Source organism: Simochromis diagramma, unplaced genomic scaffold (assembly GCF_900408965.1).
Source record: "Simochromis diagramma unplaced genomic scaffold, fSimDia1.1 OVJJ01000487.1, whole genome shotgun sequence".
NCBI lineage: Eukaryota > Metazoa > Chordata > Actinopteri > Cichliformes > Cichlidae > Simochromis > Simochromis diagramma.
In genome coordinates, this window is record NW_024387305.1 from 4,342,403 (window position 1) to 4,486,581 (window position 144,179).

Genomic DNA, 144,179 nt, shown 5'->3' on the forward strand with positions numbered 1-144,179 from the left:
TGTCTGGGAGGCTGTGGTTGCTGCTGCACGCAATGTTGATGGTGAACAGATCAAAACACTGACAGAATCCATGGATGGCAGGCTTTTGAGTGTCCTTGCAAAGAAAGGTGGCTATATTGGTCGCTGATTTGTTTTTGTTTTGTTTTTGAATGTCAGAAACGTATATTTGTGAATGTGGAGATGTTATATTGGTTTCACTGGTAAAAATAAATAATTGAAATGGGTATATATTTGTTTTTTGTTAAGTTGCCTAATAATTATGCACAGTAATAGTCACCTGCACACACAGATATCCCCCTAAAATAGCTAAAACTAAAAACAAACTAAAAACTACTTCCAAAAACATTCAGCTTTGATATTAATGAGTTTTTTGGGTTCATTGAGAACATGGTTGTTGTTCAATAATAAAATTATTCCTCAAAAATACAACTTGCCTAATAATTCTGCACTCCCTGTATGTCACACATTTTAGCATAAATTTGGAGCACTGTACAGAGACACTTTAGACATGGGACAATAGACTTGAAAGTTACACTTTATGTCATGTTTACATTTTGTATGTCCTGCATGTACAGGACATTAAATTGAGATATTAAACTTTTAGGCAGAAACCTAAAAGACTCAGATGAAATGTTTTACATATATTATTTTATGTATAGCCTTTCAAAGCCAATCTGTATCTATGGCTTTGCAGTTGTGGTTTGCATTCACTTGACATGTGAGTGTGTAACACACAGAGTTTCTGCTTTTGTTTGCGAAGTCAAATTAGCATCTTCAGCTGTGTCTCTTGAGCATTCAGTAGATTTATCTGGTGCTGTCCGCTAGAGGCATTTTCCCAGAAGATCTTCATACCAGTGAAGCACAGGCCTTAAATCTCAAATCAGTGTAGCTGCAGTCTTTGCTTTGGGCTACGTGGCATTGATATGAAGGCAATTCCAGCCTTCTTTCATGGAGGCTGCTGTCATTCAGCCCCAAGCAAAGTTCCACACAGCCCAGCATGGCAAACCTCTGCTGGATATCTCGCATTTTCTCATCATCATTCCTCACCTGGGGAGCTGCATCCAGCCATGGATGCATACATGACAAGAAAGAGAACGAGGAGCGAGAGACAGAAAGAGAAAGAGAGATGAAACTTTCATGACACGCAGGGTTGGTGTGGGCAACCACAATGAAAATTCAAAGGTGAACTTTTCTCCAGGACTCTCAGTGATGAGAGTAAAGACAGCCTGGAGAGGTGCGAGGGAGGGGAAGAGGGGCTGGGGGAGTCAGTGAGTGAAGATAGCCCCTGGATGTGATGAAGGAAGAAGACAGAGTTTATCGCTGGGCTTTTAATCCCACTATTCCTTTTTAGTATACCCTCCTTATCTTCTCTTTATTCCCTATCGCCTTAATTTTTCATTTATTTCATCCACTTTTTAGTTTTGAACTTTCTGTGTTATATTTGTTCTCCACCAATGCTGCACATCCTCCCCCGGATGTGGTAGGTGTGAGAGAAAGTCTGACCACAGACCGAGGGAAGCATCAGGAGACTGGGTTGGGACGTGGCAGATGTCTCAGTGGAGATCTCTGAGGACATCGCAGTCTCCATGCAGTCTCCACACACACACACACACACACACACACACAAGGAAGTATATCGGCTCCACTGTTCTCTCTCTCCGCATCAGCTTGTCTGTCTCCCTCTTCCAGGAAATGTGCGGTGCTGTGTTATGATCGATGGGTTGCGTTCGGAGACAGAGCAGCCCCCACTGTTTGTTTGTCTCTGTTACGCATGGCTGCAGAATGACAGCTGGGACCAGTGCATGGCTTTGAGTCTGTCTGGCAAGAAAAGTTGGGCTCCTTTGGTTTAACTCGTGTTTTGTTCCAAAAATGGAAAGAGATGAGAGTTTCTGAGTGTTATGTGGCTTGGCTATGAATGCCCTTTGGTAAACCATATTCACAAAAGGCACTTGGGGAATTTTGAATATAACACGTTGCTCCTAAAATTTATGTTTGCCAAGCTCGATTTTGCAGCAAAAGAAATCAATAGAACATACTGCGTATGTGTGTGTGTGTGCGTGCGTGCATGTGTGTGCATGTGTGTGTTTGTGTGTGTATGCTCCAAAAATAACAGTCTATTGTGTTAAGTAAAAGTAGAAAAGGACAGAAGGGAGGGCAAGAGATGTGTGAGGATACTAGTGTCTGGAATCATAACTCATCTGTGTACATGCATTCATGGTGTGTGTGTGTGTGTACCCACACGCATTGCCAAAGCAAGAAAAATGAGCAATCAGCAAAACACAATCACTCACAGAGACATGTTTTCGATCTCAAAGTCTACCTCAGGAAATGAGAAGGATCTTACCTGAGTTCATCTGTTAATAAAATCTGCCTTTAAAGCCAAAAAATTAAATTCAAGCATTTACCGATAATGACTGAGGATGATTCACCGATTCACTAATTACCATTATCTTGGCATGGTGCACTGGAAATGAACAGAAAGTGCTCTAATAAACCCCACGCTGCCAAATCTGCATTATATCTGCTCCTAAAATAACCTTTCCTGTGTATTTGACTTCCAGAGGCAGCACAAAGTTTGCTTTGATATTTATCATACTTGTGACAAACAAGAACAGCAAGGTATGATAAGCGGTAGATTATCGAGTTGACATCCGAGACGTCTGCTATGGTGGTGTTTGAATATTCTGGCACATTCTTACCACGGTTTTTTTTATACTCTTTCCACATATTGTTAAGATGCAGATAATAATCCTGGTGCAGAAAAGCAGACAAGCATTGGATCAGATGTGCAGCGGGACAGCTGTGGGCACTTTCTAGGGAATTCTCCTTACATGAGTGATACATCTCCATAATCTGTGAATACCACATGGTTGCAGGATATACAGAAATCTGCAGCACGGGCCTACCTACTAAAATGAATAAATTACATGCAGCAGTCACATATTGTATGAGGTGTAGTTACAGTTACAAACAAGAAAAATGTCCGCAATTAATTTTCTTCTGCTGTGTCAAAAAAAATTGGATAATGTTTTCACTTGAGCAAAAGAGGAAGTGAGTAAAAACAAAAGCATCATGATCAGCTTCTTTACAAGACAGATACGCACATGCATATATGCACAGTTGGGGCAGATATTAGCTAGAGAGAAGATTTAAACCTAAAAAACGCTTAGCACGGCCGCAGTGGAATACGTATCGGGATCATTTGAATATCTTATCTTTTTTCACCTGCAACCAGGACCAAATCTAATGCTCTGAAGCCCCACTAGGATTATTGTGCACAATTTTTATTGAATTATTTACAACATTGTAGAAGAAGAATAGGATTTTGCATAAAAACTTTTGCACCTTGGAATATATTAAAAAACAAAAGGCAGAAGAACTGAGCGTAGCGAAGCTTTGCATGGTTACGCCGCGCTGCCTGTTCCTATGGAGACATCAAAGAACTTCTCATCACAGGAGGGAAAGTTTTGAAGCTTGTTAAAATTAAACGGTTGAACGGCAGTTGTTGTATCATCATATCATCATCCTCATGAAACATACACAGAGAAATGCTGTCTTGCAAGCAGGCTTCACACTGTTTACATGTATCCTTCTGACAGATGATGGAGAAGAGTGCAGTGCTCTGCCTCTACATCCTCATAATATAAAACATTCTCATAATCGAGGGTTCATAGTTATATCTTTCTTTTATGTTCATTTATGATCAGTATGTTAGTTATAAATGATGTGGAAATAACATGGAAATGTGCTACATACACTTGTCGGCCACTTCATTAGGTAAAACTGTTCAAATGCTCTTTAATGCACATTTCTAATCAGCTGAACACATGTTAACAACTCAACAACCATTTCCAGGTTTCAAAGAGAAAGGTCCAAAAAAGAGAAAACATCCAGTAAGCGGCTGGTTTTGGGGTGAAAATGCCTGTTGGTGCCACAGATGTCAGAAGAGAATGGACAGACTGCTTTGAGCTCATAGGAAGGCAACAGTAACCCAACTAACTGCTCCTTACAACCAAGATATGCAAGAGAGGATCTCTGACAAGTTTGAAGTAGATGGGCAACAGCAGCACACCATACCATGTGCCAGGTGGATCACATCCCACGTCACAAAGGTTAAATCATCTCTAAACGGTTTTTTTAAGCATGGCATTAAGGTCACTGTACTCAAATGGGCTCCACAGTCACCAGATCTCAATCAAATAGAGCACCTTTGGTCTGTGGTAGAAAGGGAAAGTCACGTCATGGATTTGCAGCTCGCCTGTGTGATGCTATCATACCAGTATGCCCAAAATCTGAGGAATGCTGCCAGCATCTTGTCGAATCTGTGCTGCTAATAAGTATTAAGGTAGTACTGAAGGTAAAAAGGGTTGAATCTGGTAATAATAACAAGGTGTACCTAATGAAGTGTCTAGTGACTGTATAGTTACACGTCCTCAGAGGAACACAAAACAAATGCATTATTAATAATATACTATAAAAATAAAATATTACATACTCTGTGCACCAATATGTACAGTTTAGACATATGTACATGCATGCTATAAAAAAGATACACATGACCACCAGCCACCATACAAACAATACAGTAGATATAAGCAAATACAATGTGATAGCACATTAAGCATGAATAGAAATACCCACCATTTTCGCTGACACACGCACCTGTATATGCAAATAAATCCCTCCTCCCTTGAGACTCTCCACGTAAATACTTACTAGGTAGCAGATTTGCCTGGGGTTTTCGGTGCACCTTTCCTCTTAACCTTGATGTTCTCTCCAATTCCCACACATCTGCTTAACACATGTAGCCCTGAGCATTCACTTCCACCTGACAAGAGAAAAAGGAGCGATGAGAAGAGAAGGAGAGAGAAGGATTGGGGGATCAGGCGTCTCCAGAGATTGTGATTGGCATTCAGAAGCACAGCTTCCAGTCCGCGTGCCCAGCATCCCTTAGAGCTCCACCTGGCCTTCACAAGGTGTGGAGAGTGAGCTGAGAGTCCTTAGATGTACTTTATATACATCTTTAGTTTATTCCTGTCAGAACAACCTTTCGTGGATGGTATTCAGTAAGTAGTGATTTTTGTATTTTATTTTTGGTAACCTGGCCATCAGTTACGCTGACTTTTAGTCAAGCTTACTTGTCTGGATCTTGATACATCTTGATGCTTCAATCATAGGATCAGCTAACATTTGCTATTAAGTTATAGCTTGTAAGGAAAACCATAAGTGTTGCTTAGAGGGTTTAATTGTAGCCAGGAAGAATAAGAAAAATGATATTTGAGCTAAGCCAGTTATTATTTATCGTCTGACTGTAAATGTAGATAAATGTTAATAAAATATTTGTTAAATAGGAGCTATTTATGTTGAAGCTTGTATTTTGGCCAGGGCCGTCTTCTTCCTGCATGGATCCAAAGCCTGCTAAACGTGATTCTCCAATATTGTTCAGACTGCAAATGGAAATCAGAAAAACTTCTGGTGTCTTCTCTGTATATCATTTTAAGATTTTAAGAGTTTTTCTCCCCACATATCTGTCTGCTACAGATAGAAAACAGTAGTGTAAGCTCACAACTGCTAAAAAGCAAAACATGGCTAGACTTCTTTCTGGTCATCTGTAGGTAATGAAATATGTGCCTGAACCTTAGATTCCCATTGGATGGGGAAAAAACGGCGTCATATTTTAGTATGAGTAACCAAATTATTGTCATTTATTTATTTTTTCACAACGTAGACAGTTTTGTTTTGCCTCATTACTGATACCACATACTTGCTGAGGGTCTCAATTACTAACTGCAAAGAGGTATTTATTTCTGGAAGACATTAGAGACCTTAAAAGGCAAACAAGGTCATTTTTCTGATTACAGAAAAACTGATTCAGATGGAAATAGCTCAAGTTTCAGGTGGAACAATGCTGGAGTACTTCTGCCACTGTATATGTGAACAAGCTCATATGTGTGTGTGGTTGTATGTGTATGCAGGAGGATGTTATTGCTGAGGGCAGAAAATCAAAGGGAAGAGAAAACAATACAGGCTATTCTTTCCATTCTGTCCCGTGGTGGTTCTCCGAGGCCCGCTTCTCCAAAAGCCTTAATATTGTCTTCTTTATTTCTCCTTTTTTTCCATCCTCTGTAATTTCTTCTCTTTTTCTCCGTATTGCGTGTACTATGTTTCCACATTTTTCGCCTCTCTGTAACTTGCTTTATGTAGAAAATGACTGTTCAGTCAGGGATATACTGCATGTAAGAGAATACTGCTTCAGCCTGTAAGTTAAGACAGTGTCTAAAGTGAAAGAAATTAATAGTGACATGCCCCCAACACACACACACACACACACACACACACACACACACACACACACACACACACACACACACCTTGTACAACTCATTTAGAACATCTAGCTAGGATAACACATCCTAGGATAAATGTTCCTACTCTCAAACCACTTCACCCCAAAGTATCCTCAGTTTCTCTGTGTTTCTTATCTGACTTTGATTGAGTCCTCAGTGCATCCTTTTGCCACACTCCGGTGTAATATTACTTTTAAAAGAGCAGAACGAGGAGAGAGCCCTCATGAACAGACTAGTTCCCATCCAACCGTTTGTAGCTTCCATTAACCCGGACTATACAGCCTCACTGGTTTCACACTACATTTCCCTTCATTCACATTAACACGCCATTGAGTCTCAAAAAGAAAAGGGTGGGATGTAATTGCCTTTTGAGTGATGTTTGTGTCATTATCTTGCTTCAAAGTCAACTACTAACAACAACCATTTAGCACCACACACTCAGCAAGCTTCAAAAGTCTCAGCTGGTAATTTGGAGCATAGATAGTGACAATCAAAGGACAGACTTTGGGTTTTAAAGAGTCAATTTCAACAGTGTTTAATGCTGATCACAGGTTCCCCTGTAGAGTAAATAAATATTGGAAGGAAACTTTGGAATGCAGGATTTTTCAACAGCCTGCATAGCTTTTTAGGAATTTAATATGTCTGTTCTTTTACCATTCTGAAGTTGCTCTTAAGTTAGTTTTCCAGTCCATATAATTCTCAATTATGCATGATTTTATTTTGGGCATGTACTAGAATAGCTTTATAACATTAGATTGTGAAAACCACTGTATTCTTCCCACAATGTACCACATTTCACCCTCTGTCTGAAAGGTTCTACTGGCTTTTTTACAGCACTAATTTTAACATGGTGTTACTAATAACATAAATGAAGGTTCTGCTGGATCTAGTTATTAGTAACAGCTGTGTTTACCTGCTATTTTATATATACTTACAGTAAGAAGATTCAAGCCTTATCTACTCTGAATGTTCAGTGAAAATGAGGCAAAGGAATACCAATTATGTCTATTCCTATCCCTAATGCCATTGTACTGGAATAAATGAATAGAATTAAATAAAAGCATTCACACCTGATTTTAGACAAAATAAAACATCACAGAAGACATAGCTTTCATTATAGATGTGATTTAATCAGTTTAGCAAGGGAAAGCCCTGTAGCCAAGAAAGCCCTAGCACTCTGCTCTGTATGCTGTTGGGTCTGCTAAGAATTTACAGCTAAATGTGACAGAACATCCTCAATCCATGACAATTACAGAATTAGGGAACAAAAGATAGAACAAACAGGAAGTTCAGAACCTAGAAACTCTCTGGTCCTAGAAACATAGTTGCTGTAAGTATAAGTACAGTTTTCTGAGAGCAGAACTCAGCTGTGCAGATGTCGATCAGCATCAGACCCAAATTAAGGAGAAACACTTGCAGAAGTTGCTGTGTTACACAATGCATTCACGTAATGTTGTTGCTGTTTTTTTGGAAAGTACTTGCATAATCATGACTTATTTTCTCATGTGCTAGTAGGGAATTATTTTCAAAATATCAAAAGCTGACTTTTGAGGCTGCACTTTGAAACATAAGGTGACACAAAACACATTAAACTCCACTTGTTAACTGGTTTCTAATAGGGACCTTTAAGTATCTACAATCTTCCATTGCTTTGACCTGTGGTCATATGTTCAAATCTGACGTGGTTTTAATTCGTATATTTTTAAGAAATTAACTTAATTAGTTTAAGTTCTGAATTGTTATATTGACAGTGGTAATAAAAACCCTTAAAGGCAAGAGTATATAGGAACACTGTGGTTCCTGAAACATTATATAAATATAATTATAAAAAAAACAACTTTTGCAGTTTATATAATTATCATTCTTGTTACAAGCATGATATACTGTACATATATCTAAGCTTATTCAGCTACAGATGTATCTGATATGAAAATGGGATTTCCATTCATCATAATGTGATACACAACACTGTAATAGCTATGTCTAAGCTAGGTTTCATTATAAGCCAAGCTGACTCCAACAGTTGCATAAACACAGCTGTTGTTTGTTTATGTTTAGAAAGGCTTGCAAGCGCCAGTTGTTCTTCAATTCCAGATTCAAAGGATAATGGAATTACGTGCTCAATTTCTACTCCAAAAATCTGCCGAAGCACTGACCAGAAATAGACTGCTGTTTGTCAAATTAATGAGGGAGTCGTTTGCCAACAACAGACATGCTCAGCTGGACTCCCTTATCAAATAACCATAGTTCAACCCAAAACACAGCTTTGGTTCTACCTGGAATAAACAAAGGAATAAATCATATTCATATTCGATCGGTGTTCTGCAACAGCGTGGCGACCTGAAACTCGTTGTCCTTGTAGCCTGAGTCACGTGCTCCTATAGCATTGGCACATATGTGTAGATGCTTGCAGCATGCATATTTTAATGTATGTGTGCTAGACTGTACAGTTTGAGTGTGGTTTTGCTGTGCTTTGAATGCTAATCTGCTCAGACAACAGGACCAGCCGGGTCCAGGGGCTATGGGCTAAGGACAGAAGGACCTTGACAGCGCTGAATCTGTGTGAGTGTAAAGATGCCTCCACCCACACTGACTGGTCGGCCTCTTTCACCACATGACTGTCAAGACAATTATGATTGCTCCCATAGCGTAGAATTGGATAAATAAGGCTTGGGGGAGACAACTGGCTGAAATGTAGACAACCATCTAAAACGCAGGCTCAGAAGCAAGTTGGCCATTTTTCAAATACAAGAGGAGAGTCTTTTTTTTTTCTTTTTCTTTTCCTTTTTACATTAAAGTGAAAAGACTAAGATAGAATAAAAAGACAGGAAAGCCTAATTGAGTGATGGGACAGAGAAAAAGATAGGACCTTGACAGGAGAGTCTGAGATTAAAGAGAGAGAGAGACAAATGGAGAGAGTGTAGAACAGCACACTAGTGTTATACAGTATATTGCTATTAAGGCACTGTTGAGTTAAATGCCTCCAACAGCCCCAGTCTTAATATACACACACAAGCAAATCTATACACCAACCTCTGCACTTATGCACCTGCACTCCTTTTGCTAAAAAGCCGGCTCCAGTTATTACACGATAGATCTTTGGCCCCTTGCTAGAACTCTTGCTAGAACTGAGCCACCTGGATATCAGATGAACTAAAAAACTTATCCTCCTACCGTTGTGCAACACAGTGAAAGAAATGACTCAGTTAGGGAGTTAGAACTAAGATAAAAAGAATCCACATATTTGCCAGGTCAATGTAATAGTAGCAGTCACCATCACAAAATCACATGCATCATCTCTAATAGTGCTCATTTATCACAATGCTCACTAAGGAAAGCCAACCTTATGCATGCAGTTCTCCCTGCATTGACTTATTGCTTGTTGTCAGTGTGAGAGGCAATTCGCAGACAAGATTCGTCACTGACCTCATCAAGTGCACAAAGAAAAACAAATTGTCTGAAAATGTAGCAGGTTTATCATTAGTTGACATGTGGCCTATTTTCCACCACCTCTTGTCACTCTGTAATTTGAAGCATCGACGCCGCAGTCTGCCGCACAATGCACAGAAATGTAACAGCGCTGCTCCACGGAGAGCGGGCGTTGACTTGTATCTAGACAAACAAATCGATAAGCAGTCCACTCTATTCCATTATCGGGCAGAAAAGTTAACCACCAACGCCAACAGTGGGAGCACAGCATCAGTGGAGACTAGCAAGGGGGAGGAGGAACAAAACAAAATGAATTCCCAATTTATTTCAGAGCAAACACTTACAATGGCATCTTATTGATTGAGGACAAGTTGGGTGGAAACTATTCTGTTAGTGTTTTAATGCTGAATTCAGCAGAGCTTTCCCTGCAGTGCCGCAACTACCGCTGCCAAAAATATCACATATGGCATTAAAGCTCGACCTTAGTTCCGGCTAAAGTTTAGTCCACACTTTAGATGAAACTTTGAAGGCATGTTATGTGCAAGGCTGTACTTACTGTAAATATCGGGAATTAGACTTCTCTTTCAGGACATCTGTTGTCAGTTTAATGGGGAGCATGTTATTTTTTTATGTCTTTCAGATTAATTTAATTTAATCGTTCATGAATGCATTACTTATGCTAGAAGGACTCTATAAGAACAGATGTTGATGGATAATTTATCCACAATGGAAATGCTACTTCCTGGAACAACCAGAAATAAATGCTATTATTTAAATGAGTAATTCTCTAAAAATCTCTTGGAAATGCACACTGTGTGCTTGTTGTCTAAGGGAGCCTAAGGCAGTGATGTTGTAGCTTCTGTAGGAGAGGTCATTGCTAATCACCCAAACCAGTCGGGGCATTTAATCTCTCTCACCTAAGCAGCAGAAAGTCTGGCCACTCTAAGGGCTTTTGTAGCCTGTGCGTATATTTTCCAGACTGTCTCCCTCATTATTTTCCTGCTTTCCCTCTTGCCTTTCTTTTGTTTTTTTAAAAAAACAGAGTCTTGCTTCTTCAGAATCATTGCCGGTGTTACTATTTTTACCAATCTAACAAGGTTGCTTGGTCAAAGAGGACTGTGGGGAGTGGTGAAGAAAAAAAATGCTCACTGTGATCGAAGGCGAATGCATGGAACTTCTCTTATGCCTGCCCTTAGAGCAAATGGCCCTGGGGCTGAAAGTAGAGCCCCTGAGATGGAGAGAGACGGGAGGAAAAGAACACAGAGCGGGAGCGCTAGCTCCTGCTACTGTCTAGACGATGGTTAGTCAAACTCTTAACCTTGAAGACAGATGAAAAGAATCAGCCTGGAGCTGAGTGAATATGAAGGAAAATCACAGTTTAAATCAGGCTTGTGTCCTTTCATTTGGCGGGGAAAAGTTGGAACCTTTGAACAGTTAAAAAACTAAAAGGACTAAAGACTTTGATGTAGCTACTAAGTGAAGTGGAACTTGTGTGAATTGTTCCTACCCTCTGACCATGTTAATGCCATCCAGAAGCATCAGGTGATTTAATGATTGAATTTGTAATATTTTTGTTTACACAGAGTTGTGTTATATGTTTTCTGCTTGCTTTTAACTTTTGAAATTACCCATTCCTATATAGTTCTCTGTATTTAACAAATGATATGAGCCTGAAATTAGTTTTAATTTAACTATGAGAGTTAAAAACCTCTGTGTTATACAGATACATGTAAACAGGTAAACAAAGTCTAATCATGGCACTTGCCTAAAATGAGTGGAACCTCACTCTGAGAGCTCAAATATTCCCTGTGGTATGCAAGATATTTGAAGTGTGTTCTTTAATCAGTCATAGGAAGAAAAAATAAGCAATTAGTGCCCTTGTATTTACTGTGCTTTCTAATTCTTAAAATTAAATTTAGGGCTTCTACATTAGTACGAATGATTAGAATATAGGTGGATGATGTTCTGTTTAGAACTTCTGCATCTAAATTCAGGTGTTTTCATGACAAGGTCTACGCCTTCAGAAAGCAAAAGCTATAAATGCTAAATGCCTATGTGGCTAAACTGCCCCAGGCTGGTGGCTTGCAAGGACTGAAAAGAGGAACAAATAAAAACACCTGAGAGTATCCTGCATCTGGGGAATTTTTCATGGAAGAATGGTTTACATGGGCAGAAATCTGTGCCATCAGAAACTGAATTTGAATAAGTTAAATTTGAATTTGAATTGCTCAGATTGAATCTGAATTGTAACTTGAAAAACTGCTTTTAAAAACTGAATGTGAATTAGCATGAATTAGACTAACTATTTACTTTAGCTAAAGTTATTAAGTTAGCTAAAGAGTTGGGATGCTGTGTAAGACATAAATAAAGCTAAAATACAAAGGTTTGGACATTGTTTTGCATGTTTCCCTACTGTATGGGTCTCTGCAAGTATACAGGGCTCTGAGAGGGAACAATAGGACAACTTTGGAATTCTACTAGAAACAGTCGATCATATTTGTTTGTCAAAGCTGAATCCAGGGCAACCTACGCTAAATTAGCGTTTTTAGCTAACAGCTACAATAAGCATAAAAGTTACCTTACGGCTATCATTTGTTAACATGACGCTTGTTCTTATACATGTAATACATTTATTACCAACCTGAGAGTTTATCCGCTGGTCATTCGACATGACGAATGACTTCTGAAGTCTTAATTCAGCTCAAGACGCTGTAGATTCCTGTCAGTAACACTTTCTAGTAAAACTTAGTTCTATTAATCATTACTCTTGAACTGGAACCGGATGTAAGTCCCAAAAAATGAATTGTAGAACTGAAACTGAATGGTGGGAAGTGAATCTGAAATTATTCGAGAACTAAATTTTTAAAGGATAAAATACAGTTTCAAAGCAAATGAATTCATTTTCAAAATATAAAATTCAATTTCAATTTAGTGATAATCATTTTCAAACCAATAAATTGAATTTCAAATTAGGCTAATTCAAATTCAGTTTTTAAAAGCATTTATTCAAGTTACAATTCAGATTCAATCCGAGCAATTCAAATTCAAATTTAACTTGTTCAAATTCAGTTTCTGATGGCACAGATTTCTGCCCATAGGTTTAGCTCCTCTGGGCTGCACCTTGGCACAGTCCAATGTTTAGTGCTTTAGAGCAAGAAGGTCCAGGGTTTGAATGTGATGGCCATTATCTTGCTCAATGTAAGAGTTCTCTTACTTTGGTTTATTCCCACAATCTAAAGATTATTACCATGTGAATGGCTGTCTCTTTATATTAAATGGTAAATGGCCTGTATTATAGCGCTTTATTAGTCCCTAAGGACCCCAAAGCGCTTTACACATCCAGTCATCCACACTCACGATGGCAAGCTACATTGTAGCCACCGCCACCCTGGGGTACACTGACAGAGACGAGGCTGCCAGACACTGGCGCCACCGGGCCCTCTGACCACCACCAGTAGGCAACGGGTGAAGTGTCTTGCCCAAGGACACAACGACCGAGACTGTCCAAGCCAGGGCTTGAACCGGCAACCTTCCGATTACAAGGCGAACTCCCAACTCTTGAGCCACGATTGCCCATATTAGCCCTGCGTTACACTGGTGACCTCTATACTCGTATCGATATTGAACCGTTCGATACAGTGCTTTCGGTTCGGTACGCATATGTATCGAATAATACAAAATTTGTCATTTATTTTATCAACTTTCCTTCTGACGATGCTGTCTGTGTTGAGCGCTCAGTGAATCTGCGTTCGACTACTCCGCCTAGGCTGCACTGTCAAGCGCAGATCCACTGAGCGCTCAACACAGACAGCATCCTCAGAAGGAAGAGCGCAGGGCAAGCTAGCGAGACAGAAGTTAAGCTCTCCTTGCAACATGGCAAATTGAACCTCCCCCACCCTCATTCAGATCTGGCGTTTGGAATTATTTTGGTTTTCATGTGACGTATGACCCTGAAGGTAAGCGCGTCATGGACTAAAGTAAAACAGTATGTTGGATGTGCCACACAATGCTCAATTACATGGGTGGGAACTAGTGTGTTAGCGCAGTTAGCTCGTTAACGTGTTGGCCGTCTAGCCCCACGCACGGGGCGAACAGGGGTAGCTCGTTAATGGAGATTTGCCGTGTTGTGGCGTTAACGTCATTTCAATGAGATTAACGCTGACAGCACTAGTGGGAACACAACGAATATGACTGCACATTTACGCCGACATCATCCTAGTGCAAAGACAAGTGGAAGCAGACAAAACAACAAGCATGCATGCTACAAACTTTACCCGAGTCATTTAGACAGCCGTTAGCACATGATTCTCCTTATGGGGACCTGATATGTTTAATATTGTGGCGAGCTCAGACAAGGAGGAGACGGAGGTGTCGTTTGGTCTTGCTTCCCGTGAGCTAGCCAGGGAGCACAGCCGTTTATTGACATCTGCAGAAGAACACTGCCGCTAGCTAACTGCTCAGTGCGGCAACCGCACAGCAACAACAACAACAACACACAGGGCGCCCTCTGACCCCGGAAGGACACACCGTCGCAGCGAGAGGGCGTCACCCGTCACTATGGCAACATAAACAAAACATAACTGTACAAACAGAACCCCGAACAGCCCTGACCCGCTACAATATGCTGCTGAGAATATAGCCCAGAAGAAGCGTATAGTATAGCTTTTATTTTGGAAAGAGCCATTTCTCTGTAATAAACTCTCTTTTCCAAAGATGAGTGATTCCTCAATCAGATACAGGGCTCGCAAAATCGCTAGCCCGACGTCCCGGGGCTAGCGATTTTTCCAGTCGGGCTACCAAAATCTATCTCTGCCCTGCCCGTCGGGCTATTGTAGGAAGGAAAAATATATGTCAATGCTTTTGCATTCTTTCGGAAATGTAGCTGGGTAATTATGTCATTGGCATCGATGAGCCACTGTCAATATGTGACATATTGAAATCGCGTTTGAATTTGTGCTTGTTTTTTGCTTTCACTTTGCAATCGCGCGAACTGTGTATAGAGAGCGACAGTACTGATTGGTGAGTGATGATAATTTGCGCACCAATTCCTCTGACATCGTCTTATCAATCGTTAGCTTACTATGCAAACATGACAAGTGAAATCTCCCGCAGCTTAAACATGTGAGAGGTTGATCGCGCAGAGAATCGCTGACCGTTATGTGTGTGTGTGTGTGTGTAAAAGCAGCAGGATATATATTTTAGTTCTGCTGAGCCAAATAAGAGAGGTCAGGGTGAAGAAGTGACAGCCAAAGAAAAGCTTACCACAAAATGGAAAAGTTATGACAAATCAGACTATAAGGCAAAAAGAAAGTGCAGCTTTATGGTTTCATGGACAAAAGAATTTCTGTGGCTGCAATATGACGAGCTATATAACCGGGGCTGCACATAAGTGGTCCGCAGGTGCGCATTCGCTGTCAAAATAAAATTTAAAAAAAAACGCGCACAAGATATGAAGTTGCAACGCGTGTTTGCATACATAAGATTTTCTGGAGGAGGACAGACATTTGTTTAAAACTCTTAAAGATGTCGAAGAAGCTCCTTTAAGCAATTACTTTGGTGTTCCTCCACCTCCAAACAAATGTCAGAAGGAGTCCGAACCACAAAAGAAGCGCGTATTCTCGGAAAAGTGGTTGCAGGAGGTGAGCTGGCTTCAAACAAATGATAAACGCACAGAGATGTGGTGCAGAATGTGCCGTGAAAATCCCACTCTAGCGGACAAAAACAGTGTCTTTTATATGGACGCAAACGCGCGTTGCAACTTCTTATCTGGTGCGCGTCTTTTATTTTGACAGCGAATGCGCACATGCGGACCACTTATGTGCACCCGTGTAAATAACATAATGTTCTGCCGGGTGTGTTGTTGGTTTTCTCTCGATTTCTGAGTCGACATTCTCTGACTGGAAGAAATTTGTTTAATATTTAAACCTATTTTCTGCACATTCCAGCACATAAAATAATTTTTTGTGTGTGTTTACACTCACTCTTTCAAATAGATGCAAGTAAAACACAGCAGAAAATAAATAAAGTCAAAGACTCAGCGGTCCTGTTGCTCTATTTTCACCTGTAAAGCAGGAGTGGAGTAGGCGGAGGTTTACCCTGGTGCAGGTGTGCCGCAGCGGTCAGTGGAAGAATCCGCGAGTTTCTCTGTGAATTTCCCATTATGTCGTAGCGTACTCTGTGTTTGCTTGGAAGTTTAGGGGTTTTTTTCGCTGTAAAAACAAGTTTTCTTCCCACGCACAACGGACACTAATGTTTTTGTCACTTTTTATGGAATCAAACTCAAAGTAAGGTCAGTACTTCCACGCTTTAAACGCTGCACGCTCATACTCTCTCCCGCACTCGATAAATTATCCATTGTTGCTCTGTACACAGCTGTTGTCACGAACGTCGCACTTGCTTACGTCACTGTCATGAGACATTCTCGCAAAAAAATTACAGTTTTAGTAACGCAGGAACGCAGCGTTCCTACGGGAAAGTAACGGTAATCTAATTACCGTTTTTGCAATAGTAATCCTCTACTTTACTCGTTACTTGAAAAAAGTAATCAGATTACAGTAACCCATTACTGCCCATCTCTGATCACAACACAAACACAGGGCTTAAATACACAGAGGGAGCAATCAGGGAATGGGTAACAGGAGGGAAACACAGCTGGGGCAAATCAGGCCTAACGAGACAAAGGAAGCAAAACCAGATGCATTTACATGAAACACGGACTTTCAAAGTAAAACAGGAAACATAACACAGACACACGAACTTGACAAGGGGATACAGCTGACAGTGGAGACAGAGCAACTAGAGAACACAGCGACATAAACCATAAGACAGAACTCTAAGAAACCAAAGACTAGAAATGATAAATAATATAATAAACTCAAAGCCCTGGGTCAACGGCTCAGGCATCCTAACACGATCAGGTTATATGAAATCCAATATCCTCCTGTTTACATAGAGGTCACACATGGTCCAGCTGATAATCACTTCTGGCTTCCATGTCATATGAATAATCATTCTCAAAAAACAGAGAAGCGGATTCCAGTGCAGAAAAAAAAAATCATTTTCTGCCTGTCAGACATGGAGATCCAGTCATATCAATTTAAATGTGGTCTGTATTATGTCAAACTAGCAAAAAAGATGAGAGAGGCTGGATTTGGGAAAGACAATTTATTTGGTGCTTTAATGAAGATGCATAGAAGCAGATTTTTCTGTAAAATGGAAAGCAAATTCACTGAGTGACTCGGGACAAACAGAATACCTTTAAGGTCATAGAATATCAATATTAATAGATGTAAAACTACAGAGAGCTGTGCTATTCCCCAAAGGTTAATGCTACTGACAGGATACATGACATAACATCCATACAGTCTGGCTAAAGATGAAAACTGTAGTTAAAGGTGCCCTTTTTCTGGTGCCTTATGGTGACAATTTGTGGCACAACTAATTACAGGATGGCATGACGGAAAGATACTGCCATGTGTTCAAATGGTATTCACATTGTGTTCCAAATGCTCAACATTGCATTTGGCTTTGCAAAACTACTTCCAGGGTACTAGTGAGCATTTTTACTGATGTGAAAACAGCTGACACAAATTATCTACTGTCATGTGCTGCTTGTGAGAATGAAAACAATGGACTACAGCCAGATCCAACTCTACCAATATTTTCTGGCATTAATCTTGTGAGAGTAATTTAAATTTTTTCAGTAGCTATTAATATTAATAGAAATGTATGATTGCTCGTGGTCTGGTAAATAATTCTGAGTGACTCTGCTCATCCTCTGACTCTTAACCATCACAACATCCTTTGAGCTGTTTAAAAAATGAAAACATTTAAACAAAAGTTTGCTTTCCAGTGTAAAAAGCCTTAGCCTCTTTTCATTTCTTGTCAAAATTGGACTCTTCCCTTCCTTCTGGGGGACTTTGTCATGTAGAGCCTGATTGTGCAATAATACTGCAGAGTGGAACTGCGCACCATTACTCTCATGACAGCTAAGCCTTCTTGAACCGCCTTTGCAGTCATATGAGGGTTTAACTTTCCATTTCTGCCCTGCAGTTTTATTGGAAAGTTTTCTTGCTCTTTCAGGTCTCTACTGCCGCAGTTTCCCTTAACTGCCATTTCTTAATGACATTTTGGACAGTGGAAATTACAAGCTAGAAGTGTTTTCATATCTTTTTATAGCCGTCCGTGCTCTGTAGGCATCAATTAGCTTCATTTTCAGATCAGCAGCAAGAGGAGTTCATGGTTGTTGAGCGTTACCGCAAAGTTTGAAGAGTCAGATAAATTTTCATGCTCTGTAAATGTCATTCACTGTCAATTTTTAATGACAAGTCACCTAACCAGTGAATTAAGTGTTTTACAAATAGAATACATGTCGCGCAATTTTTCAGTTCATGAAGTAAAAGTGTATTTTTATTAATCACAGATAGACTGTGCTGCTAGAACAGCAGTACTTTTCTTTTTTTTTAAATGTTTATTTATAAGATTTTAAGTTCAAAGTTACATAACGTCACACCAGACAAAGGACATGAGATTCAAAAACAATAAGATTTAAGCACAGAAAAAAAAAAAAGAAAAACCAGAAACCAAACACACAACAAACAAAAAAAAACCCAAACAGGAAAACAGGAAAGAAAAGGAAAAAATAAATAAATAAATAAAAATACACCAGTTAGCCAGTACAAATCAAAAGTTCAAAAGAAACACCATTGTCCAAAGAAGATGATCTTCTGTGGGAGTTTAGACAGGGCAACAGAGAGTTCACCAAGACCAAAAGATGTGGGAAACAAGTCCAGGAAGGAATCAGGGTCTGGCAGAAGTGCAGTTTCACACAAACACAAAGTGCAGTCAAATGGGTTAAAGTTTATGTTGAATTCCCATTAATATGATTGAGAAAAGGGCCCCAGATTTTGACAAACTTAAAATGTGTGTCAGCCAAACGATAACGAACCTCTTCAATATACAAACAAGCAATCATCTCACGTAGCCAAACCCTGAACAATGGAGGAGATGGTGATTTCCAGGCTCTAAGAATAAGTCTTCTAGCTACAATCATGCCAAACATTAAGGCTTTCTGAAGAGGACGTCTGAGTGCCAATGAGGTTAGGGAGCAGCCTAGCTCCCATCCGGCTCTAATTTTAAGTCATAAATCCGGTTATATATATTAAATATCTCTGCCCAGAAACTCCTGAGTGTGGCGCAAGACCAGAAAAGGTGACCAAGGGTTCCATCCATTGCTTTGCATCTGTCACACAAAGACGAAATAGATGGAAAAATGCTGCATAGCTTTGTTTTAGAAAAATGCCAACGATGAAGGACCTTGAACTGTATAAGTTGTAGTCTGGCATTAACAGAGCATTCTTTAATCTTCTTCAACCCATTGGCCCACAAAGCATCCGATACGTCTACTTCCAAGTCCTTAACCCAAGCATCCTTGATGTGGTTAGTAGGTGGTATAAGTGTAAAAAGTGTAGTAAATTGGCTGATTAGGTGTTTGGAAGTGGGATTTTTATTCAAATAATCATAAAAGTCACTATGAGCAGGGGGCTTATTCAGATGGGTAAAAGAGTGTTTAACAAAATTCCTAATTTGTAAGTATCTAAATAAATGAGCAGAGGGGAGCATAAATTTTGATTGCAGCTGAGCAAATGAAGCAAAACAATTGTCGATGTAGAGGTCCTTAATAGTGTGAAGACCTAATTCTGACCAAAGCTTAAACACAGGGTCCATCAAGCCAGGTGAAAAAGAAAGGTTTTCAGTTATGGGAGCAAAAAATGGATAGGTCTGGAAGGCACAGAGCACCCCTAACTTGCTTTAAGATCCTAAGAGAACGACCTAGAACAAAATCAGCAGTACTTTTTAAGCTTTTTTTCTTCTTTTTCTTCTCTTTAATGCACAAAGTAGTAAGGACTAAATATAACAGGAAACAATTATTTATTGTTAACATGGTGAGAGACTGCAATGCGATTTCACCCAAACCACGTTACCACCATGAGCTGCTTTATTCTCTATCTGCTGTTCTAACAGGCAAGAAACCAAAACAGAATTTTTCTTCTTTATCTCTAAATGGTTTACACCTATGAGTGAGAACAAATCAATTATCATGACCGAGAAAACTGTAAAATGCTTTAACTGCCCTGAAAACACAATACTTAGTAATATGTACAATGTGTAATTAGTACCGACGTGGAAATGATATACGCCCCCTAGGAGGGTTGAGAATGGCCAAGCTAAGAAGTCCTGTGGGATTTCCGAATACAGATGCACAAATTGGTGATGGCTAACCAACCGGACATAGTAGTGGTGGACAAGCAGAGGAAGATGGCCGTAGTGATAGATGCAGCCATACTGAGTGATAGCAACATCAGGAAGAAGGAACATGAGAAGCTGGAGAAAGGCTAAGAGCTGAGAGAAGAACTCGAGAGGATGTGTTATGTTTATCAGACGTACAGTCAGTGTTGGGAAGGTTACTTTTAAAATGTATTCCACTACAGATGACAGAATACATGCCCCAAAATGTATTTTGTAACGTATTCTGTTAAATTACTCAATGAAATACTAAATTTTGCTCTACAAGGTGATATCTACGTACAAGGAATTTTGTAGGTTATTATTTACAAAATGGGCATATTATAAAATATGAAATAATAAAATATTAAAACTTTTTTTAATTATGTTTTTTCACTTACATAGACACAAACTGGCGTTTTCCAGTTTCTATGAAAACTCAGAGCATCTATCTACACTCACGCCTTAAGCCAATTTAGAATCAGTAGTTAATCTGCAGAGGGGCTTTAGTAGAAAAAGATCATCCCTGTCAGACCAATGTTTTTTTTTAATCTAACTTGAAAGATCATTTAAACTTTACATCTAACAGTAGAATTTATTATTTGTCTAATGTCTGTTTGCATTTAGACAAACACAGAAGGTCTCATGATATTCCAGACTTTAATCTAGAAAAAATACTTTCAAGCAGTTATCATTAAAAAACACAAACATGTGCCTTGTACTGCTTGATAACATATACGCCCTTTCAGCCTTCAGAAAGGTAGTCATAATTACCTTGAGGTCCAATAATTGGCTGAAACGTATGCATTCTTGCAGGCTGTAGACGACACTATCCATATTTCTCACAGTTCACTGTCTGTTCCACATTCAAGTCCCATAATGCTTATATAATAACTAAGTAGTCGGTTGCGTCATTTAATAAGGTCTATATTAACTTATTGAAAAATCATTTTAAATGTCGTTTTTATTTCTGCAGGGACTAGACATGATCTGTGCTAATTCACTTTTTTTTCAATGTCATTGGAAACACTGTGAAAAAGTAAAACAAAAAAGTGGGAAGGATAAAAATGCACCCCAACTCCACACTGATATATAGAAACACGAAGAAAGGACAAGCTGTGCTAACCTTTTCCAGCTCTCCCAAAGCAGTGGCAGCAATGAATTCGTTTTATGGATCCTTAAAAATGGTGTGTTGTGTTTGTCATTTGTCATCAACTAATGTGGTCTTACACATCACTAAAGATATATAAATTCCTGTTATATAAAGAAACAGGAATACCATAAGATTTTGCATTTTAATACAAGTTTGTATAGTTACAGTGAACTTAAAGGGGAACAGAGTCTATTCTTAATAGCAAAACAACCAAAGTAGGTGGGTCTTTTCTTTAACTATATATATAGCATGCTAAATATAAACCCTGTTGCCCAAGCAAGTCAACATTTCTCTCGGATCAAAAAAAGTCTTAATGTTGGCTAGCATACACAGCATCTACCTTTGTTGCTTAGCAACAAAAAGATTTTATGGAACTGCAAAAATGATGGGCTGAACTTTTGATTTGACAGTTTTTCTTTGAAGAGGACATCGGAAACCAGAATGGTTGCTATGGTATTTACTTCACGTCTCCAAAGGCGCACAAAAATCTTGATATAACAAACAGAAAAATTTGCCCAATTCCAGCAACACATGAAATCACCACTCTGATGTGCAAATATGTTTCCACATCTTTTGATGGTCTCCCACTTTAGAAGCTATGTGGCGTTAATGCACTGTCTTGTAGAAATTTTCTTGTGCCCGACTTCACTTTTTCTTATCCATTTGCCCTTTTGAAGCTGTGGATTCACATTGTACTGTATGGTCTTTTTCCCTGGAGGTGATTTCAGCTTTGTACCTGATAAGAAGTGCTGTGTTCCTCCAGGGTAAGCTGTCTGATGTGAGAGAAGCTTAGTACCCTGGAATACATCCATTTCCTCAGGAAATACACTCACGTTCATACACATGAGCACACACGCCAAAGGAAACCTACAGCTCTTCACTGTAAGGAATACAACAACTTGAAATTATGGTCCAAATAAGCCAATCTCAACAGCAATCTGTACTTATTTACCACAAGCACTTCACACAAAGTAGGTTTCTACAAAGGCAATATTTTGATTCTGCCTTCAACTATATTTGCTTTTATTGTTGTTATATATGCTTTAGGATAATTCAATTCAATACAATTTTATTTATAAAACGCCAAATTACAACAACAGTCGCCTCAAGGCGCTCTATATTGTAAGATAGAAACTACAATAATACATACAGAGACAAACCCAACAATCATATGACCCCCTATGAGCAAGCACTTTGGCGACAGTGGGAAGGAAAAACTCCCTTTTAACCTCCGACAGAACCAGGCTCAGGGAGGGGCGGCCGTGTGCCACAACCACTTGGGGTTAGAGAAGGACGACAGGATAAAAGACAGACAGCAGTGTTAAGAACTAGTCTTGTGTTGAACAGGCAGGCACAGTGTTAAGAGACTCTGATTGGACTTATAAAATGGGTGCACAGGAAGATACTAATGGCAATGTTGCAGCCAGAAATAAATCAGCAATGAAAGATGAAATAACACTTAGTCTAGTCCATATTCCACTAAACTGGTCTTAACTCTGGTGAAGTCTGAAATGTTTTAGATGGTTACTTATACAACCACAGTCTGGAATGGTCACTAGAGTGGCCTTTTGTCAAGTGCAAAGCAATATGAAATGAGACAGTTTTAGAGGTAAATCGGCCTTTCGGCTAAGTAGGTATGCCATTTTCTTAAAGCAGACCATCTAAAAATCTAAAAAACACTAACTAAAAATCCAACTCACATATTTTCTACACTGTAGTTTTTTTTGTTTTTTTTTTTAAAAAAAAGGCACAAGTTAACTGTCTTTTTGAGAAGGATTGCCCCATCCTTTTCACAGATATTAATAATTTAAGTCCTAACTTATATGACGATATGAAAAAAAGTCCTCATCTTGTTTGGGGTAGGCTTAACATATTAGTATTTGCCTTTTCCACAAAGAAGCAACTTTCCTTAGCATTTAGATAAGAGGTCATTTCACAGTTAGGAGGTTTCCTGTAGAAGAACGAGGGACTCTTTAACCTTGTCCTGTGTCCGATTCTGTAAATCCTCTCAGTGACCGTTTGCTAAGCTCACCCACTTAGTGTTGCAACACACATGTAATTTACAGTGAATGTGGTGCTATATTTAAACTTGGAATGTACAGTAATTAAAGAGTACACAGAGATCTAGAGAAGAAAAAAAAACAACAAGACTGCATGCAGCATTGTTCATGAATTTGCAAAGTGGAGCTGTTAGTCTTTTTTAGAAAAAGAAATGCAACTGTTTTTTAACCCCTGGTTGGTTTTAATGTTTGAATGCATATATAGACAACACAGAGCTAATATTTGCAATTTAGCATTTGTGTTTCTAAGCTGTGTCTATTCACCAAAAGGATTTTATGGTGTAGTGCCTCTCTGTAACCCCTATTGCCCTTGCATTGGCAATGCAAGAGTCACGTCTGGACTAATTGTCTGCATCAAGGCATGCCTGGGTTAGCTTTGGAGATGGTTTTCACCAGACCTTATAGCCTCTTTGTCTTAATAACATTTAAAACAAAATCTGTGTTTTTTAAGAGCTTTCAGGACAGTGTCCACTGTAATATTTGGCATGTGAGTTGGGTCAAGAGGAATCAGTTAATCAAATAAAGAGCAGAAAAGAGCAGCTAACATTGTTCATATCTCTGATAGGGAGCGTCTTGGATTCTATTATGCAGATACTCCCTTCCGTCCCTTTCTTTTTTGATAATATTACCAATAGCTTTATTGAATCAAATAATAAGCATACTGCTAAGCTTTTTGTTTGTAGAGGGACATTTAGTCGGTGGGATAGCTAAAACCAAAATGAACAAAAAGCGTATCGCTTAATACTGAGCTCAAGACTGACATCACCTGAAATGTGTACCATATACCATATGGCCATGTACCATATAGCATTTTATTACATGTTAAACAAGTAAAGTAAATTAAAATAAACCTTTATTGATTGTGAAAATTTTTTTTGCAAATATAAAACTGGATTAGAAGCAAGGTGTTCTCAACTTTTTGACGGTGCCATTTTCAGGCTTTGACACAGCAGTGATTACTTGCGATGACACGTCTTATTCTTTTAAGCATCTTAAACATTACACGGAGAGTCTAGCAGCTTCTTCTCTCCTGTGCATACCGTGGCCTCAGCTATGTATGAACAATGTCTGCTGCTTTAGTCTCTTGTCATATCACGGTGAGAGGAAAAAAGACTCCCTCTGGTCCCCTGGGGCAGCTCTGTCAAGGACACCTGTCTGCTACTGTGTTTCGCTGTGTTCGACTGCACTCCAGTCAGCACGCTGGCTGATTACATAAAACACTGAGTGCAATAAAGTGTCCTACAGCAGGACGCCTAAGGCTTCACCAGTCCTGTTGTGCAGGGCCCATCCAAGTTCCTCTCCCTCCTGTCCCAGACTCACTCCACCAGCTGTCTGCTCATCTGTCCTCCTCTCTGCCTCGCTGTTATTTATTCCTCAGAAGACACAGGCGGGCTGTTTGAGAGGACAACTGCATGCTTGCTTCAATATCCCAGCAAGTTCTTCTGGTCAGTCGATGTGTGTGTGCCTGTCTGGTAGAGTGACAAAGAGGTCGGCTCTAATTAAAATCAGCATTTGTTGCCGCCGGGAATGGTAACCATCGTTGTGGCGATAGTCAGCCCACTTGGTCCCCTAAGCAACAGAGCTACAGCTAATGAGACGGGAAGACATGGCTCTGCTGCCAGAGGAGCAGTGCCGCTCTCCATCTCATATTATTTTTTTCTTTTCTCTGGCTTTAATCTCTTCATATTGAGTTCATAAATGGTTTTGTTTTTCCTGCTCGCTGTCTTCCAGTGATTATAACATCATCTACCTCTCTCTTTTACTCTTTACTAATTTAGTAGACCTATAGGCACACTTGCCATGCTTTGATTATGTTTTCTATTCTCCCTTCCATTTTCTGACTTCACCCCTACTTTCCAATTACATCTATTTTCGTCCTTTAACTATTCTTCATCTGGCTCTTCTTTCATTTTGCTCTCATTTGTTGCAGTATGTGCATCCCCTCCCTCACTGCCTTTCCTTCCTCCTTCCTTGTTCTCATCTCTGTCGTAATTAACACCTTTACTTCTCTGCAGTTTGCAGCCTCTCTTCCCTCCTCCTGTCTCTCACTCCTCAACAAAGTAAGAATTAACATTTATAAGATGCTCAAATATTTTTGGAGTGCCTGCATGCATATAAAGAGATTTTGAAATTCAGTGCAACAGTCTGCGGTCTGGACCCTTATCTCTGAAATGTTCGCATTGTTTGCCTGCAGAAATGTCACCAAGTTAATCACTTGCATGGCAATTCAAATGCTTCAAGAAATCTGTATGATCAGAACGCAGATTAGGTGTTTCAAAATGCAGAAACCTAGCGAACTTTACTTTTTGACAAGGACTTCACTCAAGCTCCATTGACATTACTTTTCTTCCCATCTAACTGCATGATGGAAGCAAAACAAATTCATTTTCCTCACATTTTCCTTGAAATGGCCCGCTTCTTTTTAAAAGTCTTTCCTAAGCGAAAAGTCTTGTACAAGACAAACTTGGAGTTAAGCTGAAAATAAAGATGGAAGCCTGAGGATGGTAAGAATGTCTTATTGCCTTGTCACAGCGTTAACAGCTCACATTCTTTGTCTTGTATCAAGCTGTGGTTTGGGACTGCGTGTGCTTTGTGTCTGTGTCAGTCAAGGCATTCCTGAAGATGAAAAACTGCAGTGTGAACCTCAAAAAGATAATTTCATACCCACTACAGCATATACTTTACTTTCCAATTCTGTGCAGGATATATTCACACAATGACTAGTGTCAGAATTTTTATCAAGAATATTTTGTCCATTCTACTTCAATTATGTTGTTTTGACTTTCATTTAGCTACCAAGTTGCCAGAAAGCTATAGCCACTGTCTGTGTCCCACGTGTCTTCTTATTTATTCACCTCGGTGTTGTGTTACTCCAAAACAAAGAAGAATGAATAGCTCTCACGAAAGACTCGATTATGAAATAAAGTCGCTAGTGATGTCTCATATATCCAAAAGCTTTCTGATCCTTAGTGCACAACCAGCACTTAGGATTTAGCCAGGGTCAAAGAAAAAATCAAAGCACTATAGAAGTACATTATTGTTTAACGACATGTTTAACTGACGTGAATAACTAACCCAATTTCAATCCCAGGTCATCAAATAAATTGATTATAATGGATGATGAATATAATTGGATACAGTTTTGTGTCATTTTTCTTTAGTGCAGAGGATAGTCTGATAATTAGTGTATTCCCTCAATATTGGGCACATTGAGTGTTGTAGGACACAGCCATGGAAATGCTGGAAAATCTTGTTCCAGCTGGGAAAAGTTATTCTTTCAATATGCATTCAACATAGTATTGAAAATCAACACTAAAGCCTTGAAAAGAGCATTTAAATATCTCTTTTCAAGGCTTCCTGACCACTCAAAGCTATTTTACATGTATTCACACCAATAACAGCATAGGGGGCAATCTGGAGTTCAGTATATTGCCCAAGGATACCTTAAAACATCAAAAAGAGGAGGTGGGGATCAAACCACTGACCTTCAAATAATTTGGCAAACCACTCTACCTCGAGAGCCCTCGTGCAATCGAGGAAGTGGATCTCATGTGCAACTTCTTGGATGTGGACAAATGGGAAGGTGTAAAGGTCTAAGTAAGTTTGACATGAGCCACAAGATTGGGTTGGAGCCAAACTGCAAGGCCTGCGGGGTGCTCCCAGGCAGCAGGGATAAGAGCCTACTAACAGTGGTTCAAGTAGGTAGGCACCACAAACAAGTGATGGGGTGTTGGGGGATGCTGGAGTCCATGGTAGCTCATACTCCCAGCTTACAGGACACAATGGAACTGCTGTTAAAGTAGATCCTTAATAATACAGGACACATTTAGAGGTCTCAAACAGCCCATGCCTAAGTGGGCCTGGACTGTTTTGATATATAGCACAGTAGGTTTTGGTAGACATAATGTTTTGACACAATTTTTTTAAACTCTCCGGACAGTAAACCATTTTAAATTTGCCTTTTGAAATGTTTTTAATAGTCATCCTCATTTTTCTTTAGTCGCCTAAAGCTCAATCACTTATTCAACACCACAGAGTAAACATGATAAATGCTTCAAGTAGGCAGCAGGCTATTTTTTCATTTACCAATTCTCAGGGTCTGATGTAACTGTCCCTGGTGTGTTATGTCTTGAAAAATACTCCCCGCATAGCCCAGCAGCTTACATTAAAAGCTTCAGTTTATGCTTGAATGTAAGACAGATGAAACTGGAACCGTTACATCAAATAGAGCTGTTCATTTTGAGTGATTAGACAAACTAATGGTATGGTTGCTTGAGCTTTAACATCAACAGGATCAGTATGTTGGATCAATAGTAATTGTTGATCACGATGTCGCAGTTGTAAGCCACAACACTGTGAGGGTTTTACTTTCATCATCACTCATTCTTGTGATGTGTCTAATCAAATTTAAGTTTAATAATCAGTGTCTGAGTGGATCAAACAGCTGTATGCTATGTAAAAGGTGTTGCTTTTAGAGCAAAAAACAAGACAAAGTTAGTGACTTGCTAATAAACACTGCCAAGTATTTGACCGCACCATGGCTAAAATAAGCTGAAATTACAGGGATGCCTCCCATGGTGTAGTTGTTAGGGCATTTAAGGTTGTTGGTTCAATTCCAGCCAGAGACAAAAATCTGCCCTTAGGAATATTTTGGAAGAGGATCTAGTAGAAAAAGTCTGCCAACTCAAACATGCAGAGCTACCTTCTGTGGTCAGCCCTTGTGGCAAGTACCTGAAAGTAGGCCCCAAATATGCTAGATTTACTTTTTATTAGAGTTGGAAAAAAAGTATAGAAATAAGTCTGTGTAAATGTTTGCTAATGTTAGATATAACTTTTAGGCTTAACGGTGTTCTCTAGTTTTTTTCACTCTCCCTTAATGCTCAAAATTAGTGAGTTAAGGCAAGAACAGGTAGGAATATGAAGGCTAATCATGATCATAATTATGTGAGATAGCCAGGCACTTTTATCATAAAACATCTGACTGGGAAATGTGAATTTTTCAGAACTCTTCTCTTAAAGAGATGTATATCACAGCCACAGGGAAACTCAAGGCTAAACATCTAGTGGGAAATTGAAGGGATTGTCCTCTTCTTCTCTCTATAGTAAACTAACCAACAGAGAGAGCCTTGTTTTCTGAGTCACCACTGGTGGATGGACTGCAGCTTCATCTCATGGTCAGTTTGCAATGCTGGGGCCAGTATACAGTCACCCACATAAATTACAGTCTTCAGTGGACTTAATGAAATAATCTGAGAGTACATTCTGCATATAATTTAAAAATGTTACATAATATCTTTACATATATAACATGTTAAAACTATTCTCATCCCCTATATGATTTAGGGCACAGCAAGGAATTTATTGTAATGCAGGCAGGAAGTGCACATAAATGTTCTAATATAAAATAAATGTGCAAAACAAAGAAATATGCATATATTATATATATAGACCATATGTCTAATAACTTCTAAAGGAGAATGATCATTTTTAATGAAAGGTCTGTTCGTGTAAACAAAGGAAATTCAATGGCTGTGTGTCAATTAAACTAGGACGTATCAGAATTTGCATTTCCTGGGTTTGACCCAAAAGAACCAACAGAAAATGTAAAATCTAAAACAGTTTGGATGTTTTATAGTGAATGGCCGCCCATAGGTGTGCTGTAATCCATGTTGGATGGTGTAATGAAGCCCTGATACATTCATCTCCCTGTGATTGGCTGATTGACTGAGCACATTTACTGAGTGTGGTAGCCTCCTACGGAGCCCACTGAGCCCAGTGGGTAGGCCACTGCTGGAATTCAACACTCAATGAACTTGATTTCAAGATTAGTTTGGATTCAGCTTTAAGTTTTTGCACCCTGTTACACAGTACTCAGCCCTACTTTTGTTATTTTTTTTATTTTATTGACTCATAGGTGAAGGTTTGTGACTGCTTTTAGTGATATATTGCATTTATTCTATAACAGGACCAGGTCTTAACCCTGGTAGCGTGAATGTAATCCTACTGTAGAAACGGAGCATAACCAAACTGCAGGTGTAGGTGTAGGTGAAGTATGGGGCTGTGTATCTACAAGAGAAGCTTTCTATCTCTGTTACTCAGAGATAGAAGAGCCAGTAGAGCTCAGGAAGCGTATTTAACACCCATCTCTGAATCACTCCGAAGAGTTCAACTGAAAGTTTGATTGGTATAAAAATATTCGCTCCTCAGAGTGGGACATGAGAGTTATTTGTGAAGCTTCCTACACAAACTCTCAGCGAGCGAATCTCCTTTTAAGTGTGAATGACATCATCAGTGCCAGATTCTCTTTCTTTTTTCTTAGTCTGAATGTAAATGGTAATTAGTAACAGTAGGTGCAGAGTTTGGTGCGAGCTTCTGGTTACTCGTCAGCATTACAGAGCTTTGGATTTTTTCATGGATTCATTTCTAAGGTGTACGTACGCCTTAAGAAATGGTTTTATGTGAGTGATTAAGTGACCTATCCAAGATGAGTCACCAGTCTGAGGAGAACTTTTTGAAATTAGGCTATGAAATTACTGAATAAGTGTGTCACTGGAGTGAAATAAACACAAACACAGTTGCTAGAGAATCAGTGACACTGTGGCGTTGTCACTGGAACTCAAATGGCAAGATTTCCTTTCTTCATATTAACCCATCATAATACCTTACCTAATTAGCTGTATCACATGTTAATTCAATTCAATTCAGTTTTATTTAACCAGCGCCAAATCACAACAACAGTAGCCTCAAGGCGCTTTATATTGTAAGGTAGACCCTACAATGATACATACAGAGAAAAACACAATAATCATATGACCCCCTATGAGCAAGCACTTTGGCGACAGCGGGAAGGAAAAACTTCCTTTTAACAGGAAGAAACCTCCGGCAGAACCAGGCTCAGGGAGGGGCGGGGCCATCTGCTGCAACCGGTTGGGGAGAGAGACGGAAGACAGGATAAAAGACATGCTGTGGAAGAGAGCCAGAGGGGTAAAGCTAAACTATAAAGCAATTAAAGATATGTCCTTCTTTATGAAAATGCTAATCATTTGAGCATTTCAATGTCACTTCTAGTTGTTTTGAAATGTATTCAAATTCTCCTAATTTTGAAGCCATTCTGGAACAATAACAGAAACTTTTTGTGTAGTTATGTAGCAGCATTGTCTAAAAATTGACTTATAATTTAATGGTTATGTGGACATTTAAAAAAAAAAAAAACAATATGTAAAAAAATAATAATCAGTCAAATCTGATCCGATAACAAAAAAACAAAAAAAAAAGTTTAAAATGTTTGCTAATTTTGCTGTTTTAAAAGCTTTGAGTGCTTTCACTTTCAGTTTGGTTGTCTCTAGTGGTTTCTGTTTTTTTCTCATGAGTGAGATGTTAAACGCAATAAGCTGCATGTAAATTTAAGATAATAATAATAATAATAACAAACTGGTGCCATTTGCATGAATATTCGCCACCTGCTGATTGTTAGGACAGCTCCACTCTCCAAACACAGGCATTTTTCACATAAGTCATTTTGGCATGTCACAGCAGGGAAAGCACAGCTGTAAAAGAATAAAATTATTGATGACTGAATTCTATTCAGCTTCCTCAGTTCCAGGCTCCTGGTATTCTTCATGCTGGGTCACTGTTGTGACTTACTGGAACACTTGAATAGATCTGAGCCATTTTTAATGTTTTTAGCAACACCTACGCTTTTTCTACAATGGCAAGTCAAAATGCCTGCTGTGTATAAAAAGGCCTGTTGGAGGAGATATTATTACTTTCTTTCTGTCATTTATAAAAAAAAAACCTGGGAACCATGGAGCGTTTTAGAAGAGAGAAAGAAAGTGTAAGACAGAGAGAGTGGCCAAAGAGAGGTTTCCTCAGAAATACTGTACAAGTCAAAATAAAATAAACTACCAATGAACTGAAGGATGGGAAAATAGTTTCATCTTGAATCTATCAAAGGGTTTAGAAAAGCCTTGGTAAGATGGTGAATCCTGCTCTCAGTCTATTCTGAAATCTTAATTATGTTGCTGGTATGAAGGAAGAACGTTAGAGAGAGCGAGAGACTCATTAAATCCATGGCAGAAGGTGTGTTACAGTAACCGGTCAATGAGCACTTCTCTTCCACACAGTAACAATAAAAAAACAAAAAGTGGCTGTGTGGACATAATCACACAGCCAGTACTAAAAGCATAAATCTGTGCTAGACTTTATGAATTTCTAATATCGTCATAAAGTCCAAACTGTACATTTTCTTCTGGGGGCAGCCACCATCTCCAGCACTCTTCCAGATCTTACTGGGTGAAAGATTAGTGTGAACAGCAGGTGGGTCTATTGGTTAAAAGGACAGTTGACCAGATGACCAGCCCCCATAATGAAAATTATCTTTCATTTTGGACTGGGGGCAAATCACCAGCTTCATTATTCAGCTGTAGCACATGGGGGAGGACAAATGTAATTTTCCTATTGGATCCCAGCTGGGCTGCAGCAAATGTAGTGCAAAGGAGATAATCTTTCTAAAACCCAGAAAGGCCCTAAAAAATTCCACTGGGGTGCATTAGATAAAAGCTGCCAGTGTCTGACAAGAACCCATTTAAGCCTTACTAATACGGCTGTTTTCTGCCCTCTAATGATAGTGACATCGGCCATTTCAAACATTTGCAGGTAGCTATTTGGTCATTACCTGAATTCCTTTAAAAGATGAAAAATGAGACTTCAGTTCCTCTCACGGACAGTGAACAGCAGAGACAGCCGTACAGATGCCGGGAGCATCCTCTGCTGCTGGAAAGCTCACCGAGTTTCACCACACGGTGGCCCTGTGTCTCCTTCTCGACGCTTCTCCTCGCCTCAGCCGCCGTAAAACCGAGACTCCCTCCCTCCTTCTCCACCACGACCTCCTCCTCCTCCTCGTCCTCCCTCTACTTCCACTCTTTCCTCCCGTCGCGCTGCGCAGAGCCACAGACGGTCCTCCAGCTCCGTGCAGCCCGGTGCGAAGATGGTCGGCGGCTTGTGTGCTCGCAGGCTGGCCCGACGGTCGCGGTCCGCGCTCATAGCTGCCCTCACGGTGCTGCTGGTGCAGACGCTGATTGTGTGGAACTTCAGCACCCTCGACTCCGGGGAAGAAAGAGAAAACGGAGGGTCAAGCGTGCGGGAGAAGAGGGACCGGGTCGCGGGCAACAAAGCCGCTGGCAGCCACTATTTCCAGCACGGGGACAAGCAGCGGCAGCATCTCCCTCCGCCTGGGAGAGGGGGGTCTCGCCACACACAGCAGCCGGTAAGACAGAGGCGCTGCCGATGTATTCATATCGTATCCCCCGCGAAAAAAAGACTGTCTCGCCGGGGATGAATGGGGTTGGCAGGCAGGTCAAACATCTCCACGCACACGGCAGGGCCCAAATGAGTGTTTGAATTGTTGTCAGTAGAGCAAAGGCTGTCTCGCAAGGAAATGATAGGATGTCAGATGCAAAGCGAGCCCTTTTTTTTTACTCTACCAGTGCTGGGAGACTGGCATCCTCGGCTGGATGCTCGCTTTGGTCTGGAGCCACACTGCACCGTTTGAACGTCCGTTTAAATGAACGCACTCGTGTCCAGACTTGAGTTTGAAATGCCAAAGCTGAGTATGAAATCTGGAGTCAGCCCTCACACACGCTGCTCTCTCCAGTGTGGAATAATAGCACAGAGGGGTAAATCCTTCTCTAAATAAGGCTGTTTTAATAGCAGAGTCAGTGGCTGAGGTTGTAGCCTATACCTGTCATGCTCTGTTTGGTATTTCAAGTCAACTACAGTTGCTGCATGGCTCAGCAGCACTGTCTCAGCAGGCCAAATAGAAACATAACCTAATTTGCAAAGTAGTTTTGGAGTGTACAGAGAGCCTGTTTGTGAAAACAGGAACAGTTTTATTGGTTGTGGCAGCGTGAATCACGAAGCACACGACAGACGTGGAGCCGAAACAAACTCCCAGACCAGCATAATGAACATCTTGAAAACAATATGAATAAATCAATAATACTAAATCAAGTTAAGTTATTGCCTGTGGGAGTGTACCCATTTACAGTCATTTAGAGAATCTAATTTCACGTTTGACTCTTTGAAAATCTTTAAAAAAAACTGGCTTCTACAAATCCAAATATTTATTTGCAGGTTCCACAAAATGACGTTTTTTGCCAGAGGCTAACACACTGAACGGTTCCACAGTTCTTCCACACATCGTTTGATTAATTTTCACAACCTGATGTATCAGATTACATTCTCGAAAACCGAGCTTCTGACTGGGGTTCTTGTCAAGCAGCTAGGTTGCCCTGAAAAAGTTGGACACCGTTGTTCCTGGCAAGTGTGCAGTAGTTTCCCTTCATAAAGCTGCCAGTCATTCATGTGTAGCCCACTCCTCATCCACCATGCAACCAGTAGATAACAGGCTTTGATGTAGTTTGATACACTGTGCGACAGCCAGTCTCTCAGAGCCGTGCACTGTATCATCTGTCTCCTCTGCAGATTTTCTAGTGATTCACTCGCTTCATGTGGTGGGACACTGAGTTCCACCTGCCGGCATCTCCGCAATGCAAAGTCACGCCGAAGCAAGGTTATATTTGAGTCAGTATTCTATTTTTTGACAGAGAATCCTCTAATGAAATATCCCTGCATTACTCCTGTGTAGACAGTGGTCCTTCTTAGTGAGTTTATCTTCTAACGCTTTATGGTTTTATATCTATTTTAATGTGTTGTACATGTATGACATAAGAGTAACAGTTGGGTGTCAAGACCTTTTTTTCCCTCGCTGCTTTAAAAACAATCTGCCAGATGTGTATGACTGTTAAAGCACATACAGTCAGCCTGTATCCAGTCAGTACAGCCTATGAGCGCACTTGCTCCATGCCTGTCGGATTTCTGCTTGCTCTCTCCACTTTGGTGGCCCCCCCGGATTCATAAATTCAACTGGTGCTCTCGGCCACATACACTGGTTAATCGCTGCATTTTTTTTTTCGCCTTGTGGCTGGTTTGTGTGTGTGTTTTTGTGTATGTGGCTTGGCATGGCAGAGTTGTCCAGCCTAAGGCTGATGCATAAGCGCCTGCTAACTGATGCTATATGAGTCACCACATCAGAGAGAGGGGATAGCAGCACTTTGATCCAGAATAGAATGAGCCACAAGCTACAGTATGACAATAGAAGAATTTCTATGTGATAACTTGTGTTGGATGGAAACATTATGCATAGCTTTGGATGTGTCATCCCAGCAGGCAGGAGCTACAGTTGTCATTAGTGGTTGTTTCCTGTCGTGTCTCTTCATGGAAATTCTGCTCGAGAGTGTAGACATTTTCTTTTCTAGTCCAACAGACACCACGGCTTTCCTTCACAAATAACTGGATTTAATCACGAGTGATATTATGTCAGCTCTGAATTTGTCTTTTCACGCACGCTGTGGCTACCTGTTAAAGATTCATGACCAAAAAGTTCTGCACGTATTAATTAGTCTGTCTTGTTTTGCCTGACATCGGTTTATTACAAGAATTAGTATCATGATTATTATTAATAGGTGCTTATTAAGGCGGTGCTGGTGATAGATGTGAAAAACTGTTAATGTGCCAGAATTAAACCAATCTACCTTCAGCAGCAGACTGAGGAAAGCTCTGAAAAGAGTCTGGCTTCACATCTGGTCGTCAGCAGTTTCTTTCCATCTGCTGCACTAGTCATATACTATCATCATCCCCATGTGCCCAGCGGGTGTCCACCTCACACATGTTGTAAAGAGTTTTCCCATTAGTCATGGTAAGACACGTAACATTACCACTGATGTACACTTTTTCCATTGTGCTGAGTTTTCCTAATGGTTTCCAATAGCAAATATGGCATTACAAACCATCTGGAGATGTCTTTTTACTGTTTTTTCAACATGTTTCCACAGTGTGGTGATGATAAATGATGTGCTTAACCTCAAATTATTATAAATTTTATTGTAATATAAAGATATTCAATACAGAGACGCATTTGGCTTTGGTGTATATCCAATTTCTTCAAAGAAGCAAAAAACAGCAGATATGTTAATCGAATTGTTTGTGATTGACAAGGCCTTGTTAGTTCTGAGTCGGAGCAAAACACAAGTTTTGCTCTCAAATTAGGAAAGAAAATTTTGGGAGGAAGCTTCCGATTGCTGTCCTGTGAGCTGTATCTCTAGTAGGGCTGCCACGATTTGTCGACTAGTCACGATTACGTCGACTATCAAAATCGTCGACGACTGATTTAATAGTCGACGTGTCGTTTGAAGCTTTGTAAGATCGCAAAAGACGCAGAAGTAGCAGGATTTAAGAGTGTAATAACGGACTGAAACAGAAGATGGCAGCACTGCATGTACAAGGATGCCAGCTGCCGTTAAACCCCGAAGAAGAAGAAGCAGCTGTGTCCCAAAATTCATAGCGCGGCCCAGCTTAGTTTCCAACAATGGCGGTAGCTAGTTAGTTTTAATATTACTCTTATTATTCTTTCTGGGTCACAAAATAAACGTTTAACATATTTTCAGGCGAGAATGTAGCTGTGTAAACCTCAAATATCTGCTCAGTTTATCAGGACACCACATATTTTCAAAAGCGCTCCGACGTTTTCGGAGACGTCTGTTACCCACTAGCTCGATAGCTAGCCGGGGGCTAGGTCACTAGCGCCGTGAGAACACCGGACTGTTTTCAAATTGTTTTCAAACCCACCGCCGTCTTTCGCGACTCAGGTTAAATATATATGAGTCACTTAGATAAATTAAAAATGTTGTTGTTTGGCTTTTTTTTTTTTTTTTTTTTTTTTAGTATTTTATTTGTTCCTGAGTAAATCGGTTTGGCTGAGATTAAAGTTATAGTTTTTACACAGCTGAATAAACATAAAGCAGACAGCTGATTATCAGAAGTGTGAGATGCTGGAGAATATACTCCGGTGTCCTGTTATATTTTAGATAGCAAGGAGTTTATTAAACTTTACCGAAACAATCTGCAAATTTCATTAAAATTGAATAAACTATCATCTTGTCTTTATTTTTAGTTAGCACCTTAAAAGCTTAAAGCTGTAAGCTAATGATAGTTATATAAGAGCAGATGCTGCTGGTGCAATAAGCTGTAGTTTTACGTCCAGTGGATGATGATCTGATTAGTCGACTAATCGCATAAATAATCGGTGACTAGTCGACTATCAAAATAATCGTTTGTGGCAGCCCTAATCTCTAGGTGCTCACATCCTTGGCCACACTTTGCTTGGATATCAATATTTTATTGTCATTAAAATGGATTTAAAGAGTGTCAGAATTAACATCAAGTTTAAAATGGAAACATTTTTTCTCTAGTCATGCTGGGACCAACGTTCATCTTGCCATCATGCACACCGCCTCACATGTACACCTTAAATTTGTCATATTTAGGAGCTTTGTTAAAATCCATTGTTGCTACTATCTATCCTCCAACTACCACCACCACAACCAACACTGTGTCCGTGATCACACTGCTGACTCACACTGACACAAATACACACCAGCACGCTCAACAAACACCCAAAATGTTGTGTGCGTGCAGGGAAACAGTTCCCCACAAACACCCACATGCACTTAGAAATTTATAGCTACACACAGAGTGTGCGTCATTTTTTTGTTTTCAAATTTCCCTTTTTGAATGTACATATACATGTAGTGCTGTAGTTTAAAGAGCAGACAGGATAAATAATTGCATTTGTGCTAATGTTGTCTATATTTATGAGCAAATGTTCATTTTTTTTTCCAAGAAATGTCCACTGCTTGTGCTTCTTGTGCCCCCTTTTGCTAGCAAACACTGGAAAATAATGATAAAAAGCTTTTTAAAAAGTGTAACACGAAAGAGCAGCTCAGATTTACACCAAACAATAGATTAAGATACAGCCGCTCACCTAACTGACAGTAATGTTGGCTTAAATCCCCCCCAAGTGAAGCAGTAAAGAACTGGCAAGTCTGCAGAGGTAGTTAAAGATTAGATTGTGTGCTGTGTTTACATTCATTCACATGTTAATTGTCATTCATGCAAATTTGATTTTTGACTGTGACACTTCGGGCATGCACTGTAAATCACTGTGAAGTAATACAAAAGTGTGATTGTATTATGAGTTTAGGGCCGAAATATTCATTTGTCCTTCCCTGAAAGTCTTTTGTTCACTTTGTGATAAAAGCTGCTTGTTCACCTTCTTCCATTTTTAAATTCAGTGCTTTCTCACATTGCCTTCCTGGCGGTATCACTTGCCCCGGCGCTACTTCATGCACCAGTCACTGTCAGTGCTGGGTTTTGTATCCTGTCAAAGCCATTTTCACAGTGGTAATTGGCAGTTAAATTGGCACTCCCCTAAAGTAAATCGTTGTAGAGTGCGAGCTATTCTGTTTTAAACAGACCTTTGAACGTACATAATTACAGTCCATGAAGATGCACTGTGTGATTTAAAAATTCAAACGTCTCAATCATTACATCAATAAAGTGTTATTTTGTTAAACCTGTAATGAGGCAAAAGTAAAGCACAGCCTGCCCGTCAGTGCATCCAACTGTGGTTGTGCTTTTACACACAGGGAGTTTCTTTTTTTAAGTGCCTTTAGTCACAGAGAGAGGTGGGAACATATTCAGATCTAAGGGAGGAAGTGTGCACCTCAGACTTGAAAGAGACACATCGAAAACCCAAGACACTTTGATGTTGAAGTGTAATTTGTATACGTGACACCGGTGCTTCTTCCAGCAACGGAAAAAACATTTTATCATTATCATAATGCAATACTCTTAAAACCCTGTCATGTTATTTCACTAAGCTGAGCCTACTAAAAGGCAAAAATGTCAGTGTCAGTGTGGCATCCTAAAACTTTGATTATGTGCTCTGTAGCATGGAGACTGAAAGTTTCATAGAATCCACAGCACAGATATTTCCCTGTTTAACACTCTTCCTAGCTCACATTATGCATGTATTGGAAGTAGAGATGGCACGATACCACTTTTTTATGTCCGATACCGATACCGATATCATAAATTTGGATATCTGCCGATACCGATATGAATCCGATATAGTGTGTTTTAATCAACAAAACTGTTTTTTTAAATAGCTTGCTGCATTTTGTATAAGTTCCTACTCAAGTTTAAAACAACAACTACACTAAAGCTATTCTGTTATACCTGTATGCAAAAAAAAATATTTCATAGTTCAGCAATACTGATCAATCTAATAAACTTAAACCTACACCATCCTCCCTATTCTGGTATTTTAAAGAGTACTTAGCGTAAATATTAAGCAACCTAACTAATAGGGTTCCAACTCCCAGCAACAACAAAAATAAATAAATAAAAAATGGGGAACCACCCCTCACGCTCCACCTCATGATGCTTAATCGACGTAATCAACCTTAATTTGATGCAGTGTGAAAAAAAATGCACAGAAATCAATTATTTTTCAAGAAATATTAAATAGATTCAACATCTTTCTTCAACAAAATTGCAGACTGCACAGATGGTACCTTCCCAAAGGAAAAAGTACTATAGCTTACTAGGGTATATTAGACTTAATAGTTACTATATACAGTAATTGACTTCTATTCATTTTACATCAAATTAAAACTTTGGGTGTAAGATTTGGATAATTATTTATTAAAAGCTAGACATTTTAAATGAGAATAAGAAAGAAAAGTATGTCTTTTTGCCCCCTTTTCCCTGTTAATGCCCTATCGGCCCCCCTGGCTAAACTTTGCTAGATCCGCCCCTGCACAGTTACAGCTGTCAGCTGCGTAGAAAAAGATCCTCGAGTAGAAAGTAATATTAAATAAATTCTAACAACAGCTGATCAAGCTTAAACGTGCTGCTGTTGTTCAGCCGCTGGTTTCCTCTTTCTGGTGCAAAGTGGGCCAAAAGCAAACAAGACAGACGGATTCCCGACAGAAAAGCCGATCAGCTGATCGTTAAGCAGTTTCATGATTGAAGTAGCAGCAAGAAGAGGCAGTCGCTTGTTAAGCTTAAAGCAGGAATGCTTTACAAACATTCAGAGATGGACTTACACACTTGCTTTACTTCTCTCGGGATAACTTTGTCAGAGATGAAATGCCGGGTTGCTAGCGAAGCTCCAAATGCTATCCAGACCACCGACAGGTCCCGCATGCCGCAGCCGCTCTATCACGTGATGCATACTGCTCCGACGTGCTAACGTTCTGAGGTGAGTTACGGCGTGTTGCAAGTTTTGTGAGGTGCTTTCGTGATATTTAATGGATCGGATTACATTTTTTATTTTTCTCCGATATCCGATCCAGTAATTTAGGTCAGTATCGGACCGATACCGATACGTAATATCGGATCGGTCCATCTCTAATTGGAAGCTTTTTCGGTGTAATCAGTTTGCAGCATTCGCTCCCTTGTCTTCCTCTTCTCCACTGACATTGTGCAAAGGAGGAACAGCCATTTAACTATTCAACAGGTGTCACAGCATGAGAAACATACTTATCAGGAGCAGAACACAGAGAAGAATGACTCACACAGTCCTGTCAGTCATCTTGACTCTTGCTTAGGAGATGAGCATCAAGCGTGTTCCATTAATTAATTATTTAACAGTTCAAAGGGATAACAGCATCATGAAATTAACTCACTGTCCGGTAGGTTTCTACTATAGTTTACAAAAAAAAAAAAACGGAATCAGCAGCAATAATTATGATAACTGTTTAATAGATCAACAAATTTATGCAAGTGCATTTCTTTTATTTATTTTCATTTTCTCAAATCTAAGAGTAAGAATGATGTTTCTTTTGTTCTGTTGGTTGGAGATGATGGTCGATCTCCATGCAAGATGACGACGCTGACATTTTATTCAATCAAAAATTAATGAAAAATCAAACTGATGAGGTTAACGTCTGTAATGACAAGGCAGATGCTTATCAGACAAGCTTCGCAGCTTTTTCCTTAATGGCTCTGTTTTGCTGGACAATAGGAATGAGAATCTAAATCTTATTCTCCCGTTTACCGAAAAACTGTCAAACGTGTCACTCCAAAATCGGGCTGTATTTTGGGGAGTCCATGAGGGTTAACACCAACTGCGGTAAACCCCTGAGAACTATATACCTGTCATTGATATTTTTTTTCATATTGCATTTGCATCTGCAACTTATTAAATGGTCTGTATTTGTATAGTGCTTTTCTAGTCCCTAAGGACCCCAAAGCGCTTTACACAACCAGTCATCCACCCATTCACACACTGGTGATGGCAAGCTACATTGTAGCCACAGCCAGCCTGGGGCGCACTGACAGAGGCGAGGCTACCGGACACTGGCGCCACCGGCCCCTCTGACCACCACCAGTAGGCAACGGGTGAAGTGTCTTGCCCAAGGACACAACGACTGAGACTGTCCAAGCCGGGGCTCGAACCGGCAACCTTCCGATTACAAGGCGAACTCCCAACTCTTGAGCCGTGATCGTTAGTTAGTTAGCTAATGGGTGCCATAGTAATAACTACAACTACAGCAATGACATGAAGTCATGAAGTCAGTGACAAAGGGGACCTGGCTTTTGCCCTAGAAAGTCCAAAACTATGGACAACCTGCCTCTTATTTATTTATTTTATTCACTTTTTATTTTTTAATTGTTTCTGTATATATTATTTCTGTGAACCTTATAATCAAGTCTTTTATTTTTTATTTTTTACTATAACAATTCAAGCTCATGCATTTTCTCAGCTGCATGAAAGCTAAATATAAACTGGATTTACTGTCAGTCCATTTCTACATGTGCTACCCAGCTATCTGTTGTTTACACAACTGCTTCCCAAGTGTTTTTATAGTACCTCAGCTAACTTTTACATTTTTTTAAAAAAAAATATGGGAGTTGTTGATGTTGCTTCAGGTCAAGCGCACTTAAATCCATATGTATTACTGTACACTCCATCAGGTTGTTCTTTTGCTGATAGTTCCTTTTTCCTGCAGTGCACACACAAAAAGTGTGAACTTCCTCCAAAAGCTATTTGAACTACAAAAGCTTTCTCCAGTCCTAAAGTGCTTTGTGAGTCTTTGTGTCCTGTGTAGATGCCGTTGTGTTGGTTATGTTTGTTCACTCATTTATGCAGGTTTTCCCATAAATTTGAAAGGGATAAAGTTGAAAGAAAATCAGCTTCGGTGTCTCTCAGTGCACTCTCAGAGTAATGTGCCAACACATTAGACTCTGTATATGGATGTGTTTCTGTGTGTGATGTGCTCTGCTTGATGCCTTTGTTTGCCTCATCTGTAAAACTGCACAATCAAAGCTCATAACTACTGTTCATGGTGCTTCCGCCACGTCAACTCAAACAAAGCTCACTATTATCGCTCATTACAGCTCTGCGTCAAACCGACATTTGCATACACAGAAATCACTACACACCACAACTTCAGACCAGCCAACTCTCCTGCATCAGTGTGACATACCCCACCCCACCCCTCCGTCACCCACCCTGCCCTTCATCCTCCCATCATCCGTTGCCTGTCGTTACAGATGGTTTCATTCCCCAACACATTAATGACGCATCATCCAGATGAATAAAGCTATAAAATACGTAGCGTTGCCAATAATCCCACAGGTAAGAGGCTCAGCAGACAGCCTTGAGGGAGGGAGAGACAGAGAGACAAACTTTGGGGGGGGGTGAAATTAGATTTATCTAATTTCGGGTATCCATGTTAATACTTAGCACATGCAGTTTAAAGGCTGAATATAAATGCACACATACACGCACAAACACGGGTTTGGACTAGAACCTCGCCATGTGGAGGGATTATTATGCCAGTTTTTTGTTGTTTTTTTTTAAATCTTGCTGTTTTTGAGTTTCAGGGTTATCCCTTTAAAAAGATCGTTTATTTTTTGTGTAAACAGTAAAGAGATGAGTGCCACCCACTGAAAAACTCAGATTACATACGTAAAAATGTTTTTTAACAAACAATGAACAAAAGCACTGCTTAGAAAAATTTTGTTTTGAGAAAACTGAATTTAAAGTCCCCGAAACTTTTTATATAACTCGTTTTCTTATAAGAAATATCAGTCTGACAAAGCTAGATGTTTGAAGCTCAGTTAAACAAAAAAAAAGTAATACATATTGCCATGCACAGTAATCAGAGATTAGCAAAACTCAAGCGGAGTCCTGTTGATTTTTATTTATTAACGCTTAATAAATTACAAAGTCTCGTGAGAGTCTTAGATGTAACTGAGAAATATTCTGCCAATTTTTTTACACGATCATGGTTGATTGGCAATTTGCTGATTAATAAAAACAGGTGTGAGCATCTCTGAAGCAGTGCTGTCTGAGAAAATAAACTCGATGATGACATACTGAGGTCATAAGCGCTATCTTAGTCTTTCTGATTTGATGTTAAAAAGCCTATTTTACATTCAGTTTGAAGAAAATTGGCCATTAAAAGACTAAACGCTGTGAGAAATTATCACCCGCTATTTTTTTTAATATAAAAATCATCTCTGCCACCGGTGCACACAAACTGTTTGAGTTCAGTTTTTGATTGATTTAACAACTCATTTCTGCAACTCTGCAGCTGGTTTCTGCTAAAACACAAACTCAAGTAATCTTTATCTTTTTTCTAAAGGAACATACAGTAAGTGATTTGCTTTCCTCCTGGTGTAGGCTGTCAAGTAGACATGATGAGAAACTGCAGGTCAGATTTTCTGTACTGGCACTCACGTCTCTTTTCTTGCTGATGTTTTGGCCTTGATGACACTGCACACTGCATATGTAGCATCTCTGTTGGATACCCTGCAGCATTCACCATGAATGAGCTTTTGCTGTGGCTCATTAAACAGTATGGAGATTGTTCCTCTTGTAACCCTAATGGTCACATCTTACTTAGGATGACAGTCTTGTCAATGAGGAAGCACATGACAGACTGTCCACTTCCCTTAAATCGTTGCAGCAACATGCAACACACTGGTCCACATGCAAAATGCAAATACATTAACATGTAATCACGCCCACACGTACTAATGACACTGACAATGAGCCAACGCCTTGCTATTTCCTCCTCAACATGCCATACACTAATCTCCATGTACTGTGTTATTGTAGTAAGACAGAGGGAGGGAGGATGACAGAAAGAGAAAAGAGCACATGGCGGTGTGGTGAAGACACAGGGTAAAGACATGATGGCTGGGTAGAGATAGGGCTATCCGGTCTGTCAGGGAAAGCTTTTGTCCTTCCAGTCCCGTAGAGCAAGAGAAGAAGAACTGACAGCAGTGCTTTTATTCCTCTTCCTCCTCCTCTTTTTTTCTTCTTCTCACAACTGGAGCTGAATGCCAACAGCCCAGAAGACTTGTCTGCGTGATTAAGAGAGAAAGTCAGAGGGGAAAGAAAAGAGAGATAGAGACATGCAGAGAAAGAAAGACAGATATGTAAGACAGAAGAAAGCTGGAAGAAGAAATGTTGGATGGAAAAAAAGAAAAGATGAACGTCTCATCCCTTCTACAAATCCGATGTCGACTCAAATCCCAGCGTAATCCTCTGGGGAACCCGGTTTGGTTTGAAGGCTTGTTAGTGTAGCTTGAGTCCCACTGGCATAGACTTCTGTGGTTGGAGACCGTTTCTGGAAACTAACCTGAGCCCAAATAGTCTCCACTCCTTCAGGGTTCAGGTCTGTAATTTTTCTCTCTGTTGGTAAAATCTTAGATTTAGTGGAAATCTGGTGCCAGACAGTGATCAGCAGGTTTTATCAACCGTAAATATATAATAAGAGCTCTGATTTGGGATTAGACTGAGGAAGATGTTTGAAAGAATAATCTCAGCTTGATGTTTCAACACAACTGACTTGGTGTGACTCCACTGGTTTACTTCTTCACTCTGACTGATAAGTTGTTCCATTAGGATATTTCTTTGTATTAACCATGGATAAAATTCTAGCATGCAAGCTCCATGCATGCAATGGGGCAGTCACCTACCTGGTTTACTTTAAATAATAAAAATGCAAGCAGGTGAATATTAAAGAACAACATCACATTATTTGCAAAATAATGCAAAAGTATGATTTAAATTCACCTATAAGTATCAGTATAATATGTATCCATTCATGTATTCTTCCCCTTGTGGGGGAGTTGTGGGGGGAGCTGGAGCCTATAACAACTGTTGTAGGGCCAAAGGTAGGGTACATTCTAGACTGATCGCTAATTTGTGGCAGCGACAGAGACAGATAACCCTTCAAACCTTCATTCAATTTAGAATTACCAATTAATCTAACCCCCTGCATGTCTTTGGACTGTGGGAGAAAGCACAAGCACCCACAAAGAATCCACGCAGACATTGGGCGAACATGCAAACTCCACACAAAATGGATGGAAACCAAGGACTTCTTGCTATGAGGCAATAATGCACCACAACACTGTGCTTCCTACCCCAAATCAGTCTTTTTTATTTTTCTCTCTTGCTTTAAAAAAATTTTTTTGCTCTTGAATGCTTGACAAACAAAGACACAAACGACAGAATAAGAAACACAAAGCTAAGCAAGCCAGAGTAATTAGGACACAATTAGGGAATTAGAGAAATGAATGAGACAAAGACAGGAAGTATTATGATTAACAAAATAAAACAGGAAATGCCAAACACAGTAACAAACAGCACACTTTGAAGCAGGAAGACAGAAAACTGGAATGGCCAGAATGGTTAAAGACTAAGAAACCTGAAGGAGGAGAACTATAAAATCAACACGAGATCATAAACATAACAAAAACCAAACTAGGACTATTATTTGTGTGAGTTTTTTCTCTCCTCATGAGTGTCCCGGTTTAAGCTTGAGTTTGGTCTCCAACAGCTCCTAAGGTAAATACCATTTCCTGTTTAACTGCATTGACCAGCTAGTTATGCTTTGGCCCGTGGCAGGTTGCAGGTAGAGTCATACATTCAACAGAGCTGAAACCTGAAAACCTGCTGTGTTGGAAATCAAGTTGATTGTATCAAGCAGTCAAGAATAAAAATAGTTGAAAAATAGTCAAATATGGTGTGATGGGGGTAACTGAGTCACATTTAGTCACAAATTGGAGAACAGTCATTACAAAGCAGAGGGATTAAAAAACAGTTAAAGGCATTTGAAAAGGAGTTAAATCTAGATATGAAAGTCTGTAGTAATTAAGAACAAGAACAAGTAATACTAAAACTTAAAATTAAAATCCACAAAGGAGTTGCTGGATAGTCAAATGTTTGGTTGAAGCCCTAGTTGTATTAATTCAACAATATTTTGAACATTATTTAGATTGCACAGAGTGGTTTAATTAATCTCTTACAAATAAATATTTACAAAAGCAGCATTAAAGCTACATTAAGGATATGTTAGATTAAAATTAATGTGGTCAGATTACACCAACATAAAGCGGTTATCTCCTGTGATAAAATCGTAAAGTGCGGCGATGTTTGAAAGAACAAATCATAATCGTGATCATGACATGTTATGCGGGAGAGTTTATTGCCAAGGTCATATTAAGTAATCCCTCACCATGAAGTCAATTGTAACAGTTCAGCTGAAGCTGCCCTTGCTGTCGGGTAGCCACTGTACAGGAAATTCTCAGGTACACTTGAGACAGCAGGGATGCACCAGTAGATGCAAACACCTACATAAAATGCCAACATGTGCATACACATTCCCACACACTCTTCAGTGTCCCTTCTGTGCTAAAGGCACGCAACAGCAGAATGCATAAAATCATTAAAATGGTCTCTGTCCTGAATCACAAAAAACACTCACACATGCAATCTGCCTCTCACAGACGTACACACCCCTACTGCATGGACACAAAGGTTTTCATCATTCTGCTTTCTCCCCTGGCTCATGCATAACATACACACACTTTGGGAGTAAATAAAATTATAAAGCACCACCTGAATAGCTGCTCTTCAGTATTCATATTAAAGCACCGGGAACAGCCGGAGAGCTGGTACCCATTACTGAACAGGTGTTTTCTCCATCAGCAGCGCATTTAGATCCTGTCTGTCCTTCCTGCCTGCTTCCACTCTGCCGAACACTTTAAGTGCAGAGCTCATGAGATTTCGACGCAGACGCTCCCATATTTTTACCATTCACCTTAAATACTCGCTCAGTCTCTTCATACCACTCTTTCACTCCCCGGTCGTCCTCTCCTGCCTCCTCTTCTTCTCCCTTCTCAAGTGGGGATGTCTTACCGCACTGCTGAGTCGTTCTCTGGTCCTCCAGACGCCGCAGGCCTCCCAAATCAGCTTCAATGAGGAGCCCTGCAGAGGCTGTCGCTGCCGGGGAGAAATTGCGGTGTAATTGAGCTGCGTGATAATAATACGTTCTTCTCTCTGATTTCCTACCAGCGGTGAATCATCAACACCATCATCATCATGCCATCACATCAGCAACGCTCCGTAGACGCTTCCACACTGCCACCGCCTGAGTTGACCTGCTCTTTCACTAGATTCTCTTTCTTGTCGATTGCTCTCGTTCCACTTATTTTATTCCCATTTCCTCTCGCTTTTACTTTCCCTCACTTTGTGCTCTCCACTACTCACCCTTCTCATCTGTCTCCAGCTATACTTCCAGTTTCTGTTCCACTTCATTGGATACAGGGCCTCAGAGGTATAGAGAAATTACACTGTACAAAAAAAAAAACATGTATATGTGTGAGCAGGAAACAGGGGGCAAAGGAAGAGAAGTTAATTAGGAAGTGTGATTGTGCAAGCGTAATATCAAACACATTTTGGATACATACTACATAAAGCATTCATGATTCTATTTCAGTAAACAGGGAAGCTTGGTCATTTTTTCACAATAGCACTTAACAATTAGCTCGAGTGTTTCATGTTTTTCACTCTCAAGACCCGAGCTCACGTGTATGAGTTATACTGTATGTATAACGGCCTCGGTGTTTCCTGCAATGGCCGTTACAGGGAGTTTGCTAAAGGTGAAAGACTGGGTATGCCTGCATATCAAAAGAAAGGGAGAGGAAAGGTTAATCCATACACATGCACTTTGTTGTAAAGGAAAAAAGAGAAGTTAAAGGGAGGTTGAGAATTTGCCAAGGCAGGTTATAGACTTGCGTGTGTTTGCGTTTATATGTGTGTTTGAGCAGGAGTAAAGTTTACACATGGCTTTCAGTGCTTTAAGCATCCTCAGGAGAATTGGCTTTCCATAGAGGAGAACCATTAGGAAAATCATTGACTGCTTATTGGTGTCAGCACTCTGCTAGTGTTTTTGTGTATGAGCTCAAACAGAGAACAATGCTGCTCTTTTTTCCTCTCGCGTGCCCCTCCAAATAGCCAGCCTGAGATTTTCTTCTTTTTTTTCTTTGTCCTCAAGTTTCTTTGCTTAATTGCCGTGGCAACTAGGCCTACAAGAACAATTTTAGACAATTCTCAGTTTAATTGGTGTATAGATGATACCTCTTTTTTTTTTTTAGAGGTCTGGGCAGAGCTTCTGTGGGGCTTAAAAGGAAGTACACCAATCCTGGCGTATACATTGGATGGATGATTTTCAGCGTGTGACCAAGTTGGTGTGTTTATTCATATTAGGCTCGTGCACATTTGCTCCAGAGGTATATAGACTGTGCAGATATAATTTTCTTAACTGCTGAGAAAGAGATTTGGTCAAGGCAATTATAATTCAGCCAGGGCATGTCTGCTTGCTTAGCACTCAAGTCTATTTGCCTAAAAGACACAAATGACTGCAATTTAACAGCAATAGAGGGGGAGTGTAATGAGTTGGTAGCTATTTGCCTGATGTGAGTGTGTTGCTGTAAGGTACAAAGAACAATCAAAGGCATAGAACTATATTTTCCCTGGCATTATGTCCAGTGGCAGTGAGGGAGATTAATAAGCAGGATTATTAGCTTCTCTAAATTATTGTGCGTTTTTTGCTAGACCTACAGTGCGTATTACATTGCTTTAACTGAAATTATTCCTGCACAATCCTGTTTAACCAAAAATGTCAAAATTGTCATATGTGCTAAATAGATAATAGCATGTTTATGAGTGAAGGATTTTGTTACCTCTGAATAAAGCCTGGCTTTCTGTTTCTCCCAGTATACAGTCTGCTTAATCTTTTCTTTTTATAACTCAAGAGCAAGAAAATTCACAAGCAGATCTTCCAAAAATGTCAAATATTCCTTGTAAATTGCCATCCTGGTTTTGATCATCCTTGTTTGTGTTTTGTTGGTGTTTATGGTAGTCCATGTCCACAAATGCATTATGTCATTTTCTGGGATTTGGTGCAAGGATGTTGCAAGAATGGCTCTTTGTCAGATCTTTGATGTCTAAGTCCACTTTTTTCCCCCTGCTGCCTTAACACAGGCAATTTTAAGACGAGAGCAACAAGTGAGACTTTATCTGCTACTACTTCACATGATCCCCTCTAGCATGTTCCTTATCAGCAGATGGAGGCTGCTCATTTAGGTCATGGAGATTTTAATGCTCAAATTTTCCATTATACCAAGCACCATCTGCTAATAAGGATTGCTTAATATTGTCAAAAAGCAGCAGAATATGTAGGTAAGAGGACCTTGAAATTAAGCTGTAGTTTGAACAGGACCTCCAGGGCTGAAAAATGAATGGAAGTGCTACAGAAACTACAGTTTCTGGAGTGGCCACTTTTCGCTGGCTCAAAAAAAGTAAGGTAATCCTCTTGGATGTCCACCAATACAACATTAAAAAGTATGCTTACAACCAAGGCAGTTGTAGTTTTGCTCTCTATAGCTAATATATATATATATAGCCCTTAATACCAACTGTGAAAGGAAGTAGCTTTTACATCTCACGCAATAAAAGTTGCAGTATTAGGTGTGTGGCCGTGACTTACAGGTAGATGCAGTGCACTGCAGTGGTTTCTGTCTTTTAGGTGCAGTTTATCCCACCTGATGACAATGCAGTCATCAAAAAAGTGAAACCGAGTTAGGTTATTCCACCCTAATTTGTGTAATTTGCATAAATGCAAAGAGTGAGTTAGCTTTCCACAACAAATGTGAGAACAAATTGCTTTTTGCAGTTTCTTCAACACAATAAAGCGACAGCATGTTATAGGTCGCTGCATTCCTCAGTTATATCTTTTTCCGTGCCCAATAGGAAGGAGTAAGAAAATCCCAGAGAAAGTACATGCACAGTAAATTATAAATGCACTGTGTGGTAAGCGTCAGAGAGATGCCCGAGATCTCACTGTTTGTTACTTGTAAGGCCTGTCAGTGTGTGCTGCATACTATATATATCATGTACAGAAAACCTGCACCTTATTATGTTTAATGGATGAGAGTTTGTGAATTTATCATACCCCTGAGTATGCGCTCTTTAAGGGTGTATGTGGGTAGGTGGATGCAGCGTTGAACGTCAGAGGTCAGGGAAAGCTTTAGTCCTGTCTTGATATGTTCGTGTGTGTCTGTGTGTGTCTATGTGTGTGTGTTCATGTCATGCTCTGCATGTCGTCTCAGCCTCCAGCTGACTCGTGATTCAGAGGACACAGGCTGCGTGCCATGCACTGTCTTTGACCCTTTCCTATAGCAGCTGTTAATATAACGCTGCAGCTGTGTGTATATTTTTGTTGTAATGCTAGTAAATATGGTAAATGGGGCTAAATATGTATATTTGCCACACACTTGTCACAATTAGTATGTAGTCATTGTGAATGATATGTGCATATTTTGCTGCTTTCCATATCAGTGTACAGCTGTGTGTATTTAGTGCCTGCTGGGTCACCCCAGGCACTCTACGCTCTTACCAATACCCTGCTTTGGCTCCCAGGGGCCCCAGAGGATTTTTGCTGGGATATGTCGACAAATTGATACTGCCGGACTGGCTAACTGCTTCTACTGTGGTTGGCACCGGCTGCGATGTACTCTGAATACCAAGCGACCATGAGCCGTAAACACGTTCTTCTGTCGCTTTGTTTCCTACAAATACGCACATAAACAACATGACATCGCTGAGCAAACCCTGACTTTCAGATGGACCCAGCTTGCGGAAAAAGCTCCAAATCCAGACTAAAATCTGGATCAAAAACTTAATCCTCAGCTCTGGGGTATCTTATCTGACTCGCTCTGGGGTATGACTTTGGACCATTGCTCCCTTCCTCATTGCACTCCCTCTCTCTCTTTCCCACTCTCCCTTGTTCTCTTATTTCTCTCCAGCTTACACTCTCAAATTTTGGACAGCTGTTTCACGATGTGAAAAAGGGGGAAGAAGCTTTAATTTTGCCAATAATGCCTCAGTCTGTGCATCTGCTATGTCGGAGTGATTAGAGCAGCAGAAGCTGTCTTTACTATGATGACAAGCCCATATGGTTTCCGTATGTACTAGTAGGCATTAGGCTAGATCTGTCACTTTCTATTAGAATTTGTTTTGCATGGTAATAGAATCATTAAATCTCCCCACAATACAGTGGATAAAGGCAATGTTTGCACATTTTGGTCTTTGATATTTTTTGGCACTCTGTTCAGTCTCATCACTGTTTCTGTTCACTGTGTTTTTGTACACTTGTATACTTCTGTATGCTGGATTACTGGGAAGCACTTTGGGTCAGCTCCTGTTGTTTTTCAGTGTATTTTAAGTGACTTGATTTTGTTGGAAGGCAATAAATGCCCCAAACAACAATGCAAAGGTCTGTGGGTTAATCCAAATTATGTTTGTGTCTGTTTAGGGAGGATAGTGGCCAGTGATTTGGTCAGTAAGGGACAGATTTTTCTTTGTGCTTTTTTAGAGTTTGGAACTCTTAAATCTAATCCCCTGAACACATACAAACACCCAACACATGCATACAAAGCAGTCTTTAGATTCATAGTGTGGCTGAACCCAGTGAACCTAGGCTATCCCTGCACTCTTAAGTAAAAGTACTCGCTGCATCGCATTCACACACACATGCACACAGGAGGCTCTGTGTGGCTCTTTAAACAGTTTCCTCTCGGAAAGAGGGAGTGTAGCTCCCGACTGGTTTCGGTTTGCCACACAGTGCATCACTGTAGCTGGCTAGCGGAGCCTTCGGCTTCTGGTCCTTCAGTTGTACCAAGAATCAGCTATCCTCCACCACTTGCCAAGGCTAACCACATAATTACTTGTCTGGCAGAATCTCTTCGAAATGGAGTGCAGAGACACAATTCGAGCTGCAAAGAGCTGCTTTAGCTGAACCCTCAAGCACATGAGACAACAAGGCTAGAGCTCAGCCTTTATAGCCCTCACTGTGTGGTGAAGATAGAGCAGGCTTTCTCAGCTTATCTCCCTTAGAAGGTCATGTATTAGCAATCTTTGGGCCTTGTAGCTCTGTTTCATTCTTATGGATCAGCACTGAGCGCAGTCAACGGCGTAACAGTTTGAAGTGCTCCGAGTTGTGGTAGGAAAGTCTGATTGGTGGTGGTTGGACTGTGGTAGATCAGGATGTGGCAGGCATTCCTCTAGAGGACTGTGTCTCTATATCAGAGTACCAGAATCGACCAAACAAACTCTGCAAAACGATTAAAGTATTTTTACTTAGTTAGTAATTTAAAACGTTGTTTTCATGGTAATATCAGGTGTATATTTATTTATCTGTGTGGCCGAGTGTACAGATGTCTGTGTCTTTTTGTAACTACAAGTGTGCAAGTGGATATGGAAGACTTGAATTTCCCCTGGCTACATCCCAACTCCATAACAGGAAAAGAAGCAGCAGACAAAACTAAGCCAGGAAATTCTTAAATCCAAAGTCTCACAGTGCAGTCAGTCCTTATGTTTTTTCCTGAGAGCGAGAATACAACTGTAAGGAATACAAGACCCAAAAGAACTTCCTTAGTGGGTCAACTAAATGAGTTTTTATATTTAACCTCCTAAGACCCGAACTCTTTCATGGCATGCATTTTTGATTTTTCTTTGCTATTTGGGTTGATTGGGACCTGATGAATTTAAAAACAAAGAATTACTAGATTTTTATTTTTTTTTTTTACCGAATTTTTGTTTCTGAGAAAAATGAGATCCACATATGAGGACATTCATTTTAAATTTTGATAGAACAGTGACAGTATAATGTCCTCGTAAGTGGATATCAGGACCTTGTAGAGAAAAATTACGTATTTTGGTCCAGGCATCCCAAAATGTGATGCCAGGTCCTGGGAGGTTAATTCACCTTTCTCTGCTTGAAAATGCAGCATTTCAGTTATATCAAGTGTAGCGTGAGTGATATGACCCTGATACTCAGAAACGAGATAAGAAAGGAGTATCAAAAGGCCATCAAGCCCAAGTTGGATTTTAATATTAACAATCAACAAATCATTACTAGATCAATAATCTAATTATTCACTAGCTAGCTAGCTGGACAGAAGAGGTAAGTCCCAAACAAGTCCTCTGTCCTCCCGACTCTCAGCGTGGAATTCCATACTGACCGTACGGAGATTTCTTTAAGCTTTTGGTCCATCTCTTAGCATCATGGTACACTAGCGTGTTTACTGCATTAAAAATTCTTAATGACCTCAATGGAGGGACCCATATCTGGTGTGGACATTCACAGAATGAATGTCGAAACCAGTTTAAAACTGCTTTCATGTGGTTATGATTATAACATCTCTCATCTCTTTCTTTGCAGTTCCTAATTACAGTTTATTGACTTATGTGCCATGCATCATATCACTCGACCAAAACATCAGCCGAAACATGAGTGGCAATAGACAAAACAGCCGTACACGCTACCAAAACTACTAGTGACGGTCGCACGGAGACATTTTACCACGACCTAACAGTCACCATACCAAACAGTCATCTGTCAGCGTGGTGTTTTAGGGCACTTACTCCTACTGACTGATCATTAAAGGGAATTGCAACCAGAAGAGAACTGTTTCTGTTCTGTGTTAGGCCCCTTCAGCAAAGCACTTAAGTCGCAGTGTATGTCCTGCTGCGCCACTGGAAAACGTGGTAAGGATTTTGCCTTGTCTGATGCTTTGCAGAAAAGTAATTTCCTCTTGTTTCCATTGAGGCTGGAGATAAGCCAGAACTCCTGCCACACTCAGAAACAACTTACAGATTATACAGAACATATTTTCTCTTATAGTAGAGAACAAAAAAACTCTCAGAGTACAACTACACACACACACACACACACACAGAGGTGTGCATAGTGCAGGGAGCCATAGGAACTTTGTATAAGGTCTCAAGGAGACACTTATGCAAAATATGATGTCACGCCTCCACACACACTGCAGACACTAACCTACATTAACATATATAAGCACATATACAGCACAGACCATAGCCATTTTAAAGTTGACAGAAGCACTTCAACTATTTATTTCCACTAATCTTTACATTTTTTTCTAATACATAAATACCGAGAAGACATTTCTTTATTTAAACCCACTTTTTAAAAATGTATTTCCACGATTCAATTATGTATTTACCTCTGCTGTATTTACTTTTGGCAGGAGCAGGTCGGAAAACTACCGTACATCATTAGTGAGATAACCCACTAAGCAAAACTGACAAGTACGAAAAAGGAAATGAAAAGAGAGAGAATGAGAGAAGAAGCAGGCAAATGACAAATATGATGAAATAAAAAAGTTTTTCGGAATAACGCTGCGTGGGAGGAGATTTGAAGTGACCTAATTAAAATGTTGGAATCCTGAGAGGAATAAATTAAGAAAATGTCAGTTAGGCTGAGCCGGAGGAGGAGAGATTAAGAGGCGCAAGCTCATATACTGTCTGATTTCTGCTCTTCTCCTCTTTTATCACTGCTGCATGGGAACATTGGTCTTTAATGACAACACAGTGAGCTGTTGTTGTCTCAGTATTAACTGCTGGAGCGTATGGAGAGAAGTTTCAGTGGTGCATACAAAAAAGAAGGATGCTGCAGATTCAGAAGGGGTTAAGGTGTCATGAAAAAATCAACTGAATAGGCTGTAACTCATCTGATATGAGTGATGTTCTGTTCTTTAAACTTCCTGAGAAAACTCTGAAATAAAAATGAAAAGAAAGGAGACAGAATGCTACGAGCATCAAGAAAATAGTCCCACCTTGCAGTTTAAGCAGCTTACGTTTCCACATCATTACAGCACAACAGTCACCGGTCTATAAGCATCATCTAGCTACTGTCCCCACTGCCATCCAGGATACATTCCCTCTGTGAGAAAGCTCCCTCCATATGGGCCCCGCCTTTTTCTGCTGTGCTGGACAGGATGGGACCATACGGATGCTGTTGGACTGCACGGATCGCGACTTAGAGCAGATGACAGCGATGGTAATGTGTCGATTGTCAACACGGGGGGAGAGAGATGGCATGAACAACGAGAGGCAGCCCAAGAGGAGGAAGGGAGGAGAAGGAAGAAAGGACAGCTGGTACCAAGATTGGTGTTAGTTAAGGATGACTAAGTGACATGTTGACAAGAGGCTGATAAGAGGACTCCATGGAACAAAGATGAAAAAGGCGAGTATCAGTGAGCCTCTGATGCCAGTGTGCTTCCATAAAGTACAAGATCTTTGATTCTACTTCCCTTTGAAGTGATCCGTGGAAATAACACCATGTGGCATGCATTAATTTCAGCACTGGGTGGAAAAAAAGAGCAAGTCAGGCGCAGCATCCCTAATGCTGAGGCTTCACAATCTTCATTGACTTGCACAGCTACGGTAATTTCCATGTGCTCTGACAACATTACACCCGCGTGCATCCTCGCACTGTTTGGCCAATAAGAACTCACTTTATTTTCAATTGCAATCAATTCTGAGAGCTGGATTCGATAAAAGTTTGAACAATGAAAAACTTCTGCTCCGAAAAGGATGTTATATCTAATCTATTGGGCAATAATCGCTTGCAAATGAACAGCAGTTTCAGTTTACATTTTCAAGCAAGCTGAAATGAAAGTAAATTACCCCCCAACACTTGTGCGCCACACTCCAGCACTCAGCCCTGCACTGTGTAATCCACGCATGGAGTGTTTGCTCAGAAAGCATCTATTTCACTGCTGTGCGCCACAACAACATCACCAGGTCATTTGTTTCAATCTAACAAGAGATGGTTACAACAGTAGGAGGGTAGTTTTTTTCCCCGTTCTCTCAATTTCTCCCCAAAACTCATGTCAGCTGGAGGAGGCTTTACATAATTTCTGTCATCATCAGTTACCACAACCTCAAATCTCCTGTGGACTGTTAGGTGTGTGGTGCTCTGCTCAACTTTACAGCAGCAGCAGCAGCAGGGTCGGGACTGGTAGTTATTGGTGATACTGTTACAATGGCTGTGGGGCTACACTCCACTTAAGCTGTCACGCCTGTAATAAACAGCAGATTTCAGTGTGAAGAAGCTCATCTGTGGGTGTGTGAGAGTCTGAAAGAGAAAAATGGAGGGTAAGCTGAAGTGTAACACGGCACACACAGTACCTAACAGGAAAACCGCTGTCTGACCATTGTGGGCTCAGGTGTCATTATCCGCATCGGCCACAGCAATCGATCGCTTTTATCCCGTGGAACGTGACAACCAAAACAACATGTTAGCGATAAATAAGACGAGACAAAATAAGAAAGGATACTGTCTTTACCCACAGGTTGGGTCATAACAGCACACATTTGTCGGCATGCATTTGCCAAATCAAATAGGTGTCTTTATTTATGTGGTTTGTTTTTTTTGAACCACCGTTTTGTCCGATCAACAACCCCTATGTGTTATTACCAGGAAATATCACCCCACTGCACTTCACTGAAGAAAGTGCACGAAAAGCTTTCATTTTATTAGCTCCTGCAGAACTTTTGAATCCACCAAACAAGGAGTTTAGATTTTGTCGTCAGACTATGCGGGGATTTATTCAAGGAACGACTGAGCCAATGGAAAGGATTTTTCAAATTCACTTTCATGTGCAGAATCTGCTTTTTGTGAAGGCTCCTGCTCTGTAGGTTGATTTGGATTTACTGGGTTTATTTAATATTCTGCAATCTGTTCTGGTTCATTTTGGTGTCGGAGTGTGAGTGGGTGGTCTCGCGTGTCCCTTGCTTGTCTCTGGCGTCAGCACCTTACAACACTACACTACGTCCTTACACAATTACACTGCCGACACTGCGGATTACTACGCTTTATGTGCACCTCTTGTTTCTGATAAATATTTCATCTTCGCTAACATTTTGCATGACCCATTTTTGTCACAGACCATTAGCCGGTTTATGACATTTTGAAGACAAAGTATTGGCTTTGAGCTAAAACTTTAAAAAGGTATAAAACAGAAGAAGAATAAAAACTGTGGGCTGTTGATTCAGAGGTGTATGTGCCACGAGTGCAAAGCCCAGATGGGAGTCGTAACTATATGTCACCCGTATTACACTATCAGCTGATGAAAACAATCATAAATAAAAATGAATGCATCAGATTTGCCACAGCAATGAGATGTTGTGATTTATGAGTTACAAAGGCTCAATTAATTTTGTAATCTTATCCTGCGGAATATGTTAACATGACTGTACTTGAAAGAAGCACTTATTCACATTTTATTTAGCAGCAACGTCATACTAATGAGGCTCGATGCTGTTTGATCATAATGATGATGATGTTGTCTGGCAGAGCTCAGAAAGTTTTTCTTCCCCCCACTAATATTTTTTAATCATTTTCTCTCATTTGCACAATTCCCTGCATGTTTTTCTCTCCTGCCGTACATCTGTGTCTCATTTGTTTCTTTTTTAGTTTCCTGCTCGTGTGTTTTTTTTTTTTCCCCCCTTTCACTTATTTTCACACACTAGCTCTGTCGCCTCAGCACTTCTCACACTGCGTGTGTCTTCTGCTCGGGGTGTGTGTGTGTGTGTGTGTGTGTGTGTTTCTTTTCGTAGTGACATTTCCGTGCCAGGTGTGACAAATGGCAGGCAGAGAGGAAACATTTATTCCCTGTGGTGAGCTTAATTAGCCTATCAGCTAAGCCTTGGCACCAGCTTGTTTTGAAAACCACACAAACACACACACGCAAGGTTGCACACGATATCCTCAAGTAAGGATCACCAACAAGTGCACATGTAGGCATGCACACAGCACACATACAGCAGACAAATCACTTCAGTATATGAACTGCACAGATAATTGGACAGTACAATTATATGATGTCTAAATCACTGCTCCAGTCCATATTTTTCCTCTCTGACTTTACATCCAGAGGGACTCAGTTGTAGCCAACCTCATCTTTTCTCTATTAAAAGGTTAAATCATTTACAAATTATAGCTCTCTTCTAGCCATTAGCATATGGTGGGTGTGTAGAGGCCATACAAGGCCAGCAGGAAAGGCTAGAGGAGAGACAGTGAAGAAAAAGCCTGTGTGTCCCTGCTGTGTGCGAGTCAGTGCAGTTTTACATCACACATCCATCTGCGTGTATCTTTGTGTTCATATGTGTATATGTGGAAACATCTGTCCATGCCAAACTGTACATCTGCAGCTGGGATGGGGGCGATGAAGAAATCCTGGTGTCCAGCAACCCCTCTGTTAAGCAAGATGGCTGTAACGCATTGCTGCTAATTACACACACACACACAAACACAAGCTCATAAATGTGCTTTCAACTAAATGAGTGGTGTCTGAGGGCTTTTCTTTGTCTCTTCTGGCCTCAATCTGTGGACAAATTACAGACATTATTGGCTGCAAAAGAGACTCCCTGTCTACCTCCATCTTTACCTCTTTCACACTGAGCCGGGCTTGGCATGTCCCTGCGCACCCCTGCTGTGGAGAAGGAAATGAGAGCCAGAAATGTTGCTGATGTGTCCTGCAAAGCGCTGGGTTTTTAGGCTTTGATGCCAGCCAGGTGGTGGAGGGGATATTAAGGTGCCCTTTAAGGGTAGAAATGGGGGAGGTGAACATTGTAATTTGACCAGATTGTGTTGCAGCTTGTTTTGGGTGTGGCCTGGTCAGGCAGCCCTGCTGTCTACACACGTCTTTTGATGTTGGGTTTAAAAGGTTTGGTGAGATTTTAGAGAGACTCCATGGTGTTTTGAGGTGGGATTAGTTTTGAAAAGTCAACACTGAGGGGAAAAGCGTACTTGTTCTCTAGAACCTTGGCAGTTAATTTAACAGTTTCCACAGAATCTGATGTTGCGTCTATGTAAATGATGCCAAAAGTGTGTTATATATGCAAAAATAGGTAGATCTTATCGGTATTAAAGGCAGTCCACTCATTCCACTCAGAGTTTGGCATGAATAAAAAGCCACATATTGGCGGGACAGGCAAAAAAAAAAAGAGAAAATCCATCAATCCATCAAGCAGTGCTGCTTCATAGCTTACCAAAGTCGTGCTAAAACAAAAAAGATTTTGACAGATTTTGAGCGCTGTGTACCACATAAAATCGGTTCGAGGTCAGTAAGCACAACCAGAATTCATACATAAGGTGCACCGGATTATAAGGCGCACTGTCAATTTTTGAGAAAATTGAAGCATTTTAAATGCACCTATTAGTGTGGAAAATACGATATATATTTCATTCTCTTATTTTTTTTGAGACACCAGTTGAACACTGAGAACAGCACTCTCCCATCTCACTTTAACTTTTACTTTGATCTCTGTAAATGTGTGGAGGGCAAACAGTTTCAAAGGGAGGATCTCACAAAGACAAGCTCTGATTATGACACACAGCGGGAGTGTGATGTTATTGTCTGCTAAGAATGGCATAACTTTACAACATCTTTACAGAGCAACTTGTTTGTTGCTAGGTCAGTGTTTCAAATCTCTCTTATCTGATCTTTAATGCCTCAAACTCACCATTATGTTCTGTATTTCCCATAAAATGCCAAGAAAAGTGTTATTTTAGAGAACCTTTGTGACCCTGGTAAAACTGTAGTTAAGCAGTGAAATCTCTAGATTTTATTTGGGCAAAAGAAAACCATTCTGTTACAAATTGATGTGTTTTTTGTTTTGTTTTGTTTTTTCAAAGCCATAGTGCAAAATTTTCATTCTGTAAATTCTATTATTGTGGCCTGTTGATTTTTTTTTCTGTGTGTGTTTCTGATAATTGTGAAAACAGCTTAAAGGCTGAAATCACCTCTGTGCCTCAGGATTGTCTCTGTTGGACAGTGGGGCCTTCAATCATTTAGAAGTTTTAATGATCTGGGTGTCAGGCCTGAAGATCGTATCAGCCATCTGTGCTCTCGTTATTGCTAGCTTAGGTTCTTAACTCCTCACCTTCACTTTCTTCCCCTCCAACTGCTTTCCCTGTTTTGCTCTGATCTTTATCTACCTGTCATTCTGCTTGACAGATAACTTCTGGACTTCTGTGACTTTAGACAGTTATTAACTGCATTCCTCTAAAGCAGTAGATTGTTATTTAAGTCTATTTTATTACATTTTTAGAGGCGACAGCATAAACGTGTTACACATTGGCAGTGTGTCTCACAGGATCACAGCTGTTTGGAGAAAAGTCATTCGTTTGTGTGCATTTTTTGTTCAAATGCAAATCTGACGTGACTTCCAAATGACTTGATTATAATCATTTGGAAAATTATATTCAAGACGAATGTTTAACTGCTCAGCATGCAGAATGCATTAAGCAAATGTAAATGTAACAACTGAACCATTCACACTTTTGAAAAAGTAATTTTTAGAGTTTTTCTGCTTCAGTAAACATTTGTGCTGCACCCTGACAGATTTGCATCCCCAATTCTCTCAGCAGATATCCAACCAGAAACTTCCTCTGCACACTATTTCTGATTCCTGCATGACAGCACCAACTGTTTTCTGTCTGTCTGAGATGAAATCATTATAAGGGACCAGACTTAAATGATCTCCTGGGGAAATAATTGGCCCTCTTAAGGGGTCTTCATTCATACTGTAATGCAGTGGTAGGCAAATAGCAGTAAGGGAACCCAATCTAATCCTCCAAGAAAAATATTTGCCACGCTAACAGTGAAGCCGTTTCTTCTTTCATCGTCTAATTCAAGACCTTTGCCTATTTTTCACAAATCTACTGTTAGTTAGCAACGTTATACCACCCAATATATAACAACAAAAATGACTCTGTAGCAATAAATATAATTTCATGTTTTAAACATAATTATGAAGCTGAACAACTAACCACAACTGAGGTGAATAAATTAAGCAGGTCACCAATTATTTGTTATCTACTGCGGGAACTTGCAGTTCTTTTAGGGCGGCCTGCAGGTTTGTGCGTGTTCAGACTTCACAAACGGCCTCTGAAGGACCTCTTTCAGGGCTGTTTTTTGGGTAGAATTGGTTCAACTCAGAACAAACACCATTTTTGGAAAATAAAATAAAATAAAAGGATCAAAAGCAACAGTATGAACAGACTGCTTCGCTCGCTCTTGCCATCACAATGCAAAATTCGCCATGTAGGTGGCCTAAACAAACAGGAGTGCAGAAAACACTATTTCCTCCCGTTTTAGACATTTTCATTAAGTCTTGCCGCTATCTAAAATTGACAATTTAACATGTGTCAATTCTCCCTGACCATGTAATTATTAGCTCTTGCATAACCTTGTGAGGGCCTCATATATTGATTGCTGAACAGCGATATAGACTTTTGCTTTGAGACTTGAACAGATGATGCTTTGCGTCAACTCATTTTGACCCGATGAAAAGATTGCAAATCTTTTTTCTTTGGCGGCATTAGAAAATACCAGTTTATGTCTCCTTTATAATATTTAAATAAAACATTATGATTGACACCTGAGTGAAGCGAAATAAATCTCAAATAAATCTCTAAGCTTCTTTAGCCCGAAGGATCGTATGATTCAGTCATCTACCTTTAGCTCAGGAAGTTGTCTAATCTCAGCTAAATGGTTTTGCATACATAGAGAGATAAATACTCTCAGCTATAACTCCTCCTTTATCTTTCCTGTAGCAATCTGTAGTTTGGCCTGTAAGAACAAGCAAGAACATTATGCATCCTAACTATCTTTTCATCACCTTTTCACTGTGAGTCTGTCAGTTCTCCAGAATTAATTTGCAATCCGGGTATAAATGGACAAGATAGGAACGTAACTTCTGTTCATAATACGCGTGTTCGTTGTATTAGTGCGACCCAGGTCACTGGCAATTTATGCCATTTGCAAAATTGTTCCCCAGCAAAATATCTACTGTTGTTGCATGGTCCTTGATGTAGTCATGTACCATTCTTTACATTTACACTGAGTAAAGAGGAGAACAAGTTAAAGCATGTGTGGCAAGAGATGCAGCTAAATTCATCCGTGTAATTAACAGGTGCCTTTCATCCCCATGACAACATGTGTATTAGTCACTAGATCAAAACAATTTGAACTAATACCCCGAGCTGTGATTATCTCACACAGAAAGTGTTTGTTTCATGTTTGTTAATCAGGAAGCAAAACCTATAAAGAAAATTATGAAACAGCAGGTAGAAAATTAGGCTGTGGCACAAGAAAAGGGTGATTTTTTTGTTTTCTGGTGCCAATCTGTTAGCACTAATCCAGGAACCTTTTAACAGATTAACAGTGTTACACAAGGAGTATTTGTTGGTTTACTGTACGTTTCCATGAGCCTGTGCTGTTCTCATTCTGTTCCCATTGCAATAAAAGATCCCTGTTTGAATTTCAAGTTGAAGCTTACATGTTCGCTGTGTTCCCCGTGTCGGTTTTCACTATAAAAGGAGGACGCATCCACCATGACATCACACATTTTGCAGCTTCAGCATTAGCGTTTTGCTCGCCACCATGTTGGGTTTTTTGTTTTGTTTTGTTTTTTTCTTAGAGCCAGCATTTGCCTCTTATGTATGGAAGGGTGAAGCGCTAATTTATCGGTTAACAGAAACTAGCTTGGTTCGAAGGCTACGTTCACAAAGTCTGCAACGCACAGATACACATATTCCCTAATTAGTGTCACGGATTGACCTAGTAAAATACTAGTATTTCCCTCACCACTTCTAGGGGGTTGTTACTTCTTAGCAAACCACAATATTAGTCAACCAGTACATGGAAATTGGTCCAAAACACACAGACAGCACACACACAGTGGACGGAGCCAGTGGATGAGACAAGAGTCAACTCCAGCTGCCTGTCTCAGAACTGCTGTCAGTCAATGCATTTTTTGCTCCTTCTGCGTCATTTTCATTTATCAGCTCTGGAAGATGCCCCGAGGATTACTCTGGGTGCTACAGCTTTCTTCTATAGGCTAAAGACTTATATGTTATTTTAATAATAATGTGTACTTTATTAATCCTGTAGGGGATTGCTTAGTCCTCTGCATTTAACCCATACACTCAGTGAAGCAGTGGGCAGCTACCAATCCACCACCCGGGGAGCAGTGTGTAGAGACAGTACCTTGCTCAGGGTTACCTCAGGTTTGATTTGAACCCCCGACCTTCCGATCACGGGGCAAACACTCTACCTACTGAGCAATCCCTGCGCAACATGCTGTAAATAAAAGCAGTCAGAATATCAAAAAGGCGTACCATAGCAAGAAGTAAAACCGGGGAGAGTTTCTACTATAACCACTGAGTAATACTACCCCAGATGTGACTGAGCTTTCTCTGCAGAGCTATTCTGTCACCATATTTTATGCCACTGACTGCCTGGACCCTGTATAAAATACACCTCTTCTAAACGCTATAGCAGTTTGTCTTATTTCCCAGAGGCTCTTTCTCTGTATTCTGCACATTGTCTTATTTTTTGGACATATATTAAATGCATTACATCATTCATATGTGTGACATGGCCTCATACAAATAGCAGACGAGCCAAGAAATGTGAATTTCTCTCTGGGATCAATAAAGTTATCCTTATTCATAAATAGTCCATCATTCTAAATATACCATAAATGTGTATGTGAGCAAGAATAGTTTTGCCCCCATGGCCCACTGGCAAACTAGGATAAAATGGGAATTTAAACCAATGTTTTAGCCAAATTGCATTTTCATGATTGTTAAAGTGAAAGAGAATCCAAATGATTATAAATTATCCTCAGTATATCTTTTCTGTATATGCAAGACTACAAGAAAGAGGCAGCAGAGTTTGTCATCTGGAAGTCTGCAATTTCACGGCAATCGATGAAAATAGTTTTTGAGATACTTCAGCGTGAAACTGGTGGCTTGCCCAACCATTTGTCAGATTGACGTTGCCATTCACAGAGCCTAGCCGTGTGCATGACTAAATACATTTCTAAAAATTCTGAATATTTCTAGAAGGTTTGTCGTGGTGCAATTTAAGCCTGTGCCAAATACCCTTTTTTGAGCTTTGAAGCTTCGGGAGTCATCAGTAGTGAACATTTGACGCTTGTAATGTTACTGTGAAAAAAGCATGACGAGGTGTTGCTTTTGTTGCGATTTCAGCTGTTTTTTTATGTGTAAAAAAAGTTTGAAGCAACAAAATGTTTCTTCCTGCCCCCTTTTTTTTGTCCTTTTTGGCATCTCCGATAAAAACGTCACTACCTGTTCTGTCACAAAAAGCAACAGACACAGCTCTTTAACTTAATGCACATTTGCACCCAAAAAAGTCCAGTTGGTCACCAGGGAGTTTTTGTGTTTTTCATGTTACGCAATAATGTGATTCTAGAGGCCTGTCCCGCAGAATTTGTGGTTGCATAGTGGAAGTGGAAGTGAAACCGTAATGCACAGCCTTGATATATTTGCACATCATTAGCATGCTATTCTGAAACACAAGGCACAAGAGTGAATTTGCACATGCACGCTGTATTTAACCCAATCCTTACTGTATATCACAGTCATGAAAGGGCATTGTTTACTGTAGAGCCATATCCAGTCTGACTTCTCCAGTAGGGTCACACTAGGGTCATGGTATACTGCATCACTGCTATGCCACACAGAATCCTGGTATTTCAGCTGTTTTCTGACACACTCACTGCAGAGCTTACATCATAATTTCACATGTTGCTTCCACCAGACTATTAATGCTGTAGAAAGAAAGCAAATGTCCCAGCCCTTTCCTTACCGTTCTGCTTTTTCTCTTGGTCTTTATCCTACACTACCCCCTCCATCCTCTTCTATTTGTAATCTCTGTTTATCATTTCCACACCCTCCCTCCCTTTTTCTGTTATTCTTATCCCCTGGTCTCTTTGGATGGTATGTAAAATGTTTGTGAAGGGCCCTTGGTCCTTGTATCATACCTCCTTTGCATTACTATACATTAGCAGTAAGATCCCTCTGTGCTGTCGGACCATGTGGTCTCAATGCATAGAAGAGACCCTGTGTTGTCATTCCTTTTAGCGGGCACCCATGATGTCACGGGGCCTTCATCTTTCACACACACACATACACACACTATACACAGAGATGCAGCCCCTCCCCCACCCGCTTTTCTTCTCATCGCCGTGGTGAATGGAATTGCATGGCTGTGCAGTTCAATCACTGTCAAGTGCAAAGAAAAGGGGTCTCTTGTGCAAAATTTCATGATTCACAATTGATTAAATAGGGGTGTCATTTCATGGCTGAACAGGGAGGTGTGCAGTGGGGGGAGTAAGGCGTTTTCATGCCCTTGCAAGATATGGCTCAGAAATCGCTTGATGGGGCCTATTCAAAGCTGGAGATGTAAAGTTCTGGGGGTTTATTCACAGAGGAAAATAAGAGGTTGGTATATGAGAGAGAAAGGGTAAAGAGACACAGTGGGAGAATTGCCAGTATCTTCTAACAGCCTGTTAAAGGACTTTCATGCTCTTGTGAGATATGGGCCTAATATACTGTATATAAGCTGTGTGATTTAGATTCCTGTTGTCATCTGTAAATTGCAAACATTCACCCATCTGCGAGGTAGAGGAGGACAGGGGACAAAACGATGATGATGGTTTTAAAGGACTGAGCATAGTTAGACACCAGACAGTCAGACATTCATGATCAATATGTGAAGAGCAAATTTTGAGCATTAATTCAAGTATTTTACACCAATTCTTAAGTAAATGCAGTCATTAACATTTAAGGATTGTTTAATTTGAGGATGAAAATCAGAAGATGACTGCCTGGCTTCACCAAATGCTTTGTTTCCTCCTTTGAGATGCTGTGCCAGGCCTTTACTGCAGTCACCTCCAGCTGCTGCTTCCTTTTGCATTTAGCGTTTCATGTAATACCTGAAAAACATATTGTACTGGGTTGAGATCAGATCAGAAGAATGTCCCATTTCTTCGCCCTGAGAAACTCTTGGGCTTCTTTTATGCTTTGTCTCATTATCATTTGCAGTGTGAAACGCTGCCCAATCAGTTTTGCAGAGTACACTCCTGTACACTTCAGAATTGACTTTGCTACTTCTGTCAGCAGTCACATCATCAATAAACGCAGCCTTACATACCCATGCCAACAGGGATGTGGTGTGCTTGGGATCATGACCTCTTTTTCTCCTTCTCCATACTTTAATTTCCTGTTATTCTGGATAAAAGATAAACTTTGTTTCAAACTTGCTCATACCTTTATTAATTCTCTCTGTCTTTGTGTGTCTTTCACTTGCAGTGACCTCTATTTGGAGCTCATATTTAAAAATTATGATAAAAAGCTAAAAATACAAATTCAACAGTTTGAATCAACTTCCGACACTATGTCTGCTTCATTTGTCCTGAAATAACAAAGGAATAGCCCTCACCTGCTCATGAAACGGTTTGCCCACTTAATTTTGAGCCTGTTAAAATAGAGGACTATAATATTTATTATATTGGTTGCGATTCCTAAAAGGTTAATGGTTAATTTTTGTAAAACCCATGAAAGCTTTTTGCAGCTGGAAGTCTATTCTTCCGTGAAACTGGATTGGTATACAGAGGCAAAATCGGAAAAAGGTGGAAAAGGTCTTTGTCCAAATTATGGACCCAACTCTAAATGTTTGACTCAAATATTTCCAAGCTATCAGAATTGACATGAGGAAATATACAAACTTGAGGGACAAATATATTTGTCAAGAAACAGCAAATAGTGGGGACACAAGAGGGGAAAATACTCCCGGCATTTTATTTATTTCTATCAGCTTGCATCAGGTCAAGACCACAATGTAATTACCACATAATGCACAAGCACAAGCATTGCAAGGGCCATTTTGTCGGCCATCCAAAGGTTCAGCAGTAGTGCAGCTGCAGTCTCCACAATCGCTGCAGCACATGTCCAGCTAAATCACTGGACATGTTGGTAGGCAAGAAGTGAAGCAGCTCATGGCGGTGAGAAGACAGACACACAACCTGACCACTAGCGGCACACTTTTTTTTTTCTTTTTTTTTTTTCTTGTACAAAATAACAACTACAGCACTTATTTTACATGTCAACAAAAAGTTATATACAGGTATAAGTGGTTAAGAACAAAGCAGCCATCGAACAAAGAACAAAAGAACAGTATACAGGTCAGAAATACCATAAAGCAGCATATAAGTACAGTTAGGTGACCTATCATATAAAAGTAAAAAACAAAAAAAAAGTATCCACATACAATCTAGCTACATCAACTGAAAAGCTGCATCAAAAATTCAAGTAAGGTGTGAGCTTTATTTAAGTCTAATGAAGCCTTCCACAGCAGGACTTCATTTTTAAATCCAGCAAAAATCGGAGTAATTTTCAAGAAGCGACATTTGTGAATGAAAAATTTTGCAACTATAAATAAGTTGTTAATCCCAAATTCTATTTTTTTTTCTGTTTGCAGGCCAAATCTAATTACTTGAAAGGTTAGAGAAGGGCAGTCAATATTTTTGGAGGTTAACCAGTACTGAAAATCATCACAAAAAGATGTGGAACTTTCACATGAATAAAAAAGATGCTCTGTAGTCTCAATATCAGTATTGCAGAAATTGCATGCGTTCGTATCTATATTGAATTTCTTGTGAAGATAGTCATTGGACGGCATTTACAATTTTAAAGTAATTTTCTTTTGCTTTAGGTGGAATTGGAAAAGAAAGATACTTAGTCAAAATTAGCGGCACACTTTAGCACCGGAGGTTTACATAAAGCTTTTATTTTGATATTTCCGTTGACCCGTACCATAAATTTGCATTTTAGCTAAATATTTAGTTTACCGTAGCATTTAGATTTAACATTTAGATTTAAATATAATATTTAGATTTAACATTTACAATTGTGTTTGTAAATGTTTGTAAATATTTTAATAAATGTTGTAGAAAAATGACTCGAAAAAACACGTTTTTGTAAGATTTTGAGCTAAATGTGGAAAAATGTTGCCGTTAATTTCAGCGTGTTTCAGTTTACAAACAGTGCCCCATAGCTTAAACCTATTTTGTCCCAGATATTTTAATCACAATGACTACCAGCTTAGAACAACCTGTCTTAAGTGTGGCATTGTCACATTTAATAACGAGTTACTGTAAGATTTTTTTTTTTGACTTCATAATCCCATAGATAGTTAGCTGGTTTTACAAGTTATCTCATGTTTACATTCACTGTTTAGTCTACATAGTTTTTTGCCACATTTTGACTAGTTGTGTGATGCTAGCTGTTGGTTTGGGAAGCATTGCTATCTCAGTGTTACATTTTTGAAGAAGCCTCAACTCGAGTAAGGGAGCAGTGCGAGGATTTCAGGGTAATGGGCCGTAGTTGCTGACCCAAAAAAACATTGTCTTACATTCAAAAAACATTGTCTTACATTGTCATTTAAAAACAAAAAAACAATGACTGTACAATAACTGGTGCGTTTTCCTCTTTCCAAGGTCTTGATTTAATAATGCTAATGGATTAGTAAGCTATTTTTTGCTGTTTGCCATGCATTGAAATGTTTTGGTGGAAATTAATTTGCAAATTGCACTTTTCTTTTTTCTTTTTACAGTTCTTTCTGCTATACATAAAAACTGAAACACTCCCAGCATTACTCTCAGTACTCTGCCGGGCTCTTGCTCCTCCACAGACACAAACACAAGCAGTCCTCAGGACAAATGTGACTTGCACTGAACAAGGCTCACATGTGACTGGTGTGCACATGTGTGTGTTCAGACGTCTGTGTGTACAGTACTGTGTGGTGCGTGTGTGTGTTTTTATTAATCCATCTATGTAAGCTTCTGAGCTTCCAAGTAAAGATTTTTAACAGGAGAAGGCAAACCAAACCTTATGAGACTCAGGCGTGCCAGCCTTATTTTTGCCTCATGCTTTGGGGATTTTAGCTCTAACATTGTTCTCGGTATGAATTTCATTGTTGCTGTACACAGTCAGAATAAATCTTTAGGGTTATTTAAGGCTATCTCTCAACTCTATTTCTCTTTAATCCACTTTAGGCGGAAAGTATGAGAAAAGAAAAATGTTGATATAAAAACAGTTTTTTATCATTTTTCAAATGTCGAAGTCACCTAAGGTCATTTTCACAGCATTGAGTGGATTCTAAATTATACTGTGTCCATTAAGTGACTCATTTACATTTTAAACATTTATCTGATGTTGTTATCCAGAGTGACTAATAGTAAATGCAAGAGATGAATTAGCTTAAATTCCTCGATTTCAAATGCCCAAAACAACGAGCAATAAGGATTTTAATGGTGCAGAGTGTAAGCCAGGAATACAAATCTATAGTAATACATGAAGTAAGAAACAGAGAGAGCAAATGATTTCCCGCATTGCAGGAGGAAGGTGATTAAACAGCAAGGTGGGTTTATTGAACATGGCTGAATATGGTGGATAAAGGCCAAAAACACCCAACTGACAAAGCGACAGGAGGGGGATTGGCCGTTAAACTTTTCTGTCATGTTTTATTGACACAACCTTTGTCTTGTCCTCTTCATTTTTAGATAATACTGTTAGATGACCGATAATTCAGCTCATATGTTTATCCACAACAAAATTGCAGAGTTGGTTGAGAATATCGACACTATCCTATGTTAGATAGAAAAAAAGACATCCTGCAGGTGATTAGTTTAGCTCTGCAGAGCTGTGCAGGTCTGGAAAGAGAAGACAGCATTTATTGAAGTATATTAAACAATATGTTTGATCTGCTTACAAATCTGGGACTTTAAGTATTTGCAGGTACCTTTGTTAACTTCCCACGCTGTGATTGGTCCCCCAGGATCACACTGTCATCACAGTGATCCTCTGTGAATTCCTGAGGCGTCTAAAAGATAGAATTCAGTGCAGGCGACCTGAACTGGTGTTTTCAGTAATTGTAGACAAACCAAAGATTTTCAGACAAAGAACCTGGCAACGATTATGAATCATGGTGGTTTGCTATTGTTTTGCTTTTTCAGAAGCTTGCGGTCACTGTTCCAACAATGAATTCTGCGTCATATCAAAGACTGCTTAAAGATTATTTGAAGCCATGTGTCCGAAGTCTGAAATGGAACCAGAAGCGGGCCTTTCACCGGAATAATGATCCGCACGCAAGCAAATCCACAAAGGAATGGCTCTAAAAGAAGATATGAAGGGTTATGGAATGGATTAGGTGAAGCCTGAGATTTGAATCCCATTAAAATGTTGTGGGAGATTTGAAATAGGCAGCACATGTAAGAAAAGCCACAAACATCTTGTAACCGGAGGAATTTAGCATGGAAGAGTGGTCGAACACTAAGCAGATGTCAGAGAACGGTGCACAGTTATGCGAAACACCTAAATGAAGTTATTACTGCTGAAAGAGTGGAAAAAAGCTATATATTGGGCTTATAAAAATCCACCGTGGAGTAATGGCATGATTTGATTCTTTATATATATAAAGCAATCAAAGGACACAGTTCTTTGAGTGGGCTGAGTATTGTGGATACACAAGAGGGGCTCTGTGGAAACTATTGTAAGGGATCACAATACAAGTACTGTTATGGAATGCAAACATATTGCGAAGTAAGCAAAAGTATTTTTTAATTCCACTGTGGCCTTAAAGAAACCCCCTGGAGAGTCCCCCAGAGTTAATAAGTTTCTTTATGTGTATCTTGATGGCGAGCTTCTCATGCAAAGCTTTCCTGTCCTAATTTTTTTTTAAGAAATAGAAACTTGTCTCTTCCTTCTGTCTGTGGTTTCGAGTGGAGAAGTCTGTGCTTTTTGTCTCCTTGCCTAGCTTAAATTCATGCATTCAAATATAGCCAGTAAAATCATATAATTATATTACAAACATGTCCATCAGGAAGGAGCAGGAAGTCTACTGCAGTGAGTTCACCTCTGCCCTCGTGTTCCGAATACCCACAAGGGTCAGCCTCCGGATCATTACATCTGGAAAATATTTAACATTTACTCAGCTGTTTTACATGTATTTCTGCTTTCTTTTCAACTAGAGCAAACTTCCTTCCCTTCTCTGAAAGCTCACATCATTTTTTTTAGATGTTTGTAACACATTTGCACTCACATACAAAGACACAGTCTGCTTCCGACACTTTTGCTCCAGGGACTTGTGCGCACGTCAAACCCGAACTATTCATTAGGAGCTGCTGCTAATCACGCGTAAACTTGTGACCAGCATCTTCCAGTTTTAGCCTCCGGGAAAGAAGAGTGTTGAAGGGGAAATAACAAAGAGAAAGGTACTGGACGGAATACAATGAACATCTTTTGGGATACAAACAAGTAAAACTGCCACATGAGATTTTTTTTTCTCAAGTAAAACATCAGAAAATATCTCTTTGTAAAATGTGACTGTTCTCATTGTGGGTTAAACTACATTTTAGACCCTTTGAAAGATTTCAGACACTTTGTTTTGAATTGAAGGTCAACCTACTTTGCTACTTTATAAAGAAAAAGCTTCTTTTCTTACCCCCTCCACAGCTAATAAGCTATGATGAGTAAGATCTCTAAGAAGCATTTAGGTTGTCCCCACTCTACCCTGCGTGACTCTCCACGCACTGTCCTGAGGTGTTTGAGCAGCTGTGAATAAGTCTGTCAGTATATCAGTCTCCCGTGTCATGCCAGATGCCACATCTTGCTCAGAGTATTGCAGGGATTCAGTTCAGGTAATTAATCTGAGCTCGTTAGCCACATGGAGGGCAGGTCGTAGCAGAAGTTGGCTTATAAGCTGTTTAGTTGACATAGCAGCCACTCACTCACGCATGGGCAGTACTGTACTTCTTAAAAACCTCAACTGCGTGTTTATGTACATTTTGCCCACAAAGCTGTCAATACACCAGCTTGTGTTGACAGAGCGCAGCTTCCTGGCACACACAGGAGCTTGTCTCAGCTCAGGCCCCATAGGAATGATGTCTTTTAAAAGAAGCGGGCTGGGAGGGTGGGGTGAAACTGATATGTGCTGCTACCTTGCTCTTCTTCACATCTACCGTGAGGCTGCAACAGCAAATGATGGCATTAGGGAGGTGGGGAGGGTGTGGAGCAGATGAACTGCTTTCCCTCCCAGAGCAAGTGATGATACGGCAGAGGGGAGGAGGACAGGGGAGAAGCTGGACAGGTGCTGAGAGAGAGATATGTGCTTTTTTTCTTCTGCTGCATGGGAGATTGCAGGGAATGGAGAGAAAAGGAGAGAGAAAGAGAGCAAAAAAGGACAGGTGAAATATTTCCCCCTGTGGCAGAGGAAATGAGGGAAAGTGGAAAGGGCCAGCTCTGTATTGAGAAATGGACTAAGCCATCCCCAGAGGGGGTTCTGAAATTCCCAGCTCCACAAGGCTTTCTCTAAATGTACCCACTAGTGATAGATGATTTTTACGTTTACCCCCTCTGCTTTTGCCTCAGTCCTCAGCAGAGCTCAGGAAGCTCACTGTCTGCAAGTGTGTGTGTGTGTGTGTGTGTGTGTGTGTGTGTGTGTGTGTGTGTGTGTGTGTGTGTGTGTGTGTTCACGGGCCTGCGCAACCACCTCACTGCATGCCAGACAATCCTGGCTTCGCTTCCCCGACATTCCCAAGGAGCAGAAAACATATCCCCTGTAACAATCGATAGCTCCCCCCCAGCTCCCCGCCCCATCTGCAGCCTGACGCAGCTCTGTCTCCAATGGCCGCCACCGCTATTAATTCTGTGCCCCTCCGCTTCCTGCTTAGTGCCTGGTCCCTGAGATTAAAGAGCAGCGCAGCTACTGGAGTCCTTTACTCACAGGAGGAGGGAGAGGGGGAGGGAGAAGGGAGCCCAGTGTAAAGATTGTTTTGCTAGCTTACAAATACCACTCATTTCTACTTTAGACCACACGGGACCAACCGTGTGGGGCTTTTAGCAGTGTCAGTTAATTGCAGGAAATCTAAACCTGTGATCTTCTTCCCATCCCTTTAAGTGTGTGTAGGGGGGGGGGGCAGTTATGGGAAGTAAAAGAGTTAATAGTTTAAATAGAGTAATCCTATGCTAAAAACTAATGCCACACATTTGCTCAAATGTAATGATTTGCTGTGTTTGTCTACATGATTGCAAACTGAATATATTTGGCTTTTGGAGTGTGGATGCTTCCACACCTGACTCTTGCTGATTCGGCTGTTTGTCTTTATTATTCTCAATTCGAAAGAACTTTAAAGGTTGCTTCTTCTTCGTTTTTTTCTTGATGCTACAAGACAAAGCTCTGATTAAATAATGGAAGAAATCAATCAATGAATGCCAACTGTTGAGCTCGATTTGAAAAGTTCCCCCACACAATTATTAAATAGGAGTTTTCTTTGTGAAGCTTAGCACAGATTAGCTTTGATCAGTAACTTCCTGGATCCACTGAAACGGAAATCACCCAAGAAACAACAATTTTCATAATAGTAGTTTAAAAAAAAATCACGCAGCTAGTATTTGGACTAAATCAGATGATCAGCTGAAGTTTCTTACTTTGCCTCTGCTCACTCAAACGTTATTCCAATTTAACCGTGTCCCTCATCTTCTCATGTCTTTCACTGTAGGAGTCAGAGTGGGAGTATCCCCAGGGCAAACATATGCTGCCTCCACTTTGCTTACACACTCAAGTCTACATTTCTTTTTTTTAATCACAAGAAGCTTGCCCGGTCTCCCATAATCATGAGTGCACACATACTCATTCTACCTCTGCAAACAGCCAGTGACTTGCACTGCATGGATTAGCCTTCTAAAGCATTCCCTTTGAAACTCTGCAAGTAAGGATTTCTTTTTAGGTGATCACTGGCCTAAGCAGCTGTTACACGCAGGATTAGCAGGTTCTGCCATTCAGACAAACATGTTCTGTTTAAACTGGCAGGGCGAAGGAGGTAGAGAAAGACAAGGAGGAGAGGAGAATGGGCGAGGTTACCGGAAGGAGCGGGGATGAAGTTGAGAATAATAACAGGGAAGCAAGAGAGTGGTAGTAAAGGAGGTGTGAGAGACGTGAAATGGGGAACAGATGATGAGAGAAGTGGACCGATATGTGGAGCAGAAGGGATGAGAGGTGAACGGAGCAGAGCAGAAGGGTGGAATCGGGATGTGTGAAGAGAAGTGTGAAGGGCAGGACAGGGGGAAGAGGCAAAGATTTCAGGAGAGGAGAGGCAGAAAGCTTCAATTCAGTGTTGTTAGAACCAAATCTCTGCCAAGGAAGAAGCTTAAAAGGAGCTGATGATAAGCACGTTGTCTTCTCCTTGTTTTCACCCAGGTTTTTGTTTTTTATCTCACCTGTATAATATCAGCCCTCCTTCTGACTCTCTGAGTGTGAAAGTGTGTCATCCAGCCACCTCTGTAATTGCGCTTGTACAAGGTGTTTACAGAGAGAGAAGGTTGATGGGCTGATAACGGGCCTTGCTTTAGGGCCGGAAAGACATTTCCATGCCGAGCCGCCGGCTCACAATGGCTTCTCGCTTGCTTCCCTGGTGTCTCTCGCTTCACCTCCTTCTTTTCTGTCTCACATACATCTTATTGCGCCCACCCCACCCTCCACCTCCCCAGCAATCTTTTCTCTTTTCTGTGTCTGTAAATGGAGAAACACATCTGGGATCTCTGCTGTTCTGAGCTTTATATTTTCACGGCTGCTATTGTCATTTCTTTCCCCCTCGCTTTTTTCCCCCCCTCTCTTGTGTGCCTAGCAAGGGGGATGACAGTGGCGTGGCAGGCAGGCAGCTTTCTTAGTTTTTCATTTGAAGCATCACAGCACATTTCACTGGAACGCGCCGGCTCTTCCCGGGAGAAGAACTCATGCCTGGTGTCAGCGCTCCTTCCTTGCACTCCCCACTATCAGTCATTACCCTTTTTCCTCTTTCTGCTATGCCCCTCTTTTCGCTTTCAGGCTATTCTACTAGAAAGATATCTGAAATTGTACGTTCAGACATGTGCAAACACTATTTGGTAAATGTAGACAAGTTCAGCTTTTCCAGTCAGATGCCACGACGCTACAATTTCTTGGGATTCTCATGTGGCTCCAGTGAAAAAACTGTACACATGTGCGCACACACATACACAAACTGACAGTCATATTTTGGCTCTTTATCCCTACTTGGTAATCTGTTTACGGAGTGCTGGGCCCATTTGAGGGAGAATTTAATTGAAACCGGGGCTAATCTGATGATGGCACAGAGCAGCAGCGCCCTCGGCCCTGCTTCACCTCCAGTTAGGTTGCACCTTGTAGCCCTCACACATAATACCTTGCTACTTCATTTCATGCCTCACGGTTCAATGCAGTGCTGCCCACTCTTACATGCCACATTGATTGTTAATCCAACACTTGATATGCGCTGTTTTCACTCAATTCTGATCTTGTTTTCCTTGTTTATGTCCCCCTTTTCTTCTTCTTATCCCCCCTCCCTCCTCCTTACCCGTTGCTTCCCTTGTCTGTCTCCTTCCTATCTATGTCCAGGATGGATATTACTCCCACCGCCCAAAAGAGAAAAGTAGAGTCGACAGCAACAATGAGAACTCTGTGCCCAAAGACTTTGAAAATATAGACAATAGTAACTTTGGTGCACGCTCACAGCCGCACCGACAGCCTGCAGGGGCCATCAGCAGTAAGCAGCAGCGGGAGCATCTGCAGGAGAAGGCCCACGCCCAGCAGCAGGCCTGGCGGGACAGCTCCCCCGGTCTGGGCCGCAGCTCAAATGAGGTTCTGCCATTAGGCCACCAGCCACTGGCAGTTGGCAACAACGCCTCTTATCCAGTTGGTGGAGGACCGCAGCAGCGCTACCATGCCTCGCAAGCGCAGCAGACCCAGTCACAGCACAGACATCAGCATCCCCACAGGAAGCAAGCAACTGCAGCAACTCTGGAGGTGACCTACGACCAGCCACCTAAGTGTGAGATCAGTGGAAAGGAAGCCATTTCAGCTCTGTCTCGAGCCAAAAGCAAGGAGTGTCGGCAGCAGATCGCTGAGGTGTACTGCAGACACAAGGAGGGGCAGTTAATGCCTGAGAAGGTCACTCGCTACTGCCCAATTGAGGGTAAGTTTTTCATTTTGATTGAAAGAACTGATTGTTTGATTTTAGTGAAAGGGGAGTCGTGCCAAGCTGGCACAGTCACAACTGTCAAACTTCCCCTTTTTCCACTATATCTGTTTGGAGCTCTTAAAAAGCTGCTTTCCAGATCTGAAATACTTCTTTTTAACATTTCATTTTCATGACTAAATATACACTAATCATGACCTTGAAATAGGTACATATCAAGAAGTTATTGAGACTGTGACACTGAAAAATGTAACTAGTCTCTTTCAAGAGTTCTGTGTGGATTTGACTGACTGGCAGCATAAGCAAACAACCCCACAACACATATATATTGTAATTGTTGCTAAACTCAAGCCCCCAGTCAATCCAACCAACTTAATATCAGTTATAAACATGAGGACAATAAAAGAAATCAGGAAATCTCAGATATAAAATAATCAGGGACATTTATCACTTTGTAGATAACCCAATTTATTGCAGTAAGTAGTCTGAATGAAAAAAAAATGGGTTTCCAGGATGTTCAACACCTCACAGTTTAATTATTTACCTGGGATGTATACTTTTATATTAAAACTGCTTTAGGTTTAAGTAAACAAAACAAAATCTGATTTACTTTAAAGGATGAAGGACATTTATTCTCGCCATCATACTGTAAAATACACCAGAACCAATCAAATCAAACAGCTCTGTGACATATAGAAATGTTTTAGATGGTGAGTGGGAACTGCTCTTATTCTTTGAGTATTTCTAAATCTCAAATTTAAGGACTACTCAAATAAATTCAAAGTCAGATAAGTGATCGAGTTTGAGCTGATTTTAGGGCTGTTCGATATAACGATATATATATCGGATGACGATATAAAAACGTCTATCGTTTCATTTTACGCTATCGTTTGTTTCGTGCTGTTGCAAAATAAACTGTTTACGGCAATATTTTTTCATCGTTTTGATGGTCACTGTAGTGGCTATATTCATTTCCTAAAGTTCTCTCTTTCTCTTATATTTAATATAACCACACTACAGACGGACAAGCGCCTGTTTTTATGTATTGTCGTTAGCAACAACGACGGTAACACCATCACGTGTCCGCTTGTTTATTTTCCACGCAAACCTTTCACAATAAAGCTCAAGATCCTGTTGAGACTTTTCAAAATAAACTGAATCACGTGAAAGAGCAGATTATTTACGGATGAGAATGAAAAAAGGAGCCGTCAGGTGCTAAAAAATAAACCTTAGAGTCAAACGTTAGAACAGGCTTTTCCCCGCAGCACGCCGTGTAATAAATACTCACAAAGAAAACGGCGGCTGTTACAACTTATGTCTAGAAATGTGTAGTTTAATGCATTGGTAAAACACTCGACTTCAGATACACTATGCCCAGCTGGAAACACTTCACATACCTGAGATTCACAGAATTTACAGAAAATGTTACATTTTTGTGATTTATATCGTTATCGGATGATAGATGTTTTATATCGGGATATGAGATTTTGGTCATATCGCACAGCCCTAGCTGATTTGTCTAGCAAACAGACTTTACTTTTTTATTATTTTAAAATATACCAACAAAGCTTGGTATAAAGGGTGTAGTCTGACAGACATGGATGGTCAAATAGTTCCTGCTCTTGTAACTGCAATTTCTCATCAAAAGCAAGAGCTGTCCTTTTTGCTGATGTCTGTGTAATTGGTGAAGTAAATTTGTTGGAGGAAATTGAGATGCTGTCTGTATTTGATTCAAATTGGTTTTCCATTTTCATTTGTTTTTTCAAGCTGGCCACAAAACATAGGTTCCCCTTGGTTTTGCACACACACACACGGACACACACACACAATTTTTCCTAAGAGTTTATAGACATCTGCAGTCTGGTTGTAGATTCTGTAAACAAAATCTGTTGCGGCTGCAGCCTTCAGTGAGCACCACGCATCAGCGGCCATGTTTAAGTGAACATCACATACACACCATCACATGTGCCCGCATGGGAGTGGACTGAATACAGCATGGACAGCAGGGGAGGAGGAGAAAGCTATTCAATACCTTGTCTGTCAGGCACCTTCCCAGCCCTCGTTCATGTTTTATAACTTGAAGAGGCACGTATCTAACTGTAGCTACTTTTGTGCATGTCCCGTCCCAGGAGCAGGAGAATGTGCCTCCGCCTGAGCTTGTGTCATCGCACACAGCAGCTCACCATCTCACTCAAACTGATAGTTTGATCAAAAGCGACATAGATATTGAAAAGGGCTTTCCCCTGGTGGCAGGGCTGTGACAATACGACGACAAAATTAAATCACTTTTCTTTCTCTCTGTCTGCCAGCCTGCTGCCTGCCAATGTGTTATTCACAATTCGAGTCCTAATCTCGTTAGCCCAAAATTGTCCAATTTGATTTAATGTGCATTCTGTCCTTGAGGCCTTTGCTAAATTAGCAATTGTGTCAGTTCTTTATGTGCATCATTGAATACAGGAGGAATGTGTTCACTCTCTTAGCTTCCCGTGTGTAAACTTTTTCTAATAATGATGTTACCCGGCTACATTGCTCCAGCAGGGAAAGCAACTGGCAGCTGATGCATCATAACAATCGAGTGATATCATAATGGCTTTGTAGTGAGAACGATTCCATACTTAAACATGCTATAATGAATGTTTTTGAAGGGAAAGCTCTGTAATGTGAAAGCGCTCCAAATGAATCCTGTAAGTGCCAGAGCTGCACTGTGTGTAACAGAACCTTTATGTGTGTTTGTGTGCGTGTGTACATATTAATTTGGAGAGGATTTGTCAGAATTTGAATATAAATTAGTTATTTTTAAAAATAACCTGAGTAAACATATCAAACGTGGTCCAGTTCCCGAGGGAAAAGGGAAAATACTTAATGTATTTATATAAATAAAATCCATCAGTGTGGTTTATATCCACAAACCTTGCTTTGTGGCTTGTTTCAAGCAGCTGGCACTATCCCTGAGACATTTTTAAATGCAATTTGGTACAATCCCTTTGGGATATAGCTCAGCTCTTGTTATAAGTCCTCATATGAGCAGTTAAGAAGGGGTGGGTAAGAACTCCAAAGTTATACGAGATGATGGAGGAAGAGAGTGGGGTGATAGCAGATGAGGGAAGGGCAGTTTAAAAGATTGATGGTGAAGGAAAAGATGATGAAGAGTGATGAGTTGAAGAGGAGGCCTTCTGTTTTCTTCTCTTTTTTTTTTTCTTCCTTTCTTTACAGCGAGCGCTGTGGTAGCTGCAGGTACATAGTGTGATTTTTAAAAACTCGACACGTGAAGCTCTTCTGCGGATAAGCACACGTTTGACAAGACTGACAGCAAAATTTAAGCACACACACACACACACACACACAGCCATGCTCATTAGTTCAGCTAGCTAGCATGGCACACACTCTCAAAGTGCTTTGTGAAGCGACTGGCCAATTATCCGTGTGCAAAGCAAACCAGTGAACCTTCTTAGCTGGCCACCAATTACTGTTCAATCTGATACGGCCCACAGCAGATTTTCCCCTGAGCAGTCACTCACACACACACACACACACACACACAAACGCACGCACGGACGGAGACCGAGAGAAACAGCAGCAAGAAAGATGTGTGAGTGAATGACAGGAGCCATGGCCAATTGGAGCTAAGGGAGCATATCATTACCTTGACCCTTGTTGTCAGCCCTTAAACACAGCCATATTGGACACCTGGCCTTAAATTTGAATGAATAAGATTAGCTGGAAAAGAGGGACTTCTTAACCCTGTTTCTAAAGAGTATACATGTCAGACACAGTAATTAAAGGACATCATAGCCAGATGCAGGCAGGAGCCAGGATGGGCTTTTTCTTTTTCTTTTTTTTAGGAAAACCTTACCCCAGGGGAAAGAACAACCCCCAGTATTCCCTCAGCTTCCTCTGCTTCTATAGCAAATACAGGCTCTTGGGAACTGAAGTCCCAAATTATAGTCATTAATCTCCTTAAGACACGTTCTGTGAACAAACATGTCTCGAAAGCTGCGTGTATGCATTTGCTGTAATAACTGAAGATTCAAAACAAACAATGTCTGTAAATGTTGGGGGGCTTGACAGTGTAGAACAGCTTGAAGGAAGTTTTTTTTTAAAAAAAAAAAGATTATTTTTTAAAGTGTTTTTTTTTTTAGTGGTTAAAGGCAGTAAGAAACCACACAGTGGAGCTATGTGAGGTTAACAACGACTTTCCATAGATTGCTGGAATTGTTTCGTTCGAAAGTGGCCTGGCTGGCCACAAGCAGGGCTGTGTTTGTTTGCACGCTTATTGTTGTCATTTGTGCAAAATCCCATTCATCTTTTGGGAGTTTCGCTTTAGAGGAATGGTGGCATATTGTCAAACGATGCTCCACCCTGAAAACCCGAAAATCCCAGTGGATTCGCTCGTAGGATTCCTGTCAAGGGGAGGATAGTCGTTAGAGTGGTTATTGTCTGGCTGAAAACTGTCATAGTTCCAATTTAATTACATAATAAATGGATGAATGGCTTTGTGGTCCTTTTGTTGTGTGGCTGAATTAGCTTTCTAACATTTCTGTTCTTTTTTCACTCACTTGTCAGTACCACAGATCTGACCTAGCTTTCTTGTAGATGTGCATATTTTGACTCTAATCCTAACCTAGTGGTATCAAAATGTGTGATTTTAGCCCTGTGATCATTTTTCCTGGCAATCAAAAACTTTTTCTTTTCAAAAACTAACTAAATAAATGCCTTTTGTTCTACATTTAAAGGTTAGAGTTAGGTGAAGTGTTATTGCTCATGTCTAATAAGAACACAAACCTCAGAGGGTTATGGCTAAAACTGTCTAAAATATGCATATGTACAAGAAAGCTATAACTCGGTCAGTGTTTTCTTCTTACTCTTACTGTATATCTTCATATTTACAAGAAAAAAACAGTCTTTCTCTATCAGGAAAACCGTTACTCAGTGAGCATTCACTTGTGACATAGCCGTTTAATTATTATGAATATGCTAATCATTACAGAAACTTGTACTCGCTGTGTTGCTTAGCAACCTTGTTATATAGCTATTTCCTTGAATTGTTTAATAAGAGAATGACATTTAATTATCATTACTATTTATAATCATTATGCTTTGCATTTCTTCATCCTCTGAAGATACGTACAGGTGCTCCCCATCGTGTACTGACTGATACACTGTTTGCACGGCCTCTCACAGCTTCCATGAAATAACAGATTTGATTTAGTAATTAAACATGTAAACAACCCACGAATATATCACTGATGAAGGATCCATGCAGTCTTGTGTGAATTAAGTGCAACAGATTTATAGGAACGTGAAGACATGGTGTCTTTTTACATGCATAGGTAAAGCCAACGTGAATATCCAGTGGGATGAGGACTCGGCTGAGAGCTTTCCATCAAAACCAGTGAGAATAGCGTTCGTACTGGTGGTTCATGGACGAGCCTCTCGCCAATTCCAACGTCTCTTCAAAGCCATCTACCACGCCTCTCACTACTACTACATACATGTCGACCAGGTAAGGCGCAGATGGCCATTTTCTTTCATTTCCAATAAGTGAAGCTTCTAAAATGTATGTGTACCGTTAGTCCATGTTTGATCAATCTTTTTGTTTCAGCGCTCTAACTACCTGCACAGGCAGGTACAGGCCTTGGCTACCCAGTATCCCAATGTGAGGGTGACTCCATGGCGCATGGCCACCATCTGGGGTGGAGCCAGTTTGCTGACCATGTATCTTCGCAGTATGGCTGACCTGCTGGCCATGAGAGACTGGAGCTGGGATTTCTTTATCAGTCTCAGTGCTGCCGACTACCCCATAAGGTAACAGCAGAGGACCTAATAATTAAGGCACCTCAATAAAGAAAGATGTGAGATGTTTGAAGGAAAAGCAGTTACTCCTAGTGAATCCGTAAAGAATTGTCCTGCAAGGAAAACTGCAAAAGGTGCAAGCATCCACTGAAGGTCAGAAATCTGTGCGCTTGGTTTTCTCTTTAGGAAGCCATGCACCACAGTAGTAGTTCACAGCCAATATGGAAGAAATTCAATACACAGTAGTCTGAGCTCTTGTGGTTAACTGTGAGCTTTAAATACAGAGTCACTCCAAAGCAAACAAATCAATGGAGCCGAACCTCTACTTTCTCCGACAGCATTCATTCACACCTTCCACATCTTCCAAGTGCCTGCTTCAGCGGTGAACTGATTGCAGTTTAATTGCCAAGGGTCAGTGCCTAGTGACTCTCCAGGCCTGTTGTGCACTGTATAGTCTAAAAGTCATCTTTTTACTCAAAAACCTCCCACTTAAGAAGCTGCAAAATGTAATTAAAAGCTACAAAGTCTCTGTGAACTAGACGTGAAGTCAGGGAAGTAGCCTACTGGAAGAGAAATTTCATGACTTTTAAGTTTTTTTTAATGTGAGTTTATAGTCCTTCTGGGAGTTGAGGGTCTGCTGGGTTTTTGATGTAGCTCTGCAGCAGCCAATTAAAATCCTCCTATTAAGGAGCGAGTTATCTTTTCTGCACAGCCAGATGTCCACCAGTTGAATTTAGACAAGCTGTAATGGCCAGTGGGTGAAAGGAAGCTGGGTGTGATGTCTCTACAGCTGGAGCCAAGACGCTGAAACAAATGTGGATTTTGTTCATGGGTGGGTTCAGTCTTGTTGAGTTAGTCGGTTTCACCATGTCGATGAATGCTGCTGACATGCTGTCCATGTGCGTTTGCCTTTTCGTGCGCGTCTATGTTTCTGCACCACTTTGTGGAAGCCTGACTTTCTGTCTTGCCGTCTGGATAGTTCGGTGTGTGTCTCAGCACCTGCCTGTACGCAGTTGTGTGTGTTAGGCTCTCTGTGTGTCTGTCAATGCATGATTAAAGGTATTTGCGAGTGTGCGCGCTGTTTTCTTCCCATCTTTTGTCTCCTCATTTGCATTAGGGTGATGTTGTTGAGAAAAGGGCTGACGTTGGAGGTTTTAAGCCCCATCTGTTGGGAGACGAAACGATTGATGGAGCGAAAGAAGGAGCCGAGAGGCAGAAATTGCAGGGAGTGGCGGAGGAACAAGAATAAGTTAGAGAAAGGAAACAAGACGAAACGGCATGATTTGGATCCATGCGATATAAAAATATGTAAACTGAGTTGTATCTTTGCTTAGTAAGTGCATTTGTAACCACAGCTTGGATTTGACTAAGTCTATGCAGTGCCCATCTACAGAGTTAAACTTGCAAATATAAACCTTTAAGTGGCACGGCTGGATCCCAGTCAGAGAGTGAGTGCTGCTCAAGTGTCTTCAAGCAACAAAGTGAAGCCCATTCAGCTGTTTTTTCTTTTTTCTTTTTTTATGACCAGACAATCCCTTCTCATCTCTTTAGGAAGGAGATCCGGAAAAGAGAGCCGCTCTTCCTTAGGAATAAACACATCAGCATTACATTATCATTATGGACTTAGGTTACCAGCGCAGAAAAACATGTTGGAATAAGCAGATGTCTCCCTCCTGTGCAATGGCAAACCAATACAGCCACATGAGTTAATTCATCACAACCCATAACCCATTACACAAATTGATCCTATTAAATGTATCCAAGGAAAACTCAACCATCTGCTCTAAAATGTCCTTAAGATGCAAAAACTTTGGTCACACATTTTTTTTCCATATTGATCGCACTGTGTTTTTGCAGGCAGGAATGTCGGGGGCTCCCCTGCCCTGTGCTGCTCTGACTATAGCTGTTGTTATCAGTGGGACTGGAGACAAGCATTATTTCCCCTCTAATTCCCTGATAATGTCTGTCCTGCCGCATGGATGGCTCTCAAAGGCAATCCCACAGCCCCTCACACCAGCAGAGGGTCTGTGTGTCCAGGGGGAGATATACCGTGTGGATGTGTGTTTGTGTTTGCCTATGTGTGTCTGTCTGTCTGTGTGTGTGTGTGTGCATGTCCAGAGAGGCCAGAGGATGAGTTACACGCTTGCTTTGTCACAGAATACAGTCCCCTTTCCCAGCTTTTATCTACACACTCTCCCTGCTTTTTACCTCTTTTCTTTAAAGCCTCTTTCATAGACTTTACAGCAGCTTTTAAGAAGACTGAGCTTTGTGAGGCAATGACTGGCTGCAGGCATCATATCTTCTAATCTCTTTCGCTTTGTCATCCGCGGCTGAAAAAAAAGTGCAGCATCTCATACTTTACCTTTGCTCATTAGGTGATAGGTGTCATTTCCTGCTGCGGGAAGAAAATAGAACATTAGCCCATTTACAACAACACCAACCCTTTCAAGATCCTGCTGAAAACATCTAGTTCTTTTATTTGCTGAAGTTTTGTAAGCTTCTACAGGCCAGATCCACGTATGAAGGATCCATGCAGTCTTGTGTGAATTAAATGCAACAGACTTACAGGAATTTATCTGTTAACATGCAGAGTAAAAAGACACTGTGCATGCATTCAAACTGTTTCAGCTGTTGCATTCAGCCATCCCCTCTTGAGCTGCATATTAAAAATCTTGGATTTAAAACAACACATAATAAATATAACAGTATGATCACAGCTGTCATACAGTGGCATAATAATTAAGTTTAATTGGCCCTTTTATTTAAAAGGTGCATATTTTTTCAGTGACAGGTGGGGTTAAAACTAACAGCGCTCTGTGTGTGTGTGTGTGTGTGTGTCTGTGTGCAGAGCAGCCACAGGGCCGAAAGTAAGCAAACTAGACCCAGTGGACAGGGTGACCACTCAGGTGGCAAATCTGGAGGTTGACATGAATTCCCTGCGTAGTGTGCATGTCTACAAGCATTTGTTCGTCTGTGAATTTGCATTGCATTGTCACTAGTAGTCACAGTAGCAGATACACAACGCGTAAGCATTTGTTTGTGTGTGTGTGTGCGGAGTTGAGACGGCGAGGACTGCATGCGCCTGTACAGCACATCATCAGTTAGGGTTTATGGCTCAGGACCTCCTGAGATAAGCCCCCCAGGCTGTGAAATTGCTCCTTGAAGAGAAAATGACATTAATATGCGCTTGTCCCTCCCCCCACTGATCCTTGAGCCTCGCTGATCTTTTAGAAAGGCAAGCCAAGCCATCATGAAAGGCTCCACCGCAGATGAAATGTTAGAACCATTGACTGGGGCATAGCCTGTGGAGCAAAGCTTTTAGCCTGTCTGGCCTGTATATGAGGAACTAGACTGCTCTACAATGTAAGAGCAGCATGAAGTCATTCATCAAAATCATGGATAGCACAATCTTTTGTATAATCCTAAATAGCTTTAACAGCTTGAAGGAACTCAGAGACTGATCCTGGGAGCAGCTGAGGCCTTTTCTTTTAATTGATTGATATGTGACTTTAAGCCCTCAACTATTTCCTTATTACAGTAAAATTCCCCTCCGCTTGAAAATGTGTTTTCATTGTTGTTACATCACTTAAATGTTCGAGCACCATTGTGCTGAACTGGACACAGGAATGCTGTCTAACATTAATCTTCTGAAGGGTAAAGTTTGCAGTTACAAATACTTTGCGATGTGAAAACTCTGACTCTCCAGTGAAAATAACAATGCCTAATAAGTTGCATATTGCATATTTTGCGATTTTATGTGTCATTAAAAGTGTGTGGAGATGATCAATAAATAAGACCTTGATAATACAGCTGATCTGCTAAACTGGGACTGTGGGTGTAGTCGATCAAATATAATTGTTATTGGTATTACATAAATCACATTTTTTCCCCTTTTTTTTCCATGTGACCAACTAGAGAACTGTAACACATATACTGAATGTTTTTTATGTGAGGCAAGCAGTCAGCAGAAAAGAATTACGTGTTCATGATGAATCACAACAATCACAATCATTTTCCATGTCTTTAAAGTTACCATAAAACACAAATGATCGTTTTTCCCTTTGTAATGTGACGCATTTCAGAATGAGACTGAATTTATGGGAAAGGGCATTTAAATCCGATCACATGTGTAGAAAAACTCACATTAGTCACCTCCGTGGCTGGTCCAGAATGGTTTCTCTTAATATATCATATTTAAGCTGCAGCACCTGTGAACTAATAACCAAAAGAAAAAAAATACAGTTATGTCCGTAACTGTAAAAGATGTAATTTTGTTCAACTTCCTCTTGTACTGGAGCAATTGTGTATATAAGAATATGGAAAATGAGTGTTGTGTGTCTATAAAACAAAGAAATAAAACAAAATATCAAAATGTGGAATTATTTCTTCACTTGAAATTAAAATGGCACAAGTGAAAAAATCGCTTACTCAGAGGCCCTGGCTCTACTCTGCATCTGTTTCATGCCTCCTGCCTAAACCAACAAGTTTTACTTTTCAGAGGCTCTCTGGGGGGACAGGGCCATAACTTTGTAGATTTCCTATAGAATCTTTTCAAATTAAAAGCCACCGCTTTGTTTTGAGGTGATAAAAATACTCAGTGACCTCGTACTGTAACTGGTTATGGCCACAATGATGCCTCTGACCTCCGTGAGAGTTAAAAGATTTAAAAGGTTTGATGACTCTGCTCCGAAATAAAATGCAAAAGCTTCTTTACTTCTTCTATGGTGCAGGACACCATAAATATCTATACAGGATTTCCTGAGCACTGATTTAATGTCTACTGCAAAGTTAAATTCAAGATGTGTGATCAGAAATGTGAAAACAAAAAGAAGTCAGTGCTATCATGTGTTTTTCATTTGTTAAAAGATAGTTTGCATAATTCTCCTCCAAAACTGATATTTGTGCTTCAAAATCAGTGTTTCCAGCTGGATGCTACCACATGTTCCTAGTCATAAGTAAATCATTATCTGTTATGTTTCAGGACCAATGACCAGCTGGTGGCCTTCCTGTCTAAATACAGATACATGAACTTCATCAAGTCCCACGGCAGGGACAATGCAAGGTGAGATGCAAATTCTGAAACGTAATTTTAATTTCTCCACAGCAGCCCACCCTCTCCCTTACTCTCTGGCTAGCTCCGTCTGTGTTTCTCTCACACACATACAGCACCTATGTGCACGCCCGACGCGCTCCTGCCAGCACGGTGTGGTCACTGAATCATAATACAATTAGCTCCCATCTGTGGCTTCATTAATTAACCTTCTTGGTGGGGTGAGCCAGAGAGGTGGCTGCCAGAACGTTTGTCTCTGCTGACGCCACCCTGCCTGCCTCCCCCTAGCTTTCAGCCACATCACACCCCGCTGGCAAACCAGTCATCACCAAACACTGTGGGCAAAAATACCCCAAAGCACATGGAAAAAAAATGTCCTGCATGAGTCAGCATGAGTCAGCACTACCTTTTTGTGTTTGCAGTCAGTATTTTATCAGTGCTGTATGATAAGAGTGCAGCTGTTTTGTTCCTCGTTTAACCCTTTATTAACAATTTGAGTGTGTCTGTGTGCCACAAGTTCACCCACTGTCACCTTTCAGAAGGTGAGTGTGTGTGTATGGGTGATGTCACCACATTTATAAAGTCCTTTATAGCCAAGCTATTATGACAGTCTTCACCTGGGGCACTTTCTTGGGCGACCGTGGCTCAGGGGGTTGGGAAGCGCATCTGTAACCGGAAGGTCGCCGGAAGGTCGCCTGTCCTGGTCGTTGTGTCCTTGGGCAAGACACTTTACCCTACCGCCTACCGGTGATGGCCAGAGGGGCCGATGGCGCGATATGGCAGCCTCGCTTCTGTCAGTCTGCCCCAGGGCAGCTGTGGCTACAACTGTAGCTTGCCTCCACCAGTGAGTGAATGAATAGTGGAATTGTAAAGCGCTTTGGGTGCCTTGAAAAGCGCTATATAAATCCAATCCATTATTATTATTAATTTTTCCAACTTTATTAAATACTAAGATTTTATTTTTAAAGAGAAAGTGAGACTTTCTAAGTTTTGTGTCCTTCCTACAGGAAGACGGTTGCTCTTTGCTATAAACGAGCGGAGCTTTAAAAAAATCTGTTTACAAGAAAGAAATTGGAGGAAAATATAAATATGCTGATGCAACAGTAACTGACCTTTCTGAGCTTGTTTTTATGTAAATGATATCTCAAAAAAAGAAAAGAGGACTTCACAACAACAAGCTCTCACATAGTCACTGATATTACCAAAACGTTGTTCCCGTGTGCTTGCTAGGTTCATCCGTAAGCAAGGTTTGGATCGTCTGTTCTATGAATGCGACACCCACATGTGGAGGCTGGGTGACCGTAAAATCCCAGAAGGCATCTCTGTGGATGGTGGGTCCGACTGGTTTCTTCTAAACCGCCTGTTCGTGGAATATGTTATCAACTCCAAGGACAATTTGGTCACTAACATGAAGCGCTTCTACGCCTACACTCTGCTTCCTGCTGAGGTAACACACACTGACAGAAGCTGCTCTCACAGGTTCGAGTGTCTCTTAATCTTTGACTGACAGGTAAACACTGCTTTGGACTTGCACCGTGTCATATATAGAAAAGTTTATTCTGTTCTCGTTTCATTGCCTGGAAAAGAATTTGACAGCAGAAATAAGATGAGAACTGAATGATCTCTGTGGGGAAATTGAATGTTTATCACGAGCTACTGTGAATCTCCTTTCTCTGCTCCTACTCTATTTCCTCTTGTGAATTGGATGGTGTAAAAAATAAAAGGTATACAATTTTCTAATTTCGTCTTTTTGTCTTTGCTCTCCGTCTCCTCCTCCCTCTCCCTATTCATTTCTGTTTCTCATTTTCCAGTCATTCTTTCACACTGTGCTGGAGAACAGCGCCCACTGTGAGAGCATGGTCGACAACAACCTGCGCATAACAAACTGGAACCGTAAACTGGGATGCAAATGTCAGTACAAGCACATTGTGGACTGGTGTGGATGCTCTCCTAATGACTTCAAGCCAGCAGACTTCCATCGCTTCCAGGTAGTAACGATACACAAATACATTTAAACAAAAGCTCTTTTGTGATCATTCAACAATAACTGTTAAAGGGGTAATTTGTAGAAAGGATTCTCAATAACAAAATGTTTAATCTTTTTAAGGCTGGGCCTTTGTTTTTTCATTTTTAAAGACAGTGTTTAAACATTAGTAAAAACAAATAATAAAAGGCTTAACATAGCAGTCTCCTTATTTGCATCGTAGCTAATTTTCAGTATCACTTAAGAATAAGGCGGGGTCAGTCTTTGGACCAATCACATTTGAGCAAGACATGTTTGCATATAGTTGAACAGATGGTGTAGAGAGCCAAAATGCAAGATTGAAACCATCACCTATCAGTTTTATTTTTTTAAATAGCTGTTTAAAATATATATTTACTGAGCTGCAGGCTGAATATGAAGCCCTGACATTTTTTGCTAATGTCTCCAGAGGTTAAGTAAGTGTTTGCAGATTGCTTAAAACCAGAAATCATACATCAAAATGACATACTTGACGTGCAGTTACAACATATCTATGGCATAGATTTAACGAGTGAGCATTTCAGGTACAGTAGTGTCTTATGTTTTTGCATAATATTGCTAATCACAAAGTGCCTAAAGATACAATTTAGAATTTGTTCTTTGCTAACTTTTCTAACGGACTGCAACTTAAGAAAACACCAGCAATGAGAAAAACGCTGCGAAACACAATGGAAATAGACCAAACGAAAAAGGAAATAGGAAAAAACAGGTTTCAAAAAGCATGAGGGAAGTGTTTCTGGGGAGACAATAACCTGACGGACCAGTTGCAGGAACCAAAACATGCTAAGAATTGCACTGGGAGACACTTAAAAGAAGTGGAGGATCTATCAGTTTTGTGAGGAAAGAAAAGATGAGAGGTAAGTGTGTTAGCCTAACTAATAACCTAAAAATCTGCCATCAGTATTATATGAATCATGAGATTAAAGCACACTTACCTAACATATTTTGGTTCCTGCAACTGGTCCGTCGGGTTATTGTCTCCCCAGAAACACGTCCCTTGTGCTTTTGGAAATCATTTTTTTCCCTTTTCTGTTTTCGTTTTTCCTATTTCTGTTGTGTTTTGTGTGCTTTTGCAGCTTTTTTCTTATTCAAGTCAAGTCAAGTCATCTTTATTTATATAGCACATTTAAAAGACATCAAGTGTGGGCCAAAGTGCTGAACAGAGGGATAATATAATAAAAAGAATTAAAATAGATAAGATGAAAACATTATAGAAAACATTGTAAGACATCCATATATGTTTATGTTTATTTTTGCTGGTGTTTTGTTAAGTTGCAGTCCATTTGGCCTCTCAGGGCCACTGTACTTTTCTGTTGTGTTCAGACACAACACTGGCTAATCATTAAGTTAGGTCCCTTTTTTGTTCTCCAATTATTTATAGAGCAGTGTTAAGTTACTTAATAAAAAAAAATCATTACTCTGAAAATGCTCAGGTAAAAAGGAGTGAAAGTGAGTGGAAAAAGCAGCCAGAAAGTTTAGCTCCTTGGAGGGTAGCTCAGGAGTTGTGCACAGTCCTGTACTAAGTTAACTATTAGCACTTCTTAATTAAAAAGTCTACCTTCTTGTCCAGATATGGTTACTTCCAGCCCAAACCCAGATGCTAGCCACAGTGCTAAAACTGAGGCTTTACAGATGTCATTCTGTAAACATTTAAATTTTCTGTGTTTGATTTAACTTAGAAATAAGGGCGTCAGCAAGTTGAAGCAAGACTAATAGGTTTTAAATCCATGAGAAGGGCCAGAGAAAAACTGATGCTCCATTTTCTTTTTTTGTTCGCTTTGGATTTTTTATTTTTTTTTATTTCTTTTAAGGAGGAGGAGGGAAAAAAGGATTACAGTCAAAAAACGACTGTACAGCAAAGACAGAATAACATTGTTGTGGCTTTTCCTCATCATAAGCATGAGTTGGCAGTATTTATGCAAAAACTCTTAGAGCCACAGCAGTGGGCTAACGGCTCTGCACTACAGATTAAAATATCATAGAAAATATAGTGCAGAGAAACGTCTGCATTGTCCATTAAACTATATGACCATATATAGGAAAACAAACTACCTTATCATAAAACTACAATACGAACAAACATAAAATGCAGTGAAAATGGAAAGAATTACGTGGCAGACAAGATGCAACTTCCGCAGTTTAAAAAAAAATCAAGCTAACAAAAAGTGCAGTTCCTCTAATGGCCACTTGAGGCTGACTCCAAAAAGCAACTCTGTGTTAAAATGTTCAGCCTATCACCAGAAATAGACGTTTGCACGCTGGTGTTGATTTACTACTACTTCTCTACCTTCTTGTCCAAATATGGTCACTTCTACCTCCAACAAACCACAATGGTGATAGCCACAGTACTAAAACTGAGCCTTTACAAACTAATGGGTGGCATCACCATAGCAACGTCAACTTTTTATGCCCAGTCTTTTGTTGTCAACCTGCTAATTTAGCTTTAAAGTAAAGTTAAGAATTAGAACAAGGCCTTAATATGAACACAAAGGCATGTATCAAGTGACTTTCTTTTGCTGGTCATGTAATTTTAGTCTAATAACTTTCGCCAGATGTCACAAAAGAGGGCGAGATGGGAAATTCTGCAGCTACAACAGGCCGCCAACCTGGGTGGTTGTGTTTAGTTATGAGGTGAGGAAAGTGAGGCATGTTAGTGTATATGACGCAGTGCAGTCGACTTGCCAGCCTGAACTAGCTCACAGGCTTTGCTCCATAAAGTGTAATAGAGCAGGTTTCTGTTTATCACATGATTGATCACATATGCAGTGTCTTCAGTCCAGCAAAAGCCAGTATTGTTCATTCTTAAAGAAAAGTCAAGAGCAAGAGCTCGTATAATTTTGACATTTATTACTGTTTCATTCGTGGGAAATTTGTAATATTCCCCACAGCTATTAACACGACTGCTTTTAGCTTCCAGCCAAATGCTATAGGCAGGAATGAAAGGATTTGCAAAACTGGAAATTCCAGCTGTCCTTTTATCCCATGTTAAGGAAAAGCTGCTGCTTAAGAAGAAAAAAAAGTATTTAATAAGCAAAACTGGCAAAAGGCCAGGGGAAAAGACTATGCAGCGGATCCTCATCAGAGATGTCAATCAGACACATCTTCAAACATACAAAAATGAATGTTAAAAACAGCACTACTTTCAGCAGACGTTTGCAGCACATCAGTATGTTGCAGGAAATCAGCAGCAGTCAATCCTTAAATTCTTTGCTCACAAGGTCTGTCCTCTCAACCTCAGCATCCAATGTATTCCCACAGCTTTCACAGTCGATATGTGCAAAATTATGTCTCAATTAGTATGACCCTGAAAGGAAAAAAATGGTAGGAATAATTAGATCTTCTCAGCCTTGGGTCTGTGATTAAGGAGACAGTTAGCTAGCCTTTCAAAATGAAAGTGAATGAGTGGCAGTGACTCTAGAGCCCCAGAGAAAGTCAGCGTCACACTTTTAATGCGCTCCTAAAATCTTAAAGCTGAATTACAAAGTGAATACAAATGTTCTGCCTCAGCAGAATATCACTTTAAGTCGTATCCTTCAAGAACGGTGAGTCATTTCATCTCTCCTCTTCTTTATATACCAGTCGGCGCACGGAGCTCAGCTTCGCCAAAGCTGTCTGCCGCATGTCTAGCCTCAGTCTCAGTTTAGTGCCAACCCTTTACCCTTGGCACTGCCGCTGGGTCTGGTTGGCACCTTGGTATCAGTGAAGTCCAATCCTGGGAAAAAAGACTTTCCAGAAGCAAGCCAGAGCTTGGGATTACTAGGACTTAATTTACCGTAAAGTAATCTCTTTGAGACGGTACAGCCAAGTATAGAAAACTTTCATTTGTTTTCCAGATCAGAACAATTTTTTAAAGTCAGTACAGCTGTCAATTTCCTACCATAGTTACTTTAAACTGTACTCATTAGAGGAGGAGTTTTATTAAGGAAGATTGGTGTAATGTGCCTTTTCTCTTTGTGCGTCTTTGTTTAGTAATGTGTTTAGAATGGGTACATTTTGGGAAGAATGTGAGAAAGACAGGCTGTGACAGGCTGCTGCTTTCAGATGATTCCACAGAGGGCACATCAGAACACCCACAAGCTCTAGGACTGTCTGGGAACTAAAACCCACTCCTTTGCATTTCCTTTGATATCTCGAGCCAATCTCTGAGTGTTAGGGCAACATCTGGTACTGTGCCACGCCACACCAGCATCCAACAGTTTCTGTGAGGAAAAAAGCACATCTCTCAGAAATGTGCCACAGCGTGATTTGGTCTCCTTTTTTAGCAAGTAGCACCGATGTGTTTGGTGCCGGTTGAATAGTTTGGTGTCTAGGACTTAAAAGATGTCTTTGTGTGGAAGCCAGGCTGTGAAGGTGGCAGATTTCGTGATGCACCATCAGCTGCATAACCAACAGCGTGGCAGGGACAAATACAACGTGGCTTGAGTGGATGATTCCAGGCAGAGCGATTAATGCAAAGAACTGATAAGGAAAAAGACAAATAATGGATAACTAAAGAAAAGCATGCAAATGTTTATAGGGTATAGTTTCGTGTCTAGTTCTTGCTTTTCTTTGTCTACTAGTATTGACTGTAGTTACTATAATGAAGCTGTCTGATACTGATACCCTAAGTGACTTACAAGTCCAGTGATGCACCCAAAGTCCTTCCATCAATAGCAATTGCACCATAATGTGATTAACCTTTAAACATCTGTGTTATTGGCGTGCAGGTGGATTTGCTTGTTCTGCCTCACAAGTTTCAGAATTTGTAGGATCATCTGCTGATGTGAAGTGACGTGCACAGGAGCAGCGTGAGGTTTTCTACGGGTTCTATGTCAGTGTTTTTAGTGATTATTTGTCCATTAATCATATGCATTAATAAATAAGGCGTTAATATAACATGTTTTCTAGTTTCTTTTGTTCTTATAAGCATCTGTGTGATCATTTTACACATCAAAGTCTGTTTACAGGTCTGGAGTTGTACTAAATTACCGATCATGTGAAAACTGTTTTTATAAAGCTGTGTGACTGCAGGGGAAAAAAATTTAAATTATGTCAATGTCAATAAAGAAAGGAATTTACCAGAATACTGTGTGGCAGCTTGAGGCCAATGACTTGAGGCTACATTAGCTGCTACAAGGATACGCAGTCAAATTTCCAGCCAACTGGCAGCAGAGCTTCATTGTGGGTAACATAAGCGCCAGAGCCGATGAGGAAGAAAAGACTATATTTGTGGTTTGACATTTTTGTCTATGGTGATTTTGTGGTGTTAAATTAATGGGATAATCTTTTAAGCTCATCTAAACCCTCCAGTTTATCTTAACATCCCTTGTGGGGCAATGACCAGGATGCTGGGAACCGCTAAAGTACAGGACACCATTTGTACTGCAAAAGAATGAAATAGAGAGATAGTCTTGGGAGAGAGTATATTTGATTTAATACATAATAATTAATTCACAAACCCATATGGTAATGATTTCCCTATTTTTATCTGCTACCTTCACTCACTTTTATACTACCTCCTATCTAATTCTCTTTCCTGCCCACATGTCACTTCCTCACATATCTCACACATCGCATTTGTTCGGCTGACGTCCTGGCGCACAACCGTTTCTTAATCTTCTCCTTTTTTTCTTCTCTTTATCTCATCCGTCTTTGCTTTGCTCTCCCCCCACCTTCCTACGCTCTCTGCCTGCAGCAAACAGTGCGGCCCACCTTCTTTGCCAGGAAGTTCGAAGCCAGCGTTAACCAGGAGATAGTGAACCAGCTGGATGCCTACCTGTTTGGACCATTTCCCCAGGGGTCGCTGGCATTGAACTCATACTGGGAGAACGTGTACGACGAGCCAGATGGCGTGGCCAGCCTGTCCGACACGCAGCTAACGTACTACCACGCTTTCTCACGACTGGGCCTGGCCAGGGCTGCCGCCTCGCTGCAGGGGAACCCAAAGGATCACAGCTGCAGGTTAGTTTAGTGAAGATGTGCACAATGCACAATCCCCGCAGACGTCCATGTATGCATGCTAATAGTTCTCAGGCCCTTGATCTTCTGTCCAGCCACACCCACACGCACTCATTATCATTATTATTACGCCGCACCTGCACCTACATCCACAGGTGCATTCAAGTTTGCTTTTGCTGTCAAAAGCAAGCCATACACGTAGTATACGAAACCACAACATAGAGTATACAAAAGCCTTTTGTTTGTCTGCTGATGCATTATCTCACATAGATCACATGTCATGGAAATAAGATAACAATGAACAGTACCAGTCAGCAACTGGGAACTCTGGGTAATGCTATTCATCTTGTAACACAATATGACACTCAATTTATCCGTCAGATAATGACGCTATATAGGTCATAACATTGAAAGCTGGCCTTTATGCTAGGGTATAATTAGTGGAAATGCATGAATTCCAGAGTGCTGTTAACATACAGTGTGTGGTTAAATTAAAAGGGAAAACCACAGTATGCGTTCATATTTAACAGGCAAATGGAACATTTCAGCTTCATGTCTTTTAGTAGGATTTTTAATAGCATATGCTTTCATCAGTTTAGTTTATTTGCACAGTGATGAGACCTGTATGCAAAAGAGTCACAAATTCAGTATGCTAATGTGGAACAGAAAGGGGAAGCGTAAACTGCTAATTTGCGTACATGCGACACAAGGCCCCATGCATCTCAGTGCATCCAGGAAACAAACGCCTACAACATCTTAATGATGTCAGCAAACATTAACACAGCTTGGCCCCACATGACCAGGAACAAAAAAACATAATAGAAAACAGCACGAAGGCAGGCTGTTTGAACAGCGTATGGTGGCAAAAGGCGATATGATCTGTCGTGGCTTTTGTTGGGAGTCATCCAAGCTGCCAGTCTGTGTTTCCTCTCATGAAACTTTCAAAAATCATCAGGTGTCTTCGAAGGCAGTTTCAGTTGCAGTTTATAGAGTAAGTCAAGAAGGCAACACGAATGCCATTACCTCAGCTGGAGCGCGCTGCATGTGAGATGAGATAGTTTGCTCCTCACAAGCAAGTCCCCACTATAGCAAGGCGTCCGATGCCCCGCTGCATTGTGGGTGTTCTGTGAAATCTAGTAGGTAAAGCCAGGCAGTGAAAGAAGGCATGGTTTCAAAGTCAAACTTCAAAACCATCTCGCGGCGACAGCTCTTGTTATTCAAACACTGTGCATCTGTTAAAATAGAGAGCTGGAGCACGGGACAGGTGTGCATGTGTGTGTGTGTCTGCACGAACGAGAGAAAGTAGAGGCTTCAAACACACAACTTATATAGATTAAGAAAACAGAAAGAAATGCTTTAAATATCTGCGTGTGTGTGTGTAGTGTGGGTTTGTTTGTGTTTAGGTAAGCGCCTCATAATTGATGCTGTTAATGTGTCTGTTAACATACATGGTAAATAGACTGTTTGTCATATAGCGCTTTTCTGCTCTATCTCAGCCCTCAAAACGTTTTATACAACTTGCCTCATTCGCCCATTCATACAAGCACTTTTCTTTTTCTATGTCCTTTCTATGCAAGCGCTTTCTATCTTTCTATCACATTAATAGTCCACTGGATGCATCAGAGAGCAACTTGTGATTAGTATACATATTGTTGATTAGCAGATGGCATGAGTTGTCAAACCTTTTTCCTTCATGCCCCACTAGAGAAGACAGAAAAGTTTATACCCAACACCCCACAGTTTTTAGCCATCATTAACAATAACAAGGGATCCAGGTTGAAATTATACTGCAATAAAGGTCAGTACAATAGCATCGGTAAAGTGTTTATTTTCCCTAAAATAAAAATCTATTCACTCAGCTTATTCGACTACTTGTACCCGCATTTAAATAATTGATAGCTTAGAGAAAACGAGTGATTACGCTGGTATGTGGGGTTCTTTCTTGAATTACCACAAGCACAACAGACGGTTTATAATAAGCAGAAATTGCTGTTAAACAATCCTATGCATTTTTTTACAGTAACCGCTGGTGTGTTTTTTCCACGGTGAGTGACAGGATTAGAAAAAAGTAAACCTGGAATCTTACCCAACATTAGCCCCAGGTTGTACCTTTCATGTATTAGCATTGCATTAGAGGCATGACAACACCTCTACCTGGCTATCTTTGAAAAACGCAGTAGGTTTTTTAACCACACTAAACCACTTTGAGGCAATCCCGGAATCCTCACAGCACCTTTTCACCACTGGGAAGATATATGTTTTTTAAATTAAATATGTCTGCTGTACAGTAAATACAAAACATGTAACAAAGTCTTGAAGCTATGTACCTGATGATATTAGAATATTGATAATCTGTCTGCATTTTATGTACAAAATTGTGTTAAATGCAACAATGTGCATTTATCCACTTTGATTACTAAAGACAGCAATAGAAATATTGAAAAAAATATTCTTTGTTTAGCACATTAAATGTGTTAAATGTGTTTCACTTTGATTTTTATGTAGTGATAACACATCAGAGAGGCAGGCTGGGCCTAAAGAACATGTACATGATATGCTGTGTGAAATGTTATGATGTGATATTTTAGTCTCATAATGTGGTCTTAATTTTCCATAGCGTCATATGATGTCATAACTTAGTGCTTGGTCTCACAGTCCTCGCTTGTCTTTTGTGTTTTACGTCACAAAAGTGTTTCCAGCTGAATCGCTGGCTTGTGATTTTTGTAATTCCACCACTCTGTGGTTTATTAACGTAATAATTAAACACACAATGTGTGTGCTGGCACTCTGCAAGGCCTGCCTGGAGCTGTCCTGTTTAAGTTTTATTGATCTGTAATTTAGTTCGTGAGCTGAGTAATTAAAGCTGATCACGTTTTTGCTTAAAGCGAGCCCCAGCAAAGCTCACATGTGAAAATATATCTTTTTCAAGTGTCGGTGTGATGTCTCGAGTCTGCTCACATATGGTGTGCGTGTGTGAATGTGTTTGTGTGTGTGTGGCCACGTGTTTTGCATGCATTTCAAATTCAGATGTGCTACCAACAGATGGATGGGTCAACTTCATTGTGAGACCTGAGCAGCAGAGAGAGAGAAAAATGGACACAGAGAGTGATTTGGCTCTTTTAGCAGCCTGCTGTGACTCAATTGGAGAGATTGTGGAGTAAAAGCCTGAATGGAGCTTCTGTGCAGGCTACGCCCTTGCCCCCTGCTCTCTGCTTCTCACACTGGCAGCCACGTCTCTTTTGGGAAAGATGGGACAGAAAGCAGAATGAAGGAAGAAGAGCGATGAGGGGAAGGGAGGAAAAAGCAGGTGTGAAAATGTAGAAGAGGAGAAAAAGAGAAAGACTCGGGGAAAAGGAGCTGGAGTGGAGGGAGTGTGCAAGGCTATTCTTGTGAGTGTAAATATTTGCTGTTCTGCTTGTCAGGGTAGCATTTACCAGGACGGGTTGACTCCTGGTCCTTTACTGGAATACTGATGAGGCCATAGGCACAGGGGAGCAGGGAGAAACAGTGCGTGGATGTGCGTTTGTGTGTGTTAAGCTGTGCAACCAAAAAGGAGGAATAAAGAGGAGTTTAAGGAAGCAGAAGGATGAGAAATCTGGGCGAGAAGGACTCAGGACGTGTGCAGAGAGCAGCTGCAGCGTGCTCCCCAGCAGTGCCTGCCCTGGCCCCTTTTTTGTTTTTCCAGAAGTCACTCCGGCTGGCTGCCCTGAGGGCAGACCCTCTGTCACGTATGAAGCGACACACACAAATAAACAACAGACTAATCAGAGGGGCAAGACCTTTATTCAGCTTCAGCTGACTGGATGACCCAGTTCAACTTTGTTCAGCTGTCTCGTAATGCTTTAGTTGGGTTTTGTCCTTGTGTGTGTGTGTGTGTGTGTATGCGCGTCTGTGACTAATCTGAATATGCTGCCAATGCAGCCCATGACTATTCTGTAATTTTCAGACCACTGTGGTGCCGCCTGTCACGTGTCTTCTTAATGCCATCCCTTCCACTTCAGAGCACATGTTAAAGCAACCAGCACATTGTAGCACAAGAAACTTTGTTGTTTGCTCAGAAGTTCTTAAGGGTACTTCAGCAGTTCATATCTGATCTGAGATCTACTGCAGCAGCAGTCATGAACCCACAAAGTGTGGACACAGCAACTCGCAAGCAGTGCGGTTTGGGAATTATCTGCCTAGTTGACACATGTCTTTTACCAATTGGATTTCTGTTAAAGGTCATTGAATTAATGTCGGCCGTGTCACACAATCACACAGCACATTGACTCTCCACTAACCTTCACGGCAAGCATTCATTAGCATCCAGCCACATTAGCATGTCCAAGGCCCCCCAGACCTTATCCACATGAATCTTGATATTCTCCTCTTCTTACAGTATCAGCTCTGAAAAGCAGCACCGTCAAGTAGGTAGGTCAGAAGGTATCGGGTTTGCTAATGGATTCTCATTTTCTCAACGCTCCATCAGGTATTTCCCCATGGGCCACCCAGTATCAGTGCATCTCTACTTCCAGTCAGACCAGTTCCAGGGCTATCTGGTCAAGCACCATGCTACTAACCTGGCAACAAGCAAGCTGGAGACCATGGAGACCTGGGTGGCACCCACAAAGAACTTCAAGTTAACCACTCCTCCTACGAGCACATTCAGCAGGTTGCAGTTCGCAGAGGTGAGTCAGCATATTAGTCTGCATGCCCTTGCATTCATTTTTAATTTGAATTCGCTTGTTTGGCGTGAGTCACAAAACAATCAGTCAGCCGCTGCCAGTGTCAGAAAATGAGTTCCATTAAAACTCTGAGCAGCACACAGCAAAAACACACTCCTCAGCATATAATTAGAGGTGAGATATACAGCTCATTGCCATGGTGACCTCATATATCGCCCTTGCCAAGACTCATAGCAGCGCATCTCCACACAATTAAACTGGTGCCTGTAATGGCCTTGTAAAATGTAAATTGATTGAATTCATCCCAGTTTACAGGGATGAGCGCTTCATGTGCTGCTTATTTGTTGTTTCCTAATAGAACGTCTTCTCACCTTCACACTGGAATGCTTCCCTTGATTGTCTTGTTATGTTAATGTGTGTTTCTGTTTACCACAACGCCTGTTTAGGATACAGCCGCTCGGCTGTGATGTGACAGCCACAGAGTGTCTTTTTAAAAAGGACAAAATTAACTGAGTGAATGCAAATTGACCTTTTTCTCTGCTTTTATCGTGCAGAGCTTTAGTAGGAGGCAGAAATGTCAACAAATTTGCGAACAAATTTGTTTGTGCCCGCGGACGATGCTCGTGCACCTGGATACACTTTGACCACGTTCGACCTTTTGCGGCGCTCTCATTCTGAACACGAAGGGATGCAGACGCCCGGCCGACGTGTGGCTCCCTCTTGCTAAGCCCTGTTTGTCTGTCTAACCTATGAAACCGTGAGTGACAGAGAAGTGATGTGAGCTGTGGCTTTTATCTGAATGCTCAGCCTGAGAAAACATTCTCTGTCTAGCGCTGTGTAGTGGCTGTCAGTCAATCAGTTTGTCCATCTGTCATTCAAAATACAAGACGACAGCACGGCGTAGCTGCAGCAGCGCACTGCCTTTTCTCAAATTTGTAGATATGGACCATTATGCTATAGCTATATACTGGGGTTTGCTAGATAAACCATATGGTTGGCTTAACAATGGTTTCCTTGTCCTCCTTTGGATATAAAGAAAGACAGATATGTCTTTTCACTCCCCTGTTGCTGCCTTTATAGGCCTTTTTTACAGCACTTTAGTACAGGACCGCTTAAAACCTGCACATTAAAAACCAGTATTTCACCTCAAGTCAGATTTGACATTGAGAGGTATTTTAAGCTGTGCATAAATCCTACAGCACCATGACTAACTTTAACTGAAGATTACGTCCTCATTCCACCACAGTCTAGATAATTTATGTGGACATACATGGGAGGAAAAAAGAGTAGCAACATATTATGATGTAATGTAACAGAATACAATGTAGAAAAGCAAGAGTAATGCTTCTGACAAAGTGTATGCATTTTTGAGCATTTTAGCTTGAAACAGCTGGGACCTTTCTTTGTGGAGCGCTTCCCATTCTCTCCATTACTCCCGTTACATCCCAAAGACATGTAGGTGTTTAGTTAGCTGATAGACTTTAAACTCATTGTAGATGTGAATGGACAGATGTCTGTGTCACTCCTGCAATAGACTGGCAGCTTGTCCAGATGTCCACAGCAAGAAGGTGGACATCTGGTGTGGAGTTTGCATGTGCTTCCTTTGTTTGCGTGGGTTTCATCCGGCCTCATCCCACTCTGCTTTTTCTTCCACACATGGAATTTGGACAATGATGTAACTACCTTTAAATTTACTGGACTGGTACATGGACTATTCTCACAATAGCACAAATCATTTATTGTCCCATTCGTGTCAGATGTTTGCATTTTTCTTTTTTTGGATAACGTCTAGAAACGTTTAGCTCCAGAAAAACATGTCCAAGAATAACTCCAGTTTGTGCTTTTATAACAGAAATTGTCTTGTTTTCTCTTGTTTTCTACTCATTGCATCACTGTGCATGTTTATTAGCATCCATCCATCTTGCCTCGGTAGCATAACGTGTGCCCCCGGAGAGTCTTCTGGTGCTGCTAGTAGACACCTGTATTTGATTACCACTCCAAAAAGTGTCCCTAATAAGCCTGCAAATGCAGCCTCGAGGGGCATTTGTGCCCTATGTTTTTAAGCAGGGCCAGATGTAGAGTGGGACTGTCCATGACCTTGCTTGATAAAACTGACCAGACTTATTTAATGGAAGTGTCAAACTATAGGCACCGACTGCCCGATGACACGGAGAAGAGGTTTACAGGGTTACTGGGTCACAGAGAAAAAAATGAACTGTAGCTGGATTATGAAATAGTGTTTTATGCGTTCTGTTAAGTCAGGTACAGAGCATGAAACAAGTAATACAGGTAATAATGGTGAACAATGAATTTGGGAAAAGTAATCCAGGTTATTCTCAAGTTTTTTTATTTTTGTTTTTTGTCAGGTCAACAGCAGACGATAAATGAGGGCTAAATGTTTCAAACGTAGCAGAGGCTGTTAGTAATTGCTGGTTAAGAGCGGAAAATCTGAATAAATGGTCCAATTGGGTGGAAAGTGTGAGTGAACAGACTGGTAGAAAAATGTAGTAATTGGACAAAGAGCGTAGAGCCACAATGAGGTTGCCAGATCAGCATTTGTTCCACCTAAGCGTGTTCTTCTAAGTACAGCTATAAGCGAAAGAAGGTCGTGAGCCCCTGACTTGGTTAGCACTCATAAGCCTTGATTGAGTGTTGGTCTTAAGCCAAAGCTTATAGGGTAGGAGCACCAAGGGACAGGTTGAGTGTGGAGGTCATCGTAAGCTATAGGCTGAAGTAGGCAGGAAGTTAATCCCTGTTCGACCTACTTTCATACTCGAAGGAAGAGTTTTCTGGTACTGGTTCCATCTCTTATCCACAGATATACCTTGAACGTCATCACCAGGAGAGAAATATGTTAGTGGAAAACAATAATTGCAGTCTTTAAAACAATAAACTTTATGAATGTAGTTAAAATGTTCCAGCCAACTTTTGCTATTGCTAAAACACTGCCATGTCTTTGCAAAAAAGACCTCAAGTGTTCTGTATAAATAAACAGCAGATCAGTTTATACACCAAGCAGTCACAACATTAAAACAAGCCTAATGTTAAGTAGTTCTGGCTTGTAGTGTGGTGTCTGGCCTCGGGATGTTGGCAAAGGATCGTCCATGTTCCGGCACATCCAACTGATGCTGTATTGGATTAATATCTGGGGAGTTTGAAGGCCGTGGGGCCTTGTTTGTGTTACTGAGCAGTTTTTGTGATGCGTTAGGGTGTATTCGTCCTCCTAGAAGAGTTTGTTTGGATTGCAAAACTGTTTTTGTGGGTGGTACGTGTTAAAGTTACATCTCAATACTATTTTTTTTTTTTACACTTTTGTGGTAAAAATGGCCTTCTGTCCAGTATTTCTGTTGTAACCAGGATAGACCCTGACCTTTGGTCATGAGGCCAGACAGCAGTCAGGCAAGTTGCCTGTGCATCTTATTAACTTGGTACAGAAGTCTGTGGAATAGAGAAAGGAGACTGCCCACTCGTCTGACCTGAAACGGCTTAGAAAAAAATGCAACTTGGAATGCAAATGTGCATATTTTATATTGCGCATAGTAGATGCTCAATAAACTGCAAGAACTAGAAGCAGGTCTCAGAGGGTTCCCCTCTAGGCACGTGAACACTGTCACAATCTTCTTCTTACAGCTCAGTTTAGACAGCCATCTGCAAGTTTCCTGGTAGTGGAAAACAGTGTTATTTCTCTCCAACTGCTCCTTTTAACTTCCTCCTGGGGCCTTGAAGGAGAGTGTTGCTAGCCATATGAGCGTTAGTGTGCATTAGCGAATCAGTATTGAATAAAGTAATGAGCTACAGAGGTGCAGGACAAGAGAGCTGATTAGTAATTTAAGGGGCAAGGTCCAAGGGGCAGATATGGCAGAGGTCAGTCCAATAATTGAGAGGAAAGTGAGGTGTGTTTTAACTGATGACAAAACACACACTGTTTCTGTGCATGTCTCATTTATGCAAGTGGTGTCTATTTATACTGTACATGGTAATCGCAGTTCTCAGAGGACCTAATGCAGAGTCAATTCCAGTCAGGCATTGATCGTCCGGCTGGGTGAGGCTGTGTTAATCAGCTACTATTGTAAGGATGAGCGCTTCTTAAAGCCGCCATCCCTCTCACATTTCTGCAAACACCCTAGACATCTTTTATTGTCAGAGCCTGTGTGTGTGTGTGTGTGTGTGTGCCTCCCTCTCTATCACTCTGTCTCACAGTTTTGCAATTTAGATGACTTTTTTAAGTTGACCACAGCAAAGATATTAAACGCAATTACTGTAATTGTGTTCCTGTTGTTATGATTTGTCTGTCTTACCGCTGGATCTCGTTTGTTCTTTCTTATTGCGGGATGTTTTGTAGCGGGACTTTTGGCAAAATATAAGTTAGAAAGACATAACCAATAACCTGCAAACATGTGTATTCTAAATGTTAATTATGTAAGCTTAGAGGACATTATAATCTTAAAGTGGCTCATTGTTCCATTGGCAGCCCTCCAGTGTTTTGCAGGCTGGCAGCTTCTGCAGCCAGAGGCACTGTATGTCTCCTAACTCGCCAAAGATATATTTTACTTACTGCTACTGTTTGTTAAATTTATTTATCTCAAAATTCACGCAAAGAAAAGCGCTTTCTCTGATTTTGTGGAAGCATTGAAACCCAGTTTTTATTGAGCTTTTCTCCCTAGATGCTTTTTTTTATCCGTCAAAAAGCTGCGGTTCCCTGTCTCTGCATATAATCTGTGTCTTCCTCTATTTGAGATTTTTTACTTATTTAGGGTTTTAATAATCTCCACTGTTGTTTCTGTTTGAGACAAATAGTGTTCACACTGGTGTTGGTGTTCACTGCCTTCTGATTTTGTCTTTGTGTGAAACGGGAGTGCGTTTGGTTTTCACCCCTTTGAGATATCTTTTTTCAGCATGACTCCTTAGCCTCATAGAGTCAGTCATAATAGCAAAACTGTAGCCAAATTTACTTAAAAGTGCTTGTCAGAAGAATCAGACTTGTCAGCTTTTGCAGATTAAAATAGTACATAACAGCTGTGTTGAGAGTAGGGCTGAAGTGCAGGGCTTTTAAACAAAAAATGCATACTTAAAATGACTCCCTATGATAACATAGTTGAGATATCACTCAACTAGTTGATATATTGACAACAGGTTACAGAATTCGGTGGCCATCAAAACAAAATGTTTTGTTTTTTAAATAAAGACTCAATCTGTAATTAGCTTTTTCATCATTCTGTGAGCAACAGTGATGGTGTGGCATTACTGCAAAACATTACTGCAGTACGACACACCTGCAGTGAGAGGCTGCACATTACTCCCTGCAATATTTCAAACTGTCCAGAAAAGTTGAAAAAGGTCATTGCCTTTTGCATTTTTATGAATAACAAACCATTTCCCCCACTTAAGTGTTTTTAATGTGTTGCAGCAGCTCCTGTGCGTTTTTGCTGTAATCTCTCTGCTTGTCTTTGCCTATCACCAACTCACGTGCCTATTCTTTCTCTTCTGGGGCAGATTGGGACAGAATGGGATGCCAAAGAACGCATTTTCAGAAACTTTGGCGGCCTAATGGGTCCCATGGATGAGACGGTGGGCATGCAGAAGTGGGTTAAAGGGCCGAATGTCACCGTCACGGTTGTGTGGATCGACCCTACCAACGTCATCGCAGCCACTTATGACATTTTGATTGATGCAAGCGCCGAGTTTACCCACTATCGCCCACCGCTCAACCAGCCTCTGCGGCCCGGTGTGTGGAACGTCCGCATCCTGCATCACTGGAGTCCTGTAGCGGAGATGCGCTTCCTCATTGCCCCGTTGGCTTATAACAAACACCAGCCCATACGACAAGGTGAGAAAGAGATTCAAGTTGTCTCTGTGGTAGAAGGCTCGTGTATAAGTAGCACTTGCCATTTGTTTCAGCTTTAGCATAAAATTACTATTGATTGTGTTATTTGCAAAAGTAGCCTTACTAAGCATATTGCACTGATGTGCTATTCCTCAACAAAAGATGACCATTCATCAAAAAAAAAATACAAAGGGTGTTTTTCTAAATGTCAAACATTTCTCTGCTCGTGGAGGTTTAGTGGAAGCTCTGCAATTACTTTGTGGACCTTGAAAGTGCAATTCAATACAGCACCACAGTTTGTGATGCACATAATATTGAGTCTTTGTGAAACCGTGTCATAAAAAAGACTTGGGTAGTAATTTTGTGGTGTGTTTTCTGGGTTTTCTGTCATTATACTGTCATACTTTACTTTATGTTTCAAAGGACATCTGTAGTTGCTTGGCGAAGTCAAGTAAAAGTAAAAGTCAAATTTTAGTCAGGAGTTTGGCTCTTTTGTGGAATCTCCTTACACTTATTTATGCATCCATGGAAGGCCAGAGGTGAAGAGACCAGAAGCAACATGTTCATACCGAACAAAGCAGGCATCACAACAGATTGAGTCATACGCAGTACGACAGGCAGAATTGCTGTGGAAGTGGCTTGTAAAGGGGCTTATACATGCGGAACAATCACAGGCAGATTAAAGCAAGGTTAATAGGCAGCCTTACATGAGATCTGCCAATTGGATGTGTGAAAGTGTAGAAATCAGCTGATATAAGCTGGCTTTAAGAATATGGTCCACGAAGCTCATTGTGCTTTTAAAAAAATAATAATAATCAAGCAGAACTGATGAGATCACTTTGATAAAAAATCAGTCTTCATGAATTTTCTTAAGTGTCCTTTTTTTAAATTTCTGCAGTGATTCCCACATGACAATATCAGCTCAAAGGACTGAATGGGATCAGTTTTATATCGCACTCTTTACACAACAGGTCACGTCTAAAAGAAGCGATTGCTGATTTAGGTGTTTCGAAATGTCTGCACAGGCACGCACACAAATGCACACAGCCTTGCATTTGCAGCGATGCCCTTTCTAATCAAGCCTCTGGGCCTCGGCAGACCCTGGTTATTTGTCATCAAGTCAACCCTAATAACCCAGCGAGCTGCTCATACATACTAAGCAGAGTGTTAAACAACAGTGCACTTAGCCCTCCGAAAACAGTGACACAATTAAATCAATCAGTCAGCATGGATAAGGGGCAGCACTGCAGTCTTGTAATCCATAAGCAGCCAAGTTGCTTTGAAAGTCACATGAGAGCTGAGACGCCAGCTTTGGCATAATTATGTCTTTCACTGTTTAATAATTTCACTGAGCTTTTTAATGATAAAGGGGAACTGCATAAGGCATTTTTTATTTTTCACCTGAATCTCTGTGGCACACTGGCTACAAGAATAAGAGGAATATTAATAAAAAATGGTGATATTATAAATATCACGGTTAGATGTTTTTTTTAAATCACTGTGCATTGTGCAGTTATGTTTCTACTGATGTATGGATAGAAAGGGCTGCTGTGTGAGCTCAGTCTTTTTGTCCAAAACAAAGGGCCTTCTTACAGTTACACACTGAACCTCTGTTACAGTGCATCAAGAAATAGTAAATACCACAATGCTCCCAGGTATTTTGAATTTTGGATTTTTTTTTTCTTTCCTTAAAGTAACATTGAAACATTGTATTTGTTGTATTTTTAACCTAAAAAAAATCTATTTAATATTTTTTCTAAATCTGCAGTTTCTGTTTCTATTTTTAAAAGCACTTATTTTAAGAATCTATTATAAGTGAGACATGAAACAGAACAGACAAAGCTATGTTAATGGTCAACACAGGTTTTTAGGTTTTTGTTTTTTTTAAATACATTTAGCTTATTAAAACTTAAATATAGGATTCGGTAATAAAGTAACCATTGATTCCAGCTATCAGGTAAGTGTAAGATAGTAAAAAGTAAAATATACAGTCAATGCAGTGAAGCAGAAATATTCAGTACGATACAAAGATTACACTTGCACTTGAATAAATGTGTCTAATATTGCAAGCCAGCTATACACATTAAGTTGGGCTGGGAGCTGAGAGAGCTCCCTCAGAAGGATCGAGCACTTTTTAAACTCTGATTAGATACTTTAAAGCGGGGAACCATGAAAATTTTGGCTTAAAGTAAAATATCCATGGACATCAAAGAAAAGCTGCTTTAATTTTTCTGCTATAGCCGTACTTTGTGGCAGGACACAGCTTACTGTAACTTTTACTGTAATTTGTAGCAGACTAAAGATTAATATAAAGATTGTGGTAAAGCTGACATTTTTGAGTCACTTCACTTACATTCTCATTTCCTCTTATACAACATTCAATTCAATTCAATTTTCTTTATATAGCGCCAAATCACAACAGTCGCCTCGAGGTGCTTTATATTGTAAGGTAGACCCTACAATAATACATACAGAGAAAAACCCAACAATCATATGACCCCCTATGAGCAAGCACTTTGGCGACAGTGGGAAGGAAAAACTCCCTTTTAACAGGAAGAAACCTCCAGCAGAACCAGGCTCAGGGAGGGGCGGGGCCATCTGCTGTGACTGGTTGGGGAGAGAGAAGGAAAACAGGATAAAGACATGCTGTGGAAGAGAGACAGAGATTAATAACAAGTACGATTCAATGCAGAGAGGTCTATTAACACATAGTGAGTGAGAAAGGTGACTGAAAAGGAAATACTCAATGCATCATGGGAATCTCCCAGCAGCCTACACCTATTGCAGCATAACTGAGGGAGGATTCAGGGTCACCTGGTCCAGCCCTAACTATATGCTTTAGCAAAAAGGAAAGTTTTAAGCCTAATCTTAAAAGTAGAGACAGTGTCTGTCTGCTCAATCGAAACTGGAAGCTGGTTACATAGAAGAGGGGCCTGAAAACTGAAGGCTCTGCCTCCCATTCTACTTTTAAATACTCTAGGAACAACAAGTACGCCTGCAGTGCGAGAGCAAAGTGCTCTAATGGGGTGATATGGTACTACAAGGTCATGTGTTTACATCGAGTCTGCTACAGATAAACATGTCAGCTGTGAAACTGCAAGCAGAAATTCAGTGCATCAATATGCTGTAAATATGAAATATTATTAGTTAGTGTTGGACGTGGGGAGCGATGGGGGGCATCTCTTTAGCTTACTTTGGATCCGGACGTTTGTCTTTAACTGATGCATCACCCAAAGTGGCTGACGGAAAATAAAGTTGAGTCTTTAAAATTTATAACGTAAGGCTACATAATTATTAGACCCGCTAAGTTAATAATGTTTGTGTTTAATTTATAGTTATTATGTAATAATCTTGTGTTTGTTTTTCTTGATGTGTGTTGTAATGTGTTCTTTGGTTATTAGCTATTTCATGAGTCCACATATAATTTATTGCCATGGCTGACATCAGGTTTCCCTCCTAAATGGTGTGCCAGTCAAACTTTACGATGTGGCCTTCCATGCGCAAAGAGAGCGAGCAGCAGACGCATGCATATACAAAAACTCTACACAGATGCATGACTTCATACTGCACGCTGCTGCCACAAAGCTGGCTGGCATTGGTTGGCCACTGCCATGTCAGACTGCATCTTTCTGTCATCAGTGTGCAAAAAGTGCTGAAGTCTGCTAACATCTGGATGAGAGGAAGCTTGTGTTAGAAGGGATGGCTAGCACCCCAGTTAGAGTGGCAGTGAGGAATTTAAAGCTTCACTGGAGCTCAGGGTGGAGAGGGTGTTTTAAGGAGAAGTTCTGTCTATGTTTACCATCTTCCTTCAGCGCATAACCGTCATGGGAAGAAAGGATGACTTCATGTCTTGAATATTTCTCACTGTTTCCAGAAAGTCAGCACTGCAGTAGCCTAACAAACCACATCAAAAGAGAAGATTTAGAGGGTCCAGTTGTAAAAAAAAAAAAAAAATCAATGCAAGCATCCAATTTACACTTTTAAGATAATAAGAAAGAAAGTCACGTTCACTTCTTTGATATTGTACTTTTTCCCTTTTCCCCCTTTTCTCCATGCCCAACTTTTTCCCCCTTCTGCAATCCAATCTGCATTTTTGACCACTGACTACCACCTTTTTTGCTCACTGTCTATAACTTCTTTGTCTGCTCTCTCTTTCTTTCTTCCCACAAACCTCCAGAGGATACTCTGAAGCTCCACAATGGGCCAGCTAAGAATAGCTACATGGAGCAGAGTTTCCACGGCCTCAACCCGGTGCTCAACATCCCTGTCAGTCTGAGTTACGTGGAGCAGGCCAAGAGGAACGCGGCCCTGACCGGCCCTGAGCTCGAGCGTTGGATAGACAGCCTGGTGGGCGAGTTGTGGGAGGCAGCTGACGTCTGTGCTGTGGGCCCTACGGCCTGTCCTGTCATGCAGGCGTGCCCCAAGAGCCCGTGGAGCTCCATGAGCCCAGACCCCAAATCTCAGCTGGGAGCACCTCGTGCCAATGGTCGTATCAGGTAGCAGCAAGGCCTCCAGCTGGACAGGAGGTCGTGGCACTGTTTATCTTTATTTATTTGAGGTGTTTGTTGCAGATGACAGGGGGGTGAGTGTTCTCCGTCTCTCGCGGAAGATGTTGAAATCAAAAGAAAAAGTGGATTTTGGGGGGACAGAAAGCGAAGGGGAACATTTCCCTCCCACAATATTCCTTTTTTAGGGGATTATGCTGGCTTTGCTATTTCAGTTTCTCTGTGTATTTATTTTTCTTCTCACGGCTGAGTTTTACTGTGATCAAACATTGCAATTTTTAAGCATTTATTTGGCTGCTGAGTGAATTATAAAGTCAGCTTTTAATGCCTCGCACAGGGCACGTGGGTCAAGTGAGTGCGGGCTATCGACACTGCTAGCAGACCAGGTTCTGCTGCGATAAGGCCTTAGTATTAAGACATACACAAGAAGATAGCTGGGTACTGAATTAAATGTGCCTACTTAGAGTTTATGTCAGCACCAACAAAATGACACAGTGTGTGAGTATTCACATATCCCCAGTTGAACAGATTATTTTGTGCCCACTCAAACATATCGTCAGTAAAAGCAAATTTCTCATTTTTAAGTTTCTTAAGTTTGTACATGAGTAGAACAACTCAAAACGTAGTTCGTATCAGTGCCTGATTAGATTGTTGAACGTTTTGTTGCTTGGCTAAATCTTCCACCAGTCACATTTTGTTGTAAAACTGCAAAAAAACAGAGAAGAAAACAAGTACAGTCACTTTCTCAGAGTAATTGGAGGCTACGGGGTTCTATTAGGAATTTCATGTAGACATTTTAGTGTTAAAAATGTACTAAATTCATAAATGCTTCTTTTGTCATAGTTGTACGATAGCATTTTGAGATTTAGCATTTCCACGGTGCAGAGTTTTCCACACAAACAAAACACCCAGAGGACAGAACGAGAGCTGTTCTTTTATTTTTTAACCAACTTGCCTCAAACTTGAAACAAAACTATGTCACATTAACCTTAAACGTATCGTCCTGGTTTTACGTGTTGCCTTCTTTTTCTTTATTCCAGTTATTTGAACACCACTTTATGTTGTACATAATTCTACACTAAGTCTCAAAAATGGTGTGAATGGAGGGGGGTGGGGGCGGGGAGGTCCATGAAGTCGCTATTTATTTATAAGTTTCTATAAATACTGATATTTTTAGTCAGTGACTAAATAACTGCAACGCTGCCTTGGCAGCTCGATAAATATTTTTTTGTAAAGAAAGCTGCCTTTATTTACAAAGGCCAACACCCCAAACTTATACTGTACCTTTTTATGGCCCGCACCTATGTGTTAGTCAGTGTTGTCCCGTCTGAATAGATCTTCTTGTCTTGGGTTTCTTACGTGGCCGTTTGCCAAGTGCATCACAAGAGAAAGCCACTCTGACCTGTAAGGTAAGAGGTCAGCTGCCTAACAACCTGAGCAAAAAACAGAAAAGCTGAACAAAAGCAGTCTTCACTAGCGAACACACTGGACGTTGTTTGTAGGAGAAACTGTGCGTTTTTTGGTGTTTAATGGTCGCCGTCGGTTTCAGAATGGTTTGAGTGGTAGTGATCTTCATGCTGTGACAATAATGTACAATTTCAAGTGAATATCATATTGTATCTCTTGATTATAAAGTGACTAATTTATTGGATCGGGTCTGTCGCGCCTTTGCAACCCTATTTACTTTTAAAGTACTTTTTCTCTCATCAAGACAATCTGTGGACATTTGAGACAACCTAATTACACTAAGTATGGCACTGTACCACAATAAGAGGTGCGGTCACATATTTGTTTTACCTTGAAATAAGTTTCCTCTGAAGCCAATTAGGTTTTCAATCTGTGATTGTCAACATTGTTTAGTCATCACATGAGCTAAATGAGTGCTTTTGAACAGGCTAATTAGCAGACATTACTGTTCATTAATGTCAAGTTCACCTTGCCTCTCTGTCAGATGTGTGTATTACGATTGCTATCTCTCCTTCCTCTCAAATCTGCATCGTTTCCGGGGTTAGGTTGTAAAGGGCGGCTTTGTTTTCCACTTTCTAGTGCCATCATGCTCTGTACAATTACATCACACAGTACATTATGATGTAAGCTCAATGACCGTTTTGGAAAAAGTGAAATAATTCAATGTAACTAAATGTGAAAGTCCTATTTTGTAACAAAAATTAATAACAAATGAAGAGGATGTACATAGGTATTTTGTATCGAAATAATGTTTAAAGGGTATTGTACGTGTAAATACAGATGTGGTAAAATGACATTGAAAGTGTCGATAATTGGGCGCAAATAGTGAATTGATGGTGTTTATTGATCAAAGTACATAACCTGTTTCAGTGTTTTTGGACAGCTGTGACAACGACCTTGTCCTATTTGCCTCTCAGAGAAAATCACATGCCAGATTGTTGTTGTTCTTACTGGAATGTATTGTTGAGCAACTGTTGCACAAATTTCTCTGACTGACGTTTCCCCGTCGTTCTGATTTTTTTCTTTTGTTTTTTCGGGGAGGCTCTGTGTGCCTTAGCTGACTTTTAGAACCTTCTCTGTCCATTGAAATAAAATCCTTATTTTGCTGTTTGTTTTGAACTTATGTGAAGAATACCATGAGTCTGTCAAGTGATTCACTGGTACTGCAACACCAAAATTATGTCTGCTGTTGTATATATCATCAGGCCTTCTGTCATTATCAGCTTTTACTTCTTCCCTTTCAGGGATTTGTTTTGTTGTACTTGACTCGCTTGTTTTACTTTTCTCCAACTGCTTTTTGGAAATAAAATTCTATGGAAAAACAACTCACGGCTCTGTGCTGCTGCAGTGATATATACTATGAAGAATATGGAGGCTGATAACAAAACACTAAGCCACTGACGCATGTTCACACTGTTACTCTATTGTTGCTTATTAAATAATGTACTTTTGCAGCTCCGGTCGGTTGCACTGGGAATGCAAGGACTCCCCATTCAGCGGTTTAATTTTATTTTACTGTTTATTTATGCAGTTTTAGTGTTGTATGTCAGAACACTAGTCTTTACAACTAAGACACACCAATCGACATGTGATTTAAATTGACATTAAAACTGCACTTATTGAAAGATTAATATTGTTAACTGCACAAATAACGTAAAGTTCAATGCTCACAGAGAATTACAAGTATATGATAGTTCTTCTCAACTCTGGAACATGTTTTTCTTTCAGCTCAACATTTGGGTTATGCAGCTTCACTGTTTTGGTTAAGCCATGTCATCTGCTGCCATTATAGACTGTACGTAAAAGATGGTCTTTGTCATGTAACTTCATCTTCCTGTTTTGTGTTTTGAAGTCTCAATTATAGCATTTTGACTACCCCACGTTGGGTTTTTGGGTTTTTTTGTTTGTTGGGCCCAGGAGTGATCATATTTGGCCAAGAGGGCAGGGTGGTAAATTATGTACCAACATTAGCAAACTTCAAGAATTAAAATAAAAAACAATTAAAATCCAAAAACGTCATTATGTTGCCAAGCTCCCGTTTAATGACACCACTTAGTGGAGTGACCAACAGTGTTGGGATTTTTACTCACAAAAAGTGTATTATTTCACTTAACTACTAACTTTACTAATAAAGTAATACTGGTTACTGCTCGGTACACTACTACTACTACTTCAGTATGTCCTGAGATGTGGTTTCACATACTTAAGTTAACAGTGTAAACCTAGGCTGCAGGCCTCACTCTGATATGAAAAACTACTGTAATGAAGAGCGCCCTCACAACATGTTTCTTTCAGTTTTTTAGTTTAGTGCAAAGCTGACAGCAGCCTAACGAGCACAGCAATTAAACCACCTATTCTACTGCAGAAATAGGTACAAGAAGGGGTTAACCAGAATGATCCAGAAAGGTGTTTCATCTATTCAATTCAATTCAGTTTTATTTATATAGCGTCAAATCACAACAACAGTCGCCTCAAGGCGCTTTATATTGTAAGGTAGACCCTACAATAATACATACAGAGAAAAAAGCCCAACGATCATATAACCCCCATTGAGCAAGCACTTTGGCGACAGTGGGAAGGAAAATCTCCCTTTTAAAAGGAAGAAACCTCTAGCAGAACCAGGCTCAGGGAGGGGCGGGGCCATCTGCTGTGACTGGTTGGGCTGAGAGAAGGAAGACAAAGGACGGTATTTGTATTTCAGCATCTAACTAGCACTACAGAATAGGTTAAACCATCAGCAACGTAACATTTTACGTGGCTCATAATTTCAAATGCAGCTTTTTAAACAGCTCAATAAATATCCCAAAAAACACAAACTGCACAGTTTGTGTTCATTCATCTCTAAACATTAACATGAACTAAGATTTAATGTTTTTCTGAAACTGTACTAATCAGTTTAGTGCAGGCTGAATTTGTCATTTTGCAGTTTTGTGAGACAGTATGTTGGATGCAGAGAGAGATTAGATTCATTCACTGAATTAAACCTTTTATACAACCTCTATAGTTTCCGGTGGTGGGAAATCAGCCGTGTAGCTTGTTAAACATCTGCTTATTTTTTGTTAAATTCAGTTGTCTAAATCCACAAAGAGCGGCAGCACAAGTTAACTGATCACAGCTTGTCTACACCAAAAACTAAGCTGGAGCTTGCAATACAAGGGATTATGTGACTTATTTTCCCTGTTTTTCACAGCACCTTATGTATTAGTGTTTCCCAACAACTGGATATGAGGAGGTTGCAGTGCTACCGCATTTAATGCTAATCACTACCTGTGTTGCATTTTGAAAATCCTGCTTCAGCTGCTTAGCAGTCATATACCTCGCTTGAATATCATTCTCAGTCCTGGGGTCTTCTCTGTTAGCTCTGTGAAGCTGGAGGGTGTAGAAAAAGGGTTAGCAGTCGTCCGTGTCTATATTTCCACTGTAAAAGGTGTAGATTAATATATTATTTTCACTTTCATTTACATGAACAGAAGTCAAATAATGGCATCTGCATTAAGTACAATGATGTGTGTTACAGAAAAGGTAATGTGATCTCAGCTCTAACATGTCTTTAAGTCTATGGGCATTGATTTACTATTGGAGGCAGTCTCAAGTGGCCCCTCGAGTAACTACAGTTTTTGGTGCTTCAGTGTTGGCTTCATTTTCCAGTCCTGGAGCTAGCCCCTTGGTTGCCACCTGTTAAGACCAGCTGTTTTCAGCTAAAAGCTCTGATAAGCCCATTCTACCTTACTTTCTCAGAACCAGACAGCAGGCGGACAAATTTAGTAACAGGCTGGTGAACATGGTGGAGCACTTAGCCGCTAAAGAGCCAAGTATTTCCCTCAAGGGTTGATGGAGAAAAACTGAAGCTTAAAGCTGAAGCTGACAGTAAATAATACACTTTAAAGGGTCCAGAAAGGGAGCTTCAGAAACATCGTGTGCTGAATGTGTAAATTTGAATTGTTTTGTATGTTAGTAAAACAACTGATAAAAGCATATTTAATGATGAAATAAAAACAATAATGGATACAAATGTAATAACTCCGAATTGAGGGGTACAATCTATTTCAAAAGACTATCCTACTAAATATCACTTGAGAGTGGTTCACTGCAGATAAATCTGCATGTGCTTCACAGTTGGAAATCATTTGGGACATTAACACACACTTCATGCCATAAGTATTTTCCTCAGTCAAACCGAGGTGGTTGAATTGTTAACTGTGGGTACATGTAGTTGCTCCCATATGTTTTCCCCCAAATTAGCTTCAACAATTGTTCTCACACGGATTTTCTAAGCCCACACCCACAGCACAGCATAGCTCTGTGAGCTATGTGGCTACAGGGGAAGTTTTAGTATGTTGAATTAATGTTGGCTTCAGTTTACACATTGTGCCCATGAATACCAATAAAGCTGTATGCAACGGGGCAAGGCAGACCTGGAAAAACTGCACACTTTTTAAATGAAAATAAGCAAATCTACACAACTAAATAAAACAAAACATCGTTTTATTGGTGTGCTCTTGCGGTTTATTTTATGAACTTTAATTTCACAAAAATAAAACACACTCTAGAGTCAAAACTTGAGGTCTTTACTGTGTTGTGAAGAAATGTCATTAGGAATTGTCAGCTGATGAATTTGCTGACTGTTTGAACCTTGTGGTAACATTTACATCCCTTGAGCAAGTACATGTCGATGTGAGAAAAAAAAAAAAAAGGTTGTGCCTGCAAAGCAGAAAGGCTGTAAAAAGATCTCAGGGCCCTTCCAGCTGGCAGTTAAAGCAAAGTGGGGAAGTAAAGACAAGATCTGTAAGACTTAGAAAACTGCCTGCCTGTGGTGAGCTTGTTCACAATCAGCAAATATACTGTTGCGTCCAAAAGTACTTAATCTCCAATTTAACAAATTATAGCATTTTACAAATGATATGCGCTTAAACTCTAAGTAAAAACAAAGATGAAAGATGTACATCTAGACCTTAATAGTTGATAATACCCATTACTGCTTTAATGACAGTCAAAAACCTTATAATCCTTGTTACCTCACCGTGGCTCAAGAGTTGGGAGTTTGCCTTGTAATTGGAAGGTTGCCGGTTCGAGCCCCGGCTCCGACAGTCTCGGTCGTTGTGTCCTTGGGAAAGACACTTCACCCGTTGCCTACTGGTGGTGGTCAGAGGGCCCGGTGGCGCCAGTGTCCGGCAGCCTCGCTGCTGTCAGTGCGCCCCAGGGTGGCTGTGGCTACAATGTAGCTTGCCATCACCAGTGTGTGACTGGGGTGGATGACTGAATGTGTAAAGCACTTTGAGGTCCTTAGGGACTAGTAAAGCGCTATACAAATACAGACCATTTACCTGGTCTTGGGTTCCTCTTTGTTCATGTCAATACAGGAGGATGAAGGACATTATACCACTGACTGACCCCCAAACATGCCTGAAATCCAATAGAAGACCTCTGTAACATTAGGTTTTGGTCCATTCGACTCACCAGGTTAGACTGTTCAGCTCAACCCTCGTCTAGAACTGGAACAAGATTCCCAAGACGTTGTTGTGTCATTAGGAGCATGCTCTGACATTGTCAGACATGCATACAGCACTTAGGGGCCAAGCAGACTACTGAGTAGTCATTTTGAGTTTCTGCAGTAAAATTCCAGCAAAGTGGATGAGCCTGCTTCATCACTTTTTTACTGTCTTTAAATTCAGCTCTCTGTAGGTTGATCATTTTAATTTCAAACGATGTGCATTACCCACTCCATATAGATTTCCAGCATGATTCTTTTTCGCACTAATATATGATGTGTTTTCAGAGCATTACTTTATTTTTTTGAGCAGTATATTTTCTATGTTCTATTGTGAATAAAACATGGGTTTAAAAGATTTTCAAATTGCTGCCTTTTTAAAAATTGACATTTCTTTTCTTATTTATTTGCAGTTTAACATACTTCCAATACGGAGCATGAAATTGATGTGTTGCACACAGAGTTTATAGCTATTGCTAATTTTCAACCCTTGTACAGTGGCCCTGAGAGGCCAAACGGACTGCAACTTAAGAAGACACCAGCAATGAGAAAAACGCTGCAAAAGCACACAAAACACAATGGAGATAGGAAAAAAAGAAAAAGGAAATAGGAAAAAACAGATTTCCAGAAGCACAAGGGAAGTATTTCTGGGGAGACAATAACCCGACGGACCAGTTGCAGGAACCAAAACATGCTAAGAATTGCACTGGGAGACACTTAAAAGAAGTGGAGGATCTATCGGTTTTGTGAGGAAAGAAAAGATGAGAGGTACGTGTGTTAGCCTAACTATTAGCCTAAAAATCCGTCATCAGTATTATATGAATCATGATAAAACACACCTACCATGTTTTGGGTTCCTGCAGCTGGTCCGTCGGGTTATTGTCTCCCCAGAAACACTTCGTTTGTGTTTTTTCCTACTTCCGTTGTGTTTTGTATGCTTTTGCAGGGTCTTTCTTATTGCTGGTGTTTGGCCTCTCAGGGCCAACGTACCCCTTGTCCTTTGCTGGGCTTTAACACAAACAGCATTACAACACAGTGCATTGTGTCAGTTACCTTAAATCATAATACACTATCACTGCAAAATTACAAAGAATTCAGTGTAAAATATAGTGTAAAAAAAGGGAAAGGGAGAAAAAAAAAAGAAAAGAAAATTATTTTTAAAAGTATGGATACTAAAAATATAATATGATTATCTAAAATGACTACAGCTCTGATTTCCCTTTAACCAACAATTACTGTGAAAGATTTCATATCTGTGATCAATTTGATTTCAGTTGGACGTGCGTTCCATAGATGACAAGCCTTCATAGAAAATGCCGCTTGCCCTAATTTAGATCTCTGATATAGTATTGTACAGTTGTACATGCTCATACTATTGCGCTCTATGTATCTAGAAAGACTCTCTGGGGCCAGATTGCGTGAGCATTTGAAAACTAATTTAAGAAAACACAAATAAAACTCTCAAGACTAAAGTAGTACAAAATATTTAATTTGCATACAGGATCCCAACCCTCTGATGATGAGATTAAATTAAACTATGTGGTATTTAAATACTGCAGAAGAAGATATATTGTAGGTGAAGAAACAAATAGAAATTTATGTACAAATTAAACTTTAAGAAATGTAACTTAATTTAACTTAACTAGCACTGAATCCTTTATGTTTTCTCTTCATTTTCTATGTCATTGATTTTGTTCTTACTATTCCAGATTAACTTTAATATAAGTATTTGTAAGACCTGGAAACGATAGACGAAAGAAACTGTCCATTAATTTACATCACATTCTTAAGAGAAAACATTATATGTATTTACGTCATCGTCGTAATATTTGCCAAAACTTTTGCGTCATTCATATGATGCAGAGTAACAGTCATTCTGCCAGCAGCATTGAAAAACAAAAGCAGAAGCCTGTCAGTAGATAAAGAAACCGATGTGTGTGTGTGTGTGTGTGTGTGTGTGTGTGTGTGTGTGTGTGTGTGTGCGTGTGCGCGCGCGTGTGTATCCCCTGGAGGCTTTCCAACATAAGGCAGTACTGTCCAGTGTTTGACAGGCGTTGATCAAAGGAACACTGCAGTGCCAACAGATCCTATTTACTGTCCCGTAAGATAGATTAGGTCCACTGGGACACGCAGTCTAATTAGTCCACACTTACAGTGTTGTACGTTTATGTGTGTGGAGGTGTGCTCATGCTACTGAGTAATAAAGCACTAAAGTCACAAACTGCAAAAGGAAAAAATATAGCACGCAGGTTTACATCCATGTGTGGGTGTGATGTTTAACATGGATGTGAAGTGTCGCTGCTGAATTCACAGGCAGCAAGACAAGCAGTATTATGTTTGTTCGACTATGATGTGAAACACTAAAAGCTATCCTGCTGGTGTTGAGAGGAAATGACTCGGATTAATAGCACATAAACATTTTGATGATCATTTTAAGCTTTTAACTCTAGCTCAGTGACACACGCTGCTTGATTAACAAGCATCTCTTTACGCACAGAGCCTGTAATAACAGTGATGGAAGACATCTTTCTCACTTCGGTAACATCTGCACGAGAAGAGCAGAAGAAGCCTTTTTGTGAATACATTTGAGCCACATATAAAGATCACTTTCGATGCACGATGTGTACATTTTATTCTTAAAACCACATTTTAAGTGATAACACGTGTTTTGTGCCAATCTAAAAGGACAAAGGCTGTTTTTCACGGCAAACAAAAATTAAATTTTCACTAGATTGGTAGAAGAACATGTTTTCATTGTTGTCTGCATATCTCTTAAATGTTAACTGATTTATTGATCTTAACAGGAAGCATTTACTGAGCTGATACTTTCTGCTTTATAGATTATTCCTCTGTTCCACGAGCCCTCGGTGTTGTTGTAAAGACTATTAAAAACACATCAGTGAGTCACACTGCTGCAAAGCATGGCTTGTTCCTTCATAACAACGAATATGGGTGCTGTAGTATTTTCCTGTAGCCCTTCTGTCATAAAATATACATCAACCCACAATTGAAAATAGTCTTTAATAAATTCCAGTTTTATGCAAAAAGCAAACACACACACAAAAATTGCTGTACCCAGCTGCAAAATGATTAAACATCGGCCAAAACAAAATGAATGTTAATTAGTGTCTCTATGTGGTTGTTGGGAGTAACAAAAATATAAAGTATCAACAGCTATATTCCCATAGTTGACTGCACAAGTGACTCATGAAAAAATATTTTTCTGATGAGTAGTTTGCTGCTTTGGTCTCATAATTATTGCCTTACAAATACTTCAAGAAATGTGTGTTTTAACAGTGAGGCACAGAAACTTAGAATATTTGAACATGAGTACATTCGAGAAATTCATGTATTGATGACCCATGTGGAAGAACATGATCCCAGCGGTGGTAGGATTTAGGACAGGCACCCTCAGGAGTTTAAATGCTGGTGGTGGTGAAGATAAAGATTGAGACTTGAATAGAGCTCTGGCTGAGGTGTCTGAGGTGGAGACGGGGAGGAGGTGGGTTGCACAAAGGAGGGTCTGAAAGGGAGAATGATGGAGAGCAGAGATTTGAACGATGGGAAGAGGAGGCTGATTGGCTCAAAGAAGGTGGGTGAGAAGATGATTGGACTAGAGAAATGATGTTGGTATTGAGATTGACAGCGTGGAAAGCAGGCAGATGAGACATTGCAGATCATAGTTATTGAACTTGTGCATAAGCTTCTGTCATGGCTGCACTGGCAGACCATGGGGATGTGGGGAAAGAGGACCCAAACGCTGGACTCTTCAATGCAGACAGTACATTTATTTACAGTAAGGTAAATAATCACACAACAATAAATCCCGTGCACCCCAGACTCCTGTGCCGTGTCTTCCTCCCAGTGTCCCTGCTCCGTGTCCTCGCTTCCAAGTGTCCGTGCATCCCGTGCTTGCTGCCCTCTTATTTCCATGATCTTCCTGCGAAATCACAGAAACAGACGTTAGACACTCTTAATGTAACCAGCTCACACTCTCTGAATAACTATCTGGAAAACTGACGGGAATTCTCATGGAACAATTCAGCATCGATGGGAGCGCAGCCACACTGCTAAGTAGCTCCCCTGACGATCCTGATCAGCTGCAGGTGTGCATGATCATCCTCCTCAGGTGTGGCCAGCCTGTCAACGGGTCACACCCACCAGGCCTGACGATGCCTGTAAACTGGTCCTCCGGAACACACACACCCCCACACCCACGCGCAAACACCTATACACACAAACCTGGAAATGAGGGACACAAGCGCCACACACCAGCAAATATGCACAATTCCACAACCTGCTCAAGAACCCTGGGTTTGCACACCCAGGTCCCTGACAGCTTCATGTTAAAAGTGCAGTGAATTCTCTTATCACCACAAACATTTTAAAGTTTCTTTTAATAGGAAAGTATGGGCACACTGTTGTAGATCTAAATTAATTTGGAACTGTAGTGACTGGACTGCAGCAGTAAACTCATGTGCGCTGCCTGTGTTGCTGTCTTCACGCTCTTTTTGCTTATAAATTCCTCTGTTGCAGCTGATTTGCCCTCATCTCTCTTTTGGTGTTATCTTCTTTCTGTCACCTGCTGAGTATGACATTTTGAATTTTAAGCACAGTATGTGCTCATTGCCTCTGATTAATATCCTTAAATAAAATGCAATTAGAGTCACTAACTGGCCATCTAATAGTAAGATACTCGATGATTGATTTCAACTCTCATCCCTCATCGTCCATCTGTGCAGCCGGCAGATCTGAGATACTTAGCGTCAAGATTTCACATCCAAGACTGCTTTGCAGTCAAACTCGTCTTTAAATAAAGCCAATATCCTCAGCGTTTACTGAATCTGAAATACGGCGTATGATGAGTATAAATTTGATTTTGAAAACCAGAACAAAGAAAAACAATGTTCATTTGAATATTTGTTGCAAATGCACTAAGGAATAAGCACAAGTTTAAATGAAAACCTGTAATCTGAAAGAGACATAAAAGATTGTTTTATGTTTTTTAACTGTTTCACTGATCCCAAACAAATTGAGTTTAATATTACAGTGAAACTTAAAACAGTCATCTTCAGAGAGGTTTGAACTCATTCCACAGGCCCTCTGCTCTGCTTGATGCTCGATTTCAAAAAGCCGCTTTGCATTTAGAAACAATGAAGACTTTAGCAGTAAAGTTTGCAGCCATCTAACCATAAAACTCACTGCCAAGTCAAGTGTCAGTCCAAGAAAGCATCAAGTGGCCATCTGGTCACTATTGCCAGTAAGTCTGCAAATACACAGATGGCTGTTTTTTATGCTCTTCCATATAATTTAGGGCTTCTCTCTTTTGAAAAGCACATTAGAGAAGTACTTAATACTGAAACTTGCCTTTTGCTGAGGTAAGGTTTGCTGTTTCTTTGTTTCTTCTACTGTCCAAATCTTAAAGCTAACTTAGGAAAATCACACATTAGGTCTGTCAACAATTGGCAGTCCCTTTGTAAGTACACTCATGCATACCAATTACAGGCTGAGCTTGGGATGTGTCCCGCTATGTACCTCAATGAACCCAGAGCCGCACAGTATTCCAGGCTTATGAAATAACCACACAACTCTGAAGACTGAATATAACTTGGGATTTTGGTCTGTCGTGTAAATTTAACTCTCAAAGAAAGTGGGTGCAACAGATGCACAGAAGCAAGAGCTTGCTTACAGTGCACGCTGTATTTTTGCAGTTATATGTAATTCAATTCAATTCAGTTTTCTTGATATAGTGCCAAATCACAGCAACAGTCGCCCCAAGGCGCTTTATATTGTAAGGTAGACCCTACAATAATACATACAGAGAAAAAAGCCCAACGATCATATGACACCCTATGAGCAAGCACTTTGGCGACAATGGGAAGGAAAAACTCCCTTTTAACAGGAAGAAACCTCCAGCAGGACCAGGCTCAGGGAGGGGCGACGGGTTGGGGTAAGAGAAGGAAGACGGGATAAAAGACATAAAAGACAGTATATATAAAACATGAGATCTTTTTACTTTAAAATGACAAAAAAAGGAAAAATACACTATTTACAGTGAAATAAAATGTTATTCTACTCTGTTGATGTTCGAGATTTGTAGGAACCAATTTCCCATCACTCTCACTCTACAGGACAGTGTCCATGTAACCATAACAAGAAGCTCAAACATGACAAATGTGTTGTTAGCTAGCTTCTTTTGGTGGTGGTTGTAGTCAATAGAAGTCATATAGTACAGTATGAACAGCTACTAACAACCATCCTACTAAAAAGTACATCCCATTAAAAGATGTTGGCTTTTATGTCATAATTAGATAATCAAACATGTTATCAGCTTTGATCAGCTTTGCTTTCCTGATAGAAGAAGTATACAGGCTGGGCCATTTATATGGATACACCGTAATAAAATGGGAATGGTTGGTGATATTAAAGTCCTGTTTGTGGCACATTAGTATATGTGAGGGGGCAAACTCCTCAAAATGGGTGGTGACCATGGTGGCCATTTAGAAGTCAGCCATCTTGGATACAACTTTTGGTTTTTGAATAGTAACAGGGCCATGTGACACATCAAACTTATTGGTAATGTCACAAGGAAAACAATGGTGTGCTTGGTTTAAATGTAACTTTATTCTTTCATGAGTTATTAACAAGTTTCTGACCACTTATAAAATGTGTTCAATGTGCTGCCCATTGTGTTGGATTGTCAATGCAACCCTCTTCTCCCACTCTTCACACACTGATATCAACACCGCAGGAGAAATGCCAGCACAGGCATCCAGTATCCGTAGTTTCAGGTGCTGCACATCTTGTATCTTCACACCATAGACAATTGCCTTCAGATGACCCCAAAGATAAAAGTCTAAGGGGGTCATTCAACTGGCCCACGACGACCAATCCACTTTCCAGGAAACTGTTCATCTAGGAATGCTCAGACCTGGCACCCATAATGTGGTGGTGCACCATCTTGCTGGAAAAACTCAGGGAACGTGCCAGCTTCAGTGCATAAAGAGGGAAACACATCATCATGTAGCAATTTCAAATATCCAGTGGCCTTGAGGTTTCCATTGATGAAGAATGGACCCACTATCGTTGTACCCCATATACCACACCAAACCATCACTTTTGTTGGTCCAACAGTCGTGGAGGGATCCATCCAATGTGGGTTAGTGTCAGACCAATAGCGGTGGTTTTGTTTGTTAACTTTACCATTCACATAAAAGTTTGCCTCATCACTGAACAAAATCTTCTGCGTGAACTGAGGGTCCTGTTCCAATTTTTGTTTTGCCCATTCTGCAAATTCTGTGCGCATCCTGCTACTGCAGCATCCTCGTTGAGATGCTGCAGTAGCAGTAGCAGTGTTGGCAAATCCAACACTGAACCAGTTTCACGAAACTTAGCAAGCTGTTTGCTAACTGTAGCATGGGAGATGGGTGGTCTCGTAGGGTGTCTTGCATTGAAATCTGCTGCAATGACCCGGTTACTGCGTTCACCAGATATCAACACAATTTCGATCGGCTCCTCACGTGTTAACCTCTTCGACATGTCAATGGCTGTGAACAAAGAGAAACTTGTAAATAACTCATGAAAGAATAAAGTTACGTTAAAACCAAGCACACCATTGTTTTTCTTGTGACATTACCAATAAGTTTGATGTGTCACATGGCCCTCTTCCTATTGAAAAAACAAAAGTTGTATCCAAGATGGCCGACTTCTAAATGGCCACCATGGTCACCACCCATCTTGAGGAGTTTGCCCCTCACATGTACTAATGTGCCACAAACAGGACTTTAATATCACCAACCATTCCCATGTTATTACAGTGTATCCATATAAATGGCCCAGCCTGTAGATAAAGAAGACAGGGAAAATAGTTTATCTGGTAATTCCTTCAGCAAATATATGAAGAAATTACCTCCTGTGAAAGTACAATATCATCCATGTAGTGTTACTATCCAATCATGAAATTATTAATCTGCAGTGTGCAATTTTCCATTTCATTTATTTTTCCATTTCTATATGTATCAAAATGCAAGACTATTTACTTGCTCGCTGTCACAGTCTTCAGGAGTTTTTGTTTTGTTGACACTACATTTATCACCCAACCACCACCACCACCCCCTGTATCCACTTTCCCTTTCCAGGACAGTGTTGATGCATCTGCAGCCTTGAAATGTATTCAGTTTAAAGAATTTGTTACAGCTCGAGTGTGCATGTATTCTTTCATCAGCTACACTGAATATGCAATGAACCTCACCTACTTTCTCCTTGCATGTTTGTTATGGTCCAACCCCACTGTTATGCCTTTATGAACAATTCCTTGCTGCATCGTTCACCCGCACAGCTCAAAATGTTGCTTCTTTGTGAATTTCAAAAATTGACGCCAAGGCCAGAATCGAGCTGAAAACTGGGATGGGGCAACTACCGCTTCAAACCACCATCATCAGCCACTAAAAGCTTTAAACAAATGGAAATAGTTAGACTTTGATCACAAGCTGCCTAGTAACAGTGCTTATCTTACCAGTGGACAAAATAATGATGTTAACTTTCAGTTTCGGCATGATCCAGATATTCTTTGGAAAACAGCAAACTTTTAGCTGCATGTCAGAAAAAAATTCCTTAACAGTCGACTTCGATTTGAAGCACCTCCTCACCATACAGCTCCAAGTTAAACCACCAAGCCAATATATATCCTAACAGGCAGAAAGAAGGCAGTACATGCTTATGAGTCGAGTGGGTGCTAAATAATTCAGTAACAGCTTCCAGACAGTGAGAAAGGGTGAGCGAGTGCAGGGGATGCAGCGGGGCTTGGTGCTAGACGCTATGGGAGCAGCAGTGAGGGGCGACAGGTTGGTGCTGGTGTTACATGAGGAAGTGTCTAAAAACATCAGCAATAGGACGAATAACAACACCTGGAATGTAAAGAGCAAGAAGGGATCCATTGGGTCTGTACTTATACACCTGCTGGTACAAGGTGTTGGTGAGCATTAGAGAGGCAGGAGGAGACAGGCTTTTCCTCTCACAGACAACATGACTCGAGGCAAAAAAAAACCCAGCAGAGAATAATGCGAGCTCATACCTCAGATTCATAAATCTGTGAAAGGAGAAGAAGAATGTTTGCTGTACATCACGCAGAAATGAAATCAAACAAAACAAACAAACAAAAAGAAAAGTGTGAAGGTTGATGAATGCTAGACAGAGATCCTCTGAAAGTCTGCTTGAAAAAGTGCAAGTAACTGTAATTTATTATTCTTGCTGGCTGGTTTAGTGCTGAACCCAAAATCATATGTAACTGCAGCAAACACAAGTCAAAATCCGCCTGCATCCCTTTCCATTCTTCAACCAGAACCAGCCCTGCGTGCCAGAAGGTTCATCTGTGCTACAAAGTTGACCAACTTACCATGTTGAGAAAACCACTGCTGTCTCAGAGGTACATGCAAAGCAACCTTTGGCACCAATGCTGCGACACAGCAGCTGCAGTACTGGATGCCAAAAGACTACAGCTCAGCTCGTGTTTTGCTTTTACGCTTCTTGCTTTTACTCACTGTTCAGTCTCATTTTCACTTGTGGTTTGGTTCTGTTTAAACTCTAAATTGCTCGGTTAGGTTTTGGAAAATATGATTTTGGTTATAAAATGCCTGTTAGAAATTTTAATCACCCACACTGAAAAATTAATGGCCAAACAGTGTGAAGAAATGTGGTAACAAGGGCTCCATATGTCACCTTATGAGCAGGAGCACTGGCTTAGATGATACATTGGTAACTCACAGTGGTCCACTGAGGTCACCTGACCTTTCAAGTAAAACAGTGAATGCCTGTTCTTTCATCCTGTCCTCTTTTTAAATCCCGGTGTTGTTAGTCTGAATTTTATGCTTCATACCTTTTCGTACACCAGTCATGGAAAGGAAATACTTGTGCCTCATTTTCCAGTCAGTCCACTGGACAGTGGCTGTTTTGTGCTGTGTTATGATCTATTATATGATCTGTTATATCTGGGTTTCTTCCAAAAGGGGAAAAAATTCAATAATAATGAATACTTCAAAGCTAAACTGGGAGCCCATTAACACATACATAATGACTTCATACTTTTCAAAAAAATTAAAACTGCTCAAAATTAGAGAGAAATTAGAAAACGACATTCCTGCTGACTGATTTTGATATAACAGGGTACTCTATATCCACGATTCACGGCTGATTTACTATGTGTTTTAACATACTTGTCTATATCTGATGCATTCACCAGACAGCCCCTTGTCACAAGTCTTGGAAGAACGATGGGCACTATAAACACAATGTATGCATGTTGTTGCTTAAAACTTCAATTCAGCTCAATTCAATTTCGTTTTATTTATATAATGCCAAATCACAACAGCAGTTGGCTCAAGGCGCTTTACATTGTTGGTAAAGACACTACAATAATACAAGGAAACATCAAACGACCCCCTTTGAGCAAGCAATTGGCAACAGTGGGAAGGAAAAACTCCTTTTTAACTTGAAAAAGCCTCCAGCAGAATGAAGCTCAGTGAGGGACCGCCATCTGTCGCAACCAGCTGGAGGTGGTGGGAGGAAGACAGAATAAAAGACACACTGTGACAGACTGATCTTCTTGATAGCTTTTTCAATAATATAAATGCTTTTCCCAACTTGTTATCAGGTTGTTACACTATTGCTAATATGTAATTCTTTAACTGACCTATTGTTAAAAAATGTTACATATTAGCAGTAACTACATATAATTCATTATAAATCACTCTACACCAATGTCAAAAAAGGAAATGTAAGCAAATAATAATAATAATAATAATAATAATAATAATAATAATAATGATGATGATGATGATGATGATGATAGTACACAATATGTGAATTTGCACAATTAATCAAATTTCTTATTTACTTTCTGTCTTTCTTATTCAAATAATTAGTATCACACTATATGAATGACTCAGTTTGATGAGGCTATAATTGCGATGCTATTATTACATTATTAGGCTGTAGACCGTATATAAATAAATTTATATGTGGTTCAAGGACTATACTGGCTGCTTTTTAAATCTTTTTTTTTTTTTTTAAAGACCATAACAACATATACGGCTCAATTTTAGCTAAAGTGGGCTAAAAGAGTAAATCAACACAGTTTAGTTTTTCTTCATTACAAAGAAATTCTGCTTTGGTAAAGAAACGCGTCAGCAGGACTCTTTGGGCTCACCCTTTCAAAAGCAAATACAGTGGAACCCCGACTTACGAATACCCCATTTAACGAAAAATTCAAGTTACGAAGGCACTTAACGGCAATATTTCTGCCCTTGTTACGGCAAAATGCCCGCGTAACGAAATCCGCTGGCTCTGATTGGCTGAGCCCAGAATGCCTACAATGCCCACAATGCCTTCCGAATCATGTGACAACCCTCTTGGCTTTTGTAGTAGTGATGTGCGATACCACTGATTTCCTTTCCGATCCGATACCAAGTAAAATTCAGGGTGGTATCGATGATACTGATCCGATACCGATACTTTGTACAAAAACATATTTTATTTATTGTATCTCAAATTATAGCGTCATAATGATTACAGGACATCAGATTACTTGTTCTTATCACTTAATAATACAGAATTCATCATATAGAAATAAAAAAACACCTGAAGCTGTGCGCTATTTGAACACCTTGCCTGCCTGCAGCACTAAAGGACTCCGTGAGAGACGCCTGTCTTGCCCTAGCAGCACCTGTCCCTGTCCTCCTCTTCAGTTCGCCTCAACATACGCTCGTCATATTCTGTGATATTATTTACTCTGAGGTGTTTGACAAATTTGTGGTGTTGCCACAACACCTCACTTTCTTGCCACATGTATCGCAAACCACGTTTGTGGATGCAAAATACATCCGCACATGACTCCAGTTACGCTCAGCCATTGTTGTGAGTGCGCACGCCAAGGGGCTGCGCCACATTTATACAGCCATATTTCGCACATGACTATGAAAGGCAGAAGAGGAAGTAGTTCCTTCCAATGTAGACAATCTGAATGAAATAGGTTCTTCCCACTGTGTTCCTGTTAATGATAAACTACAAATTTACCCTAAATTACTAAAATATCGATATTTTAATGTGAGAATCGATTCTAGAACATAAATGACTGGTATCGGAGGAATCGATATTTCACATCACTATTTCGTAGTTGCGCTTCACTGTTCCACTTGAACGACGTATTGTTGGTGCAGTTAGCAATTAGCCTATAGCCTATCGTTCACTCAAAAGGGGCGATGGGTGCTTTGATTTACAAAAATTTTCGACTTACGAAAGACCCTCGGGAACAATTTAATTTCACAAGTCGGGGTTCTACTGTATGTAAAATTACAGAAAAAAACTGCTTATACCTCATTAGTCCAGAAATGTAAATCTACTAATTCAAAGAAAATGTGTTTGACTGTAAAAAAAAGAAAGAAAGAAAGAAAGAAACCCTAAATTTCTACTGTAAAAAAACACAAAAACAAGAATTTAATGTAATGAAAAAAAGAAAATGTTTTTAAACCCACAAGAATTTCTATCATTTAACGATTTCTTTCCAATTTTTACATTTTCCAGAGACATCCACTGGGCTGGATTGGGCACTTTGGTCATGTGTTTGACACATACATGTCCCATTTAACCCTGTATTTTGAGTTTTAAAAACAACTTGCAATATAGCAGCTAATCTTAATTAGCAACCAGCTGATTTAATTTAACATGGTTCATAACAGTTCATAGCTGTAATTACCCAAGATTTGAGATTGTGGTTACAGGCCAGCTGTTACAGGCCTTTGTTCATTAAGTCTACATGTCACAGGAAAAGAAGATGTTATCTAAGACATATCTTATAAAAACAACACAACACAATACTGAAAAGAACAAATACACCTGAAAGGAGGCTTGTTAAAATAAATTGAAACGCCCACAGAAAACAGACAGGAGGAGGTTGTTTTTTTAACAGCTCCCGTCCTGAAACAAAGCAGTCATTTTTCCCCAGCCTACACTATGTCGAATTAACATACTAGAATTATTCACTCCCAGTCTAACACAGCCATTGATTCACTCAGAGCAAAGAGCCCGAGGTCAATTTTAAAATGCTGATCAGCTGCACCTTAGAGTTAAGATGTACAGTGGAAATAAGTCAGCAAGAGGGGAGTGGATGGAGACTGAGAAGGAGCTAGAACGGTAGAGACAGAAAGAAACAGGAAAGAGTGTGTATGTGTGTGAGAAGAGTGAAACAACTGAGAAAGAGACAGAGACAAGAGGACAGCTCCCAGCAGAACTCTAAAACAACAGCGCGTCTTGCTGACGGATGATACGCAGAGGCCGGCTGACCAGTCAAGCGAGCAGTCCATTCCCTCCTGAACAACCTGTCACAGAATGGGATCCACATCAGCAGCACATGAGAGGAGAGGATAAAGCAAAAAGTAGAGGATAGGAAGGTCAAAATAGGGCAGAAAGAAGTGCAAGAGGAATAGGTGAGAATCGAGATGATGGCACAATAAGGGAAATACAAAAATCGGGCGGGGAAGAAAGATGAGAAGGAAGGAGGCAAAGTGAATCACAGAGGAGGCCATGGAGATTTGAAAAGGGCAGTTAAGCCATCTTTCTCAATTATTCATTCGGAAATCAATACAGCCTCTGTGCAGTAGAGATGAGAGGTTAAAGAAAGAACATCAGAAGAAAGGAGCTGGGTGAATTTCCAGAGATTTACTTTTTAATTTGTTCAATTATTTAGCTTTGGATGCATGGAAAATTTGGAAAATTCCTATGAATGTTGCGACCTGTGAGGTCAAATTGTCCTCTCTGTTGGTTTACAGCAAATCTAAGGTTAAGAATGAAATGCTGTTGGAGAAATGTGTTCTCAAATGACCTGCCTGGCTTAGGGAAGAGGTTGTAAAAAAGAAAATGGCTGTAAAAATAACAATAAAAATACGCCATGAATTTACCTTCCAGGGTTCACTCATGGTCTTTTATTTGTTAAGTTGTAAGACTGCTGACTGGCATAACAAGAAAAATAACTCATAAGTGAGGGTATTAGCCTTTTGTTTGTGATCAGATCAAGCCATTACACCCTGAGACTCATGGGGTCCTTACAGCCTCCTCTCCAAAGTTTTCCTTTGTGTGCAATGGCCAGGGGGATCGAGGGATATATCTCTTAAATGTCATGAAGACTGATGGCGGGTGTGTTTAAGTGTGGTGACATTACTGCCTCTATACTCTCCCTCTTCCTAAGTCAGGCTTGTCTGCTTTCTGCACTGACATTTTGCCAACCATGTTTACGTGGAACTTGCCGGCCAAAATGTCACTCCAAGATTTATAGCTGTGAACATTGACCGGTGGAGCAGAAAGAAGGTGTGTGCAACCAGGTAGAGAAAGGCAGAGAACAAATTAATCTGAGCAATCACCGGGTCTCCATCTTCGTCTTTTTCCTTTTATAATGTCCATTGCCTCCTCTTTTCTTTGATGTCCACTATCATCTCTTCTGTTCTGTGAAATTCTCTTGCCCTCCCAGAAATGTGTTTGCTGAAAATAACTGATTCTCCTTTTGGTTCAACTTTTCTTGTTTTGTATACGCGTTAATATTTTTGATTTAATAGAGAGAAATTAGCATTTTACGTTTTACCATGGTGGGTTTTTTTTGTGCTTTCAGATTTTGCCGTAATACCATTTGTTTCTTCTAAATATTAAGGTTGGTCATGAACATCGACAATTTGAACATTGAATAAATTACATACGCTCCCTTGTTTACCAGGTCCTATCTAGTTGTATGTAACGCAATGCATGTTGTGTCACTGGTCCTCTTCTACACTTCCATTGCATCACATCTTGAAGCTGCCAACCACCATTAAACAACATATGAAAAAAACAGTACCAAAAGACACCAATGCTAAAAAATGCTGAGGTCTGGATTTGGACCAATCCAATGCAGCACCTTGATGCTTTTCCTTTTTCAGCTATTCTGTTGTGGATGGTCTGTTTGGGATTGTTGTCTTGTTGCATAACCCAGTTTGAGCCAAGCTTTAGCTGTCAGATAGATGGACTCACATTTGACTCTACAGTGCTGTATGCAGAGAACTTCATGGTCAACTTAATGACTGCAAAGTTCCCAGGGCCTGTGGCTGCAAAATAAACTTCAAATCATTAAAGGCTTGCAGTTTGTTCAGATGCAACTTTGCAAACTGAAACCATGCTGCTGTGTTCCTTTTAGAGAGGAGAGGTTTTCTTCTGGCAACCCTTCCAGTCAAGCAGTACTTGCTCATTCTTTTTCTAATTGTACAGTCATAAACGTTAACATTTAACGTGCAGTTGTACTGAGTTGTACTGTAACTCTCTGTTTTTTTGCAGTTTTCCTCTTTTGGTAGGACATCCACTCATGGGAAGATTGTTGCATTGTGAAAAGACAATACCAGACCAAGAAATCACCAACACTTCTGTTTTTATCAAGGAGGTCACACTAGCTGATGATCAGTTAATCAAGTGCAGTCGGTTGGGAGCGCCTGGTACATGGAAACAGCAAGTGTGTCTTTACTTTTTCACAGGACTCTAATCAGTGTTTTTTCAGATGAGTGTAAAAGATGGATGTAGTTTCTAGGTTTGTAGAAGGGGAGACGATGTCAAAGTGCCTTAATCTACCATTCTTTCTAATGACCACTTGGGGGCAGCTCCCCTGGTTGCGAAATATAGTCTGATTGTAAAGAAGTTTATTGGAAAGCAACCCTACATTCTCCTTCTTTTATGGCTTTAGTAAACACATTCCTGAAGATTTTATGGTCACTGAATACAACATGATGTTCGTTTTCTAAATTATGCTTCCATGAGAGTCAAAAAAGAGGACAAAGCAAATTGGGTTTTACCTTGTGACTGATTAGTTAAAATTGTTTGAGTATCAGACAGTTTCTAACTTCAGTCCACACCTCGTTTGGAAAATCCTGTTTTAAAACACCAAGATGGTGATGCACAACCAATGACACCATCTTTTGTAGTTATTTCTCATTTCAGTCACACGATGGTTGCAGGTTAGCACCTATAGTTTTCCATTGTTCTTTTCCCCCCCCTCATAATTACGCCAAAAAAACCATCCTGTTTTTACACAGCAGTTTATAGTCCAACAGGGAAGGATTACATGATACTGGATGGATGTGCTAGTTTTTCAGCCAGCTTTTGTTATTTTAAAACTCTCAGATACTCCATCATTGCAAAGGTAAGAGCTTGTAGGATAGCATATTGTTGGTCAGTAGTATTGATTAATTATTACACAACAAGCCCCCGGGCCCCAACTTCTCACTTGAATGTTTTTGAGTTTGCGTTGGTGGTATTTGATTCTCTTCAAGGTAATTTGTTCCTTTTCTATTCTCTGTTTTATTTTGAAACATTTTTACCCAATTTGTGTCCATTCTTTATCTGCTTTTGACACTTTTGTGTCACTTTTTATTTAATTTTTAGGCTTTATTGTGATTTTACATCTCTTTGTAGAAATATGTTTTTGGTGTCATAGCAGTCCTTTTGCCCTTGTTTGCATTGTTTTGCATATATTGTTGTTGTTATAAAATGTTTTTCATCTCTTTTCTGTCTCTCTGCATCTCTTAATGGTTCTTCTATAATAAATACAATGAGTAAATGAAATACTTCCAAACACTGACGTTTTTACTATTGCAATCAGTTCTTTTATCTTTATTCTTCTTTATTTTTGCAATAAAACAATTTCAAAAGGCAGTTTATCTCCTGTCCTACCATATTTAGGGCTTTATCACTTGTTCTTCCTGATGTTTATGTTGTTTCAGATTCTCCCTTTTCCCTTTTTCTTCTTTTCTGCTATTTTCGTATGGTCCTATTGAAAATGTTAAAAGGAAAGTTGTGATGACTACATATCACATATCACAGTTTCTCCCAGGCCTAAATCCTCCCCTGGGGAGAAACATACACCACATGACAAGAATATTTAAAGCTTACCAGCTTATATGTTAGCGGTAAGATTTCGCTTTTGCTTTTTCTTCTCGTTAAACGACTCTTTTAACATTCCTGGCGTGCAAAGCGTAGAATCAGCCAAAAGAGGATAATTATAGGGGAAAATGTGAGTGAATTCACAATAGAAAAAGAAAGAATGTGTAAGAGCTGAACTTCTTGCATACATTCAGGATCATATGACGTGCTGTGCACAAAGTTATATGATACAGTCCTAGTGGGACTGGGTGGCGGTGTCCTCTGAGGCAAGAAGTCACATCTTAAGGGCATTGTTTCGCTTCCTTTATGGGCTACGTGAAAAATGTCCTATCTGCCCTGCTTTGGCTCTAAACGCTGTATGTGACCCACATAAAACAGTCAAAAGGAACAAGGGCCCCATCCTATGTGCTCACTGTTTGTACACACATCATATGTCATGCTGCACTGAGTGTCATCATTGCATGGTGGGGAAATCAACTTCCTCTGTGGGAGAAGCTCTCTGTATAATGTGCTGGATGCATCATCCCTCAGCCTCTGCGCCAACCTCAAACCACCACAATCTCTCAGTGTGAAGAAGTGATCTGTCATGCAGGCAAGGTGGCACACTGAGTCCCACTAAAACATGTACTGTGAATTATTTCTTTATGTAATGGACCACATCTCACTGACACTATGTGTGACCGTTTGCTCTAAATATAATTACAATGTACCAGCACTTGCTATATCAATGCATTCTTGCATCTGTTTTTCAAAAACCCCTCCTGTCATTAACAGCCCTGGAAATATCATTTCTCACATCTACCCAGAGAATGCACAGGAAGCACAAAGTTTTCATCTGAGTGATTTCCTTCTGGTGTAATATAAACTGACAGACACCCATTATCCTTTGTCACAGCTGCCACCACACTGTGCTCCACTGGTGCTTGAATGCACACACTAATCATATGTTAAATGAGTAACAAGTAGGTTGCAATTGATTCTCTATAGATATAATGTTGTTAAGCTTTGGTCTTTAGCTCTGTATATTATCGTGCTCCCCTCCATCTATTGCCACGTTATTGTGGTGGGGGGTTTTTGTGTTTCCTGTGATCTCAGAGTTCATGTTATTGGGGGCAATTTGCCCCTGGTAGGGTTTCCTAAGGCAAATTGGTTCTGGGTTATGAGCCAGATGAAGACTGATTCAGAAAATCTATGATGACCAAAGATCAAGTGATCAGTTTACCCAGGACATGTTTATTAGGGTTCCACCCTGGAGCAAGGCACGGGGTAGGAGGCTCAAGACCATGGGACCTGGCTTGCCTGAGACTGAAGGAGCTACATGAGTCACACTCATAAAGCTTTGGTGCCTTGTGGATTAGGCAATAGCCAGAAGTGGAAGTGATAGTGGTGAAATAGACAGCTTTTAAAACTTTATGTGGCTGGTGAAGATTCTGAGCTAGTACATAGCATAGTGTCTCTAAAGCTCTAAGTAATGACCCAAAGACTGAGATCACATATACCAACAAGATACAGTTAGTCTTCCTTGAACAGCTCTAAAACCACGTTCCTGGAGAGGGGGTGGACCCTGTTCCACGCTGGAGTTGTAATATGTGAAAGTCAGCAGGTAGGGGTGTATACTTGTATCCCTACAGGTTTGGTGCATGTACATTGGGGTTTTCCCAAGTGAACAAAGATTTGCTTCCCTGGCCTTTGGGTCAGGGAACGAATCCTAACTGAAATTTGTGCATATGTATCAAAGAGAGTATCCAGCTTTCCATGAGCGACTGGGCACGGTGCTGGAAAATGCTCCACCTTGGGGCTCCATTGTCCACCATGACTTTAGTGCTCACATGAGCAACAACATTTGGAGGAGTGTGACTGAGAGGAATGACCTGTTCAGTCTGAACCAGTTCTGTTATTGAACCGCTGTGCAAAGCACAGTCTGTCCATAATAAAATCCATGTCTGAACATAAGAGTATAAGAGCAGTTGGCACCAGGACACCCTAGGTTGCAGATTGATGATTGATTTTGTAATTATTCATCAGATCTGCTGCCATATATCTTGGACACATAGCTGAGCTGTCAACTGATCCCCAACTGGTGGTGGCAGAGAAAAATGTTGGATATGCCTAATGTACCCAAAACATATCATGTGGATGTGCTGGGAGCACCTGGTAGAGCCCCCAGTCAATGGCATCTTAAATTATCACTCATCATTCAGGCAGGACCTCAACAGCATTTCAAGAGAGGCTGGAGACACTGAGTGGATCTCCTCAAACCCACTGACACGCCTTCTCTAATGGAAGCAGAGTGGACCATGTTTAGCAGTTCCATTAGTGAGCCACCTGCACGGGGCTGCCAGAGGTGAAGGGAGCTGTCAGGCTGTCAGACCACAGAGCAAGACGTTCGAATAGTCTCAAAGCAATTCTGGAAAACCTTCAAGTAAGTCAAGAAAGGTAAGTAGTGCTCTACTCACAGGGAATACGGTGTGGAGTCAACTAAAGATACAGTCAGATCCTCAAGGTGTCCCTTCTACTTTGAGAATCTCCTCATTGAAGCAGAGTCTGGAGATGAAGAGTACAATTTGCTTCATCTTGATGCATGCTCAATCATCCAGGTAAGTAAATCTCCAAAAGTTGATTCTGTTCATCTGGACGTAGCGTTTTGTGGGAGAAACATTTCGTCACTCATCCAAGTGACTTCTTCAGGCTCAGCTGACTGCAGGTTTCCCCAATCTTATAAACAGCACATTTGCATAATGACTGAACCCAGCCCACTGGAGGAACAATGGGCTGGGAGGTCAGTTCCTTAATCTTAATTATGCAAATTCTCATGACCATTGATCAACAACCACTGACCAAAACCCACTGATCAATGGCCATGAGTACTATTCACAGGGAGTTGGGGAATGGCTGCAATCACAGTATTGTAAGATGGCGAAAGATGTACCCTTAGGGCCCCTCCTCGATTCAGAGATGGTCTTTCCCTTTTCACGTAAATGGCCTCCTTCTTCTCCCCGCTTAAACCAGTGTTCCTCCCTGTCGATGATGTGTACATCCTCATCATTGAAAGAGTGTCCATTGGCCTGTAGGTGTAAATAGACTGCAGAGTCCTGGCCTGACGAGGTAGCTCTTCTGTGTTGTGCCATCCGTTTCGCCAGAGGTTGTTTGGTTTCCCCGATGTATAAATCCTGCCAATCCTCCTGGCACTTAACAGTGTACACTTTGCTAATCACTTGGAATGAGATCACTGATGTAGTTAGAGAAAATAATTCATCTATTAGTCAAACCTCAGATTCAGGAGGAACAGTGTGTTTCCAATTCATTCATTTGGTCCCTGTAAAAACACAGTCAGAGCTTGGTCTGTATTTATGACAGTAAGTCGTATCCTCTTCATAGTTTTTACAGAAAAAAAATCCTTGGCATAGTGGAGCACTTCCACAATCTCATCTTTTCTTTGTTGTGGATGATGTGGTTCTGTTGGCTTCATCGGGTGGTGACCTGCAGCTCATGGACCAGTTTGTACCTGACTGTGAAGTGGTGGGAATGATGATTAACAACTCCAAGTCTGAGGGCTCCCAGCCAGAAAAGGGTGCAGTACCCATTCAGAGTTCAGGACGAGGGAAGAGTGGAATGCAAGACTGACACTGAATTGATGCAGCATCAGCAGCAATTTGGATGTTGGATAATGTTGTGGCGACAGGAGAGCTGGTCAATCTACGTTCCTTTCCTCACCTGTGGACATTAGCTCTGAGTTGTGGCTGGGTAGAAGGCTGGCTGGGTTCTCCCTTAGAGATAGGGTGAAGATCTTGGTCATTTGGAAGGAACTCCAAATAGCCTCTACTTCCACCTCAAAGCCACTTAAGTTGGCTTTAGTGTTGATTGTTTCACATCGTTTGTTCCTCTTTTGAGGATTCTACTCCGACTTCTGATTAGGACGCCGCCTCCTAGGTGAGGTGCTTTGGACAAACCCAGGAAACGGTGGAGAGATTATATCTTTGGCTGGCTTGGGAACACTTTGGGATGCCCTTGGTTGAGGTGTAAGAGGTGACTGAGGAGAGAGAGGTCTGAGCTTCTTTGCTTAAATTGGTGTTCCCACAACCCAAAACCAGATAAGCATCAGAAACTAGATGATGGATATTATCGTGTTGTCTCATTGCTCATCTGATTTGGCCCGTAAAATGTTTTTTCTTTTTCTCTTTCAGTGTTTTAAAAGCAAGTCTTTGAATGCATTGCATTTGCATTTGCATTGCAGTTGCACAGAAATATAATACACAGTACATCACACTTACATTTTTAAAATTTTATCAAAATCAATGCTAGGCAGGGAGCTAAATCAATAAATCTTACACAGACATTTGTGAACGATGCTTTCAAGCAATTACCCGGTGGAGCTTTATGTGAGAAAACACACGTGTGATGAAAATTTAAAAAGCTCTATGAAAGTCTGTATAATATCCAGTTGAGCCAATGTGTGAACAGGTCCAATGGATTCACAGCAAGGAGTGTGACTGGGAGGATTGGGCATTGTGTCCTGCCTCCTCCCACTCCACTCAGGCCGTTCCCTTGCTTGAACTTGCTTGAAGGCATCTGACACTGACTGTGTCCTACTGTCTTTATGCCACAAAATGTCACACAATGTCAAAACCTGATTCACTCAATATTATCCAGACTTAATGTGCGACACAAGGATGCTGTTTTACACACGGTATACAACTGCTATTTTTTACTATACTGTGATACGTATGCACGTTTTGTTGATAGGGCTTCTAACCTGATTTTTAAATAAAAAATCTTTACCTGAAATAGAGCAGTATGTTATATGCTATCACCTCTATGTAGTGATTATATTTCCTATTTTTCCTACAGGCTCCATTACCTATAAATGCATTCTTGTCCTTGCGCTGACACAATTCAACCCATTGCAGAAACCTTGTAAGTAAGAGTGTCTCACATCGCTTGTTCCTCCAGCCTTTTGAGGATTCTCCTCCATCTCCTGTTCCCTTTCTTCCTCCTAGGGCCTACCAGTCTTTCAGTCCTAACTGCTCTCCAGGATCACCAGCCAGCCAGTCATGATGAATGTGGGACAGGGTCTAGCCCAGGCTCCTGCCATTACCCTGTGACAATTTATTACCCTTTATCTGTAGGCGCAATTAACCCAGGCCCAGGAAATAGGGACTTATCAGTCCTTCATTACTAGGGCCTGCCCATGTCCCCATCCTTCTCTGTCACCTGACACACACACACAGACACGCTCACACACACACACGCACCTCTCAGCCTGTGCGGGCTTTAAGTTTCCCTTTTTAGTATGACTGGATTTTTCTTGTACAATCTCCATTACTCACATAGACTCTGTCTCTCTCACACTCCCTTAAACCCTGTATCTTTTACACGTCCTTTGTTTTCTATAACTCCCCCACACTGACATTTTCCCTTTTTTTAGATTTTTTTAATTTTTTCTCAAGAAGCATAACGAGTGCCCAGAGTGATATTGCAGGGCTGGTATTCTGATCTTTGTGTTCTAATCCATTACAAATGTGAACTCGCATTTGGCACGAAACAGAAGAGAAAAAGAAAAAGGCTCTACTGTGGACAGTTTACTACTGAGGCAAAAGAGTCTGTGAAAGTAAGTGATGGTGTGTAGCGAGAATTATCCAGAATAATGGAGACATTGTTTCTGAAAACAGTTGTCTCTGTGGATTCTTTTATCCAATGTGGTGAGCATTAGAAATGAAACTCGCTTCAGTTGTACTGTAAGGGCAGAAATGTCCAAATAACATATTTGCATGTCTAGATACCATTAGAAGTACAGCCAGAAGCAAAAGAGTTTCATTTTGCATTTATGAGGCAGTCTAATTTATGTTTTTTAAAGCTAAGCTCAAGTAAAGCTGTGGTGGAAGCTGTGAACACTAAATTGATATAAAATAGCTAAAACAGTGACTTACCTAACACGCAGTTTCTTGTTTCTACATCCAGTAAATACAAAATAACATTTACAGACAACCAGAACAATGAGGCCAAAGATCCTGTAGGCTGCTGATAAGAATGAAAAACATAATTCGGTTTGGGTTCATTAGTACAAGAAAGCACCTTTTCATATTACATATTTTAACTGTCGTCATCCTAAACATACTAATTGGATCTACTTCATCAGGACCGTGGGTTTAGTTTCGCTGGCAGTGAAATCAACTATAGAAAACCTCTCCTGTCACCAGAATCTCACTCAGACATCTCTACATCTTGACTTGTGCAAGGAAAAATGTGATGTCACCTTTTTGCAACAGAGCTCCACCCGCTCCAAACCAATCTGCGCTTAAACAAAAGGACAAATATACAAATCTCTCATATAAAATCAACACTTTGTCAGAAAAATAGCTGATAAATGAAGCCAGTGAAGGAATGCCAAAAAGCTAATGTTCCTCTACCAGTCACTCGAGGGTTGCTCATAAATTAAATCAGTCTCTGCAGACACCCATGTTAAAATGCCCAATTATACAGTGGAAATAAACATGTTTACAGCCTTTTACAAAATAAAGATTTTAGCATATCAGTAATCATGATAATAGTTTATATAATTCACTCATTTAAATTGTATTACCTTAAAGTTATCTGTGATTAATGAAGTGGCTGCTTAGAGTGACAAAGCAGGTTCTGACCTAGATGGTTATAGCCTCTACTTATTGGAGCATCCTCTTACAAAAAAGTTATTTGTACTAACCGTGAGAAAAGTCTGCTTTCTTAGGGAGTGTAATTCTTGCTTTACTGTAATACATTAGCATTATTTGGCAGGTATTCCCTGGGTGTACTTTGCTAACCAAACTTGCTTGCATTAACCAATAAATTAGCATTTACCTTCCAGTACAAAGATCATCTCTCTTCTGGCTTAAAAAAACTGCTTTAATGGCTTAGATTTAAAGCTGTGCCAAGAAGCCAGGTGCAGTTTATTGTTTATTGCATATGCACTACACAGAAAGAAGTTGAAATATGCATACATGGCCTTTAAGGTGATAAAAAAAAAAGAATACCCTACATAATGATATTTATAAAAAATTACCACATAGCAGAAGCAGAAGCTACAAGAGCCCCTTTGCATGATTGATAGGGCTAGTCCGCTCGCATTAACCATGCATGTCAAGGTGATATCATCCTACTGCGCATTCAGGCATTAGACAATAGCCTTCTACAGTTTGTACAGCACAAACCAGGTTGTTATTCTGGCTGACTCAAAGCTAATCAGTGCCAGCGTATGAGTGACTGCTGCTGGCACCAATAACTGAGCACTACTGACATTTTAGACTGCACTGCCGCACTGCAAAATGGAGGGACGTATAAAAAGCCACAGTCAATCAGTTCGGAGATGAGCCAGCTCTCCTGCAGACCAGAGCAGGCTTCGCTGGAAGCTCGGGGCCTCTGTAGTCACATAAACTACTGCTTGTAAATATTATATAAGAGCATGAAGTAACTAATGAATGTGGGTCCTGTCCAGTTTGCCAGGAGCGGGAGGATGATGACAGCAAGGCTTAACAATACGGCCATTTAGCAGAGCTGTTATGCATTGGCGTGTGTGGGTGAGAGCTTGGGAGGTGTTCTTCATTTGCAGCTTTAAGCGCCTATAAAGTGGACAAAACTAAATATATGCGTTACATAAACAAGTTATAGTTAATGATTTATAAATCCACCTCTCCTCTGGTTCCTAACTCAAAATGTCTCCTGGTCCTTTTTAAAATTTCCAGCAGCTCCATTATAAAGCATTGGGGTTGACTGTGTGCGTGTGTGTGCATTGACTTACATCAGAGCCACAATGATATGTTCTGAGATTGTTAACTTTCCCTCTAACACAGGGCAGGGAGGGGGTGATAGAAAAGCTGGATCCATCCAAAAGCTGGGAGCTGTGGGAGCTGAGTCAGAAAACACAGATTTATTTGAGGCAAAGAAGGATCAGAAAAGCCAACACTCCAGCTGCCAAATCATAATAACATACACATAGTCCTAGATGCACACCCTCTGCATCTTATATTCAAGTGCTTGGTATACAAAATGAAGATTTCAGAGAACAGATTCTCCAAAAACGGTAAAATGCATCCACCTGTAGTCTCAAATTAAACAGAACTGCTGCCTTAAAGGAATCTTTTCAATAAGCCTCCTACTCTCTGTGGGCTGCAGTCAGAGACAGAGAAGGATCTAAGAGAGCAGTCAGTCAGTCACTTCGGGATGAAAGGATGATTTCAGCAAGGAAAAATAGTGAACTCCAAAAGGATCTGGAGCAGCAGCAGCAGCAGCAGCTTGTTATTCTAATAGAGATGTTTCCTCAAAGATGTACTTTGCGAGATGTAACGTCAGAAAAATATCTCAAATGTCATCATGAAATGAGCAGAATCAATACATGAAACTCCCCTTGTGGAAACAGCTTTCATAACAGAACGCTCTTCCTTTCGAAGAGCTTTGAAAATCTGGTAAATTGACAAACACATGAAGAGAACAAGAGCTCATGCCTCCCTCTCCCAGAGGCACACCGCTAAAACTACAACAACGCATGTGTTCCTGATGGTAGCAGCCATCGACGCATGCTGGAGGTAACATGCCCAAACGAATGTCCGCTGGCAGCCACTGCATCCTTTATAACTTACAAGCTGCATCTTTAAGCAAAGATTAGCTTAAGGATTATGGGGCTGGAGGCTTTTAGCTCCACAAGAGTGCTCGATCTCTTTCCTCTGAGAGTTATCCTCCCTCGCTTTTCACTCATCCTTTATACTCATTAAACAGAAAAGAAATGTGTGATCGAGCAAAATGGCAGGGAAGGAGAGAAAGACAGAGGGAGAGAGTGAAAGAGAGAGAATTAGATTCTCTGACACCCCGCTAATTGAGCGATCTCCCCTGTGCTCGGCCCATCCTGCCAAGTTTTAATTAGCAACTAATCAAATCAATATGGAGGCTGCCAGGCGAAGGGGAAGGCACCTAGATGGAGGGATGGTTGCATGGATCACAGCTGCATCTGACCTTTGCACCTGGGTTTAGTTTGCAAGGCTGCAAGTGATGGAAGAGGGTGGTAGTGGTACTGATACTGGATTCGTCTCTGTGAGAGAAGGGTGGAGCAGTTCAGAGACAGGCAAAATTACAATGTCTGGCATTACCCAGCTGCTTAAGATAACTGAACAGAAGGATAAAAGCCGGTATTCACAATGATATGTTGTGTTACATGAGAGGAAATTCGTGGAGTCAGAGTCCCCCTTTGATTGTAGCTGTATTAGTCGTAACGTAGTTGTAGTTGTAATGAAAGCACAAATACTATTTTTACATCTGCTCTACATATCTGTGCGAACAAATTTGCAAATTCATTAGGCAATTTTCACATGAATGGATCACACATAGACGCACCTCCTGCCTTCCTTTGGGCACACCTGCCCTTCAACAAACTCTTGAAAAGTGTTAATTACAGAGAAACTTGATGTGATGTGTTGTGCCATCTTCAGAGACATCTACATAAGCTGGAGATGAGAGGCAGAGCCACTTCTGCTCTCTCATCTGCCTCAGGAAGCTGTCAACACATCCTGACCTCCCCTGGAGGCGGCCAGCTGGGTCTGACGTCTTCTGGAGCCCGGGGGGGCCCTTGGCTCCTCCAGCTGCCACCTCTCTCTTTCTCTTTCTGTCAAACACACACTAAATACATAAACACACACATAAAAACACAAACATTCACATATTTAGAGCATCACAAATGTCCTTCCGGTTTTAAGTTAAGTGTACAGTGGGCCCTCAGACCACAATTGTTCTTCGCTAGCATCAAAGTCAAAGTAGACATTGGCTTTTACTGGCCAACAACATCTATATATTTATTTTTCTGCAAGGAAGGAATAATGTAAGTGGGAAGTGAGATCATTTCCCAAAGTCCTTGGTATTGAGAAGTCATTAATGGCAAGCCAGAACCACATTAAATAGCCATCATTAAAAAAATAAGCAGAAATAGCCTCTGAAAGCCGTGCTCTGAGTGGTTAAAGACAGAGTACATTAAACTAAAGTCAAAAAACAGTATTTGCATATTACTTTTGATGAATATATATTTTATTATAACTTTTCTTAAATGCCAAAACTGCACAATATCTAAAGAATATGCTGAAAAGTGAAAAACTTTTTATTAATTTCACTGCCTTTCTAAATAAGGTCACGACTTCCCTGAAAGTCTTAAATCTCCAGATTGCTTCAGAGAATGTTGAGAGCATTAAGATATTTGGAAAAAATTCTTGGCATCAACAAGGCTCTGTTTTTTTCAATAGGTATTCCAGTAATCTTTGCAAAGTACATACTCATGTTCAGGGGGCACGAGGGGAAAAAAAAGATTTTGTTTGTGAAATGTCGAATACACAACCTCAAAGAAAATGATTCACCACCTCTGAATAATAAACCTACTGAGATGTTGGAGCCCGCAGCAGTGACAACACAGAAAATGCCCTTCAAGTATATGAATGTAAAGAATATAGGGATTTTTTTTACAAAACAGAAATAATACACCAATCTTCTGCTACAATTTCATGGTTATAAATTCAAGTATTGCGTGAAATACTGAAATAGAGACGAGATGGGTGTGAAATGAGTGTTTGCAGCTACCGAAGGGACATGCATGAAATATGTTGCGGATGTTCATGTTTCTCATGCTAGCAAATGCTGTAGATTAGTGAACTTTTTCTGTAGTGCAGTCATCAGGTCAAAAAGTCTATTTGACACCAAGAACGTTTTGGCCAAGTTAAAGACTTTCACTTTATTTTTTGCCTTTCCTCATCTACAGATACTTACCAAAGCAAAAAAGATTTACATAGTCTGTAGATAATTTATGGTGTTGTTCATGTGGACACCTGGTGCTAACATCATATTATAAAAATGCATTTAAACTAGTTATAATCACCGATTTTTTTGTTAAATCGGTGTGCTTTGCAACTTAGCAAATGTTAGCAAGCTGACACCCAGATTTTGAACATTATAACAGTTAAGAAATGTGCATACATGACAAAAAGATGTATTGAATAAACCTCTGCATCCTTTATTTTCATTGTGTCTTAAAGTATTGATTGAGTGATAATTTCAGTGCATATAAAACCCTCTTTGTTCTAAAATACAAGTTGGCTAACAGTCCTAAAAATGGCAAACCGGTAACATCACTTAAACCCAGTTAAATGTTTGCCAGTTCGCAAACATGTAGCCCTGTTGAAGTGATAACCACTTGTGTGCAGGTTATCAGTTATAATGACA

General features: G+C 40.4%; 1 protein-coding gene and 1 long non-coding RNA gene across 2 annotated transcripts; one reads left to right on the top strand and one right to left on the bottom strand.

The window, feature by feature from the left end:
* Positions 1 to 4,743: 4,743 nt before the first annotated feature.
* Positions 4,744 to 32,264, bottom strand: LOC120716776. Its single transcript, XR_005692041.1, has 2 exons — positions 31,948 to 32,264; positions 4,744 to 4,828 (listed from the first exon to the last, which is right to left on the bottom strand). It is a non-coding gene; the product is annotated as an uncharacterized LOC120716776 (long non-coding RNA).
* xylt1 (xylosyltransferase I) lies at positions 32,260 to 111,849 on the top strand. Its single transcript, XM_040004387.1, has 11 exons — positions 32,260 to 32,538; positions 74,682 to 75,258; positions 80,592 to 80,764; positions 80,864 to 81,066; positions 86,036 to 86,116; positions 87,335 to 87,551; positions 87,916 to 88,092; positions 93,802 to 94,067; positions 98,533 to 98,731; positions 104,222 to 104,555; positions 108,730 to 111,849. Exons 1-11 carry the CDS (start codon positions 32,260 to 32,262, stop codon positions 109,050 to 109,052), a joined length of 2,829 nt encoding a protein of 942 aa, XP_039860321.1. The 3' UTR covers positions 109,053 to 111,849.
* Positions 111,850 to 144,179: the final 32,330 nt, after the last annotated feature.

Excerpts from the sequence above, each read along its gene's own strand:
- xylt1 (XM_040004387.1), top strand. The coding sequence starts at position 32,260 with ATGGTCGGCGGCTTGTGTGCTCGCAGGCTGGCCCGACGGTCGCGGTCC. Across the intron at positions 94,068-98,532 it reads CCAAAGGATCACAGCTGCAG|GTATTTCCCCATGGGCCACC; the intron begins GTTAGTTTAGTG and ends ACGCTCCATCAG. Across the intron at positions 98,732-104,221 it reads GCAGGTTGCAGTTCGCAGAG|ATTGGGACAGAATGGGATGC; the intron begins GTGAGTCAGCAT and ends CTTCTGGGGCAG.